The 120205-nt window shown below is 49.1% G+C and overlaps 1 protein-coding gene across 2 annotated transcripts; it reads left to right on the top strand.

Moving 5' to 3' along the window:
- The first annotated feature begins 58797 nt into the window (after positions 1-58797).
- Fubp3 (far upstream element binding protein 3) lies at positions 58798-108819 on the top strand. 2 transcript variants are annotated; one of them, XM_076845244.2, is made up of 19 exons: positions 58798-58948; positions 71945-72050; positions 84021-84051; positions 86456-86505; positions 86901-86972; positions 88170-88227; positions 90413-90575; positions 91635-91733; positions 93056-93160; positions 94393-94495; positions 95801-95901; positions 97894-98035; positions 101557-101717; positions 102470-102543; positions 102846-102926; positions 103116-103192; positions 105378-105449; positions 106754-106881; positions 107494-108819. In XM_076845244.2, exons 1-19 carry the CDS (start codon positions 58865-58867, stop codon positions 107500-107502), a joined length of 1716 nt encoding a protein of 571 aa, XP_076701359.1. In that variant the 5' UTR covers positions 58798-58864; the 3' UTR covers positions 107503-108819. The 2 variants fall into 2 exon arrangements, with proteins under 2 accessions (XP_076701359.1, XP_076701358.1); XM_076845243.2 differs by having other exon boundaries at positions 84018-84051.
- Positions 108820-120205: the final 11386 nt, after the last annotated feature.

Below are 120205 nucleotides of genomic sequence, written 5' to 3'. Positions count from 1 at the left end.
CCGTATCCCACTTTCACCCCTCAGCAGAGTGGCTTATGATTGGCCTAGAGCAGCCTAAAATATGCAGTGAGAGGCTGGGCAGAGAGAAGGAAGGAGCTGGCACAGAATGTAGTGGGCGCGCTGCGGGCGGTCTGCCAGGTTCCCTGTGCAGCCAGTCCTGGGGCCTGTGCCATGACCCCGCCCCCTTGGCCACATCTGATGGGGCTGCGGCTGGACACCTGAACTGAGCTGGGCCAATCAGAACCTCACTTCAGGATCCGGCCTCAATGGTAATGGGTCCGTGTCGGGTGAGCTGGACAGCTGCAGACCCCGGGGAGCTCTGTCTGCAAGATAAGCACCTGGAAGAAGGGGGCTTGGTGTGTCAACCTCCCAGCCATGGTCTCCTCCCCTTAAGTAAGACTCCTGTTTTAAGATCAGGTCATGCCCTACCAGGTGGCCCGGACCCTCCCGAAACTATGCAAGATTCCATCCCAACCCCTGTCTCCTGACATCCAAATCATCACAAAAAGCTCGGTGGGGCCTGTCCAAAGGGTAATGAACCAATTAAGGGGAAATTGTGACAAAAACGGGGGTGACCATAGCAAACCCACACAGGGGCTAGGAGAGTGACACCAACACAGGGGACTCGGTCTCCTTGAAGTCAGCTCTGAGCACCAGGCCGCCCTCTCCTGGAGCTCCGTGCAGCTCCTGTGGTGCCGTCAAGAGACAGGCTGGAGAGGGACTCTGGAAATTTCTCTGGGACTCCCAATAAAACCGGAGGGCAGGAGGGGCCTGCCATCCCCTCCTCTCTGGGAGGACCACTGTCTCCCTTGAGAGTGTCCCCTCTTCCCCTTTCCTGTCCCTTCTGATGAACTCACGCCTGTTACTCTGGTCTGACCCCAGAATCAAAGTTTGAATGGGGCTTTGTCACTGCTTTGGTCTCACAGAAGGCCTCTGCTGTGTCACAGCCCACGGCCAGCTACCTGGTCACCTGGATCCAGGTTCCTGGAAAAGCAGAGGGAGAAGGAGGGGAGAGGGGAGGCAAGGGAGAGGGGTTCGGGTGTCAAAGGAAAGCGAGGGACCAGGAGAGGGAGCTGACAAATAAAGGCCATCTCTCCATAGATGGCCACCTCTCCACAGATGTGGGTTCAGGACTTTTATGGGGCAGGCTCAGGAGTCAGAGCCAGGCGGGTCCTGATGCAGGGTTGGGTTGGTGTGAGGGAGTGGTGAGGCCTTCTTAGAAATGCGGCTGTCACTTAGGATGGCCATCCAGATGCTAAGCAAGGAGCTGACAAGGTCCATCCTGGAACGTCATGGAACCTGGTGACTGATGGACCCAGCCTGATTCCCTCTGAAGAGTGGGAGCCGTCTCGTCACAGAGTCATGAAAAGTTGATTTCTGTTTTACTATAAATAACCGCGATTTCTAAACTTGCTTGGAATGCCTGGCTTTCCCTGACCAGAGAGCTACCCTCTCTGAAACCTCAGTGGCGCCTCATAAATTCTGGTGTGGGGTCTAAATTTACTCCCTCCCTTGAAGTGTTGAACCATTTAGATCGTTACCTACTCTCTGCCTTTGTATTATGCTTGTCAAATCCTGTTATCTGTAAGGTTTGAAGACACCCCCACACACACACTTTTCAGCTCTTTGTGCTATTAAACTGTGCTCCTAGAGAGCTGGGGACTGTCCCCTAACCCAGGGATTTCAGAAGAGGCAGTCCTGGCCAGAATTACAGACTTGCTTTAATTTGATTTAAAATTGGAGTTGGGGATCTTTTCTTTGCGTCGTGGTTTAATGGTGACATTTCTTGACCTAGGTTCTCTGAGGCTTAGTGGAAGAGTTTTTGCCTCTTGCAACCAAACACTAAGGGGACACTCTCAAGGGAGAAAGTGGGTCCTGTCGGAAAGTAGAGGGATGGCATGCCCTTTCTGCCCTCCAGTTCTGTTGGGGTCCCAGGGAAGTTTCTGCCCAAATCCACCTTTTGATCTTTGCCTGACATTCTTACTGGGGAGACTTGAGCACTGCCTGCTCTGGGCCTCCCCTGGTCCTGGACTTGGAACCTGACCCCTGGGACCTGCACGTCATTCATTCCGAAGAAGTTTTGCTGGGTTTTTGTTGTTGTTGCTGTTTGTTTTGCCCCCTTCTTTTCTTTGTGGTACTGAGGCATGGACCCCAGGGGTGCTCTACCACTGAGCTGTATCCACAGCTCTCTTCACTTGATTTTGAGACAGGGTCTCGCTGAGCTTCCACCATGGTGGGAGCAGATTTCGGCCTCAGCTTCTTGTCTGGGATGAGGAGGAGTGCAGCAGAGTAGGGTGTATTCAGGTGAGAAGAGACAGAGCTCCCACAGGTGATCAAGGACCAGATAGCGTTACCACTCAAGCCTACATGGCTGGGGGCTTATATAGCCACTGGGAAGGGGCAGTGGTCAACATCTGTGCTAATCAAGGTCTTGAAAAGTACCAACACCGTTGTTCAAAATCTACACTAATGGGTATTGGGAAAGTGTTGAAGCTGCTGGTCAGTCCTTGAGTTTGTGGCCTTCAGCAAGGTCTGTCACCCCTCCTCATTCCCATCACCTGGGACACAGGACTTGACTGGAATGTTTGGAATGTCCCCCCAGAAACCTCTTGGAGTGGCCTTTATATTTAAAAAGCCTTGATTGGGGTCCATTACTTATCCTATCTTATTTACTGGCCCTAAATTTGGTAATCCTCCTGCCTCAGCCTTCTGAGTCCCTGAGATTACAGGTATGCACCATTTAGTCCAGCCAAGGTTTGCTTTTTAAAACTTATTTTCTATGATTGTAAATGCCCATGGTAATAATGAATAACTCCATGAATATTTAAAAAAAATTCATGCTGATACTTTGCTAGACACTTTATTCCCGTATTGTCAATGAATTTCAAAACAACATACGGGGTTGACCCCTTTGTCTTGGTTTTGCAGAGAAAGCACTGCTATGCAGAGAAATTGATTTGCCCAAGGCCACTCAGCTAACAGGTGACAGAACCAAGTACCAAACTCAGACCTTCAACCATGATGAAAAGCTGAATCTGAAAAAGAAAAAAGAAAGAAAGAAAAAGGAAAGAAAACTCATAGAAAAACTTACCCATTGACTCAGTACCTAGTTAGAGACACCAAACTCTGGGATGGGGTTGTGGCTCAGTGGTGGAGCGCTTGCCTAGCATGTGAGAAGCAATGGGTTTGATTCTCAGCACCATATACAAATAGATAAAATAAAGGTCCATCAACATCAACAACTACAAACAAAATTTTAAAACTCTCCATAAACGTTTTCAACAACTATATAATATTCCATCACATGGACATTCTCTGACTACTTAACCTTTCTGCAATTATAGATTTAGTTTTCTCCATATTCTAAATTACTTTTTCTGTGTTTTGTTGGATTTAATTGAAAATTTTTAGAACTTGGCTTTTTAGGTATACTTCTTATTGCTTTCTTAGTGGCTTCTCTTGAATTTACCATATAAAACCTTAATATACTTAAGGCTACCTTCAATTAATATTATGCCACTGAAACTGTAATCTAAGACTCTGCAACAGTGCAACCTCAGAACATTTCACTTTGTGCTTTTGGCTGTCATACATATTACTTCTGCAAAACTCTGTGGGCTGGGTGTAGCTCACTGCATGTTTAGTATGTACCCGGCATCAAAACAAACAAACCTACAATACATTGCTATTATTTTTTGTTTTAGACAGCCAAATCATTTTAAAAAGTTGAAACAAGAACAGAATGCTTTATATCTATTCATGTCTTTCCATTTCTGGTGTTCTGCATTCCATTGTGTAAATCAGTTTCCGACTATATCATTTTCCTTCCACTGAAGAACTTTTAAAAATACTTCTAATGCATGTCTTTTTGTAGAATTAAATCCTTGATACATTTAGAGTTCATTTTGTGTTGGTTGTGTTTAAGGGTCAAGCTTTATTTTTAATATATTGATGTTTAGCTCTTCCAGTACAATTTGCTTAAAGGTCTATCTTTTCCCTATCAAATTACCTTTGCATCTTTTTCAGTGGGTCAGTCATGGTAGCACACACCTGAAATTCAGGAGGCTGAGGCAGGAGGATCATAAGTTTTAGGCCAGCCTCAGCAACAAAGGTCTTGAGCAACTTAGTGAGATCCTGCCTCAAATAAAAAGAATGAAGGATGTAGCTCAATGACAAAGCATCCCTAGATTAAATCCCCAGTCCCCCCTGAAAAAAAAATCAATTGATCATTTGAGTTACAGATGTTTCATTGATCTATTTATTAATGCCTATCTTTACACCCCAAACAGTAACTTGATTACTGTAGCTTTATTGTAAGTTTTGAAATTAGGTAGCATAAGTCTTCCAAACTTATTCCTCTTTTTCAAGATTTTTAAAAATTATTATTCTGGGTCCTTTGCCTTTCTATATAATTATATTAAGAATGGATTACTGATTACTTTAAAACCTTGCTAGAATTTTTATTTGAATTGCATTAAAACTACAGATCAATTCCAGGAGAGTTGCTATTTTAATATCAAAATTTCCAATCCATGAACATGGTATAGCTCATCATTTGTTTAGGTTTTATTTAATTTCCCTTTGCAATATTTTATAATTTTCAAAGTGCAAGTCACATGTTTTTTGTTAAATTTGTTGGCTAATTATTTTACTTTTATGCTAGCTAGCTAAATGGAGTTTAAAATGTTTTTCTAGTTGTTTATTGAGGGTGCATAGAAATTCAGTTGATTTTTGTATAAATGACCTCCTTGTATGCTGCAATAATGCTGAATTTGCTCAACATTTCTAGTATCTACTTTGTAGATTCCTTTGGGTTTTCTAAATATTTGACCATGTAATCTGCAAATAAGAGCAATTTTGCTTCTTTTTGGATCTTTAATTCTTCTATTTCTTTTTCTTGCCTTATGTACTATCTTGGACTACCAGTAATATGTTCTAAAGAGGTAATGAGAATGAGTATTTTAGTTTATTTCTGATCTTAGGTAGAAAATATTGAGTCTTTCACCATTGTGTTTTATGCTAGCTACTTCAGGCTGGTCAAAGAAATTACCTTCTATTTCTGGTTTGTTGAGAGTTTGTTGTTAATGATATTGTTGCAGCCATTCTTACCATAATACAGAAACCAAATAAATCACAAGAGAATGGAAGATTCATATCCCACAGGGACATAGACACAAAATTCTTGAACAAAATTTTAGTTTGTGGTACTGAGAGCCAAATCCAAGGTCTCACACATGTTAGGCATGTACTCTACCACTGAGCTACACCCCTAGGTCTTTATTATTGTTGTTGTTACTATAACTATTACCATTATGATTTTGAGATAGTGCCTCACTACTTTGCCAATGTTATCCTCAAGTTTGTAATCCTCCTGACTCAGCCTCCCAGGTACCTGGGATAATAGACATACACCATCACACCTGCCTTGATGCTATTGGGGTTTTTTATTTGTTTGGTTTTTGGGTTTGTTTTTTTTTAATATTTACTCTTAAGTTTAGGTGGACACAATATCTTTATTTTACATTTGTGTGGTGCTGAGGATCGAACCCAGTGCTTCATGCATGCTAGGTGAGTGCTCTACCACTGAGCCACAACCCCAGCCCAATGCTATTGTTTTAATATCACAATTCAGTGTTGAATTTTGTCAGATGCTGTTTCAACATTCTTTGAAACAATCACATGGGTTTTCTCATGAATTCTGTTAATGTGATAAATTACATTTATTGCATCTTGAATATGAAACCAAATTTGCATTCCCAGGATAAACACCATTCAGTTATGATATATTATCTTTTTGCAGGTATTGTTGGACTTAATTTGCTAAAATTTTGTTAAATAATTTTCCATCTATGTTCATGTGGGTTATAGATCTTCAATCCTCTTGTGATTTGTCTAGTTTTTGTGTTATGGTAAAAGTGGCTTCAAATAAATGCATCTAGAAGCATCTTCCCACTCCTCTGTTTTCTGAAAGAGCTTGGGTAGGGTTGGAATTATCTTACATAAATACTTGATATAGTTCATTAGTGAAGTCTTCAGAGCCTGAAGTTTTCTTTATGGGATGCTTTTAAAACATAAAATTAGGCTGGGGTTGTGGCTCAGTGGCAGAGCACTTGCCTACCATGTGTGAGGCACTAGGTTCGATCCTCAGCACCACATATAAATAAATAAATTAAATAAAGGTCCATCGATGACTTAAAAAATATTTTTTAAAGAATATAAAGTCAGTCTCTTTCATTTACATAACGTATTTCAAGTTGTCTACTTCTCTTGTCAACTTTGAGTAATTTATTTCTTTTGAGGAATTTATCCATTTCATCTAAGTTGTAAATTTTATTGAAGTTCTTCATAATTTCCCTTATTATCCTTTTTATGTCTGCAGAATTGATTGTGATATCTCTCTTCATTACTCACTGTGGTAATTTGTGTCCTCTCTTTCGTACTTGATCAGTGTAGTTAAAACTCACCTTTCACCAGGCACAATGGTGCATGCTTGTAATCCCAGTTGCTTGGGAGGCTGAGGCAGGAGGATCACAAGTCCAAAGCCAGCCTCAGCAAAAGTGAGGTGCTAAGCAACTCAGTGAAACCCTGTCTCTGAATAAAATACAGAATAGAGCTGGGGATGGGGCTCAGTGGTCAAGACCCCCTGAGTTCAATCCCCAGAATTAAAAAAAAAAAAAAAAAGAAAAGAAAAACTTACCTTTCCATTTTTTCTTTATATGTAATGGCTTCTCTCTCTCTCTCTCTCTCTCTCTCGCTAGGAATTGAAGCTAGGGCATCCTACTACTGAACCCTTTTTAAATTTTATTTGAGACAGGGTCTCAATAAATAGCCCAGGTTGGCCTTGAACTTGCAATCCTCCTCCTCAGCCTTCCAAGTGTCTGGGATTACAGTCATGTGCCACTGGCCACCTGGCATAGTTGACCTATGTTTATTCTACTTGTGGTTCATTGACCTTTGACCCATGGAATTTTCAAAAAATCCAATTGAAACACTTTTTTGCAGTGTTTTTCTTCAGACTCCTTTGCCTCCCCCTTTCTGGAGACCTAATTATAAGCACCCTAGACCACTTGAATTGCTTTGTAGGTCCCTGAATCGAAATTCTTCAGGCTTCCCAGTCCTCCTCTTCCTCCATCTGCGTTAAGTCTACTTCTCTCTGAGCTTCCTTCTGTACGATATCTGCTGATATGTCTTCAATTTTCATGATTTTTTCTTTAACTGTTTTTTCTCCTGGCAATGCTTCACATTGTCTACTATATATATATATATATATATATATATATATATATATATATATATATATTTTTTTTTTTTTGGTACTGGGGATTGAACCCAGGGGCACTCAACCACTGAGCCACATCCCCAGACCTTTTTTTGAATTTTATTTAGAGACAGGGTCTCACTGAGTTGCTTAGGACCTTGCTAACTTGCTGAGGCTGGCTTTGAACTTGCAGTCCTCCTGCCTCAGCCTCTGAAGCCACTGGGATTATGGGCATGCACCACCACACCCAGTTATTTTGTGATTTTTTAAAACTGGATGCTTGGCATTGTAAATTTTATATTACTGAGTACTAAATTTTCTCACATCCCTTTAACAGATATTAGACTTCTTTTGGAAACCTGTTCAACTATTTGGAGATTAGTTTGATCTTTTCAAGATTTCCTCTGAACCTGTTCAGAGCAGGTCTGGTCTTTATTCTAAATCAACTTCTCAGGTGTGTTCTTTCTGGGGTTCCCACCAATGACTCTTGCATTCAGTGAGGTCTCTCCACTCAAACGTTCTTAGTCCTGTATGAGATTTCCAGTAATTTTTTCTCCCTTTGTGTCTTGGTGTGTTTTCTGTTGCTATAACAGAATACCCGAGACTGGGTGATTTATAAAGGAAAGGCATTTATTTGGGCTCCAGATTCTGGAGGTTGAGAAGTCCAAGAACATGGCGCTACGTCTGGTGAAGGTTGCATGCTGCTTTAACTCATGATAAAACAACTGTGAGAGAGGGACAGCTGTACTTTGTAACAACCTCCTCTTGCAGAAACGAATCCAGCCTGAAGAGAGCACGCTCTCACTGCCTCAGGAAAGGTGTATTAAGGACCTAATCACCTCTTGAAGCCCCACCATGACAACGCCACGACGGCAATCAAATTTCCACATGGGTTTTAGAAAGGACAAATATATTCAAACCCTAGCTCCTTGACGGTTGTCCTTGCCGGACTCAGGGCCAGCAGCCTTCTCACCAAAGACCAACTGCAGACACCTGGGCTCCCGGTCCCCGGAGCCCCGCCCCTCGAGCCCCGCCCCCCGATCCCCGCCCCCTCGAGCCCCGCCCCCTCGAGCCCCGCCCCCTCGAGCCCCGCCCCCTCGAGCCCCGCCCCTCGAGCCCCGCCCCTCGAGCCCCGCCCCCTCGAGCCCCGCCCCCTCGAGCCCCGCCCCCTCGAGCCCCGCCCCCTCGAGCCCCGCCCCTCGAGCCCCGCCCCCTCGAGCCCCGCCTCCAAGCTGCCCCTCTGCAGGATCACTGTGCTCTACTGCACTTCCCCTTCTTAGTTTGGAAATGTCCTCTGGGCAGAACGCAGGTGATGGCAGGGCCCCCTTTGTCCTTTCCCTTCTCTCAGGACTCACAATCCTGTAGTTGCCATTGTTGAGTGTCTAAAAATAGCCATTCCCTGGGTTTTGGCCAATTTTCTCTTGTTTTCAGTGGGAGTGTATTTCTGGGCCATCTCACTCCCTCGTGGGCAGAAGTAGAAGGTGATATTTTTCACTATAACAATAATCGAATCCGATACCTTTGGCCATCCTGCCTGAGGTCATGAGAGACCATTAACATGAGTCGCATACTTGCTGGCCCTTGCTGAGCAGACCCCGACCACAATTAGCTCCCGTCTCAGCATAAAGCCCAAAGTTCTTACTCCAGCCAGACCCAACACCAGACTGCAAGTGTGACCACCTGGGACCCCCAGACCCAGTCCAGCCGTGGTGGCAGCAGCTGTACAAACGTCCCTATACGAGGCCAGCAGAAGGACCTCTCAGACTGCTCTCCTACAAACTCAAGAGAAAGAATGATGTTTTGTTGAATGCACCAAGTTCTGGGCCGCTCCCTGTGCCACAACAGATAGCTGAACTCTTACTCGGCCTACAAGCCCCACATGATCTGGCTCCCGGCTTCCCCCTCCTCCCTTCCCTTCACTTCCCTCTCGCTCAGCTGCAGCCTTGTCCCACTTGCTGTTTCTCGAATCAGCCAAGTCCTGCCTGGAATATCTTCCCCAGATGCCACAAGACTCATTCTAACTAATGACCCTGCTCTTCTCTCCTCCACAGCACCTATCACCATTGATTTGCTCTGTGTACCTAGTAATTTTTAGTGGGTGCTAGGCACTGTGAGTGTCTCTTCCATCAGACAGGACGCTCCATGTGAGCAGAGACTACATCTGTCTTGTTCACGCTGTGTCCCAGGAGCTGAGATCCTAACAGGTGCTCAGGAAATATCTGTTGAAGGAGTGAATCTCTCTGCAGCCTCCACTGGCTCAGAGGGTATTTCCCAATCCTAATCGTAACTCCGGTCAGGTTCTCGCCTTGGGGAGATCCAAGACAAGACCATCCTTTACCCAAGAGCCAGGCTGATCAAGAGGCTGTTAAAGGAGGATTCCAAAGATAAGACTGCTTCCTGCCGTGCTCTGTGAGAATAGCAATGCGGGTGTCATCCAAGCCAGAAGAGCAGGCAGCGCTGGGAGTTCTGAAGTTCACGGAGGCCAGGAAGAGACTGTGTACCCTGAGAGCAGACCCGAGAGAGTGTCCAGGACGGAAGGGCAACGAGCGAGCCACAGCCCTGGGGAAGGAAGGCAGCGGCTTCTCTGAGGAATGGAGACAAAGACCAACAGGGCTGTGTCCAGAGGGACAGAGGGCGCTGAGCGTCTGGGCCTCTGGCCAGGCTGGGGGCTTTATTCTAGGAGTTTTAGGAAAGTTGCAAGAAAGGAAGAGACAACATTGGGTTTGTGTTTTGAAAAGACCCTGTGGCACTGTGCGGTGGGGCTGGGCGGACAGCGAGAGGACATGGAAGGTCAGGGGCTATGGGAGGACAGTGGCCAGAACCCAAGTGGCAGCAGAAGGTCACCTTAGGGCACATGGGGGAACCAGGACACCCAGGCCACTGTTGGACCAGGACAGGGTGACGGTCGGCATACGCTGAGTCTCAAGGGGAGAAACTTGAGCAGGGCAGCTGCTCCCTGGGGAGCCAGGGCCACCTCAGCCACCCGAGACACTTGCATCAGCCCCATCTGTGTCCTCCTGGCCCTGCTCTGGAAGCAGGGCACTTGACCATCCGTCTTCAGCAGCTACCCAAAGTGTGGAAACCCAGCCTCTTCCCCGAGGGGGAGAGAGTGAGAAGGTACCGACCCTTCAGACTGAAAAGGCTGGCGCTGTCCCCATTGGGTCCCAAAGAGACACATTTACGATATACTTTTACTTTGTGTTTCAGGATCCTTCATCCAGGTTTGTAACACATGTTGAAATCATTACGCACTGATCGTCATTATTAGGAAGAATTTTGTTTCACTGAAAATGAATTCAGTGGAATTAGGAGCACATGGGTTTGCAAGGACATGACCTGGTGGTTAGTGACGTTCAACCAGATATGGTAGGTTCAGGTGACAATATGAGTGAAGGGACATCAAAGCTTCAATTGTCAACTGTATAGAAAGTGACTTGGGGGCTGGGAGTGTAGCTCATTGTAGCGCTTGCCTGGAATTCTCAGGGCCCTGGGCTCCATCCCCAGCACTGCCAAAAATAAAAATAGTAATGATTGCTTGGGCTGACTCCTGAGGGTTGAGGGTTGATCTGGTCTTGGCTGGAAGGATGCTGAACTGCTTCAGGGGATGGGCATCCTTGCAGAAGAACAGCCCCCATGCGCTCACCAGGGCTCCCAGAACACAGGAATGCAGAAGTCATGAGGCTCCCCCACCCCTGTGAAGGGAGCTGGAGCCGCGGAGCTCTTGGGACAGGCAGGACTTTACCTCCTGTCTCAGTCCATTCCGTGTGGCTATAACAGAAAACCTGAGACTGACTTATAAAGCCAAGAGGTATCGTCAGCACACTCTTATGGTGACTGAAAACCAACAGGATGGCACCAGCTCCAATGAGGGCCCTCCTGGCTGTGTCACAACATGGGGGATAGCACTATCTGGTGGCAGAGAGAGGGGTCACCTGGTGAGCGAAAAAGCAAGAGAATGTGTTTTTTGTTTGTTTGTTTGTTTGTTTGGGTGGTGAGGATTGAATCCAGGGCCTTATGCACAAGGCAAGCACTCTACCAACTGAGCTATGTCCCCAGCCCAAGAAAGCAAGAGAATGGGGAGGAGCCAGGCTGGCTTTCTTGTGCCCAGCCTGTCTCCACCACCACCCGCCTCTCATGAGGCCCCACCTCTTCAAGGACCTACCCCTGTCAATGCAGTCACACTGGGACCAAGCTCTCACACTGCACCGTAAGCAAACCATAGCACCTCCTCTGATGTCTCATTTGAGCCTCCAGGACAGGGCAGGGTGGGCAGGGCTGTCATGCTGGGCTTGGGAGCCTGACCTGGGCCTGCAGGCTGACTGGCTGGGCAGGGGAGCCTGGGCTCAGCCACTGACCACCTGTTTCCTCAGAAATCAGGCCGTCCATACAGGCTGAGCTGGATTGGAAGGCAGTGCCATAAACACCAGGCCCCCGGGGCACGGTCAGCAGGCAGCCTGGTCAGCAGGCAGCCCAGGCTGCTGCTTAAAGCAAGAGGCAGAGATCCCTGAACTCCATGAGGACGCAGCCAGCCAAGTCTAGATTGTGGGAACTCTCCAGAACAAACACCTGGTGCCTTAACAAATGAAGAGGGGCTGGGGTTGTGGCTCAGGGGCAGAGCGCTCGCCTGGCATGTGTGAGGCACTGGGTTCGATCCTCAGCACCACCTAAAAATAAAATAAAGATAATGTGTCCACCTAAAGCTAAAAAATAAATATATAAAAAAAGATGAAGAGCAGGGAAGAGGAGCAGGTGGGAGCCTGTCCACTAAAGGGAACCACAGAGACAGGTCAGCCAAGCAGCGTGCGGGCTTCCTGGGACCCTGACCCAGATAAACGGCAAAAACAAAGAACCAGAGTGGCTTTTGCAAGATTCTAGAAACGTGAGCACAGCCTGTGAAGGGATTCAAGGGGTGTCCCCACTTGTGTCTCTAAGGAAAGTCCTACCCTTCCGAGCTTCGTACTGAGAGATGCCATCATAGGCCATGCCTGGGGACCACCTTGGAGGGGAAGCGGGTGGCGCTGGTGGAGTGAGAGTGTTCGCTGGGATCGCCTGTTTGGGATATTTTCAAAATTCTCTTTTCAATGAAAGGGCTTGGTGTCGTTTGTTCTGGTTTTTGGATGGACGTCCCGTTATGCGGTCCACCTCCCAGGCTCAAGTGACCTTCCTACCTAAGCCGCCCAAGTACCAGGGACCACAGGGGGCCCCCCTGCACCCAGCTCAAGAGAAGAGTTTTTTGGTTTTGTTTTTTAAGAACAGTGAGGTGCAGAGAAGTAAAGCAACAGCTGGAGTCACATGGGAAGGCGGGCTGCGCCCTCCCCCGGGAACCAGGGCATGAAGATGTATCCCGGTCACCGGCCAGACCCCTCCTTCCAGCCCTCTTGCCTCCTTGAAAAGCCAAGACCTTCCTGGGCACAGATGGGACAGGGCAATTGGTGACACGGCACGACCTATGTAGATGCCCACACACGCACTCGTACAGTAGAGAGCATAACTCTGGGCGGACTGCCCGACGGGTCTGTACCTGTCACTTACCGGGTAACCTCCACCCTGTGCCCCTGGTGCCCTGGGATACTGTGCTTGAGACCCCTGAGCAAGAGAGGCCCGGGGCTTATCTGATGAGCATTCTGGGCGCAGGCTCCTCCCTGCCCTGTGAAGCTCTGTGTGGTGAGAGGGCGGGTGGACTGGCAGGGGCCAGATGCCACCCTCCCTGTGAACCAGCCAGCCGCCAGGGCCCAGGACAGCCCCTTTCCAGGTTCAGAGCTCCACTGAAGTTAGGAGCTGCCAGCCGCCCAGGGTGCCTGGGGAAGAGGCCCAAGACCCCAGGGGACGTGGGCGCTGTTGAGATGGTGTCACCTCTGGGCCACGCAGCTTCCACTGACTGCCCAGTGCTGGTGTAACGCTGCTTTAATCTGTGGAGGCCAGCCCACAGTGGCCCACCTGGTGGGACCGCTGGGCACTCCGCCTGGCTCCTGAAGCTCTCCTGAGTGGCTGTGATAAGGCCAGAGGGCCTTGACCGCTGGAACCGTGAGCCGCAGGCCGCCAGCTGGGCCCAGAGCTGATCTGCACGCCTCTCAGGCTGGGGAAAGGGCTCTCCTGGGGTCAGCGCAATCAATATCTCATCTGCAGCTCTCCTAGCGGAAGTGATGGCTATTGGAACATGGTAATGGGTGTTGTCTAGTGGAAGAGACTAATCTTCCCAGCTGTGGAGGGCTCCGCAGGTGGCCACAGTCAGCAGGCTGCTCAGTGGCTCACTGCTGTCACTGCTGCCACCAGGGCGGTCCAGGCACTTTTAAAGCCACAGCGGCCTCTCCGCATGCTGGGGTCCAGCACCACTCTCCTGGTACCAAGCCTCAGGTGATCCTGACCCAGTCCCTCCAAGCACGGATGGGGAGACAGAGGCCAGTGATTTGCCCAAGGCCTCAGGGTCAGTTAGGTGAGGCCCAGGAAGCTCTGCACACTCCTCGGCCAGGGACACAGACTGTGACCTGCAAACCCACAGCCTTGGGCCAAGCTCACCCCTCAGGTATGCCGGGGTTGGTACGAGCTGGGTCCATGCTGTTGAGAAGAGTGCAGTTGGGGGCCATCAGGGTTGGCCACAGGCACCACACTTTCCGACGTTGCGCACCGGCCAGCTTCACTCCGTCCACCCCCGTCAACCCCGCTGACACCAGCCCCCCATTTCAAGGGCTTTGTGAGCTCCTCTTCCTCAGAGCCCTGCGGAAACCCAGCGGTGAGGACCGACCCCCGGGTGGTGGGGTCCCAAGACACCTGATACCCAAGCAGCCTGGCCCCTGGGAAGTTGCTGAACTGGCTCCCACAAACTGGCCGTGGGACCTTGGCAGGTCCCTTGCCCTTTCTAGGCCTTGGTTTGCCCAAATGTAAAGCAAAGGACTTGAGTGCAAAGACCCCTTAAGTAGAACGGCGTCCTCTCTGTCATAGGTCCTTGGCGCCCTTGAAGGCAAAGCCCCCTCCTGATTTCTCCTCCAGGGGGTCCCAGGGGCTCCTGCTGATGAGACCCAGAGGGCTCTGCGGGGACAGGCCCCAGGATTCCAGACACGGTTTCAGGACACTAGCTGGGGTTCTGGGCCAGCTCAGAACGGCCAAGAGGCAAGGACTCGGGCTGATGTCCTCTGTGGCTTGTGAAACGGCAGGCGGCCTTGGCATGGGAGATGTGCTGCTGCCTGTTAAACGGGCAGATTCCTGAGTCTGGGGCCCGGAAACCCACCTGTCTAACCAGCTGCCCGGGTGATTCTGATGTCTGTGGTGATTCAGAACCGCAGGCCCAGAGAAGGGGAGGCTGACGTCATTGGCAGGAGCCTGAGAGCGGGGCTTGGAGGTGCTCCTAGGATGGCGGAGTGCCTGTAACGGGAACCCACCATGCAGACGGGGCCACACCACCCTCTCTCACCTGGAAGCCCCCTGGGGTGGACGGCCAGAGCTGCCGCACCCTTGAGGGCTCTTGCAGTGTGGGGACAATCAGCAATGAGCCCCTCCTTAGAACTCAGGCAGAGCTGGGAGGAGCGGCCAACTGCTTCCTCTCCCCGTCTTTAAAACAGGCCCAAATATAGTGCTTACCTGAGAGGGTTGTCATGAGGAATGGATGCTGTCCACGAAGAGCTTGAATCAGGATGGACACCTGGCCACTGTCCCATCAGCCTCTCCCCACCCTGACCCTGGGGTGGGGAAGGCACCAACTGTGACTGATCATGACATTAGTGCCCCCACCCAGGGACCTAGCCGGCCACTCAGTCAAGATACCATGAAGCTGCTGTGAATCGGGGCTTCTCCATCTGGACCAGGCTGACCAGACTGCTGAGGCTGGAGAAGCTGCCACGTGGACTCTCCCAGTGTGGCTGTGTGTCCCTGGTGCCTCTTTTACTTATGTCCATGTCACCTACTGGCAGGCCCTACTCGGCCAGCGCTAGTGTTCACGCTCCTCCCTGGGCCTCGCCACCCTGCCCAGCCCTTCATGAAGCAGGCCCGTCCTCAGCGGCCCAGGGCAGCCACGGGGGGGACTGTGGTGTGTGTGCGCCGAGGCAGAAGGAAGGGCTGGGGTGTCCTTACTCGGGGTTCAAGTGGCCCAAGGGCGACACACTCCGCGGCCGGAGGCTGGGGTTGATGAGTCCCTGGGGAGGTTGGGACTAAAGCTTAGCGCCCAGGGCTCCTTTCACTGGCATGTGATTCAGGAAGGGACTCGTGCCACCAGCTGGGGCAGAGAGTCATGGCCATTCAAGACTCACCTGTGCCCGCATCCTATGTACTCGGCCCTGTCCGTGGAGCTGGGGGGACGGGGGTGGAGGAGCAAGCTTAGGTGGTGGGACAATGGGGGCTCCTGGCATTTGGAGAGATTTGGGAGGCTCCGGGGGGGGGGGGTGCAGGACAGCCTGTGGAAAGTTGACGGACAGGTGTTCCAGGCAGCGGGAACGGCACCATCAGAGGCTGGAGGCAGAGGAGACAGTGAGGCCCAGGAGACAAGCCAGATATGCCAGTGGGTTACTCTAAGGGTGTCAGGAGGCTGAGGTGCCACTCAGGGTTCAGAAAAGCCAGGTCAGGCAGTGGCCAGTCTCTCCCACCCTCAAAACCCAGGAGTCCTGCTCCGTGCGATCCCAGGCCCCCAGCCCCACCCTCCTGCCCTCGTGTGCCTGAGGCTGGTGGCCTCACTCCTGGAGCAGCTGGCCCCATGCACCCTGGTGAGCCCCTGAGGGGAAGGTTCTCCCCAAGGAGTGGTGTCCCTGCTCCCACGGAGCCCTCCCAACAAGACGGCTTTGTCTGGTATCCCCGAGGACCCCAGCGCTCCCCCCAGGCTCCTGGCAGCCTGTGTGCAGCTCTGAAAGGAGGCTTTATCTGCGTCCCAGGCCAGATTGCTGGGAAGCCGATGGCCAATGGTCGGCTCCTGGGGCCAGGCAGAGCCCAGCCCTGGCTTCTGGGCTGCAGACACAGACAGGCCAGGACAAAGGGGCGCCCTCGGGGAGCAGCCAGACCAGGACCCACCGAGGAAGACAAGAGGACCACACAGCCCCCCACACCCCCTCCCCACCCCCACAGTCTTGTCACTCAATCGCAGGGGTCAGTGACAGAGCTCTTTGTGCAGCCCTGCCCCGTGGGAGAGAGGAGGCAGGTAAGGCCCGCCTGCCTGTAAGAGGATCTCCTGCGCCGCTCCTGGTCTCTGGCCCTGGGAAGCACTGGGCAGGGACGATTTGTCGGGAGGGAGCCTTCCCAATGAAAGGGAGCTTTGGGGAAGAGTTCTGCCCTGGCCTGTGTTGGGGACACTAAAGAGAAAGAGAAGCAGAGGAGGAAATGGCCCAGGGGCTGATATTGGGCACCTCCCGGCCAGCCCTGTTTGGCCCTGGCTAAGGTGGATAATGGCAAGAGTGACATCCTCAAAGCACCCTGTGGTCATCTCTAAAGTCCAGGCCAACCTTCTGCAGCAGAGTGGCAGCCCCCTTTCACAGGCCCAGAGGTAAAACCACCTGCCCAAAGCCACCAGCTGGTGAAAGTCAGAGCCTGGGGTCAAGCCCAGGACACCTGAGGCCACAGCTCAGGCCCTGAGTGCCGGGCCTCCTGCTCAGAACCACTGTCCAAAAGCCCCTTACCAGCTTTATCCTGGCTTTGGAATCCAGGATGTAAGAATTTAGAGGGAACAGTTGTTATTATCTGTCACCTGCAAGGGACCTGCTCACTACCGGTACCAACTTACTATTTTTCCTTTAAGGGACTCTGCTTTCTTTGTTGAAAAATGAGTCGGTCACCATTGCTGAACTGTGCAGTTTAAAATAGCTGAAAGGGGGCTGGGGATGTGGCTCAAGCGGTATCGCGCTCGCCTGGCATGTGTGTGGCCTGGGTTCGATCCTCAGCACCACATACAAACAAAGATGTTGTGTCCGCCGAAAACTAAAAAATAAATATAAAAAAAAAAAATAAAATAGCTGAAAGGGTAGATTTCATGTTTATTTCACCACAATTTAAGAATGGTCTTCCGTTCACACTTTAAAGAAGAAAGTGAATCTATTAGCATTAAAGACACGCTGAACAAATTGACCCGGGCCCAAGTCCCTGACTCAATGAGAAGAGGCAGGAGAGAGTGCAAAAGCTAGCTTTATCATAACAGGGTCCAAGGTAAATCCCACCACACTGGGCTCCGAGGTTAATCCTGTCATCTTTCAGGGGCCCTCTGCCTAAACCCCAGCCCTGTTTATTTTTAATTTCGAGATCGCCTCCCTCTTGCTAAGTTGCTTAGGGCCTCACTGAATTGCTGAGAGTGACCTCAAGCTAGCGATCCTCTTGCCTCAGCGTCCAGAATTGCTGGAATTACAGGTGTGCACCACCACGCTGGGCTCCAGGGTAATCCTGTCATCTTTCAGGCTCCCAACTGTGCTGCGTTTAGGAAACACCAATCACTGTGCAAATGGAGAGACTGAGGCCCGGAGAGAGGAGAGGGCACAACCCTTGCCCAGGGAGTCATGGCAAAGCCCCGGTGGAACCTGGGCCACCAGCTTCAGGATGTCTCTCCCCTGAGGGCCTATGCCGGTTCCAGCAGGAGAGTGAACAGAGGGGCTCCCTCTCCACCTGCCATAACCCAGGAAGGGGGCAAAAGCCAAGGAGAACGCAACCAGAGCCTCCCACACGCCCACTGGCTGGGTGGGCACCTGTGCCTGGCAGGAGAAGCCTGGGACCAGGACAGCCCAGGCATCAGGAAGGAGGAGGGTTCTGCAGCCTGGTCAGGAGGACTCGGGGTGAGGGATGCCTGGGCTCACGCCTCACCAAGGTGCCTCTCCTCTAGACTCAAGTGCTCGAGGGGAGCCCAGGGAGGCAGGAGTGAGGGAAGATGCGGGGCCACGTCCACACAGCAAGTTGGAGGCAGTCGGCCTGGAACCCAGATCTGTCAACTCCAGGGCCTGTGGATAATGGCCTGGGAGCCATGTTGGGATGCAAGCTCAAGTCCTGTGCAAGTCCTGTCACTGCTGACCACCCCCCCACCCCCCCGGCCCCAGTCCAAAGGCGACAAGAGCTTTCCAGAACCCAAACATTCAAACTCCCGCTGACCGGAGCTGACCTCCAGTGGCTCCTTAAAGTGTGACACTGGTCTCTGGCCACTTCTGGGGCCTCGTCCCCACCTGTCTGGACCCCCATTGGATTTTGCCACCCATCTAGACTAACCCATTTAAAGTCTCTCCAAGCTCCGGCACCTGCAAGCTGGGACACCTAGGCCAAGTCTGCGCCCAGGCTCCTGGTCCGCCTCAGCAAGGAAGGCACGTGGGGAGGGGCTGGTGCAAACTGTAAAGTGCAGTGCTGCGTCACAGACCCACCCACTGGAGGATGCCGGGCACCCAGCCGCCTGGCCCCGGTCTCTCGCTTCCCTGCCTTGTTGCCTCTCCAGCCCCTATCCTTATTGTCCCCACCATCCCCAGGGAAGAAAGACCCACCCCCAGATTTACTAGGGCATGTTAAGGACGGTTGAAGCCATCTCCGAGTTCAGAAGGTCATGGCAGTTTCCCATCGATCTATTTGTCCCTCCCTGGGCTGGAGCCCTTTGCCCCCGCCAGCCCCCAGAGCCGTATCAAACTTCAGCCGCTCCTCCCCAGCCCCGAGGAGCCAAAACACAGGGCAGGGCTTTAAAGCCCAGCCACCGGCGGTTGCCAGCTGGGCTGCGGACCCCTGACCTCCAGAGGGGAGGTAATGCATCTCCCTGGTTTAGCTGGGCCCATGGTGCTGTGGAAAACAGTCCCCTGTGGGCCAGTCAGGGCAGCAGAACACACCCCTCCACCAAAGTCCCACCCAACAGCCACTGAGCTGGGGTCTGAGCCCACGTGACCTCGGGACGTCTCCAGGCTCATCCACTATTTCACCAAAATGTCTTGAAAGGGGGAAAACTGAGGCTGGTGGGTTCCTCCGGGTCACAGAGCCAGTTCTCAGAGACTGGTTTCACCACAGGGTGCCCCCTGCCTCCCACCCCCGGCTCAGTACTTCTGCCCTCTGTGGGCCAAGTTGGCAGCATTGTGGTGGCAGGGTATGGCTGGCACCTCGGGAAGTCAGCCCGTCCCTCCAAGGCCTGTCACCATGGGCCAACGTGCCACCAGCAGAGTTTTTGAGTCCGAATGCAGCAGAAAACAGTTCTTCAAGGCTGCCTCCTGGCTCAGTCACGTCACCTGGCTGGGTAGGGACAGGGGCACCACGCTGCCCTCCCTCCCCAGAAGGAGCAGCGTCCACCTGGGATGACGGTTGGCTGGAGCAAACGGCCATGAGTCTACATCTTCTTTGGCCCTCTTGTGACTGCCTCCCCCAGCCTGGGCTGGCAGGAGCAGCAGGTGGCTGGACAGCCTCCTGGCCCCAAGCAGGTCCACAGACCATCAGCCACCAGGAAACTTCCTAGAGAGAAGTATCTGGGTTCCTTTGCCAGACCCACTGATCACAGACTGCTCTTTTTTTTTTTTTTTTTTTTTGGTTTAGGTTTTTTTTTTTTTTTTCTCCCAATACTAGGGGTTTGAACCCAGGGGTGTTCTTTCTGTTTTGAGACAAGTTCTGCCTAAATTGCCCAGACTGGCCTTGAACTTGTAACGCTCCTGCCTGAGCCTCAGGTGCAGCTGGGATGACATGCACACACCACTGCACCCAGCACAGTCTGGTTTTTAAAAGAACAAAGCACATTAAGGTTTGAGAAGTGCTGGTGTACCCGAACTCCCAGACTTAGAAGAGGAGGGCCAGGCATGTGTGCGTGTCTCCCCCCAAAGAAAGAGTCAAAAATGAACCAAGAAGGAAGGGAGGGTGACGATACCCTGCCTGTGTCCAAATAACCTCAGAATAGGGCACGGCAGCCCACTTAAAGAAAACAAATAGCTGGGCACAGCAGCCACACCTGTCATCCCAGCAACTCAGGAGGCAGAGGCAGGACGGTCACAAGTTCAAAGCCAGCCTCAGCAAATTAGCAAGACCCTAAGTAAGTTAGTGAGTCCCTGTCTCAAAATAAAAAATAAAAAGGGCTGGGGATGTGGCTCAGTGCTTAAGTGCCCCTGGGTTCAATCCCCAGTGCCAAAAAAGAAAAGAAAAGAAAATCGATCCACATGAAAGAAGCAGAATAAGAAGGTCCAGGCTCCGGAGGGAGGCTGTCCCCTGCAGAGGCCAGGTAGCTGCTCACAGGGTACCTGCTGGGGCTGGATACCCACAGCTCACCTGGACCACCTGGAAGGGCCTGGGGCTCTGAGCTCTGCCTCTGTGGGTGGTCGGGGAGGAGGTGGCTGCCATCCCCCAGCTCACCGAGCAGCTCCAGCCTGGGCTCAAACTCTGGTCTGTGTCTGTCTTGGAACTAACTCCAGGCAAATCCCTTAATTCTGCAGAACCTCAGTTCCCTCAACTGTGGATCAGGAGCATATCCGTCCCCCTCATGGAGTGGCCGAGGCCTGGAAAGGCCTTGAGAAGGGCCTTCTGTTTCTGTGACTCAGGGAGAGCCCGGCTCCCCAGCCTCAGGGGCCCTGCTCTGGACTCTGTGACCCTGCAGGGTACACATCCCTTCTGTGACTTCCACCCGAAACCACCTGGTGGCTTTAGGCTCTGATGTGGGCACGAGAACCCACAAGGCTTGGGAAGCAGCCGTGCCACCCAGGGAACTTAGGCTGGGTGACATCCTCTGGGGCCTGCAGGTTTGCTGGCACCGCGCCAGGCAGCCTGGAGGACCGAACCCCTCCCTTCCTCTCCCCCCGGCTGGCTCCACCCCTGCTGCCTGCGTCGGCAGCCTGGACAACTTCTTGGTAGTCTGGCTCCTGCCACCCCGAGCCTCCGAGTTGCACCCCTCTCCCAGGGGCTCTGGGATGGCTGCTCTCGGGTCACCTCCCCCACCCTCGTTCTTGCCCACCAGAGCCCGGCCCACGATACCCCCGCTCCCCACTGCCCACGCTGCACTGAGCAGAGACGTGCCAGGCCGCGAGCCCAGGGCGAGGGGTGAGCAGAACAGACAGCTCTTGGGCCCTGGGATGCATGGCCTGCAGACCTGCTGTCCCCCAGCCCCATGGGGACCTTGAGCACCTGACTCACGGCCAATCCCAGTGGAGACGGGCTGTCAGTGCTTAACAGTCACTGGCTTCAAAGACTTGGTGTAAACAGAAGGACACGAGAAAGCTGGGCCTCTAGATGCAGATCACGTGTTGCACAACCATGGGACAGATGTGTTGCACCAAACAAGACGTGGAAATGCCATCCGTTCACCTATTTTATTTTTTTTTAATGTGAGTACTAGAAATTTTGTGATTACAAACTGGGCCCACCTTATGTTTCTATTGCACAACCTGCTCTAGAGGATGAGACGGAAAACAAACTAAGGCACAAAATCAACAGCCAAGAGCAAATAAAATGACCAGGAGATGATACCTCATGAGAAGCCCTGAGAGCAGCAGGGGGGGGGCCAGTACTGGCAGGGAGGGGAGTGGGCTCCTCACACCGTATAGACATAGGGATTGAGCTTCAACCTAGGAGACACCAGCTAGAAAGTGGTGAGGAATGAGCTTCCAGACAGGGGAATGGCCAGTGCAAAGGCCCTGCGGTGGAACCTGTCTTGGCCAGTTGGGGGAGCTACAAGGCTGGTCAGGACAGGAGAAATAACAAGGCAAGGCTAAGAGCAGACAAGGGGAAGGAGCAAGAATAAGAGACTAATCTTGGGTGGCAGACAGTAATCTGTTTATTTTGCAACTTTTCTGTGGATCAAGTTATTCCAACATTTAAAAATCTATGAAAAACAAAAATAAAGCTGCTAGCAAGTATCTGCTGCTGTCTGTGGCACACAACCAGTCCTCCTGCTCAGCCTCCATGAAACTGAACAAAATCAGTCAGGCAGGGGTTTGGCGGCAGCAGACGGTGAATGCACCGAGAGAGGAAACGGGCCCTGGAGCCCCAAGATCACTAGGTCGCTGCTTGGAGCCCCTTCCCAGCTACAGATCAGGGCCGGTGGTCCAGGCCGCTCGCAACCCTCCCAGGGAGTTGGGAGGCAGCAGAGGCCGAGTAGGACTGGAGGAGGGGAGGCTGCACAGGGCTGGGATCCCAAGCCAGCGGGTCTCTGAGCGCGACTGGGCTGCGTGCCCAGGACAGGACTCCGGGCCCCCGCGCCCAGAGCAGGGGCAGGGAGAGGAGGGACCGCAGGAGGGGGAGCGGGGCGGACCCCCAGGGCCTGCGAGGAGGGGCACTGGAGGGGGCAGGTGTGTCCTGTCCCCAGGTGATAAAGGACCCCGCTTCTGCCGCCGGACAGAGGAGCCCAGCAGCCCAGGAAGGGCTTCCGAGACACCAGGAGGGCGCGACGGGCCTGGCCTGGCGGAGGGCGCAGGACCCAGGCCGCGGGGTCGCCGGGTCGCCGTGGGCGCGCTGGGTGGCAGGAGGCGGGCAGGACGGAGCGCGCCCCGGGGCTCAGGGCCTGCGGCTCTGCCAACGCGACTCTTCCTTCCAGCGAACACACGGTGACCGCCCCGGGGGAGAGGGACAGGCTCTTGCGCTCAGCGGGCGGGCGGGCGCGGTCCACCGAACCCTGCGCGGGAAGCGGGAAGCGCGGCTCCCTGGCCCCGCCCGGCCAGCCCCGCCCCGCGGCCCTTGCTGGACTGGTCCGCAGGTTCCGGCCAGGAGCCAGCCCAGCCTCACGTGGCCTCCTGGGTGTCTTGCCCTAGCTTCTGCCCGTCGGGGCTCCTGGTCTCTCTTGTGACCCAGACTCCCCCACCAGAGCCTGGAGCCCCACGGGGCTCGCTGTCCCTAGGGCTTCTTGCCACCCGCCTCCCCTGCAGCCTGGCCCAGGGACGGCGTCCTGGCGCCTGGCTCAGGCTCTAGTCCTGCCAGGGCATGCCCACCATCCTCATTATTGATCATTTCTGGAACCTTTTTATTCATTGTCTGCTCCTCGCTGGCCTGTGAGCCTCCGGTTCATCTCGATGTCCCCAGCAGAACTCCTGGCCCACAAAATCCGTGCTCAAAAGATCCTTATTAAATCAAGTGATATATAAATCATATAGAGATGAGTGAGATTTTAAAAGTGTCACATGGGAGTGAACATACAAAATAGGCTTTAAAAAGTGGGTAAAACTTAAGGATCCTCCTGAGGCAGGAAGATTGCAAGTTCAAGGCAGCCTGAGCAAGGTAACCTGGCCCTAAGCAACTTAGTGAGACCCAGTCCCTAAATAAAATATTTTTTTTAAAAAAAGATTGGGGATGTGGCTTATTGGTACAGCACCCCTGGGTTTAATCCTCAGCAAAGCAAAGACGGAATAATGGAGGTATCCAGGGAGACAGTGCACCAAGAACCGAGGACAATACATGTCAGCTTCAGGACCTTAGAACAGGAGCACAACAAAATAATATATTTTTTACTATATAAAAATAGCTTTAAAAATAAAATAAAAGTTTATTTGGATGGGTGGATGGGTGATGGGTGGATGGATGGACAGATAGATGGATGGGTGGATGGGTGAATCGGTGGATGGATGGACAGATGGATGGGTGATGGGTGGATAAATGGAGGATAGGTGGGTGGTTGGAGAGGTGGCGGGATAAATGGATGGACAGGTGGGTGAGGGGGGTGGAGGGACAGACAGATGGGCAGATGAGCAACAGTTTAAATAAAACCCCCTCCCCTTAAAGAAGCAGAAACAGCCCTGGAGAGAAAGCGGACAAAAAAAGATTTGAGGATTTGAGGTGAGAGGAGAGCTGCTCACCCCCCTCGCCCCCATGGCCCCTCTGTCTCCGCCTGTCTGCCACACTGCTCCCAGGACAACTGCCCGGGGGTCCCTCCCAGGCAGTTTCTCTCCTGCCCACTATCTGTGCCAAACCTACAGCAGGAGCCCTGCGTGTGGACGGTGAGAGACCGCCCTTTGTCCAAGCCTCTGCCCAGGTGTGGCCCCCCTCCCCTCTCCTCGGCCAGTCTCTCTGTGACTTTTGTCCTTGGATCATCTGCGTGAGCAGAAGGGGTCTCATTCTCTGGTTACCGGGCAGCCATTAGCAGGAGGCGGTGCTGCCCTCTCAGCGCACAATCGCTGGCTATCCCGTCATTCTGCTTCACCTGAGGACTGGCTGCCGCAGGCCTCTCCTGGGGAGCAGGGCAGGCCCCATCTGTCGGACCGTTTGCTCCAGCGTCTCTGGCCATTGTGCCTCCACTCATAGGACAGGCCACTCATAGGACAGGATGACGGTACAGCCAGGGCGCGGAGGGAGAGCGCGTGTCTGCCTGCCTGCGCTCTGCCTCTTGTCTCTTTATCCTCCTCCAGGGCTGAGCGGAAGTTGCCTGAAAGAGCGATGGCAGATGTGAGCAGAGTAGGCCGGTAAAACCTAATGCACTCGGCCCCCTTTGTCTGCCGCCTCTCCACCCCACACTTCCCACTCAGAAAGCCACTTAAGACACATCAGCAGCAACTCCACAAAACAGCCACTTGTTGGCTAATTGTGCTAAGCAGCTGCTGCAGGGTGGGGGCGGGGTGGGGGGGTACCTCCAGCTCAGCCCTGTCACAGTTCTGGAAGAAGCTGCTCTGCTCACCCCACCAGAGCCAGCTCCCGGGAAGGGTGCCCAACCCCAGCCGGGCATCACCTCTCTCCGCCCTCACACGGAGAAAGAGGTAGCTGCACTGGGTGAGGGACAGAGACAAACCAGGCCTGGAGCCAGGAGGACAGGAACTCCCCCCCCACATGGGCCCCCTGCAAGGCTCACTGGCCAATCTCCAGGTGCCTCAGTTTCCCTGTGTGTCCCATGAACAATTGAACTGCGGCTTCTAAGGTCTCTTCCAGTTCCCAAAGCTGCCTGGTATTGAGCATTCGGAGCTTATGACCAACCTGGGTTCAAATCCTGGCCCTGCTGCAGACGGCCATGTGACTTGAAGCCTCAACCTCTGAGCATTAGTCTCCTCTTCAGGGAAAACGGGGGATAGCAGCCCCTGCCCTGTGGTAACTGAGGGAATTCAGGGAGAGGGTGTCCCTGGGAAGCTTGGAGCAGCTGGGCACAGACCTCCCCGGCTCTGGAGAGCTCTCAGGCTGCTGAGGCCCACGAGCAGGACTCCTTGGCCCAGTCTTGGGACAAGTGTGGGGTTAGCTGAGGCCTCAAAGATAAGAACCTAGGCGGCCTAGGGCCTGGGCAGAAGCTGAAGCCTGATCACCGGGTGGGGGTGCAAGAGTGGAATAGGCCACGCCCCACGGAAGGGCTGCCGTGGAGGACCTGAAAGCAGAGCCCAGAGGGATAGGAGCAGGGCCAGGTGGGAAAGCCCTGCAGGCCTGGTGAGAAGCTCAGGTTTGTCCTGCGGGCAGTAGGGAGCCAGGGAGGGCAGCAGAGTACCTTGCTAGGTTTCTAGGTGTCAGAGACCCCTCCTGGCTTCCCGGTGGGGAAGGAGTTGCGGGCAGAGTTCAAGAGCAGAAGCGGGCGTTCTCCTCCCCCGCTCACAGTGAGGCCGAGAGGGTACAGCCCGCGTTCCCCCGCTGCTCCTCGCTGGCCTCCCTGGCCCCACAGCCCACTGGTATAACTGCTGCCCAGCCTGGAGAGGTAGGGGTTAAACTCCACAGCCTCAAAGAAATCAGAGGATTACAGGTTTGCCTTGGCTTGTTCCTTCTGTCACACAGGCGCGACGCACCCTGCTATCTCTGGGCTCAACTGTCACCGCCACACACTGTATCAGGACTCCATTAGACAGACCCTGGTGGCAGCTCACAGCTGTCAGGCTGTCGGTCCTGAGGGCGGCAAGTCCTCGCCCCCCTGCAACTGCACCTGAGGGTGGCTCTGTCCTCTGGCCAGTGTCGCAGAGGGCAGAGCTGCCCTTCCATCAGAGCCACCAGCAGAGTGGCCCGTGTGGGCTCAGGGGTCTGCAGCCCCCCATACGGCTTCCTGCTCTTGGACTTCAGATGCGAGGCAGAACCCGAGATCCTCGCTGCCTCCTCTACACTGAGGACATGGGGAGGCTTCAACAGGGTGCCAGGCTCATGAGTGCTCAGCTGCTGGAGTTTCCAGCCGGCTCCCCTCGCCCCTCCTTTCCACCCAGCGTGTGGGGTTTTTACGGCCCCATGTTCCAGGTTTCCTCCCGGCCTTGTCTTTGGAAGTTCAAAGTCAAGGTGAATTGCTCATTGAGAAAAGCGCTCTTCCTGGGTTCCTGGTATAATCACGGCCCACTTTATTTTTGCTTCCGATGCCTCTTCTGTTTTTTCTCTGTAAACTTTAACTGTCCTTTGTGTGTGTGATTGTTTTTTAAAAAAGATCTTGCAAATGAAAATAACTTAATTGCCTTTTCTGATTTTCAGAGTAACACATGATTATCATGAAAAACATTCCGACAAGAAAATAAAGGCAGGAAAAAGAGAGTTTTTAGTAGTCTGGAGCGGTTTTCAGCAGAGTTGGAAGAAGGGGGTCCCTTCTTTATAAAACAGGGGTGCTCTCTGGCTGCCACCAGCCCAGGGATTCCCTTCCTTCCCCCACCCTACATTCCAGCTCAGGTCCCTGGTCCCCGCAGAGTTCCCTACACACCTGCAGCCCTGAGCAATCTTCCTTTCTGCCGATTTCAATTCTTTTCATTTCAACAAACATTTATTGAGCATCTACTTTGGGCCAAGACAGAGAGCTCAGTCATGTGGACACATTCCCCCTGCTGGTATTTCATTATTTTCTTGTTTTACTGTGTCTTGCCTAGACTTCTCCCCAGCCTGAAATGTGGGGTCCTTCAGGGCAGGCGCCCAGCTTCGATCTCTGGGAGCCCCATCCCCTGAACCTGTGTTCCCCAGAGACACCTCCTGAGCCCCTGCAGGAAGAGTAGCTGTTCCAGGTGTGTGTGATGGACACCATGCCAAGCCCTTTGCACGCATGACCTCCTTTGATCCTCCGTCACCCACAGGAGGCGGGTGCTGCTCTTGGCCCCAACTTGCAGTTGAGGACACTGAGCGCAGACCAGCTTTCCTGAGACACCTCGGCAAGCGAGCCGCCCAAGAGCCAGGTTTAAACCAAAACCTGGACTTCTCCATGGTCTCGCCCCTTTACACAAATTAGGGAAGGGACAGGGCAGAGATAGATACTCTCGGGAAGGTGTGCCCAGAATAGAAAGGACAGTGCCACCATCTGGAGACCTGGGAAGTTTCCCTGAGAAGATGAAGCTTGATCAAAGTTTGAAAGATGTGTAGGAGCTATTCCAGTGGAAGGAGGGACAGATTGCGGTGCAGGCACCGGAGGCCATTCAGAGTGGCCGGCACAGAGGGGCGGGGCTGGGAGGAGGGAGGAGCAGATGGTCAGCTGACCGCACCACTGGGCATCTCATACACTCTGCCCAGGTATTTGGACGTGAGCTTCAGGTTCCTGGGAGGCACCTGGCCACCTGGAGGAGGGTGGACTGGGGGAGGAGGCGGCTCAGGCCGTGAGTCAGCCCCACCTGGGCTCGGCCAGGGCTGCACTTCCATTGGCTCTTCCTACAGTTTTGGAGGTTTCACCTCAGCTTCTGCAGCAAACATGTTTGGAGCTGCCCCAGCAGGCGGGGAAATTGGGAGGCTGGAGAGGCAGGATGGAGTTTTATGAATCATTTGTTCTTCAAAAGCTTCAGCTCAGCCCCACCCTCCAGCCTCCCCACTCTGGGTCCCAGGGAGGGTGTGTTCAGCTGTGCCTGCTGGGGATCTGGGTCAGGGTCCTCAGGTCCTAGTCCCAGCTGCCCAAGACTTGCAGGGTGGCATTGCACGAGCCTCCCTGTCTCTGGGTCTTGGGATTCTGGCTCTCGGCTTTAGACTTGGTCCGCACCTGTGGCCACAGGCCAGACATAATCTTGCCCCCAGCCAGTTTTCTCAGGGTGGCCATAGCAGCCCACACCACACCAGCCACCTCCCTCCATTGAATCTCCATGCACCTGAGGCCCCTGTAGGTGGTCAGCTGTGGGCGCTCACATCTCCAGGGTGGCCAGGAAGCACTTCTAAGGAGAAGATTCTGGGTTATGCTGGAAGGAAGGGGCAGAGCAGGTGTTGGCCTGCATGTGCACGGCACCAGGTCCGGTCTGTTTCTGCCTGGATCCCACTTTGGACTCTCTCCTGACTCCTTGGGAAGGGCTATTGGACCCCCGAAGTGAGAACCCCCAATGGATGGAGCTTCTGCTCCCAATCCAGCCCGTTGTGGCCTCCAGAGGGGTCTCTCTCAGGACCTGGGTCTCCATGTGGAGACACCTTTGCTGTCCCTCTATCCACTGTTGGGCCCCATCTGTGAGGTGACCTGATGGTGGCTTCAGGAGCCCCCAGGCCTCCCTGCCCTGGGGTGTGAGCAGTCCTTCCCCGTCCTGGATGTGGCACAGCACACCTGTGCTGGGGACTCGGGGACTTCCCCTTCCAGCCTCCTGCCCTGCCTCCACCTGCTTCTCACCAGCAGTCCCCTGGGAGCCCCTTTCCTGGCCTCTGCGTCTGTCACCCGCCAGGACTGTGGGTCTTGTGGCATTTCCTAGAGATGGTTGGGTGGGGGTCCCAGAGAGGCCACCTCCCTCATCTGTTCCTCTCTAGCCCAAGGGCCTCCGCCCCCTCCCTCTGTTCCACAGGGCACCTCCTGCTGCCCCGACCGACTTCACTGCCATCCCAGCACTGCATGCTGGGTTCTGCCTCCTGCCCCTCAGAGTGTCACTGCTGTGACCTCAGCCAGCCTCAGCACGGAGAGAAAGAGCAGTGTGGCAGGCGTGAGCCTTCGCCGGGCCACACGGAGGCTGCCGTGTTACTTCCCAACCCTGGCGCTGGGCTGAGCTGAGCAGTAACCATACGGGGTAGCAGGTTGGGGAGCATCCCCTCGCCCAAGGGGCGGCTCTGCTCCTCGGCTTGCATTCTTTCTGGAATATTCTCTCTGCACAGGGAGGTCACTGATCTTGCCTGGGTTATTTCATTATGTTAAGAGAAAAGAATTGTTCAAACACTTTTTCATTTGGGTAGAGGATCCCAGGTGTGGCCAGTTCATGTAACATCAAGACTTCCAGTTAGGCAAGGCCCGTGTGCACCTGCCGCAAGAAGGCCCCTCCTCAAGGGCTCCCTTGGCTCTGGTTGAGAAGAGGGGGCCAGGAGAGAAGCTGCGGTGATTGTTCTTTAATTTGCTCATTTAGCAAATTGAGCACCAGCTTGGAGCATAATTTTGGAAAGGAGAGAAGAGAAGCCAGACACTGTGTGAAATGCCCGTCGTCCTAGAGTCTCTGGAGGCCGAGGCAGGAAGATGACAAGTTCAGGGCCAACCTCAGCAACTTAGAGAGACCCTTTCTCAAAATAAAAACAAAGGGCTGGGGAGGTGCCCCAGTGGTATAGTGCCCCTGGGCTCAATCCCAGGTACCAAAAAAAAAGGAGGAGGAGGAGGAGGAGGAGGAGGAGCGGTCCCCAGCAGCCCAAGAGAAAGGGCGTTCCTCGAGGGGGGAGCAGCATGGCGTGGACTGGGAGGCAAGAGCTGGACCTGGGCCTGAAAGAGTCAGTGTGGCTGAAGGGAGGCGCCCAGTGGGGAGGAAGGGACTTGAGGAAGACAGGAGAGAAACGAGGCAGACGAAGAAGGTGAGGGTCAGGTTTTGCAAGACCCTTGGGGCAAGTTCCGGAGGTTGGAGGCCTCTGAGGAGGTTGGGAAAGGAAGTGGCCAGGCCCACACTCACTTAGAGAAACTCTGGGAGAAGCATCACTACTCATTTTATTTGTTTGTACTGGAGATTGAGCCTGGGGGCACTCTAGCCCTGACCCACATCCCAGCCCTTATGTATTTTTTATTTAGAAGCAGGATCTCACTTAGTCACTTAGGGCCTTGCTAAGTTGCTAAGGCTGGCCTTGAACTTGGGATCCTTCGGCCTCCCCCTTCTGAGCTGCTGAGATTACAGGGGTGCATCCCTGCACCTGGCCTGGAGAAGCACTATTGATTCTCAGTTGGAGTTTGGGAACTGGCACCTGAAGGGCCTGAGTCCGAGTCCCCGTTCTGCTGGTAACTGAGTGACCTTCAGCAAGTTGCCCAAACTCTCTGAGCCTCAGACTCTCCAGCTGTAAGATGGGACAATCCCAGTCTCTACTGCTGAGAGATGCAGAAGGAATTAAGAACTTCTGGGCATTCATCCTGCCCACCTCTCCTGCTCTCAGGTGAAGGCACTGAGACTCCGGGGTCCATCAATTGCTCAAGGTCACCCAGCAGGAGAGCCCTGAACCTGGGATCCACACCCAGGCCCTTTGACTCTGAAACCTTGGAACCACCATAGCTCATACTGTGTGCCCCGCCCATGTCACACTCCCTTGATGTCCTTACACTGCCTGTGGCAAAGGCGGTGGCAGGGGCAGATGCAGCCGGGATGGCGGGGTCATAGCAGGTGACGATTTCTGGAAAGGACTGGTCCCACAGCCTTTGGGGCCATCTAGAGCCACCTACCGGGCACCTCAGGCCTGCCCTGCAGATCCCATGGAGAGGTGGGTGGGGACCCAGGAGAGGCAGAGTCACACCAGTGACTGGATCCAGAAGGGCAGGCTGACGTCCTGGGCAGTCACGGTGGATTAAGTACAAGGACACTTCTGCCTCTGCCTCATGGCACATGCCTCTCCACGGCCTCCAGTCCCCTGCAGCAGGTGCAGCCAGTGCCACCAGGGTCACCCTTCCCTGCTGCGGTTGGGGAGTTTGGATCACACCCCGACTCTGTGCGGGGCTGGGAGCCTGGCCTGGTGGAGCCGGAGGAGCTGGGCAGGGAGAGGAAATCCAGTGAAGCCCACAGGAGAGACCAGACCTGCAGGGAGGCCCGGGGGATGTTGTCCAAGGTCAACGAGTCCCGAGGGTTCTAAGCAAGGAGGTCAAGGCAGAGGAGGGCAGGGAGGGCGCTGCGGCACCTCCAGGGGCAGAGGGGTGAGGACAGCCTGCTGAGGCCGTGGTGTGGCCTGAGGAGGCCGAGCCCCGGAGGTGAGGGAAAGGAGCCCCTTCCCCACGGCCCCTGGGCCCAACCCAGACAACATTCCTTGGGGTCCCAGAGCCCTTCTGGAGCCTGCCGCAGGCTGCGGCTGGGCCTGTCCCCTGGCAGAGCCGGCCAGCGAGAGAGCAGCCGCCGCAGCGCAGGCTCCCTGGAGTGCCAATTCTGAAAATGACAAACAGCCCCGATCGGAAGGTTGGAAAATGGGCACCTCCGCGCCTCCCCGAGTCTATTGCAGGGTTTGGAAATAGCCGAGATGAGCGGAGAGCACGGGAGGGGTGCCCGCTGGGCAGAGGGAGGCCGGGGGAGCCCCGAGGCTGCTGGTGTGGAAGCCAGAGGACAGGGCCAGGTGCGAGGAGGGCAGGGGAGAGGCCCCAGGGGAAGAGAGGAGAGAGCCAGGGCAGGGCCATGCGTGGAGGACAGGAAGGACAAATGCCAAAGTGGACACACACACAAAGGGCGATCGTGGTGAGTGACCTGAGAGTGCAGGGGGGGAGAGAGGGACGTGGGCTGAAGGGGCCATTCCCAGCACACACCTGGCCTTCACCCCATCCGAACACCCCCTTCTCAGTTCACCCCATCGCCACCGAGAGACAGGGGGGGGGGAGAGAGAGAGAGAGAGAGAAAGAGAGAGAGAGAGGAAAACAAAATATCTACGGTTGTCGAGACAAGAGGAGAAAAATAGAGGCAAACATCCGTAATTTTCTCTGTGGGGCTTTGCGGTAATTGAGCCATTTGGATAAAAATAAAGGCGGCGGGCCCCTTAGGTAAGAAGAGCTTTTGCAATCTAAGAAGCTTGAATTATGCGTCTTGTGTCACTTGAAATCCCCCGGCCTCCCCCTTCCGCTGGAGACCCAAACCACTTTCCCTTTTCTTATTATTTTTTTAAGTACCCTGTCAAATGTCCTCTGTAGAGCAGGGAATTTCAGCTGTCACAACTAATTTCAATTTTTCCGTGTGCTTTTCCCCCCTTGGCGTTCCAGGGGAGGGACCTGGCTGAGCCCCTTCCCCTCCCGCTCAGCCCGCCGCTCTTTTTATTTCTCATTATTGTTATTATTTCAAAACCAGATTTACATCATAAATTTGTTTGGGGGAGTGTTTAAGGACTGCAGTTCGCTCCTGGGGAAGGCGGGGTCTGGCCTGGTGGCTTCCTGTTCCCTCCCCGCTGCACCCCACCTGCATGTCCTGACCCCCCAAGGCCCTCGGACCCCACCTCTCTCTTCCTGGCCCTGAGCTGCCAGCTCTGCAGACCCTCCACCAGGGAAGATCCAGACAGAACCCCAGGTTCTATCAGAGCCCTGGGCACCCAGCCGTCCCCCTGGTGAGACGAGTCTCCTGGCGGTGGGGGCCAGAGGGACAAGTGTCCAGGTGTGCCCCGCTCCTTCCTACCCCCATCTTTCCCTCCTGCTGTTGTCTCCCAGAGTTCTGAGTTGAGAACGTAACCCCAACTTAACCAGGGTGTTTGAAGGCAGGGTCTCTGGGAGGTTGTGAGGGTGGGCCCACGTGGCCTCGGTGGCCGCCTGCTTGCTCTCCCACTGTGGGACGCCCCGCCATGTTGGGAGTCAGCAAGAGGCCCAGGCCCAGGGCTGCACATGCTCATGCACTTCCGGCCTGCAGACCTCACAGATTGCCGGTCCGGGGTGCTTCACCAGAGCAGCAGAGGGAGACTGAGAGGCCCCTGTTGCTCCTCTTTCTTCCCTCCTCACCCAGGGTGCGCTGGGGTGGCCTCTCAGGTGCTGGCCTGCCCCAGTGCTGACACGCAGGTGAGCGGGTGCAGGCCTGGCCCTCCAGGGAGGAGGACCTGTGCACCCGGGAACAAAGCCCAGGTGAGTAGGTGCAAAGGGCGTGGTGCACAGGTGCGCAGGGACTGCGGAGCGCGGGGCGTGGGGCGCGGAGGAGGGAGCACACCAACAGCCCAGCTGCTGGAGGCCTGAGTGTGTCCCCTTCAAAACCCAGGAGACCCAGAGTGACAGTAGGAGCAAATGGGGCTTGTAAGAGATGGCCGGGCCAGGAGGGCTGCCCGCTCAGGATGAGACCAGGGGCCTCTATAAAGCGGCTCAAGGCAGGGAGTGGGACTCATTTTTGTCCTCTGCCCTCTGCCACATAGAATCCGTGAAGAAGATGCTCAACAGACGACAGTGGCTTGAACTTGGATTTCTCAGTCTCCAGAACTGTGAGAAGGAAGTTTCTACTGCTTATCAGTCCCCTGTTCTGGGATATTTTGTTATAGCAGCACATATGTACCAAGGCAAGCCCTTCCCCAAGAAGTGGTGCCTGACCTGATCTTTGACTGCCTATTAGACAACTCAGGGAAGGGATTCCAAGCAGAGCTTGGTGATGTGGGCTGAGTTGTACCCCCCACATTCATATGTCAAAGTTCTAAGCCCCAGTGTCTTGGATTGTGACTGCCATAGTCCAATTTCTGTTGCAATAACTGAATACTATAGACTGGGTAATTTATAAAGACAAGAGGTTTATTTGGGCTCAAAGTTGTGGAGGCCCAAGAGCCTGGCACCAGCATCCCCTGGGCTTCTGGGTAGGACCTTGTTGGGCCTCACATCATGGCAGGAAGCGGAAGAGCAAGTGGGCAAGTGCAGAAGAGAGGACCAGTGCTTAGGAGTGAGGGAGGTGTCATGCTGGTTTCATGCTGACCCACTCTCCTGACCATTGACCCGCTTTCCGGATCTACAGGGACCTCTTTGTGGGGGGAGCTGTGACTTTTTTGCGGGGGAGTCCCGGGGATGCCTAATCATGTCTCAAATGCCCCACTGACTCCCAACACCACTGTCTCAGGACCAAAGTCCAACGTGAGCTTCGGTGGGGACGGACCATATCCAAACCAGAGTGGTGGCCGTCTTTGGAAATGGGGTCATTACAGACACAATGATGAGGTCCTTTTGGAGTAGGAAGGGACCCTCATCAGCTATGTCCTCACAAAAAGAGGAAAGTTGGACTCGGATATAGCGGCAGAAGGCCACCAGCAGGGGATGGAGGGGTGTTTCCAAGAGTCCAGGGAGGCCAAGGATGGCCCGAGGCACCAGAAGGTCGGGGCGGCGAGGAAGCCAGCCCCGGGACACCTCATCTCAGGGTGGACGGGAGTCTCTGGTGTGTGCGCCCAGCCCACCCTGTCAAGGGGCCTCGCAGACCAGGGCGAGGAGGCCTGGAGCCACCGGTCCCGGGATGTGTGTGGCTCAGGGAGCGGGCGCCTGGGTTCCCCGCTGAACTGGGGCGTCCTCTGCCGGAGCGGGGCGCGGGCAGGAGGACCTGGAGCCGGAGGGCGGCGGCTGGGAGGGCTTCCGGGTTCACACCTTGTTCCCGGGACGCTGGAGGGGCAGCGCTCTCCTCCACCCTGCGGCCTCCACGTGGGTCCTGCCTCCCTCCCTCGTCTGAGGCCGCCCGCCCCGCCCCAACCGGTTTGTTGATTGAAGAACTGACCACCAGCTCCTGCTCTCCCTCTCCGACGGCCCCATGGGTCAGCGCCCTCGCTGGACTGGAGAGAGGAGGAGCCGGGGCCACTGGGAGGAGTGAAGCAGGTGCCTGGACCTGGAGGGTGCTGTTTAGAGGGAGGTGAGTGACGAGACCACCTGGGACAGAGCTGCAGGAGAAGCCGCTGCTTGGGGGCTGGCGTCAACTAACAGGAGCCCGGTGGACACCGGGAGGGCTGGGCCCCTCTGCCCAGTGCCGGGTCCATCCGGGTTCCCAGGTGGGCAGCCTGGTCGTCTCCTGGGCTGTCTGCCCTCCTCCGCTCCCGGGTCCTCCTGGGAGAGCAGGGAGGGGCCTAGGGTGGCACACCAGACGGCCTCCCCTGTCCCCCCAGCACACAGCTGGACCGAGTTACCCAGGATCCCCGCAAGTGGGTGGAGCCACGTGACTGGTTCTGCCCAATGGGATGTAAGGGGGAAGTGAGGCGCCCTTTCCAGGCCTGGCCCCTGGACTGCAGCAAAGGAGCCCGTGTGCGGTCACCGGCCTCCACGCTGAGCGCGCCGCCGCCAGGGCTCATGTTGACTAAGGAACGAAAGTCTCCAGAGTGCCCCGTGGGGCCTTTGGTGCTAGGGTGGGGTGTGCTGTGTGACTTTGGGCACGTGCCTTAACCTCTCCGAGCCTTCTGGTTATACTACACACAGTAGGTGCTCAACCAACACGTGGGGTCAGGCCCTGCCCACCTGGGGCGTGCGTCCTGAGGGCTAAGATCCTGCTTCTGTATCCCCGCGCTCTGGCTGGAGCCGGAATTCATGGGGGGGGATGGCAGTCCACAGCCTGGGCCACTCAGAGCCGAGCCACCGTGAGGGAAATCGCCCTAAATGTGAAGCCACGTCCGAGCCCGGAGAAAGTGATTTGGATGCTCGAGAGCAGATTGCGGCAGCCCTCCGTGCACAATGTTTTCAGCTTGTCTGCCTTCCAATCACTCCTAAATAACACGTTTTATTTGGTGTGACTGCTCGCGGGCCTGCCCCACCCAGCCTGGCCGCCGGAGCCCGGCCTTCAGAGTCACATCTGCTTTTCATTCATAATGAACAAATGGGCTTCAGACCCCACGGCCAGCCACGCTGCACAGAGCACCAGCCCATCCTGGATGCCCGGGTCACCCACAGGCCTGCTGCCCAGCAAGCCCCTGGTTGGACGGGAGACCTGGTGCCACTGCCTGACCAAGGCAGCTAGAGAGGTCTCAGCAAACCCCATCGGGCGCCCCGCCGCCTCCCAGCCCAGACTCCAGGCCCTAGAGCTGGACTCCTGGTCCACACAGGCCAAGGGAATGGAGGAGCTGGGGAGAGCCCCAGGCAGCAGCCCTGGGTTCAGATCCCACTGCCCCACCTTCAGGCTGTGTGACCCAGGCGTGTTGCTAGTCCTCTCTGAGCCTATTTCCTCACCTGTGGAAGAGATGATGGGTCTCTGCCAGCCAGATTTCCCCAGTCTTGTCTCCCCAGCCAGAAATCAGTGGGGACATTATTGGTCTGTCACCCTCTATACAGTGGCTTCAAAAGTCAGCCTGTCTGGGTGCCCACCCAGGCCCACAGTGTCACAAGTCACAACTGCCGGGAGGCAGAAGCAGCCTGCAGGGGTCATTGGAGATTCATAAGCTTTATAAAGGAGGGAGCCCCAACCCGGTCCTGGAAGAGAGTGCCCAGGAGGGCGAGCAGCCGGGTTCCACTCCCTCCTGGGAGGTCCCTAGAATAGTCACAGAGAAGAAAGTGGAATGGGAACACCGGGGCTGGAGGAGGGGCAGGGGACATCGCTGTCCAGTGGGGTCAGTTTGCTCTTCACAAGGTGAGGATCCTGGAGACGGGCAGGCAATGATTCAGCCTGTTTGAGTGCAGCTCCGCTGTGCATTTAGAAAGGTTTAAAAGGACAGACCAGATGTTTTGTGTGTCTTATCACAGTTTAAATCTTTTTTTTTTTTGTCGTTTTTGGTTTTGTTTTTCAGTGCTGGGACTGAACCCAGGGCTTCATGAATGCTAGACAAGTGCTCACATTCCAGACAGGGTGTGGTTAAGTTGTGGAGGCTGGCCTCAAAAGGATGATCCTCCTCCCCCAGCCTCCTGATCACAGGAGTTACAGGTGTGGCCACTGCATCCAGCTAAAAAGTTTCTATATTAAAAGAAGAGGGTCAGCTTCTAAAAAATCAACAATGAAAAAACTAAAAGGACAACAACTAGGCCCCATGTTGATTGGGAAGGGGACAACCACCAAGGAGATTTCAGAAATGAGTGGAAGTTTCTAGGAATCAATCTAACCTAACACAGTTTCAAAAATCTGGGTGAAATTAGTGACTTACAGTTTCTGAGAAATCACAAAATTATGAAAATCAACTTTTTTTAAAAAAATGGAAAACAAAGTAATATATTAACTATGGAAGAAATAGACAATCATGTGAAAGAACTCTCCCCCCAAGGAAACCCTCTGGCCCGTTGGTCTCATCCTGGCTGATTGTAGACATCCCTGGGACAGGCTCCAGGCTCAGGCTGTCACCCAGTGGAGAAAAGACGGGCAACTCCCCAATTTATTTCACAAAATTTGCATAATCTCATGGCTGAATCATAGCAAAGATGACACAGAAAAGGAAAACTACAGGCTACTCTCTCTTAGGAAAAGAGGTACGAAATTTACTAATTAAGTTTGGCCAATTTTAATCCTTCTATATATTTTCTTTGCAAAATCAGGGTTTGACACAAGTTATTGCTGACTTTTCTTAGTAACTTGCCCTGTGTGTAATTCAGGAATCCATCTTTAGAAACCCCAAGCAATTTTGCAACACTTTCATGTACAAAGTATTCAAAAGAAACACAAGCTTGGAGAAGTGGTACACCCCTGTCATCCCAGTGACTCAGGAGGCTGAGGCAGGAGGATCACAAGTTTGAGGCCAGCCTCAACAACTTAGCCAGGCTGGAGGTAATTTATTGAGACCCTGTCTCAAAATAAAAATAAAAAGGGCTGGGGATGTGGCTCAGTGGTTAAGTGCCTCTGGGTTCAATCCTCAGTACAAGAAAATAAAGAATAGAGGGGTAGCTCAGTTGGTAGAGTGCCCCTTGCTTCCCCAGTACTCTAAACAACAATAACTATGTACACACACACACACACACACACACACACACACACACAGCTTCTCAGAGGCTGAGACAGGAGGATTGCTTGAGCCCAGTAGTTTGAGGCCAGCCTGGGCAACCCAGCGAGACCAGCCTCAGGAAGAACACAAACAAAGCCAAATTGCAGGCTGTGAAGTTCCCATGAGAATCCATCTCACGAGGAGGCAGCTGCTCTTGTCAAAGCCCCTTCCAGTTCAAGGCCACCCAGGACCCACCAGGGGACAGACAGTTCTAGACTTGCCTTTTGGGGACATCACATGCTGAGACCCGCAGAGAGAAGGGACAGGTGGACTAGACTCTCGGGCGAGCCTGCACTCACTTATCCTGGATTTCTTTATTCACATGGGAAGTAAAATCGAGCCCCTCCTCTTCTTCCCTTGCTCAAGGGAACTCTGAGCCGCGTGTGCCAGGGGCAGGCTGCTGGCCCCGGAGACAGGGGAGCCCTGCCCAGGCCTCATGGGGCGCCAAGGAGAGGCGGGTCCCTGGGGGTGAAAGCGCCTACTCCTGCCCACCGGGAAGCCCCGGTTTGATTGGGAAGGCAGGCCTGGGGACCGTCTGCCTGGCTCTTCTGGAGGGTGACCTTGGTCAGCTCCCTGGCTTGATGACGCTGAGCCAGTTCAGGGCAGAGGAGGGCCAGGAGGCGGTGATGGGGGACCGACAAGCTTGTGCAGAGATGTGGGGGCACAGGACGACCACAGCCTCCGAGCATGGCGGCCTCAGGGGAGTCAGACTTCCAAACTGGCACCTCCGGACCCCAGGGGACGAGGCAGGAAGCTGCCCTGCCTTTTCTGCCCTCGCCTCGGACAGAAGTCACACACTGTCACTTGGCTTCGCTGTGTGGCTGAAGCAATCACAGCCACCAGATTCAGGGGAAGGGGCCATCGACCCCCCTCTTCGTGGGATTTGGGGTCATTGAAAAAAAGAAGAGACCCCAACCGAGCTGTAATAAGAGGTCCCCTCTGCGCCCCTCTCGCCCAGGTCCCACGGCCCCTCCGTCACACGACCTGCACCCAGGTGCCGAGAAACCTCAGGTCTGTGTCTAGGGCGGCTCGGCCACGCGCCTCTCCAAGGCTTGGTCTTACAGGTGGGAGACCCTGACGCTGACGTTGAGGGTTAAAGGAGCAGAGCGCCCCGGACTGCAGGAGGTCCCCGGACCCTGGTGCCGGTTCGCTTCTCCTTCCCTTTTTGGAGGGCTTCACACCTGCCAGGCCCCGCGGCACATCCCCAGCCCTAGGTGAACTCTTCTGTGAGCTCAGCCAGCCCTTTTGGCTGTCACCCTCAAAGGAGATCAGCGGTGCTCTGCTAGCAGTCCTGGGTCCCAAACCCGTCTGGCTCGGGCTGCCTGCCTCCTGGAGGGGGGTTACGGCAGGTGACCAGCCCAGGACTCGGCAGGGTTTGAGCAATTGCCTATTTCAAGTAGCTGCAGAGTGGTGTGCCCTCCCACAAGATGACTTCGACACGTTCCCGGGGGAAAAGTGATATCATACCTGTGTTCCCCGCCTTGAGTGGGCTTTTGTGACTGTAGCCATCAACAGGAAGGCAGAGGTGGCTCCGGGGCAAGGTCAAAAAGGCGAGCAGGTCTACCTTGCTTCCTGGTGTAGGGCCCTTGAAGCCCTCAGCTGGGTGGGCAGGCCAGATGCCCTGGGGCAGCTGTCTGTCAAAAAAGCTCAGTCTGACCCCCGTGAGGCCACTTGGAGAGGACCTGGGTCCTGATCAGGAGACAGGGATGTTCAGTTATCCCCTGGCAATTCCAGGCACGCCCACCCCTGCTGTTTTAGCTCCAGTCACTGGACGGTGGCCCACGCACAAGCCCAAAATGCCCAGCTGAGCGGTTCCAGGTCCGACAGCTCTTGAGACCTACAAAGTAAGCAAAATAAATGGTGGTTTTAAGGTGCTAAAGTCTGGGGCAATTTGTTAGTGGGAGCACTGGCTCAGGACTGGTCTTCTGCAGGGGGCCAGTTGACAAAATCTCTTCCTCTTTGCTTGATGACCTCTGTCACCGGAGCCAGTCATGCCTTCAGTGACCTCTGGGGAGGCGACCCTGGCACCCCAGTGCTGCGTGGCGCTGTAAGGGCAGCTTTGTGGTCTCTGCGGGATTGCAGCTGGGTCTTTGGCAGTCCCTTGATGTCAGGGGACAGCAAGTTGGACCACGGGCACCCCAGCTTTCCAGAGGGCATCTCCTTGGCCCCTCAATGCTTCTGGATGATTGATGGGGAAGCTGCAGCAGAACCAGGCTTGAGCAAGGCCTGTCCCCTCTCTTGAAGGACGGCGTCACCTGCCTGGGCCTCCCTCGGTATTGATCTGCCCAGGTTGAAAACCCTCAGCCGTCGGAGGCCACCTGGCTGACACAGGCGTGTTCCTGCTGCCCACCGAGCCAGGAAGAGGCCACCTGGCCTCACTGTGTCTCAGACACCAAGCGAAAATACTCGGTTTGGTGGCTGGGTCTCAAGGACTGAGCCTTGGCCCTGTTGGTGACGCTGGTGCTAATAACAGGCTCCCTGCGCACCCCCTTGCCCTCCGCAGTCCGTGTGCTGCCCTCTGGGGATCTTGCACGGCATCCCTGCGATCCCTTTCACAGGAGGACGCGGGGGTCAGTCCGAGACTTGGGGACCTTCCCAGTGGGGGTCGGTTGCTAAATGGCAGAGCAGGGTAGAGGTGAGGTCCCACTCCGGTCCTGTGCGCCCGCCGGGAACAACACTGCCACGTCCCGGCAGCACGTCCAGCAGGTCCCCAGCCTGCTCAGGACCTCCGCCCCACAGAGCTCCAGCCCCCGACTTCTCTGTTGGTCTCCTCTCTCCTCCTCTGCATCGCCCCCTCCCTCCCTCCCACCCCTCCTGACACTCTTGGAGGAGAAGGGGTCTTGTCTGCAAGGCTCCCTGCTGGGGAAACGTTCTAGCAGAGAGTGTGACATGGTACACGCTGAGGCTCTGAAGTCCAGCTCTGCAACTTACTAACCTTGAGCAGGTCCCCTTGGCTCTTTGAGCCTCAGGGTCCTCATCTGTGAAATGGGCATAATTAATAGTGCCCACTCATAAGGTAAAGACTTAAATGAGATATATTGATGAGTGGTTAACCCAAGGCTGCCCTAGCTCAGGACTATTAACTCACATCCACCATCTCCACCACCTTTACTGGTTCTAGTGAGGGGCAGACGATAGGCACCCAGCGAATGTCCATGTCTGCCTCTCCTTATCTGACCTACAGTGTCTTTTGGGGGGAGGTGTACTGGGGATTGAGCCCAGGGATGCTTAACCACTGAGCCACATTCTCAGCCCTTTCTTTTATATTTTGAGACAGGATCTTGCTAAGTTGCCGAGGCTGGCTTTGGATTCCTCCTGCCTCAGCCTCCCTAGCCACTGGGATCACAGGTGTGTGCCACCATGCCTGGCTCTTTAATACATTTTTCACCCAGCTTTGGGACCTTCACTATGAACTAAATAAAGTCCTCCCCCCGCCCCCGCCCCGCTTAGGGCCTCAGTAAGTGACTGAGGCTGGCCTCACACTTGTGATCCTCCTACCTCTTGGAGGAGAAGGGGTCTTGTCTGCAAGGCTCCCTGCTGGGGAAACGTTCTAGCAGAGAGCATGACTTCGTGCACGCTGAGGCTCTGAAGTCCAGCTCTGCAACTTACTAACCTTGAGCAGGTCCCCCATAGCTCTTTGAGCCTCAGGGTCCTGTAGCCACCAGCAGGAAGGCAGAGGTGGTTCCTGGGTAAGGTGAAAAAGGTGAGCAGGTCTATCTTGTAGTCCTGAGTTCCTGGAACTACAAGCATGTGCCAACCAGGCCAGGGCCAAAGTCTTTTTAAAAATTGATTTTTAATGACATACTAGTACACAAATATTAAATACTTGCTTTAAAACATCGTAATCATAGACAAGGCTAATGTCCTTGCCCACCCGTCCTCCACCCCCATCTTTGCATGCCTGCCTGCACTCTGGAGATCTCTGCTGCGACTCTGCTGCAGCTGCCTCTGGGGCTCCCACTCGCCCACTTACCCCTTGAAGTAGACCTCGTGGGCTGGGCACACATTTGATTTGTTCTTATATGAAGACGTCAGGCTGATCATGTCATCCTAGGATTTTTTTTCCTCAATAATCAGTCTCTTCTGTTTATTCACGTCAGTGCAAAGGGAGGAGGAACGGGAGGGTGGTCTGAGGGGGGCTGGGCAGACAAGCTTCAGGACTGAAGTCCTCCCCATGTGTGACTTCAGGACTGTCACCCTAACTATCCCCAGGGCTTTTCTATTTTATCTTTGCAAACAAACCACAGTCGGTTTTCTGTCTGAATCACCCACGGCCCCGGGGTGTGCAATATGGGCCTGCCCCCCCACCACCACCACCACCTGGACCAGAGGAGTCACCCACCAGGCGGTGGTGCAGGCTCCCTGGGAGCCTCTGGGAGGTTTCAGAACAGCTGGGGCCCTGTCCCTGTGGGGCCTGCTGTCACAGACTCTTCTTTGGCCCTGAGTCCTTTGGAGGCTGCCATGATCAGAGAGACCTGGGTCACCCCGAGGCGTGGAACCCCCTGGGCCACGGTCAGCCTGGAGCGGCTGCGGCTGCGCTAGGTGCTGCTGCCACCGGACGAGCAGACAGGCCTCCGGGGCCTTGGCCCCTGGAGCGGCCCCAGCACTGACTCTTCCTGGAGGTAAGTGGCATTTTGGTGAAGATGCAGCCGGTCGCTTCCTGCTGCCATGTGCAGTGGAATTTTCTTTGGCAGCTTCTGGTTTCCCTGCTTCTCGACAGCCCTGTTCTAGTGAGGCCAAGCTGGTGTGTGCCTGGCCTCGGGGCCAGGGCTGAGCCAAGCAGGGCCGCAGCCACACAGCAGGACCCCGGACCTGGAGGGGAAGCCGGCTCGGCCCTGCCGGTCCCACCTCCGCCTGACTTGCTGCCCTCTGGCGTGTGTGCGACCACACTCACACATACACACACACTTTTAACTGTATTTAAGTTTGGGGAGATGAAAAGGCATCTGATTCCAAGATCTCTAGGAACGCCATGACCTCTGAACACCAGCACGCGCTCGTCCAGCCGCTGCCCGGGAACCCGGCCACGCATCCTTGCCTCCATACCCCGGCTCACGCTGTCCCTGCCCAGCAGTGGCCTTCTGCTTCTCGCAAGTGTCACATGCCCACCTCAGACGTACTTCTCCATCAGGTGTCCTCTGTGTTCCTTCTGAGTGGCACAAACATTGCTCGTGTCTCCTCCCTCGGGGAGGACCAGTTGTAACCACGCATTTTTATGCATTGCTTTTTTTTTTTTTTTTTTTTTTAAACCCAGGCGCAAGCTCCCTGCCACCCGGATCCCCCCAATCTCAATATTACTCATGATTTTATCACCAAGACCTCCATCCTGATCCCCTATGCAGATCAATAACAAAGACATGGTTTTGAAAAAAAGGAAGAACTTTTATTGCTTTTTCTAGCAAAGGAGAAACACAAGGAGGCTGTCCCAGAGGCCGGGGAAACGGGGTTTTTCCAAGAGGTGATTCAGAGGAATCCTGTTTCCTGAGATTAGGGAGGAGAGATTAGGAAGAAGACCAGGAAGAAGACCAGGAAGGAGAAGACCAGGGAGGGGAAGGTGGGGGGCTGAGAAGCTCAGGAGGGAGAGAGGAACCTTCAGTTTGGGCTGCTCGAAGCCCCAGTGGGCCTCTGTCACCACGCGGCTTCAGAGGGCGCTGCTGGCCTTGGTCTCTGGAGGGAGGAGCCAGGGAACGCTGGTTTGTTCCTGGAACTCTTTAGGACAGCTCAGGAAAAAAAAGTTAGAACTCCCTGAAGAATGGACCAACGCTTGTGTTCATGGCTTTAATTCCACCCCTGGACATCCGCACCGGCCTCCGGGGACTGCCATGGCCATCCCTCCCACCTGTTCCCTTCCCCACGCCCAATTCTCTTCCTTTCTCAGAATCCAAAGTCACAACCAGGGGTGGCGAAGGCAGCCCAGCGGGTGCATAAGAATGCCGCCTCTCATCGGGCAGGTTTTTCAACTTCTTGCCTAACCAACTCATCGGGTTTATGCGTTTTCCCAGGACTTTCTTGATTTTACAACTGAAGTTCCACATTCCGGGGAAACCCTCATTCCCAGGCAACCCCAAAATTATGGGTTACCCTATCTACTCCCCCAGGCCCTATCAATCTTATTCCATCACATGGAAGAAACTCTTTCGTTAGTTCCTATGATAGGAAGAATTTTAAGATGACCGAGTTCCTGTCCCTTGGAATACATGACTTGTACAACACCATCACCGAAGGTGTAGATGATACCTGAGCTAAGACGGGATGCTGCTGCTATGATGAGGTTACTGATCAGTTGACTTTGAGTCATTCCAAAGGATTATAATGGGTGGGCCTGACCTGATCAGGTGAGCCTTTAAGAGAAGGCCGTGAGCTTGAACTCCAAGCCTTAAATGAAATCTCAGTCCCAGAGAACACCTTCATCACAGGCTGGTGAGACCGGAAGGAGAAGGTTCAGCCATATCCTCATGTGACTTCTGACAGACAGAACCGGGAGATAAGAATCCTGTGTCGTCTTAAGCTATGGTTATTTCAACCACAAAGCTACTGTGACCCCCATGAAGGGCATTCTTCAACCTGAGAGCGCTAAGGGGCCATGACAGGTCTTTATGTGCCTGAGCCTTGGAGTCTCCATCTAAAGAATGAGGAGGCCAGTGTCCATCCCCCAGGAGTGCGGAGAACATGAGAAGGGCCAGGTAAATAGCAGGTACAGAATAGAAAACACCCCATAGACAGAGACCTCCGCATATACTCCCCAGAAGTCCAGCGCCTCTGGCAGGCAGACCCTGTCTTCCTGGCCCTTAGCAAGGCGGGAAGCCAGCCAGGTCAGTGTTGGCTGTGCTGTGCGATGACCGACCCCATGCTGGGGGGAACCCAAGGTGGGCAGTGACACCCAGCCCCTTTCTTGTGTTTTTTTGTGAGACAGGGTCTTGTTAAGTTGCCAAGGCTGGCCTTGAACCTGCAGTCCTCCTGCAGCAGCCTCCACAGCTGGATTGAGGTGTGTACCGCCTGCCTGGCTGACTTCTGGATATGGCTCTTCCCACCTGTAACAGCAGCTCCAATTGCAAAAGAACCAGCCCTGCCTTGTCAGTCTGGGCTTGGGCAGTGTGGTCCACAGGACAACCTGCTGCTCGAAGGAAGCCGGATGTTGGTGGGTGGATTCTCATTTGCAACCTCTATGTGAACACTGTGACATCAGATCCTGTCACCTTGACTGGCCCAGGGGACTCTGACCTCTTTCTATCAAGAGCCCACCACAATCATCTGAAGACTCACGATGCGCTGCAATAAGAGAAGGGCTTATTTCCTGGAGACTATCTATAAGACTATGAATAAAAATTCAGTTTTGTTGAAAGAAGGAGCTCAAATAGAGATCTGCGCACCCATGATCATAACAGTATTGTTCACAAGAGCCAAGGTGGAAGCAACCCCAGTGTCCATTAACAGATGAGTGTGTAAACACAACGTATTATGCCCAAACAGTAGAATATTATTTCAGCCTTTAAAAAGAAGAAAACTCTGACATGTGCTACAATATGGATGAACCTCGAAGGCATTATGCTAAGTGAAGTAAGCCAGATGCTAAAAGAACAAATGTATGATCTTCTGTGACTACCTGTTATGGTTTAGATGGGAGGCGCCCCCCTCAAATGCTCGCGTGTAAAAAAACACAAGAAAGGTTAGAGGCGAAATGATTGGGATATGAGAGTCTTAACCTAATCAGTGTGATCACCCACTTGAGTGAATTAACTAGTAGTGACTAAAGGCAGGTGGGCTATGACTGGAGGAAGCAGGTCACTAGGCGTGTGCCTTTGGAGTATGTATGTTCTGGTGGGCAGGGCACTTGCCCTCCCTCTGTCTCTCCCTCTCCCTCCCGCCCTCCCTCCCTGCTTCCTGGTTGCCACGTCCTGAGCTGTGTTCCACCCCCATGCCCATCCACCATGATCTTCTACCTCATCTCCGACCCAGAGCAATGGAGTCGGCTGACCATGGACTGAGCCACTGGAACCGTAAGCTCTAAATAAGTTTTTCCTCCTCTAATTGTTCTTGTTAGGTCTTTTGGTCATAGGGATAAAAAGGCGACTAAAATACTTCCCACCATGGGCATAATGCTTCTGCCTCATAAATCTGGGCTTATGGATGTCAGATGATTGCATGAATGCACGAATAACTTAAATAAAATGGGTGCTGTGGTTTCCGGGCACGAGACTGGAAGAGTTTTCTGTGGGGGAATGTGGCCCAAGAAAAACTACTTAGAAATGCTGCCATTCACACAGACAAGCTGTCAAAGCCAGAGATACACAAGGTAGAATGGTGGTCTCCAGGGCCTGGGAGAGGAGAAGACGGCAGCTCGTGTTCTACGTGGGTGTAGTTTCAGTTTCCAAGATGAAGAAAGCTCTGGAGAGGGCCGGTGGTGATGGTCACCGACACCCAGCATGTGCTTAAAGCCACTGGACACTTAGAAATTATTGAAATGGTCAATTTTGTTACACATATTTTGTCACGATATGAAAATTCTAATTTAGGTATGTGTTTAAAAAGTGAAAACCGTAAGATTCGAAAAGATGGGAATTTTACGAACACTAAGTATCCCAGGAGGAGGAGGAGGAGCCCTCCTCCCAGCTGCGGGATGCACGTCACACCCAGGAGGCGCTGCCCAACTAGGGAGCAATCTGACCTTATTGAGGTGGCACACGCCCAACCTGCAGCCACTTGCCAGCAATGTGGCCCTGGCACTAGCCTAGAGCGTCTCACAAACTCAAGGGGCTTGTTGCTACATCCCTGGAAACAGAGAAAAACGTGGAAACAGTCTCTGTGGTTGTCTAAGGGAGGAAGAACACAGGGCTTCTGGTGGTTCACACAGTGGGAAATGGACCTGAGGGCACTGAATAGCCCAGAGGGGACTAGGATAAGCCTTCAGAATACGTGAGGGGGAAAGAAAGGCAACTCCGAGAGGACCTGGAGGCTTGATACCCTGTCCACAGGCCGCCCAGGGCTGGCAGACAGCGCCCACGGGAAGGGGGAGCCACAAGCTCAGGAGGGCCCCGCCCGCCAGAGAAGGGAGGAAGGAGACAAGGAGGAGGCACTTCTCACACTGGGCACTAGTGGACTGCAGATGTCACGTTCTCTACACTTCTTGGGATGTCTGAACTATCTTATAATAAAATAGATATTCAAATAATAGGACGGGACATAGCTAAGAGTTCATTCATGAGTTTATAGGAACAATTGTGCACTGAGCACATTCCAGCTGAGACACAGAGGCAGACATCATGGACACATGATGGTGCCCGTAAGTCTGTGGTCTTGTTGGGGAGACAAATGTCAATCAAATAATCAATTAAATAAATAAATAAAATGGTTTGATCAATAAAATTGATTAAATAAATAAAATGGCTGCTCTGGATTCCAGGCAGGAGACTGGAAGAGGTTTTTTTTGCGGGGGAGGGTAACTGGGGATTGAACTCAGGGGCACTCAGCCTCTGAGCCACATCCCCAGCCCTATTTTGTATTTTATTTAGAGACAGGGTCTCACTGAGCTGCTTAGTGCCTTTCTTTTGCTGAGTCTGGCTTTGAACCTGAGATCCTCCTGCCTCAGCCTCCTGAGCCACTGAGATGACAGGAGGGCACCATCACGCCCGGCTGGAAGAGCTTTCCATGGATCTAACTGGCCCAAGAGGAATGACTTGAAAACACTGCCATTGGCAGGTGCCTAACAGACAGCCCAGCAGGACCACTGCACAGTGACGCTTACAGCTTTCTGTCACCTTACCCTCTTGGAACCATCAGGGATTCCCAACTTCTAAGAGAAATCTGCAATAATTGGGTGAATGCATGCATGATTTAAATAAAAGTGTTGCTCTGATTTCCAAGCAGAGGACTGGAAGAGTTTTCTATGAAGAATCTAACTGGTCCAAGAGGGGCTATTGATGCCTACCTGCATAGACATATACTAAAACAAAAACGGGGAGAAGTAACCTGGAGGAAACAAACTAAGCAGGGAGAATAAACTTTAAAAACCTGTCTCATGTCCTCAGAGATAAGGGAGCTATTTCATTCATGAAACAAGAACAGGGGATACGTTGAAAACACAGAACAAATAAGAGCTACCAGACTTTAAAGGTGTGCAGTATAAATGAAGAAAACTTCCCAGAAGGAATGGTTTGCCAAATTGATGGAATAGCCCAGAAAGAACAAAAAGACAAAGAGATGGAAATTCAAAAGATAGGACAACTTGAGAACTAGTGGAGAAGGTCCAGTATCCAAATCACGAAGTTCTAGAAAGATGAATAAGGAAAATGGTGAGGAAAAGAGAAATTATCAATTAAATAATTCAAGAAAACTTCCAGAATTGATTTCCATATCATAAATACCACCGAGTGGCCAGCAGAATGAGTGGCCAAAACCCACTTTGAGATATAGCAAGAAAGTAGATTCTGTAAGTTCCAGAGAAAGGAACACAGGACCATGTGTTAGAATATAATTCCCTTCTCAACAGCAGCAATGCTTACTACAATGTGATAAAGACAAAAATGCCTCGGAAACTATTATTCCAAACCAAAACTCTCCAGCTTAACTATTGACCAATGAGTAATGAGTCGCAGAGAATCTCCTTCTATTGGCAAGGAGTGGAAGAGCTCCAACAGTGATGTCACCACTTCAGTTCAGCTGAACATCTGGGGAAAGTACTACCCACTGGATAATACTCTGGGATTTGAAAGATTAGAATTCATCCACTCAAGGGTCTTCTGTGCCTTATGGACCTGGTGTCAGGGACACAGACAGATGATGTTGTCCAATTTCCATTTGGATTCTGGATATATCACTTTACTTTCTTCACTCATAAAATCCACCTGATGTTCATCTACTTCGCCTCATGACAGCGGTGAAAGGACCAGGGGATAAGAGGGAGAGTACTTTCAGCACCTCTAAAGGGAGACAACAGACAGACATGAGCCCAGTTCTTTCTCTTCATGTAACTGAGAAACAGACACTGTTTGGTCTCCCCACCCACACAGGGTTTGGAGAGACTAGCTCCTCTCACCACTCCAACTTCCTGGTTGGTGGGGCTCCAATCTCAACCACAGTTGATTGGTTTTTTGAGCCAATCAGAATCTTGCTTGGGATTGATTGCTTGCTGCTTGATTGATTGATTGATTGTGCCAGGGGATTGAAAGCAGGGTCTTGCACATTAGACAAGCACTCTGCCACTGAGCTTAATCCCCAGCACTTTTTGTTTTGAGACAGGGTCCCATTAAGTTGCTCAGGCTTGCCTTGAACTTATCTCCTCCTGTCTCAGTCTTCTGAGTTGTTGGGATTCTGAGCAGCACCACCACGCCTGGGTACCCCAAGATTCTTGACCTGAGGTAGCAAAGACTGTTTCTCATCAGATGGTCAATGATGTAACTCACTGAGGCCCACGGGTTGTTCCATACTCCATCTCACAGCTAGGCCATGGGGAGCAAGGTTGGAGCCAAGCGAGACCCAGAAGAGTTGCGGAGCTGAGAGAGGAGGAGTGAGCGCTCCTACTCTCCACTCTCTCCATCCTCAACCCCACCCTCTGGGGCACATATCACAAAATTTTACTTCCTAAGGTGATTACATTTTCCACTGTAGTAAAATAAAAATAGCATGAATTTTACCATCTTTAAGTTGCAGTTCTTTAGCCCCAAGTCCTTTCCCATGGCAGGGCAACCGTCACTGCCATTCATCTCCAGAACCTCGCCATCACCTGCAATGGAAACTCTGGACCATTAAAAATGCCTCTGCGTCTCACCCCCAGCACCTGCTTCTGTTCTCCTTCCATCTCTGAATCTGCCTCTTCCAGCTGCTTCACACAAATTAAGTCAGACACAGGTGTCTTCTTGTGCCCGACTTAATTCAAGTCTCGCCCATATTATATGTAGGTTTCAGAACTTCATTCCTCAAGACTGAAATGGGGTCTTACTACGCGGCCTAGGCTCATCTCAACTGCCGCAGTCTGGCTGGGCACAAAATAACCGAGCCGCCACAAAGCCTTGTAGGTTTAAACAGCAACTCTTTATTCCCGGACTCTCACCGGCACTCTACACACACTTCCTGGGAACACACTCCCTCCACGGGGCTCCACCCTAATCCCAGCAGGATCCGCCCTAATCCCAGCAGGATCTGCCCTAATCCCGGAGCAGGGTCACCTTTCAACCATTCCCTCTAGCAAAATGCCAGGCATCATTCCGACTAAACTGTGGCTCTCAACACTCAAGCATTACTTTTTAGGCAACCAGAAGATTCCTAACTGGTAAAGGGAATGAGGAACTGTAACCCCTGCAGTCAGAAGACCTCTTGCCTCCAAAGAACAAATGATCCAATCTAACATGACTCCGGATTCACTGAATGCTGACGGGGAAAATCTAGTTGGGAATGAAATTGGGAGCTAGAAAATGAACCATGCTTTCCATACTATTCCAAACGATTAGGAGTCAGGTAAGACAGGATAATTAAGGAAGTAATTTAAGATAGTAAGGTTTAGGCTACAGAAGCCATTAAGTAGACAGGGGTTATGCAATAAATATGTTAGCAGAAGCCCAAGGAGAAGAAGTTTTGGAACATGACATTGGCTTTCAAAAATATATTTTTAGGGGGCTGGAGTTGTGGCTCAGTGGTAGAGCGCTTGCCTACATGCATGAGGCGCTGGGTTCGATCCTCAGCACCACATAAATGTAAAATAATGATATTGGGTCCACCTAAAACTTTATATATATATATATATATATATATATATATATATATATATATATATATATATATTTATTTAGGGGGCTGGGGTTATGGCTTAGTGGTGGAGTGCTTGCCTAGCATGTGTGAGGCGCTGGGTTCAATAGTCAGCACCATATAAAAATAAATAAAATAAAGGCATTGTGTCCATCTACAACTAAAAAAAATATATGTGTGTGTGGGGGGGTGGGGGGGTGGGTGTGTATGTGGGTGTGTATATAACTCTCAGAACTTGGTAAATTCACTTTTTTTTTTTAAAGAAAGAGTGAGAGAGAGAGGGAGAGAAAGAGAGAATTTTTTAATTTTTATTTTTTAGTACTTGGTGGACACAGCATCTTTGTTTGTACGTGGTGCTAGGATCAAACCCAGGCTGCACGCATGCCAGGCGAGCCCGCTATCACTTGAGCCACATCCCCAGCCCCAGTAAATTTACTTTGATGTACATTTTTTCTACATTTACCAGGCAGCACTATTTGCACATGTAGAACTGAGAATGTAACGGTGACTATACCATTAATAGCACCTAGAAACATCTAGTCTAGCAGGTCTGGAGTTCATAGTAGATACTCAATATGTATGTTTAGAATGAATAACGTAATCATCATTTTTGCATGCTTCCTGGCAGTTTATGTGAGGACACTTTTGGACAACTGCCATGTTTAAACAAATTTCTGACAATCAGAAGTGAAAAGCCTAGAAAATTATATAAAAAATAAAACATCATTATAAAGCTGGCTTGGTCAATCTAATTATGTCCCCAATCTGGCAAGGTTTCAGTGGGCTTTCCCAAACCAGTGAGACTGACTGATTGATTGCATACTGGGGACCACACCCAGGGCCTTGTGCATGCCAGGCAGGGGCTCTGCCTTCCAGGCCAGGGAGCATGACCTTCCCCAAGGCATCCATCAGGTACCACCATCCTTTGCTGCAGCAAAGACACAAGTAAACATTCTCAGACTTTTTGAGGGCAGATTTGAAGAGCACCTGGTGGAAGGTCAGGCCACATGTGTGGTTGGTCTTGGCTTCCGTGTTTACAATGGCCACTTCAACATATGTGAGTAATTCTTCTGTCTGGAGATATACAAAGTCACAAAACCATAGCATCAAAGCACATAGGAAGGAGCCCAACAGCTGATGAGAGGTGCCATGAACTTTGAGGAGGCACAAATTGGGTGGCAGAGCGACAACTCATGAAACAGAGAGGAAGCCAAGAATCTCTGTGAATGCCACTGCACCAGCGAGGGCGCGGGTGTGCCTAACATGACACCTGAGAGTTTCCCAGCTGAGAAAAAGAAGGGAAAGGAGAGACCAAAGTGCAAACCCAGCTCTGGTCTACTAAGAAAATAAATAGCTAGACAATCTTGAGAGGGTTTGAACAGAACCCAGATTCTACATTAATAATTGTCATGATGTCCAGAGATCTTGGATTGATGCACAGTCCAAGATCTCTGGGCACAGGAAAATGTGACCAATTCTCAAAGAGCCGAAAAACAGCTATTATAACTATTCTCCATCAGTAAAAGTAAATTCATTTTAATGAATGGAAATGAGAAAACAAGCCAGGGGCAGTGGCGCCTACCTGAAATCCCAGCAACTCCAGAGGCTGAGACAGGAGGATCACGAGTTCAAAGCCAGCCTCAGGATCATCAAGGCACTAAGCAACTCAGTGAGACCCTGTCTCTAAATAAAATATAAAATAGGGCTGGGGATGTGGCTCAGTGGTTGAGTGCCCCTGAGTTCAATCCCTGGTACCCACCCCCCAAAAAAAAACAGTCTTGGGTCTTCAGCAACAGTATCATAATGTCAAAGGTGTACAATTGAAGTCACAGAAGGACAAAAATGATTAGAGCAGAAAAAAAATCTGAGTAAATAGTGGTCAAAATCTTGCCAAATTTGATGGAGAAAAAAAGTACCTATTCAAGAAGCTCAGTGAACCCTAAGCAGAATAAACTCAAAGAAAACCATGTCCAAAACATCAAAAACTGCTCAAAGTGAAAGACAAAGAAGGAAAGACGTGAGATTAAAAAAAAATACACCATATATGAGGAAATACTGACTTGAGATATCAAAGATTCCTCATCAGAAGCCATCAGAAAACAGTAGAGTGACACTGTTCAAGTGCCAAAGGAAAACCTATGAGAAGTCCACACCGAGCAAGCACATCTCTCCTTCAGGAAAGAAGATGAAATGAAGACACTCAAATCAAAGAAGAGAATTTACCAGCAGCAGACCTGCTCTAAAGGAAATCCAAAGGCAGTTCTGAGACTGAAAAAAAATTACACAAGACGGAAAACTTGAAACTTAAATAAAGAAAGTAACTACCTGGGTAAATATAAAGATTATTATTCTGTCCTGAAATTAGTTAAGACACATGAGTGTTGAACTCAAACAGCATGACACTATCTGGTGGTACTTCTGGTTACGTGGTGCATATGGCAAGTCTAGCATAAGGAGGAGGAGGGAGAGGGCATCTAGAGTTAGCTACAGTGGGAGAGCGGAGACGCTGGGCTCAGGAAAGTCACGTGTGTCTATTTCAATCCTGTGCAAAAGACTGTAGCCAGAAATCCAAGAGAACTTAAAACTATTAAAAAATATTCAAAGAATCTAAAGGAAAATAGGACAGGTCAACAAAAGCAGAGGAGACAAACATACCACAAATTAGTTGGTAGACCCAAATCAAACAAATCAATAATTATAATAAATGCAAATTTAGACATACCAATTAAAGAACAATTTGTTGAATGGTGTGTGAGTGGGTGTGTGTGTGTGTGTGAGAGAGAGAGAGAGAGAGAGAGAGAGAGAGAAAGAGAGACAGAGAGAGAATAGAACCCAGGGCCTCCCAAATGTAGGCAGGTTTCCTGCCATTGTTACAGTTTGGATGTGAGGGGTCCCCCAAAAGCTCACGTGTGAAACAATGAAGAGAATTCAGAGGAGAAATGATTGGGTTGTAAGAGTCTTAATCCCCTGATAGGGATTGACTGGTAACTGAAGTGGTGGGGTGTGGTCAGAGGAGGAGGTAGAGTTACAGCAGTGCGTTGGTGTATATATTTGTATCTGGAAAGTGGAGTCTCTTTCTCTGCCTCTTTTTTTTTTTTTTTTTTAAAGAAATGGGGCTGAGGTTGTGGCTCAGTGGTAGTGCACTTGCCTAGCATGCATGAGGCACTGGTCCGATTCTCAGCACCACATACAAATAAATAAAATAAAGGTCCATCAACAACTAAAAACTATTTCTTAAAAAAGTCTTTTTTTTTTTTTTAGCCTTTACTTATTTATTTATATGTGGTGCTGAGGATCCAACCCAGTGCCTCACATGAGCAAACGCTCTACCACTGAGCCCCAGGCCCAGCCCCTCTCTGCTTCTCTCTGCCTTACACTCTGTCATGATGTTCAGCCTCATCTCTAAACCCAAGAAATGGAGCAGCCTTCTGTGGACTAAGACCCCTGAAACAGTGAGCCCTCAAACAAACCTTTTCCCCTCTACAATTGTGCTGGTGGTGTCCTTTAGTCACAGCAGCAAAAAAGCTGACTAAAACAACCATTGATCCCTACCCCTGACTAGACGTCTCTGAAGATTCAGTTACAGGCTGCAGATCAGAGACCCAATCTCAATATAAATATACAAGAAAAACATACCCCACCCCGAGGATAAGTTGATTGCATGGAAGAATTCTACAAAACATCTAAGAAAGAAATCAGACCAATTCTCCACAAACTCTTCTGGACAGTAGAAGAGGAGGCGCTGCTTCCCAGTTCAACTCGCCAAGCAGCGTCACCCTGACACCAAACCCTAGACATTACAGGAAAACGGCCAGTCAGTATCCTTAGTGAATGAAGAACTTTCAGCAAAATATCAGTCAAATATGGAAAAAGGATGATTGCAATGGCTAAGTAGGGTTTATCATGGAGCAGAAATGTAACTCGCATATGAATAAAGGAACTAAAACCGTGTCATCAGGGCTGGGATTGTGGCTCAGTGGTACAGCGCTCGCCCAGCACACGTGAGGCACTGAGTTCAAGTCTCAGCACCACATAAAATAAATAAATAAACTAAAGGTATTGTGTCCATCTATAACTAAAAACATTTAAAAAAATCATATCATCATCTTAGCTATACAAAAAGCATTTGACAAAATTCGATTTTCATTCATGATAAAAACTTTCAGAAATGAAAAACAGAAGGGAGCTTCCTTAACCTGACAGATGGTATCTATGAAAACCTGCAGCTAACATCATACATAATACTAAAGAACTGAATGCCTCTCCAAGATAAGGAATACTTCTAGGATGTTTGCTTACACCATTTCTATTTGAAATCATATTGGAGGTCCTAGCCAGTGCAATAGGCGAGGAAAAGAAATAAAAGAAACATGTTTCAGAAAGGAAGAAATAAAATGTCTCTATTTGCAGATGACAGGATTATCCACATAGAAAACTTTAGGAACTCAGCTGGGCACTGTAGCACATGCCTGAATCCCAGTGACTCAGGAGGCTGAGGACCAAATCCGAGGTCAGCCTCAGAATCTTAGTGATACCTTCATCAACTTAGCAAGACCCTGTTTAAAAATAAAAAATAAAAAATGGCTGTAGCTGTAGCTTGGGGGTAAATGCCTCTGGGTTCAATCCCCGTTTTGTTTTTTTTTTTTTTTTTTTAAAGCCATTATACCTAATAAATGAGTTTATCAAGGTTTTAGGACAAAAGTTTAATATTCAAAAATCAATTAATTTCTATATACCAGTAATGAAAGATTGAAAATCAAAATAATTTAGACTATCCCTTATAAGAACACCAAAACCCATGAAATATTTAGTTATAAATCTAAAATATGTACAGGATCTATATATAAAACATTGGTTTTATATATAGCCATGTGACATTTATATATAGCCATGTTTTATATATGGCCATGTGACATTCTTTGGGCAAGAAATCAAGACCAAAATAAATACAGAGTTACATACTATTAATGGATCAAAGATTCAATATTGTTAAGATGCCAGTTTTCCAAAAATTGATCTATAGACTCAACATGATCTCCGGCAGACTCCTAAAGGACTTTTTAGAATTAGCAACAAGCTAATTCTAAAATTTATACATTCAGGCCAGGGCACTTCAATAGTTTAGAAATTGTGGGCGGGGGTTGTAAACAAAGGTGAAAGATTTAAACTACCTGATTTTAAGATTTGCTATAAAACTACAGTAATCAAGATGGTAATGATTTGTTAATAGAACAGTAGAGTTCAGAGACAGACTTCTGCCTGTGTGGTTAATTGGTCTTTTGTGTTTTTTTTTTTTTTTTTTTTTTTTTTTTTAAGAAAGGAACTTTTTTTGAGAGAGAGAGAGAGAGAGAGAGAATTTTAATATTTATTTTTTAGTTTTCAGCGGACACAACATCTTTGTTTGTATGCGGTGCTGAGGATTGAACCCGGGCCGCACGCATGCCAGGCGAGCGTGCTACTGCTTGAGCCACATCCCCAGCCCTGTGGTTTTGGTTTGATTTTATAAAGATGTAAAGGCAATTTGATGGAGAAAAGATACTCCCTTTTACTTGAGGATTCAAACAACTGGCTATGTTCATGAAAACCAAATGAATACTGACCGATACCTCAACATTATGCAAGGGACTCAAAATGGACCTTAGACATAAATGTAAAACCTAAAATTATAAAACTTCCGGTAGAGAACACAAGAAGAAATCTTGGTGACCTTGGACTGAGCCATTCTTTTTATTAGGTAAAACACTGGAAGTAAACACATAGAAACATATTGATAAATTGGGCTTTTCATCCTAACACTACTAGTATTAGCCAATTAAATGTGAGCAAAAGTGGCATATGTCATTTTTAGGTAAAAGCTTTAAGAGTCATCCTGGGCTTCATTCCTCTCTCTGCATTCTATTGGCGTCAGGCTTGGCCATGTGACATTCTTTGACGAATGAACTGTGTACAAAAGTTCACTGCAGGCAGAGGCTAGAAAGGTGCTTTCGGCCTCGCCATTCTTTCCTCCCTCTGCCGTGCCAAAGCATCACATTCTAGGCAGAGACTGCTCTACCAGACTTGGTTGAAGGGTGAAGATGACATGTGGCAATGGCACATGCTACCAGCTATGCTCACAGAGCATGAGTGAAAAATAACTTGCATGGTGAGCCACTGTGATTTTAAGATTGGTAACTGTAACCTAACCTAGACTCTCATTTTCCATGCAATTTGGTTTAGTGTGGTTTTTAGTTGGTAATATTTAAGGATGAAGCATTTCAAAGTCACCAGTAACATATCTCCAAAGCTCAGAGAGGGTCAGTCTCATATGCAAAGTTAGTCACAACCAAGGCATATGAAGATTTTGTTTTGTTTTGTTCTGAGACTCTTTCCCTAATCATCTTCATGCATTCACTTCACAAATATTGAGAGTGGACCAAATGCCAGGCCTTGTACTAGGTGTTGGGGACAGCAATAGACAGGCAAACATGGTCCTTGTCTCAGAAAAAGTTTTATTCTAGTGGAAAGACAATCAATAATCAAATAATTATACAATGACATTGACAATTAACTGTGATAAATGCTACAGTGATGAAGTCCAGGATGTTAGAACAGACAGCAGTGGTCTGGCCAGGGCTGGGTCATCTTCCTCTTTTGGGCCCCAGAGATAAGTGACCTGTCCAAAGTTACCCAACCAGGAAAAAGAGGGGGAACCAGAACCCTATATTTCTACTTAGGCATTCCGTGATCTTTGAACCAAACCTTGGAGTGTATTTTATATTTAAGGCAAGAACCCTGTTTACCCTATCTTTACTGTTTACCCTATATTCCAACTGGAAGAGCCAGTTGGAATATGAATGAATTGCTATTCTCAACTCAGAGACATAAAAAGCAATTCAAAGCAGAAATATCACTGATATTGGGGCAGTAGAACCATCTTTGATTTTATATAAATCTAGCAAAGTTAAAACACTCAACATATACAGGCTGGGCAACCAATTGATGTGTTGGCACATTCCTGCCCCATAATGGCCCCTCAGCAAGGAAAAACAGCAACAGCACTGCCAGTTACGCACTTTCCAACATCAGGGGCAGTTCTGTCTAAAAGTGATCATCTTCAATCTTGTAATTTGGTCACATTCTTTTACTTTGCCACAAGCTAAGGAATTAATCCAATTTGGCATTATTCAATTCAAAAGAATTTCCTATGCATCTACTAGGTGCCAAACTCTAAGGATACAGGTAAAAATGAGTGTCTCCTCTACAGTCTAAGTAACAAAGTCAGCTACAAATAAAAAACAAACTGTGTGCTCAACTATTGGCCAGTTATTCCTCATACTTCTATCAAAGAGCTCCCAGCATGCTAACACTGTGGTGGGGGAAGGGAGTCATCAAATGAAGTCATACTGAACCTTCTTTATTTCCTTTTCTTGGTGTTCACCTTTGGTTCTCCAGGAAATTCAACTTCTTGACATGATTGGGTGCAGGAAATATTAGATCCGACAGCAATCAAATGTGGGCAGCCCAGGTTGGATCTACCACTAATAAGATGTGTCTAGAAGCCATTAAACCTTGTTACTTTTCCGGAGACTTTGCTCATTTGAAATGCTTCATATATGTAGGAAGATCTGTCCCAAAGGCTTAAGAGTATTCCTGCACTAAGATTACGTTCCTTGCCTCGACAAATCTGAAACTAATCACAACCATCACAAAATTTTAAAAATTCTATGAGCATTCCAAAAGTCCTTTTGCACTATGTGCCAAACTCTAAGAATACCGGTAAAAACTACGTTTTGAGATCAGCTGCCATGGAAGCAATGAGGGTCCTTGGTATTTCCTGTTCTCCTACAGTCCCAAAGTTTGTGAAAAACAGGTGATGTTCCGCATGCGCAAACTGATTGGGAAAACTGGGGCCCGGGACTCCCTGTAAACGTGGAATTCTGACATTTTGCGGTGCTGTCCCTGGCGCTCCATGCCTCACTCTGGGCCTCACAATACCATATTCCGGCCAATGGCCATTTCAGGGAGGGGCTCCCAAGGTCAGGCTGTTAGTGGAGCCTGGCTGCTTGAAATGCTGTCTTGGGAATGCCACTTCTCTCCTCGCTGAGGTTCCACACAGGCCAACAGCCAGGTACCTGGGGCCATGTCCGCGCCTCGAGGGCGGATCACCACATATTCGACGGCCCTGAACAGAACCCCGCACCAGGAGGGTACAGCCACCTCCAGGTCCTCCCGACCGACACCAGGGCCCGCCCCTCGCACCGCGGCCCCGCCCCCGCTTCCGGTCGGGAGGTCACGTGCTCTGACCACGCCCCGCAGACGCGGCTCCTGTTGCGGCGAGCGTCCCATCCTCCCTTCCGCCGGAAGTGGGGCGACTTTCCCTTTCCGGCTACGGGTCCCGGAGCAGAGCGGGAGGCCGGACCCGGGAGCCGAGCGGCGGCGGCGGTAATGGCGGAGCTGGTGCAGGGACAGAGCGCTCCGGTGGGCATGAAGGCCGAGGGCTTCGTGGACGCCCTGCACCGGGTCCGGCAGGTACGGGAGCAGCCGGCCGGCGGGAGCACGAGAGACCGAGGCGGGGCCGGGGCGGGCGAAGAGGGTCGGGCCTGGGGGCTGGAGACAGCCTGAGTCGACGCTTCAGCCGGGCCCGGCCGTTCAGCCGGGCGCCTACAGCCGGGAGTAGCCGGGGCACGAGGCGCCACCGCGAAGCCCAGGCTCAGCCTGTCGGGCGGGTCTCCCAGGTGTCTGAAGCCGCTGGAAAAGCGTTTGCCCAGAGCGCCCATGGCGTCCCAGCGCCCGGGTTGTACCCCCGGAGCAGCCGGTGATGGGTTCTGGGGTTCGGGAGCGGGTGGACAGGAGGCTCCTAGTGAGGATCCAGCTGCAAGTATAAGGGTGTCTTCTCAACACCCAGTAAAGATCTTGTTAAAACTTGGAATCCTTCGTCTTTGGCTTTCTGTGTTTCGAAGGTGGAGTGGAGGGAACTCGAGGATATTTTATTTTTAAAGGTGTTCTTAGAAGAGAGGAGGTGTTAAGTGGGTGGTCCCCAAGAGGCAGAAGTGGCAGTAGTTTTCCTCTCCTGAAGAGAATGACAGGGACCCATTCTGGAAGAGAAACTTTACCTTCTGACAGTGTGCATTTGTCCGAGATAAAATAGGTTATTAAGAGGTTGCAAGCTTCCCTGGAGAAGAATATGGAACCTGCCAAAAATATGGTTTGGCTTTTGGCAGTGCTTAGAATGAATGTGCCATTCTTTTGTGGCTAAAACGTATTAAGTTGGTCCTAACAAACTTTCCTTGCTGTATGTCTCATGTTCGTCATCTCTTCCTATATAAATTGTAAGAACACTGATGCTTTAAAAGTTGGGCTGAAATTAATGACTGCTTGATTCCTAACAGAAAGCCACAGGACTCACTTGTGTTAGAAGAAGGCCTCCACTCCAGAGCTTGAAGATGTGGTCTTTCGGTCTCTTTCCAGTATTCCAGGGGAGGCATCCTTTCTGTCTCCCACATACTGACTTTTCATGTTAATATTGATTCTCCTGTAGACATTATATTGGATCCCAGAACTTTCCAACCCTGTGGTTTCACCTAAAAATTTGACTGAGGAATTGTTACTTACTGCCCAGGTACCAACTATTACTGTAGTATCTCCATCTTAGACTTCAGTCACCTTCTGTCTACAGTGGATGAACATACCATCCAGCCCCCCTACAACACTGCTTGCTACTTTCCTCTGCAGTACAGGGTCCTCGGCCTTGTTTCTCACTGGCTACTAATATGTAATGCCTATCACTCTGTGCTGATATATGACAGTCACCTTGTTGGCCTTCTGTGTCCTGGAAGAATTGTAGCCACTACCTTAAAGAGCTCAGATCCTCAGTTTGCAGAAGGCCTGTAATTGAACATAAAATGATTTTGAAACAATGCGAAGACTTTCTACTTCTCTTGAGGCAGTGGTTGAACTCATACTCTCGGACAACCTGCTCAAGAGGGAGACTCTCAGGTGTTAAATGCTGACTTAATGTGGATTGTTGAAGCAGTGCTGTTTACTACTAGCAGTGACACTTCATTGGAATTGTTCTCAGCTTTGAGATGCACCATTGACTGGAGCCATAATAGCCCAATGGAGCCAGGGCTGTTAAGTGTGTTCCTTCTGAATGTTATCAGCTGGAGGTCCATACTATCTTCAAGGATTTGATGGCCTTTAAAAAAACTAAAGAAAAAAAAAAACAGGTTTGTGGGTAATTTTAGGTTTATTTTACAGTTTGTATTGGGCAAGAATGGAATGTTAGAAATCTGTAATATTGTGTGATAACAGTAAAGCTTACCTCAAAGGACCTCATACTATTTGGGCATCTGGGTGGTCATGGTTTTCCTTCTCCATAGTATATATAAGCATGTTGCAGAAACTTGATCCCCTTGCCCCCCAGCAAGTGGAAATAGAGACAGTATATTTCTTTTTTTTTTTTCTTCTTTTTTTTTCTTCTTTTTTTTTTTCTTAAGAAAGAGGGAGAAAGAGGGAGAGAGAGAGAGAATTTTTAATATTTATTTTTTAGTATTTGGCGGACACAACATCTTTGTTTGTATGTGGTGCTGAGGATCGAACCCGGGCCGCATGCATGCCAGGCGAGCGCGCTACCGCTTGAGCCACATCCCCAGCCCCCAGTATATTTCTTTATGTGAGTGACTATAGACCTCCCGCCTCTCATGTCCTTGTAAATACCAGTGACTGTAGGACCTTCATACTTTTGTTAAGAAAGTTGTAAGCTGTCTTGTGCTCGGTTTTTCTAGCCAATTGTAGTAGAGTCTGAGTTCACCCTGCTGGGATTTGAATCTTTGCTTTCTTTTCAATCTGATATATGGAGTCTAGCACCTAATCCACTGAGCTTCTCTTCTGGCATCTTGAAGCCTTGTATATCCTTTGGACTCTTTCCAACAAAGTGAACCAATGGTTACTGTTAGTTTACTCAAGCAAGGTATTCTGAGATCAAAAGGGAGTCTCTGAAGATGTTCCATGAAATTGTTTTCTCAGCGGGAGGTCCAGTGAGTTACTAATGTTTGGCACAAATGGGTAATTAACTTATATCTGTTCTGAAGGGTAGTAGACATGTGATCTGACTCAGTCCTATTGATGAAGATCTAAAAGTGTTGGATATTTAAAAAAATAGCTAGTATCTAAACTAGCTCATAATTCATTGGATGGTTAGCAGAATTAAAGTGTGTCTTTAACTAGTTTGGAGAGGCCAGGATCTTAATAAAGGTTGGATGTGAGTTCAAAGCCAGAGTGAGTCATCTTCCACAGCCAAACTCTGCACCTCTGTCCTGACTGGCTGAGTTACAAGGGGACCTCACTAAGATTTGGGATCAGTAGTTGCAAATCTGTTTTATCCTATTCAGTTTTTCTGAAGATATTTTTTAAATGTCTGCAGAAGATCCACTGGTAGTTTAGAAGCACCCATCATAAAGTAGGAGCAATCACATATTGACATGGTCTGTGTGCTATACTGTTAGGAGTTCCAAGTAGCCTTCCAGCTGCTGGACTAGTTATCTGCCAGGTGTCACTTGAAGAGCTGCTTTTGCTAGTGCTCTTTAGTAGTCAGACTCCTTTTTTGAGTTTGACCAAGTCAATGCTTCTGCATTGCATAACTTGAGGATTCTATTCATATACAATGTAGCATAAATGGTACATAAATGGAGTCCGGCATCCTGATGGTCCTGCACCCTAGTAAGTATGACCAAGCATTATAAAATCAGTAGAAAGTAACCTTTCAGAGGATTTTTAGGCCTGGAACCTAATCTTTACTGGCTTATTTTTAGGGAAATGTTGATTGGTGTGCAGCATCAAGTTTCATAATTCTCTGGAAGATGCCTCCTTATACATCCATTTTCCACTTTGAAACTGAGCAGTAAATAATTTGAGATGTGTGTTGTATATCTACACCTGGGCTGATTTGGGACGTCATGCTTTTAAGATGCTGGCTGGGGGGGGGGGGGGGGCTACTGGTGATTGAATTCAGGGGTAGACTATACTGAGCTACATCCCTAGCCCTTTTTATTTTTAATTTTGAGACATGGTCTCACTGAGTTGCTGAGATTGACTTCAAACTTGGGATCCTCCTGAGCCTCCCAAGTCACTGGGAATACTCTGAGGGAGACTGTACATCAGCTATTAAAGGAAAAAGTTACATTCATTGGCTATTACATAAGCCTTAAGAGATTATGCCTTTGCTCAGTTAATATGTTTTTGACTTGGAAAAGTCTAGTGTGTTGAATGCTCACAAGATTCAAGTTGCACTCCATGGAGACTGTCTCATACATGTCCAGTGGTTGAATTTTGTAGGAGACTGATGCCTCTATGCTCATTTTATGTTTCTCAAACATTCGAAGGAAATCAGTTTCTGTAGGAAATCTATGGGCTGCTCCTGTAGATTTGCTCTGATGGCACTCAGTATATTTGTCGGCAAAGAATGAGTCCTTGTTAAAGGGTTTTGGTGATGTCACTGACCCTATTAGGTCACCACATGTTAATGGAAGTATTGCTATTTGGTATTGAAAAGTGGATAGTAAATGAACTGCTTTCCATTGTAAGCCTCTAAGGCTTCATTCGTCTTCAACTAAGATTTCTTTATCTTTAATTTAAAATCTGGTATCGTGCATATTGTCAAACTTTGCTTTCTTCTGAAGTCCCAGTAATCTTGTAGATACCTAGACCGCAGTTCTCAAAATAGTCCCATGGACTACAGTGGACTTATAAGCATGCTTACTTTGACCCACACAGTACCCACACTTAGAAACTAGAGTGATTTTGCATTAAAATTGAAATTTCTAATTTATTTAGAAAACATCGGACTACTTTGCTCTCCTGTCCTGCATGGCATTCATCAGCAAGAGCTGAGTAGCTGCTGCCCCTTCACATGAGTGTCCACTCTGGGTTACCTTTATTCCTAGCACCATGCTGCTGTTTTAAACTACCCATTGGGATTCTGGATTGACAGCTTTTTCCCTGATCCTTTTCTAAATTGTAAGCCCCAAATCCCTGGGGTGAGAGTGGGGGACACCAGTGGGTGCTGGGAATTGAACCCAGCCAGGCCTTGCTTATGCTAGGCAGGCACTCTACCATGAAGCCACATCCTCAGCCCTTTTTTATTTTATTTGAGACAGAGTTGTTGGCCTTGAAGTTGCAGTCCTCCTGTTTCACCTGAGTTGCTGGGATTACAAATATGCCCCACGACACCCAACTCATCTTAGATTTAAAAAAAAAAAATTTTTTTTTAAGAAATTTTTTAAAAATTTCTAATGGAAAGAACTCTATATGGAGAGTTAGGAGGTCTGAGTCTCCTTCAAGTATATCCAGGACCATGGACGAGGTAAATGGCCATATAGCCTTTTGAACATTAGGCTTTTAATATACCTTCCATGGAAAAGAGCACTTAGGCAAATAATTTTAGAGCATGCAGGGTCAAATAAAGGTGAGTTGGCTTTACTGCAGGACTTCTTTGTGCATTTAATAACTTATGTGCATTATCTCCTACAAGGGTATAAGGTGTATGCTATTAAAAAAAAATCCTGAGACCGGGGTTGTGGCTCAGCAGTAGAGTGCTTGCTTAGCACATGTGAAGTACTGGGATCAATCCTCAGCATCACATTAAAAAAGCAAAATGAAATTTTAAAAAATTCCTGAAGTTATGTCCCTTCATGTCTTCTTTTCATGGAACCAATCACATTTGTGGATCAAACTTTAGGAAATGTTGAGCTAGACAATCTTGGCAGTCCCTTTAAACCCATGATCATTCAAAGCTTCTGCTTACCTGGAGCTGAAGTTTTGACTATATTGTGGTTCTCTTTTTTATGTTATATTGAATGTCTGTGCAAACTCCTTTCTACCCTACTTTTGTGTGCAGTCCTTTTATTCTGTTGATTTACCTTAGAATCATCCCATCTGAAAATGTTTTGCAGTTGGAGTCTTATTATAAACATTGGGAAAGAATAGCCATTACTACTTTTGGAGTATGAACTGTACTTTTATTCTAATGCCAGATGGTAACAAATCATTTGCAAGACTGAGTAACATTAGGGCAAGTTGTGGTGTGGTTCAGATCACTTACCATTATGTGAGGAACTGCTGAGTTCATGGCTTCTGCTGGGTGCTGGGCCAGTGTGAAGATAAATCAGACAGATTTTTAGCTGGTTTCACTGTATTGTGGAGTTAGATCCATTCTCACAACACCAGGTGAAATAATCTAGGCAAGGCTATAATTCTCATTTCATATTTGAGAATAATGAACCAAAATGATGCAACATTGCTGTATGGGAAGTAGTTCTTGAACCCATTTCTTCTGTATTTTAAGAAGGCATGGTTTCTTTGCTGAATTAATTGAGTAGTTTTTTATCCCAGAGAGGTGACTACAGCAGAATTTTGTGCGTTGGGGTGAGGGAGTACTGGACATTGAACCCAGGACCTTGTGCATGCTAAGCAAGTGCTCTACTGAGCTACATCCTCTCCCACTGCCCATCTTTTTTAGATTTTTAGATGGGGGATCTCTCTAAGTTGCATATGCTGGCCTTGAATTTGCAATTTTGCCCCAGCCTTTTAAGTAGCTGGGATTACAGGTGTGTGTGACCATGCCTGGCTATAGTAATATCTGTGAACAAAACCTTGAAGGGATGATGGTGGAACTCTGTCAGGAGGGAGAATACTAATGGGGCATGTCCTTTTAGACCACGTAGATCAGTGTTTCTGCTGAGAGCCTCAGCTGGTCATGTTAGCATGTTACCTGCAGATGGGCTTCTCCATACCTACTTTAAATTCAGCAGAGTTTAATGAGCACGTGTTCTGTGCTAAGCATTGGGAAAGTGTTCTTTAATTTTTTCAGAACTTGGATTTTTTTGAGATTTCTGAAAACTTTGATCCTCCCCCCAAAAATACTTAAATTTCATGAAGTTCATGATTTCTCTAAAGCTAAAACCTGGAAGTCCCAGTTAAGAACTTTTGTCCTCGGGTATAATATGATTGTGACAAGAGCCCCTCCTCAAAGAGCTCAGTAGTGGGGAGACAGTAGGTAGTTTACAGAGTGCTTAGCAAACTAATAGAGGAGTTTTTAATTCTGCCCAAATGTGGGTGGGATGAGGTTGTCAGGAAAAGCTCCTGAGAAGAGCTAACACCGTATCTCATTGTCATAGAATTGCTTGTTTTGCTTAATGCCAGTAAATGGGGCAGGATCAGCCAGGCCCCATCTCTAATGACAATAGCTACCATTCATGGAGCCCATGCTGTGCTGGGCGCCAGGCAAGAGTTCTTAGATATATTCCCTCATTTGAGGGTCACAAAGTTCCCAAGGAGTAGTAGTATCATGAAGTGGTTATTTAGAAGACAGAACTTTGAATTCAGATTGTGTGCGTGTAAGTTCTGGTTCTGCTACTTCTGGCATGGTGACCTTGAACGAATTATTTAACTTCTTTAAGCCTCAGTTTCTCATCTGAAAAATGGAAATCCTTGATGATAGTAATTTGGAAAATAGCTAATGTTACGAGGTGGGTAGTGTCTACTGAAGGGGCCATGAGTCAACTTTCTTTTGTTTTCTTTCTCTGTTCTGGGGATGGAACCCAGTGCCTTGGAGATTCCTGTGCATGCTACCATATGAGCTACACCACAGCCCGTGCTCTGTCTTGATCTGGACCCTTAATCATAGGTGCTAAGGATGTGAAAATGCAGTGAACTGTAAATGCGGGCTCCATGCACTCTTTTGTATTACTATTATATTTAGACAAAAGGTTAAAATAGCAGACATTTCTGGATCCTTAATATTTGCTGGCATTTTTGGGGTGATTTTCACTTGTTACCTTGCTATCTGTAGAGGTACACTTCCAGGTAGACTGTCTCTGAATTCATAGTAATGAAAATAGTTAACTACTTCACACTATCATTGAAAATTAAAGAAAGGCACTGGGCAACAGCCTGGTAAGGGAGCAATGAATTTGGTGTACTTTCTTCTTTGTAACACATCAGGAAGTTGGATGCCGGTCTAGGGCTTTCCCCTATACACCAAGGTTCAGGACCCTGTCTCTGAGACTCGAGCATAGTGCCTGGGTTCTGCTTCTGCTATGGGAAGCAGAGATTTGCAGTCCAACCTTAGTGTTCTTCCAGGCAGGGCCACACTTGTGGATGAAGAGCACAGGTTGCCCCGAAGCAGGTTCCCACTCCCTGGATAGCGATGTGAGCTTTACCTGTCTGCTGGATCTCCGAGAACAGGAGTAGTTATAGTTAGTGGCATGGAGAAGGGTGTGTAGGTGACTTTCTGGCATTTGGGGCCTTTACCTGTTTCTATTTAGTATAAAGTTCTCAGGTATGTGTAGGTAGTCCTAGTTTCCCTTTGGATTTGTAAGGTGGACTACTTTGTGAATCAGAAAAGGGAATAATTAATTGCTGTATTTCCTAGCTTCAGTGATTTGTTTACCACCTTTATGATTTTTGCCATAAAAATGAGCCCTCATTATACTATTTACTTAATATTAAAGTATTTTCAAAAGAAAAATCACTATCGTAAGTGGAAAACAGCCATGCATCAAAGGTACTATTTACTTAATATTAAAGTATTTTCAAAAGAAAAATCACTATCGTAAGTGGAAAACAGCCATGCATCAAAGGTGACTAAGGACAGTGTGTGTATATGTTAATAAAAATACTGATCCATAAGCTGGGTGTGGTGGTGCACACCTGTAATCGCAGTAGCTCAGGAGGCTGAGGCAGGAGGATTGAGAGTTCACAGCCAAGCCTCAGCAACAGTGAGGCACTAAAGCAACTCAGCGAGACCCTGTCTCTAAATAAAATACAAAATAGGACTGGGGATGTGGCTCTGTGCTCAAGAGCCTCTGAGTTCAATCCCTGGAACCCCCCACACCGCCCCCCGCCCCCCAAAAAAGTACTGATCCATGTGCCTTCTAGAATTGTCTGTATCCTCCTCTTTAGAAAACATGGGTATGATCAGCCCTGTATTTTACAAGTGAAAATACCAAGGAACAGGGCCCTTGAAGGTCACACACTGGAAGAGTGGTAGGAAAATCAGGACTCTCAGCTGACTCCTGGTGTGGTAGTCCCCTCCCCTCTATTCTGCTCCTTACATTAGGGGCTGAATGTCCAAGATGGTGATTTGTTTTTCATCTGTCACTGTGCTTAAAGTAGTGCAAGTAGTGAGATAACCCATTTGTCTCCCCCCAAAAGGAGGGGGTGACTTGTGTGATAGAAAATCACTAGCAGAGTCTCCAAGGTCATGCCTGCAGATAAGAAACAGAGTGGCCTTGGTTTTGTTGGAGTATCCCAGCTTGTGTGCTTCTGTTATCTTCTGGCCTGCACCATTCTGAACCTCACATTCCCGAAGCAGCTACTGTTTAGGAGGAGATGAGTGAGGATGTGAGCAGTCCCTTGAACTGTAGGCACTGGGAGTCATTAGGTTTTGAAGTCCTCAGGAATTTAGATGGGTTTTAAGAGAGTGTGAAGTGGAGGAGAGAGAGAGGTGGTTGCCTAATAGTTAGGAGCCTAGACTCTGAGTCGGGGGCCCCAGGCTTAAATGCTATTCTTCACTTTTAGACTGGGTGGCTTGGGTGGGTCACTCAGCTTCTGTGGGCCTTTTTGTGTGTGTGTGTGTGTGTGTGTGTGTGTGTGTGTGTCTTAAAATGGAAATACCAGTTTCTTAGAGAATCATCATGAGAAAAACAATATATCTGAAGATTTCTTAGCAGAGTGCCTGCCACATAGTAAGCACTCAATAAATTATTTTAATTTTCATTATTAGATATTTAAAACCATTTCTTGGAACAAGAAATGTGCTTTATGAATAAAAGAATACATTGTTTCTTTACAGTATATTGTAATGTACAGTATAATATAAATGCAAAGTATAATTACTCATCTAACATTTGTATTGCCAGGATTCAAAAGCAACCTGCTGGCTTCAGCACTATACCTCTTAACTATTACTCTGGACTGCCTCTCTCTTTGCAGGCTTCCCAAGTTATAGAAAACTGAAGCAGGCATGAATTAAGAACAAATCCGAGAGACTTGTCATATTTTGGAAAGACACTTGACGATTTAATCAAAACTAGGAACAGAAAGCTTGTAACATTTCTATGTGACATTCCAGCACCATATGAAACTGGAATTTCCTTATAAATTATAAGGAAGGCCAAGGACTCAGGAATACATTTTAGCTATGTAAGAAGGAAGGGAAAAGAGCTAGAAGCCAGTAGGCATCATCAGAAGGGAATAGAGATGATGTGCCTAATGTGTGGAGCTTTTTGGGGTGGTCTGTTGAGAGAGTGGTTTGATGCACATACTGTTGGGGATTCCACAGAGAATCATAGTACCTTTAGCCATAGAACCCCCACCCACACACCCACTTTTTCTTTTTTTTTTTTTTTTTCCCCGCACCAAGGGATTGAACCCAGGGGCATTTCATCAATGAGCCATATCCCTTATTTTTTATTTTGAGACAGGGTCTTGCTAAGTTGCTGAGGCTGACTTTGAACTTGCATTTCTCCTGCCTCAGCCTTCTGAGATGCTGGGATTACAGGCATGCACCAATGTGCCAGGCTACCCCTTTCTCATTTTGGGGTCATCTTCCTTGTCTGCTGGGAAGTTTTAGGGCCGTATTTTGCTTAAGTTTTTTACATGGTGCTAAGGATGGAACCCAGGACCTCGCACATGCTCAGCAAGCATTCTGCCACTGAGTATACATCTAATCCTTTTATTTTACTTTATTATGAGTCAGTGTCTTTCTGAGTTGTCTAGGCTGGCCTTGAACTTATGATCCTCCTGCCTCAGCCTCCTAAGTAGTTGGGAGTACAGGAATGCGCCATCCGTTAGGCCTTGCTGGGGCCATTTTTAAAAAACAACTGGGACAATAATCTTGACACTCCCTACACCAGCCATTTGCTGCTCAGTTTATTGTGGTCTCCTGTGAAGTGTAAGCCACTGAAGTGTTCTTACCTTTTAAATCCATCTGCTTTACCAACTAATTCCTTAAAGATAGCTTTTACATCTTGAGTAAGTAGCCAACTACCACAAGCTTATCCAAAACATATGGAGAGAGGCTGGGGATGTGGCTCAAGCGGTAGCGCGCTGGCCTGGCATGCGTGAGGTGCTGGGTTCGATCCATAGCACCACATACAAATAAAATAAAGATGTTGTGTCCACCGAAAACTAAAAAATTTAAATATTAAAAATTAAAAAAAATATGGAGAATGAGATTGCAAGTCTGGGGCAGTGTGCTGTTTGGAGCAAATGATCCCTTACCTGAATCTTGGGTATATGAGCTGGGGTTTCTTAGTATTTTTCTTACTGGTGGGGAAAAAAGTTTTAAGCATGCATTCAGGCTGCTATCATCTCTAGGTTAGACAGGGGTCAGCAAACTTCCTTTAAAGGTCTGTGTAGTAAGTGTTAACATTTAGGCTTTGCACACTGCACAGTCTCTGTGCCACTGTAGTGCAAAGCCAGCCATAGGTGATATATGAACAAATGTGTGGTTGTGTTCTCATAAAACCTTCATTACAAAAGCAGGTGGTTCACCAACCATAATTTGCTGACCTCTGGCCTCTACTATACACTAGTATGATCTTCCTCTCCTTATCTCCTTACAATCTGTTTTCCTTGAAGTAGTCAAAGGGATCATTTAACAATAAAAACGAGCATGTTTCTCTCTGGATTAAAACTTGGGAATAGTCTTCCATCAGCCTTTCTATAAAATCCAAGTTCCTTACCAAGACCAGTAAGGCTCTAAGAACCTCTTAGAATACATCTAGGTCCTTGTGCTCAGTGAAATTGACTTATCTCTTCTAGGCTTATACCTGCAAGCCTGTTCTGCCCCAGGGCTTTTGTACAAGCTGTTCCCTCTGCCTAGGACATCCTCTGGTTTTTCTGTGGCCAGCCTCCTCCTCATGTAGTTCTCAGATCAGATAATACCTCCTTGCAGTGGCCCTTCCCTGATTGCTTTACTTGAAGCACCTCTTCTGGGCCCTGTGTATGTCATCTTAATGCTTAGTACCAGCTGGAGTGATCAGTTACTGATTACCTTGTGTACCCTGTAAGTCCCCACCAGCTGTGCTGGTTCAAGAGAGTCAGGGCTGTCCTAGGTCATATTCTGCACAGCAGCCCCAGTGCCTCAAACAGCTCATCACACTGCAGATAACTAGTATTTGTTGGATGGATTGCCTTCTTTTCAAAACCCTGGTATTTGTAAAATATTTCTACTACTTGAAGCTCCTTTGTTCAAGGTATCTTAACTATATTTCAAAAACTAATATGGTATTGTACCCTAGGGTTTTTATGCAGAGAGGAAGGAGACTTGCCCAACATCGCAGAACCAGTAAATGGAAGGGAGGAGAGCAGACATCAGTGGACTTGGGATGCCTGGGAGCCTGGCTGGCATTCCAAGGCCTGCATTTGGTTTTCAGTCTCGTGTTTATCTTTGTCATTTATTTGTTTAAGGTTATTTATCTTCATGTTGGTTCCAGAAGGCGTCAGACTTCTGGGCACTTTTGGACTAGCACAGAACTACCAGGAAAACCTCAGCTATATGGGACAGCTCTGCTGGCTGCCCTCTGTCCTCCCTGCTTGTTGAACTTTACTAAGGGACTGACATGAAGAACAGTTGCTGTAAATACTTCTTTGCTTAAGTGAGAGTTGATTTATTATGCCATGTTTAATTTCCTAATGAGAACAAAGTAGATAAGTAGGAAGTTCGGCATTTGTTTCTGGGGGGAAAACTTACTAGCTATGTTCTGTTCTTTGGCTGATAAACAACTTCAGCTGCTGACATTGTTCTCAGAAGTTGCCTCCCTTTTCTGTGGGGCAGGAATCCTTCTGAAATTGTTTGGACATTTCCAACGTGGAGGAGCAGTTTATCATTTTTTGTCTGTGAAGCTCACATCATCAGTTTATGGATGTTAAAGTTAATAGGATGGATTTAGTCCTGAAGAGTTGTTGTTTCTGAGCAAACCAGGCCTATGAAATATTCTTGGGGAATTTGTTGCCGAAGGGAAAAGAATCCTGTAATAAAATGAGGTTTTTGAATAAAGTTCTCCATATTGTCTGCCTGCTTTAAGATGAGGCATACCTATATCCAAAGTACATGTTTGAAGACATGAATTGGTGTGAACATACTTTACATAAAAACAGAGATATGAAAAATTGTGCTCTATATGTGTAATAAGAATTGCAGTGCGTTCCGCTGTCATGTATTTAAAAAATAAAATCAATTAAAAAAAAGATGAGGCATACCTATATATTTAGTAACTACTTAAAAATATGGATTTGCCTGTAAAGGCACAGTTGGGGAAGTATTTTTATTTCTAAAGACATTATTATTATTATTAAGGCCAAAAGAAAACTCAGTTCACAGGGAAAACTGGCCTGTTGTGATGATGCCTTACAGTAAGGTCGTTGGGGGAGAAGCGGGTAACAGTCCCTTCATGGGACTCTTGTGTGTTCTAATACGGCTTTGATTTGTTACTGAGTATTTAAATCTGATTCTCTTTGTAGATTGCTGCTAAGATTGATTCGATTCCTCACTTGAACAACTCCACGCCTCTCGTGGATCCCTGCGTGTATGGATATGGCGTGCAGAAACGGCCCCTGGACGATGGAGGTGAGTCCCCTGCGTGCCCTCCCGCAGGGTCGGAGTGAGCCTACCAGCCATGCTTGACTCTTTCAGCCCTTTCCTTAACGGCTCTTTCCAGCATCGCTCTCCTGAGAGGAATGGTAGAGGGGATGTATTTAGGATAATTGTTCTCAACAATTCTCTAGCATTTGAATTCCTATTTGCCTTGATAATACAGAAATTTTTTCAGCTGGGCTCCAAGGTAAAGACTTGGCCTTGAACATCCATCTGGAAGTCATTTGACCCCTTTGAGAATTTTGATTTAGCTTCTAAATTTAGCACTAGCTTCTTCTAGTGCATGTGTGGAAATTGAAGTTCCCACTTTCCTCCAAAGAAAAGCTCAGATTTGGTGTGCAGCTCTGAGGAAGCTGTGGCTGCGTCTTGTACTCCAAGAAAGGGAGTACAGGGATGGTGACCTTTCACAATATCTGCTGGGTTTTCACCTCCCCATTTATGACAAGCTCTTTTGAGAAGCTTCTGTTTTTATTTTATTCATTCATACATTTAATGTTTTCTTCATTTTTGTTTTCTTCTCCATCCCAAAAGGAATTTGAGAATCCCGTACAGGGTGTGAGGGTCACTTGATGACACTTACATCCGCACATAGTTAAGGGTCTTCTCTGGTCTTCTGCTGTTCTTCCTGTCTCTGTATGCACTCAATTGTTTATGGTTTTGCTTATTTCTGTGATGCAAGTGAAAGAAAGGAAAGTGCAGAACAGAAGTATTGTATCTTCCAAAGAAAGTAACGGTTTTTATGTACTCAGAAAAAATATAATTTGGCTGGGTGTGGTGGCACATGCCTAAACTCAGGAGACTGAGACAGGAGGATTGCAGGTTCAAGGCCAGCCTCAGGGCTGGGTCGGTGGCTCCGTGGTAGAACATTTGCCAGCATGTCTGAGGCACTGGGTTAATCTCCAGCACAACATAAAAGTAAATAAATAAAATAAAGGTATTGTGTCCATCTATAATTAACAATAATTTTAAAAATAATTTATTATTTATTTTAATACCTTTTTAAAATTTATTCTTATGTGGTGCTGAGGATTGAACCCAGGGCCTCACAAGTGCTAGGCAAGTGCTCTACCGCTGAGCCACAGTCCTAGCCCTAAAAATATTTTTTAAAACTAGCCAGACTCAGCACCTTAGTGAGCCCCTGTCCAAAATAGAACATAAAAGGTGCTGGGAATGTGGCTCAGTGGGTTCAGTCCCTGGTATAAAAAAATAATATGTGTGTGTGTGTGTATGTACATACACACGTGTATATACATACGTATACATACATGTATGTAAATTTGGTGCTACTGCAATTTCTTTGGTTTCTTCAGGTATTCTAAAAGTAGAGATGGCCATTGTTTTAGATGTGGGAAATTTTTGAGTAACTGTTTAGACTGACAAGGTGAAGACTTTGAGGATACAGCATGATCATTTTGAGTATAAAATTCTTGTCTGTTTTGTTTTTTTTGTTTTGTTTTTTAACTATTTAAGGTCACACATGTGGATAATCTACCCCAAGGCCATTGGAACTAAGATAACCATTTGAACTGCTGCTTCAAAATGGTGCTCTATGATCTTTTTATACATTACTGATGTTGGTATTTTCTTAGACCAAATGTGACTGATGACATTTTCTGCATTTTTGCCTTAGCTAAGAGCTGTGATGCAAAGTAACCTTGCCTTTGTAGGGTGTTCATGCTTTGAACATCCAGTGATGTCCTATGGGACATCAATATCAAAATCAAACTGAGCTCTCTGGCTCTGAGCGCAGGTCTCATTAATGGACACAGTCTCCATGGCCCAGTGTTTCCAGAAGTCAGGATCGATACATCTCACAACTCATCAGTCTTTCATGACAATTCAGCCTTGTTTTCCGCAGAGTTGAAGTGTCAAACCTTAGGCACACAGTGAACAGGTAAGACTACCTGTGTCCTTTGCATAAGGACCACCTAAATATTTGCAAATGAAACCCCCCCTCCAGCATTGTGCAGACATCTTTCTCCCATTGGTCCTTTGTGTATATATTTGAAAGAAATCAGTAAAAGGTTCCGGATCTATCAATAAGGGAGAACTGGGTAGCAGGCAGATGTAGTTGACCAACAGCCAGAATCATATTTAAAAACCAAGTTCATTATTATATCATATGTCTTCACCTGATATTTCGAAATGCATATTTTTAACCTGTTTGCCTTTTGGAGAATAAATACTCATAAACAAAATGAATGCAATTTTCGTTTTCCTCTCTACATGTTAAGCCTTCTTACAGTGGGAATGGGCCACTCTCCCACTGGATACTGTGGTGTGTGTCCTGTCGGATTTGTCATCATCTCTGGACATCTTGTCTTCTATAACAATGGAAACTGTATTGAAGAACAAGACATTTTTTCCTCAGGCTTCTTACATTCTTCATCCCAGTTGATAAAACTAATCTTTCTGTTGATCATTGTTAAATAACAGACTTACACATTTCTCCAAGTTTTTTCCTTGTAGAGTTCGGGCTTGCTATTGAGCTCAGCAAGAACCTTAGGAACCCTGAGCTTTTGGGGCCTCTTGGCCTGGTCTTTGTCAGATATGTTCTAATGGGAATAAAGGTACTGGGTCAGTTCTCTGTGTCTTGAGTTAGGTATATGAACACACAGACCCTGTTGGGGGAAGTGATGTCCTCTGTTAACCTGATAGCTTTCTGAGTCTTGCAAGTCTTGCTGTCATTGCAAAAAGAATTTAGAAAAGCCCAGAGCCTGGATACAGAACCAGAAGCAGGAATGTCATCACTTTTTTCCTAGCATTAAAGATTTCCAAAGGTTTTCTAGGTTCTTGTTTGGTTTGGCTTGGGGTTTCGTGATAGACGCTCACCAGATCACTTCTTTAGCAATGTGAACTTTCTGATTTAACTGTGAAGCAGGGTTCTTTAACCTTTAGGAGGTTGAAGTTCAGTCACTTAAAACTTTTTGGAGATGTTATTCACTTAAAAGCACTTTACTTTAACTAGAACCTTACTGTAGACTTGACTCAGGACAGTTGAGATTTTCAAACATAAACTGGAAGATGAATTGTGTGAGGCAGTGTGATAGGGGACAGGTTGGTTCTTGGTGTACAAGGGGGCTTGGTTTAGTTGCATTCCAGAGAGTGACAATTTTGAGCTGTCTGTGAGATTGCTAGTTCCTGATCCTGCTTGGGACCAAGCAAGGAATTTGGAGCTTGGCTTTCAGGGCCTGCCTAGGTTCCCTTCCTCAGCAAGAACAGTCATTCCACTGCCCTCCAGCTTCACATCAAATCATTTGTACTGTAGCATCTTCAGTTGACACCTGAACTTTCTTACAGTCTTTGAGATGTGTGTTTGGTACCCCAGCAATTCACAAATCCTGCTCTGATCTCTATGGCACCTCTCCCATACAGTACTTTCTTCATGCTGCAGCTGGAGCCTCTTCCTGCAGCCATGCTGACGTATCCTGTGTCTCCTTTAGGACTACTGCAGCTTCCAGCAGTCAGAGGTCCAGATCTTCCTAAGCTGGCCATGGCCTCCCTGCCTTTCTAGTTTCTTTTCCTAGTCCTGTGCTCACCACTACAGCCTAGGCATCTCTTTTCTTTGCTCTTCCTGAAAGTTATACCCTCTCCAGTTCTTTACCTGGCCATCTCTCACTCACCTTCAGGTCTCAGAATTGATGTGACTTACCAAGTGCCGTGGTGCACACCAGTAATCCCCATGGCTTGGGAGGCTATGGCAAGAGGATCACAAGTCCAAAGCCAGCCACAGCAATTGGAGGCCCTAAGCAACTCAATGAGACTTTGTCTCTAAGTATAATACAGAACAGGGCTGGGGGTGTGGTTCAGTGGTTAGGTACCTCTGGGTTCCATTCCCAGTAGCAAAAAAAAAAAAAGAGTTAATGTGACTTCCTTCTAGAAACTTCTTTCGACATTTTTGGTATCTGGCTTCCAAGTTCCCTGGCTGCTTCATCTTCTCTCCTTCTTTTTCATTCTTCCCTCCTTTTCCTTTGCTGTTTTCTCCTTTTCTCACACACCCACTTCACCAGTGTGTAGTAAACCACATTCGGGGCTGGTCCTCCAAACTAGTTTTTGTCCCCTTTTGGTGGCACACAGCATCCCCTCTTTTGTTATGCAGGCACCAGAGCCCATGATGCTCCTCTCCTGCCACATTCAACGTGATCAAAGACTCTTCATTTCCCTTGTGCCTTGGAGAGTGAAACAAGTAACTCTTCTGCTTTACCCTTGTCATATGCTGTGTTTAGCATCTTTAATGTTTTGTAAAAAGTAAGCTTCAAGTTTAAGAGGACAATATGAGCTGAGCGATTTAGAAATACAGATTTGGACTTAATTGCACATTGACAAGTTTTCTGTTGCAGCAGTGGGTATGGAACTCAGGGTTTTGTCCATTGGCAAGTACCCTTTTTTCTTTTATTTTGAGGCAGGGTCTGGGTGCTTTCCCCAAGTTGACCTTGAACTTGCAATCCTCCTGCCCCAGCCTCTCAAGTCACTGGGCTTATGGGCGTGCCCTGCTGTGCCTGTCCGGAAAGCTTTTTCTTAAAAGAGACCAGGTAGTAAATATTTTTGGCTTGCACCTCAGCTGTGCCATTGGAACTTAGAAGCAGCCACGGATGATAGGTAAACACGTGGCAGATGAACATGGCTGTATTTCAGTAGTATGTTATTTACAAAAGCAGGCAGCTGCCCTCAGGCAGTCTGCCAGCCCTGGTCTAGCATCAGCTCATGAATGAGCTCAAGCCTTTCTTTTTCTTCCTTTAGGAAAGCATACAGAGGCTGCCCTCCTTCCACTCTTCTCAGCCTCTCAGGGTCCACTGTGTACCTGCCTATCTGCTTGAGAAACCAGGTATTGCTCCTGTTTAACCCAGAGTTTTGATAGAGGGAGAAGTCGCTTTACCCTCCCCATGGTCAAGGAGTGCAGCACCCCCCCCACCATGTCCTTCCCAGAGGGCTTCAGAAGCCCTGGGGCTTCTTGGGTTGAATTAAACAACCCCCCTCACCTTCCCGCCTGTGTGAAGGAGACACCAGAACCAGAACTTTGGGTTCCTGCCACTGGGGGAGGAAGCAGAGGCTTACAAGTGACTTTGAAATAGGCCCACCTCTACCAGAGACTGTCTGCGATGAGTGTGTGGTGTAGACCCACACTGTCTCGTTCTTTTGCTGTTTTGGGAAGTGAAGGAATGGTTCCTGCGTGTGCTGTCAGATGGGAACAGAATACTTGTGCTCCTTTACAAGTTTTTTGTTTCATCACTTGTGTCACAGGGCACGGAGAAAGAGAAAAAGAGGAGTGAAGAGGAAACTTGCTGTTACACTGCTTGCTGCCTTGAGGCTGAGGGGGCCGGAGTGGGTGGTCGGGAGGCTGCTGTGCGGGGCCCACTCTACCTGGAGCCTGCGTGTGCCAGTCTTGGGAGACAGAAAAATGAAGTGCTTCGCTGTGATATTGGTCCTTTCCCTGAATGGAGGGTGGTAGAGGGTGCTGGAGGGGTGGAAGCCAATACTGAGACACCTCTGCTGAGAGTCATGGGGCTGGGAGAGATTTGCCTTTGCCGGAGGTGAAGCAAGTTAGGCAGCTCTCTGGCCCTCCTTTTCACGCTGCTGCGTGAAGACTTCTGGGGTTGGGTGGGCATGCATGGGCCAATAGAGGCATTCTCTATTAGCTTTGCCTAATTCTCTATTAGCTTCTGGCTTTTCAGCTTCCTCCTTCCTTGAAATAGATTTCTGGGAATTGTATCTGCCCTGCATGGCCTTCTCCTTGCCACACACTTCTTGAATTCCCCTTCCTTGGTTTGGTTGATAAGTCAAGGACTCAGGGTGGAGAGTCCCCAGGAGACACAATGAGGGGCACTGTGAACACTGTTCACAGTCTTGGTGGGGAACACTGAAGCAGAGTCTGATTTTTATCCAGATGATAACTCCTGGCAGAGGCTCTGTGCCCTGCCCTACTGGACCCCGTTCCTCCCTCCATCTGTACCGAGTCAGGATTACAATTCAGAGTTGAGATGGTGGTCAAATGGACACATATGTATGTGTGAGGTGGAAAAAGGAAGTGAGATTCTTTTTCCTGGCAGAGTGTGAACTGACTGGTTGGTTGACAGTTGGCTTAGCCAGCGAGATGGAATAGTGGGCATTTCCCACAAAAACAAATGGGCTAAATCTGCTGCAGGAGTGCTGTGACAGAGCTGTAACTGGAGCTCACAGGCAGTATCTGTTGCGTGCCTTACAACCATCAGTCTGGAGAAGAAATCATAACTGTCAAATTCAAAGAGGTTTCCTATTTTTTTCCAATTCTCTTAGGAAATATGTTAACCAAAATGTCTTTCTACCCTGGCTGAACATCAAAATCACTGCAGGAGGCCCCCCGCTATTTGTTTATTTTTGGTACCAGGGATAGAAGAACCAGGGGTACTCTACCATTGAGCTACATCCCCAGCCCTTTTTATTTTTTTTATTATGAGACAGGCCTTGCTAAGTTGGTAGGATTACAGGTGTGTGCCACTGTGCCTTGCACTCTACAGGAGCATCAAGATTTATCTTGATGGTACAGCCTGTCCAGGAGACAGTTTTACAGTCCTACAGAACTTAGCATGTACTTGTCATACAACCCCAAGCTGTACTCCTGGGCCTTTATTCCCAAGAAATGCAAACTTAACATTCACTAAAAAAAAAAACCTGTCCGCAAATCCTTGTCACAGCTTTATTCATAACAGCCCCAGACTGCAAACACCAAGACGTCCTTGAGCAAGTGAAGGGTTAGACAGACAGTGCTGGTGTGAGACTGAGCAGCCCAGGAACAGGCTGGTGGTACAGGGGACCTTCAGCAACTTGGCTGAGTCTCCAGGGAGCTGTGCTGTGTGCCACGGGCAGAAAGGCAGTCCCCAAAGACTACACATTGTGTTATTCTCTTGGCATAACATTTATGGAATAGACAGTACATCAGTGATTGCCGGGGGCGGGGCGGGGGGCGGGGCTAGGGATTGAATGTTGGAGGAGGCCCTGGACAGAATGAGAAAAGGTCACAGCTACAAGGAAACATGAAGCTTACACTCCAGTTGTATAGATAAGAACACAGAGGTCTGGAAAAGTAATTTTGACCCTAGACAAATATTAATATGACATAAGGGAGACTTGAACCTTGACCTCTGTCTCATGTGGTGTAAGACACTAGTGCTTGGAAATGGGAATCCAAAATCTGATAGGCTGGGGTTTAAATCCTAGCCCTGCCAGTTGTTTGCTGTGTGATTTGGGGTAGGTTGCTTAATGTGTCTGAGCCTCTATATCCTCACTTGTAGGATAGAGCTGATAGTACTATTGTCACAAATATGTTTTTAGTTGTCAACGGACTTTGTTTATATGTGGTGCTGAGAATTGAACCTAGTGCCTCATTCATACTAGGCAAGCACTCTACCACTGAGCCACAGTCTCAGCCCACAAAATTTTTTAGGAGGGTTATATCAAGGTATTTTCAAACTTTTTAAAGTACCATTTACTGAGACAGGAGCATCATAAGTTCAAGGCCAGCATAGGCAATTTAGCAAGATTCTCTCTCAAAATACAATTTTTTTCAAGAAGAAAAATTCAAATACAACATGAGTTAATCATTTTTCTATCAGAACTAGTTGGTATGCACATTAAAACATTTAACTAAGAGGTTTATTAAATGCATATTCTTATTATATGTGGTATTTCATTTTCTCTTTCATTTTTAGTATAGCTCCTTGTGATTGCTCTGTTGATTTCATGACCACTGACTGAAGTGAAAATACGGCCTAGTGCTGTGAAGGTAATGTCACAGAAGCACTCTGCTCTCAGTGGCGCTCCATTGCTTGTGCTAGGGAGGGTGCAGGCCTCAAGGCATCCTCACTCCTGGAGGCTTGGGTTAGTTCTGAGCGTGCACTTTCTCCTTTCCCCACCGGATGCTCAGCTTCTGAGGGCAAAGATTTACCTTGTTGATGATTTCATTCCAAGAACCCTAGCACAGTGTTCAGCACCTGAAAGGCAGTGTGGAAACCTGTAAGATGAAGGGTGGGGATGGATGCAGAGTTGACATGGGCCTAGGTGCTGAGGGTTGGCTGGAGCTCAGGATCCCTTGCTCTCCCTGCAAGTGCTGAAATGGGAATGGCAAGAAGGTCTCTGGGAACACTCTTAGAGGACAGAGTGGACCAGGCAGATGAGGCACCAGGGGTCTTTCCCACTTGCAAAGACTCATAGACTACAAGGAGGAGTGGTGTTATTGAGGTCAACTTTTTTCTCACTTAAAAAATAATTCACAAAATTACTAACAGAGAACTTCCATAGGCCTTTCAGCTGAACTCAACAAGGTAGTGTTGGGTGGTCCGGGGCAGAGCTGCTGCCCAGGACACAGGAATTCCGCCTTTGTGTCTCCCTAGCTAATACTGTGTCCCTGCCTTAGCCGGGGCCTGGGAGAGGACTGGTCAGAGTCAGAAGGGATGGAGATCCAAGGAAGGGGCTGAGCGGAGGATGTTTTCCAGATCTGAAGAGGGAGGGTCGGTGTGTTTTTGTCAGTCACACAAGAACTGTTGACATTCCTCCCCTGGCTGCGCTGCTCACCTGCCCTTCTGCGCGTGATGCCAGCCGTGTTGTCTGAGCTGTCGTGAGGAGTAATTGGTACTTCTGTTCCTTGGGGTTTGGGGGAGAGGAGAGCGTCTATTAAAATTGATGCCTGTTATAAAGTCAGGACTGTGGCCCAGCAATACTTTGTTAGCATTTCTTCTAGGGGAGAAGAATGAAGCCTGGTCTTATTTTTCTTCTTCTTTTTCTTTTTTCTTTCTTTTTTTTTTTTTCTTTTCTCCTCACTAATAGGAAAGAATATGTCTGGCCACCTTACTGCTTTTTTTTAAAGATCATTATTGAAATTGGCAGAGTATTACTCTTCAGAAAGAATTTCTTATATTGTAGGAAACCTCTTTTCCACAAGAAGTTCATTTTCCCATATGTAGCCCAGGCAGCTTCCTATTATGTCGTGTGCAGGGTAAATGAGAGCCACCCCGTGTGCGCGTGTGCTGAAATTGAGCTGAGGGGAACTTTGAAGCAAGACGAGGCGTTGTCAACCAGCATGCACCATTAACAGGAAATAGGACTGATTTTATTCAGCATTTTTCCTTCTTTACAGTAAAATGACTGTAGTTACCATTAAATTGAACTTGATAGACATCCCATCTGCCTCCCTGCAGACTGAGAAGTCACCTGTCCCTGGAGCTGGACATATCAGTTTGCTGTATGAGTGCCCAGTGACCCTTCATCTCACTGCTGGTTTTCATTTTTGGGCACCAACTTGGGAATGCTGCCTAAGGGAACCAAGCTTTAGGTCACATGCTTTAGCATTGGGCCACAGCCTTTTCCTGGACAAGGGAGAGTGTTTGTCCTTCTCAAGCTCTGCCAACTCCGAGAGCGGGTACTCTGCATATCGTTTGGTTTTGTTTTCGGTGGTGTGGCCTCAGTAGTCCTTGCGTCTTTGGGATGGTGGCGAGTGCAATTTTATGTTCAGTCTCTGAGCATCTCCACCTGTCAGCAGAGCAGCTGGCTGTCAGAGGTGCCGCTGTTGCGCAGAGCCTCTGTGACACATACATTGCCAACAGAAAGGCATTTCCATTTCTGTGGCGAGCACAGAATTTGGAGTGGCCTTTAACAGAAGACTTTGAGTGTTCTCTTGAGTCTCCTGAAGTCCCCACGGCAGCGGTGCCCTGTGCTGTTGCCATGGCTTTTCGTTTAGACAGACATACCTGAAGAGCATGGTCCTCTTTTATTTTTTTTTTTTTTTTGAGAGAGAGAGAGAGAATTTTTTTTTTTTTTTTTTTTTTTTTTTAGAGAGAGAGAGAGAATTTTAATATTTATTTTTTAGTTTTCGGCGGACACAACATCTTTTGTTTTGTATGTGGTGCTGAGGATCGAACCCGGGCCGCACGCATGCCAGGCGAGCACGCTACCGCTTGAGCCACATCCCCAGCCCGAGAAAGAGAATTTTTTAATATTTATTTTTTTTAGTTTTGGGCGGACACAACATCTCTGTTTGTATGTAGTGCTGAGGATCGAACCCAGGCCACATGCACACCAGGCGAGTGCGTTACCTCTTGAGCCACATCCCCAGCCCAGAGCATTGTCCTCTTGATGTCAGTAACCCAGTAGCCCGCTGGACCAGGAGCTGCCCTCTGACCTCATTACATGTTGGGCCAATAGGTACCTCTCTTCCATGTCCCTGTTTCAAGATATTTAGTTCTTCTTCCATGGATTATTTACCTTCTAGAAGAGAAATTCTGGTGGTAATTGGGAAAGCTGAACTTGACTCAGAAAGGAGCAGCTAAGCAGACCCGCAGGCACTCTGCCTGGACCTCCTTCAGTGCATTCTTTTTTATTCCCACTGCCTTTGGTGGTGGACAGTCCGCTCTCCCCTCCAAAAGCAGTCAGGGCTGAGTCTTTCCAAGCTGGGGATTGTTTATGTGAAATGGGACTCGTGAGCACTGCCAATCCAAACTGAGAGCATTTGTGATATTAAAACTGGGTGTGTGGGCTGGGCTTATGGCTCAGCGGTAGAGTGCTCACCTCACAGGTGAGAGGCCCTGGGTAAGATCCTCATCACATAAACATAAATACATAAAATAAAGACATTGTGTTCAACTACAACGAAAAAAAAAAACCTGGGTGTACGAAAAGAAAATTTAAGTCAATTAAAAAACATTTCTCTTATCCCTGAGGTAAGCAGATTAACAGTGTATAGTGTCGATGTTTTGGCTGTAGACCATTATCTTGCTATTGATCAGAAGAAATATGGTATTTCTGGATCAATAGCTTCAGCAAACTCATCAGCTGTCTTTACCTTTTGGAACATAGTTTCTCTCTGCTTTTTCTTCTTCCAGAATGTCATTATCTGGTTTCTTTTTCTTTTGTCTCTATGACCAGCTACTATCTAGAGAATGACAGGGTCACATTTGAACAGGAAGAAGAGCAGTTGGAGTTCTGTATATTTATTAGACCTTTTTGCTCTTTGTCCTGAAGTTGATGTCATTGATCCTTTCTATCCTTGTAATGACTTTCTACAAAGACAATTTTTGAATGCTCTTTTTAGCATCTTGTAAGATACATTGAGTTCTTTGTAATATGTTTGGTTCTTAGACTTTTTCATTGTCTGCTGGATATGTTTTCTAAGCTGCATTTTCCAGGAGAGAAATGCCACAGAATCATTTTTTGCTGATGGTTGGTGAAGGAGACACTCATCAATAGCTGAAAGAGGAGAAATTGGAACACAAAGCGTAGCTAAAGTGGTTTTGTGGGAATGTGATTACAGAGTCGGTTTTAATAAGAGGCTGTTTGGCACTGTTGTCTCTGTGAAATGGGCTTCAGAGGCGGCTGTACCTCTTGGTGTCCACCGCATGTGTTTGGAGGGCCATGGTGGGCCAGGGAAGAGGCCTGGGAGGGAGGAGGCCTCACCCTTGGAGCTGCTTGTGCCCTTCTGAGATGGGTGGGAGCCTGGGGGCTGTCCCCTCCCTGTGGCTGCCAGGAACATATGTGCCTGTTCTTAGTGACTGCAGCTGCCTGGAGCAGTCCTTAACAATGCTTCCAGGAGGGTAAATCTTCTCATTTGTTTTTAAAAGAGAGAGAAGGAGCGGCTCAGTCTTTACATTGAGTTTGGATCCAGAGCAGGAGGGAGGTAGGAAGTTAGAGGGATTTAAGCGAGCAGGATTTTCTCCCAGGCCTCTCAGCATGTGGACACACAGATCAATTTCTTATCCTGCGTTCAGCTGGACACTGGGTTAGAGACTGTTGATCAAGACGTCCCCTCCTGTTTCATATCATATAACGCATTCATTTCAGCCACTGAGCCTAAATTACTGTTTGCTTTCTTTCTGCCTTCCTTCCCCCCCGAAATGGTAAGAACTCGTACAAGGATGAAGTTAGTTTATCCGTGCTAATGCTTTGATTTTTCTTTTCTCTTTCTCTTTGCCACAGTAGGTAACCAGTTAGGGGCCTTGGTACATCAAAGGTAAGCAGTGGGTTATGTTTTATTATTTATTGATCATTTCTAATTGTTTATTGATCCACCATCTGTACTAGAGTGTTAGAAAGTCAGAGGTTGGGAGTGTGAGAGAAACCGTGGGCTAGATTTTTTTAAAACTCCAGGTTTTTGCCAGCCCTTTCCAAGACAGTATAAGCCCAAGGGATGGCCTGATACAAGATATTAAAAAGCAGGTGTTTTGTACAAAAACTTAAATGACTTCCAGTGTGTTGGAGCTGCTCTTTTCTTCCAACATGTTTAATTTAAAAGGAAAGAATATGACATTGTCCCACCTGGTTTTATGGCTTTCCCAGTGTTTTATTAATTCTTAGCTTCTTCACTGGAGGAGAGTTTGGGGTCTTGGCCCACTGGAAGTACTGATGGTGCTCAGGGAGTGCGTGGCTGGGGAGGCCAGAAACCAGGGTTCTAGCCCCAGCATGGGGACAGGGTCTTACTTACCAGAGAACCTCAGCCAGCTGGCTGGTGAGTCCTCTGCCTGTTTCCCTCAGCCTTCCTTCTGTTAGTGTTGAGGATTTAGAAAGCTGTAAAGATCTGTAGGCCAGCAGTAAGATAGGATATTGTGGCTTCACTATTATTCTTAAAAAAGGAAGTAGGACACAGGAAACAGCCATTCTTTCTCTTTAGTGAGGAATCTTACTGACACCTAGATCCCTTGACCTTGACTTGTGTGGATATGTTTTACCCTCTATGTTCTGCATTAATGTTGGGGAGTTTCTAGAAATCATCAGGTATTAATTAACCCAGACATTTATCCTGGGTTTTCTTGCTGATTCCTTGTTTGCTTTGTTTTGTTAATGAATTAAGATAATTTAAATGAGGAATGAAACACTGGCTGTCCTACGCCATACCTAGAATGTTTCTTTCCAAAATGTCTGTGCCAAACATGGTAGTCAGAGTTCAGCCTCACATTTAGAAAAGAACCTTTTCTTCCAAGAAGCCCAAAGCAGCTTGTCTCGGTACATCTCTTCCCCAGAAAGAGTCTGCTGATGTTGTTCCTGAGGGCCAAGGAGCTGCCCGAGCTCCATGACATTTCGTGTTGTGTGTTGAAGGCCCTCTAGTCAATTCCCGCGTAATGTTTTCTGAGAGTAGACAGCTTGTGCTCCATGCGATGGGAGCAGCAGCCTCTCAGTCACGCGCACAGGAGTGCTGTCATCCTGGAACAATCAGGATTTGCCTCCTGACAGGGACCCAGCGTCTGCCGCAGGATGTTAGGCCAACAGGGGTTGGTGTCGGCTTCCACGGCACTACTGATTAGTAAGCTGGGAACTGCCTGATTTGGGGTGAAAACACATATCTTGAGGGAGGAGACGAGCTGGTCCTTGCAGCCAGGCCTGAGGACAGGAGCTCCTGGAGGAGGTATTGCTGCCTCTCAGGGACGCAGCAGCAAGAGCTGTGGATGCTCTTGCATTTCTTTTAAGCACTGCGCTTGCCTCAAACCCACACTTCATTCAGTTCTTTCCATGGTGGGGACAAATACAGCTGTGTGAAAGATGTTTAGAAATGCTTGCTTTTTGGAAAAAAAAAAAAAAAAAAAAAAAACCACTTGGATTTAACTTCTTCCCAAGGTACATGTTTAGATTTAATTGCTTTCTGGGGTGTTGGGCAAATTGGATATTGTCCATGATCCCTGTTTTGTTTGAAAGAGGCAGTGCAGGTGTGTGTGTGTGTGTGTGTGTGTGTGTGTGTGTGTGTATAGGATTTTTGTTTTTTATTGTTTGTTTTGCAGTGGAGGGGGATTGGACAAAATAGGTGAGATAGCATTTAACGGAAGTACTTTGCAGAGTAAGTGAGGTGATGAGGTGATCATTCTGTTCTGGTCAATACTGATTAGGCCTCTGCTGGATGGATACTGGTTTCATTTGGGGCATTTCATCTTAAAAAAACAGATAAATTGGAGAGAGGCCAGAAAACCATAAAAAGGCTGGGAGATAAGGAATGTCAAAGTAAAGTTGAATATCGCTGATCTATCGAGAACACTGTAATAGAAGTCTACACATCTCCCCAGGCCCCAGAGGATCTGTAAGGAAAGACCCTGGGATTGATGCCTCAGGCTGAGGGAGGACCTGGTGAGGTATAAGTTAAGCAGCTGGAAAAAAAAAGTTAAGCAGCTGTATACAGAATGGAGGGCAGGGGCTCGTGGCCCAGAAGTTTCTTTCTCTGACACAAGGAGACGAAGATGCTGGTTTTGAAATAGCCATTGACCAAAGGTTCATTGATGGCTCTCTGTAGAAGCTTGTGATTCGTTGGCTAAATTGGCACAATTTATTTTAACCCTTGAAAATTGCCAGTTTGGGAAGCTGGGGAGTCTAGAGTGGCTGCAGAATTCTATACTCTATATTTTTTCTAAAATATTCTAAAATATTGTTTTTAGGGCAGTAATAACAGAAGAATTCAAAGTGCCTGATAAAATGGTTGGATTTAGTAAGTATCCACATTATCCACTTATCCTCTAATTCCTATCTTCTTTTTTTTCTTTTCACCTGTAGTAGAATACTTCGCATGTATGTTCCCCACATCCCTAAAGTGCTGCAGATTTCTCTCCAGGCCAAGGGAGAGACCAGAGCTTAGGGTCATAGACACCCTTGCCGCCCCCACCCCCCCACCCCCCTCCAGCTACAATACCCTGTATCTGTCTGCTGTGTTTCACATGCAGTTTCCTTTGGTGTAGTGCCCAGAGAGTTGAGATGGGCTCACGGGGGCCAACTTAATTTGTAGTGAGCAGTGGGTGAAGTGTAACTGTTGAATTAATTCTGTCATTCGTGCATGGTTAAATACAGAATGAGAGGTACATTCTGACTCTGTTCAATTTGTTTCAGTTATCGGCAGGGGAGGTGAGCAGATTTCGAGGATTCAAGCAGAATCTGGTTGCAAAATTCAGATTGCTTCAGGTAAGGGCTTCTTTTTCACAGATCTCCGTTTGATAGAAATAAGTATTTTGCAGTTTTCCAGAGTTGGTACCTTTGCTTGTTGCTTAGAAGTTTGGGGGTTTTGGTAAGTATATGTGATTGCTGTCTCCTTGCACCTCTGGAGTTGGACTCCCACATAAGCACCAAAGCAAAAGCCAGTCCAGAGATAGGACTTCGGTCTGGCTTCTGGGGTGGACCCTCCATAGCTCTGTGGCCAGGCATGGCTCCTTCCTAGCACCTGCCAGCTATGTTTTCTGCACCAGAATATTACACCAGACACAGTGGGGACTGCATCCTGGCCCCCCGGTGAGCTCTCCTTCCCATTGTGGAAAGAGGACACTGTGGTTTTGGTTGAATTAGCCTGTTTCATACACATTTCAGGACCTTTCCTAGCAGGGTCGGTTTTGACCACGCAATATGGAGAGAGATGGATTGAAGAACAGTTTTTATTTTTTTTTATCATCTCATATGAGTTTGAACTCTTTCCATTGGGGAGGAAGGGGTCTAGAGGACATTCAACTAGAAGAACGTCCTAATGTTAAAGAGGTGTCTTTACCGTATCTTGAAAGCATTAACTGCTGGTGGCTATTTCTCTTTCAAGTTTTTGAGGAAGGATTTTAAGAAGTACTTTTTTAGGAACAAACTGAAGCATCACATGAGCAGCTGGAAAGAAACATTTTCCTCTCTTGTCAAATGACCCAGGACCAGCTCCACATAGCTGTTACTGATCTCTTTGGATATTCATGCAATAACTGGTAGTAGTCATGGGTGCTTATCGTTAAGTTCCTTAGCAGCGTGTCTCAGAACTGTTTGCGATTGTGTGACCATTAAACTGCTCTACAGGTGGAGAAACTGAGGAATGGCATGCCACAGTGACTTGAGGGATGACTAGCTTGTGGGAGGATCAGAGCGAAGCTGAGGCTGGTGGCTAATTCTCATCTGCATACCTCTGTGTCCTGCCACCTCCCTGTGGGACTTGTTTCCACTTTGAGAACCTAGGGTGGAGCTGCCAGCTTCGTGTTCCATCCCCATGCAGAGGAGACTGTCCTTTTGGGGAGACTGGGCCTCTGTGGAGCTGGTGTAGGACCCAGCACCAGAGAGACAGTCTGCACACAGAGGCAAAGGCACACAGTCGCTGATGCCCACCAACACACCTCATCTTCTTGGTTCTTCTTATAGAGAGTTCTGGGATTCCAGAGAGGCCCTGTGTACTTACCGGAACCCCAGAAAGTATTGAGTAAGTTTATTTTATTTACTTTTCCTTTCACTCTTCTTCCTCCTTCCCCAAATGGGGAGAAATGGAAGGGCAAAATGGTCCCCGAACACTGTCAGTCTGGGCTGCAGTCTACACAGCATATGCTCCCACAGGACAAAGATCTGGGAGGTCGCCACACCTGGGGAGCTTTTCTGTTACCAAATACACAAGGTACTGCCTCTTCCTTAACCCTGCAGGGTGCCTTTCGGCTATCTCCTTCATAAGCCAGGCTTTAGGAGCAGACATGCACCCCACCTGAACAAGCTAATCAACTTCTTCTCAAGAGTTAACGTCTCCTTTACCTGGGCAGGGCTGGAAGAGAGGGCCTATCAGGCTGTGAGCTACATAGAGCCTTAGCACCAGGTCTTTTGCCTGGTCTGACCCCTCACCCTCTAATATTTGTGAACCAGTTCTTCATTCTTTGTGACTTTTGCTCTACAGAGTGTTGTATAAACCAGCCAGAGGGTGTCTGACTGTTGGGGCCCTCGCAGCTGCCCTAAGACTGGCATTGCTTTCCTCTCCTGGTTCGCACATGCTCAGAGCCTCGTACCAGATAGATGTAGGCCTCCTAAACCAGGAACCTCCTAGGGAAAGGGGATATGCTGACTCTAAGTCATCTCACTTTCCTTTTTCAATCTATTGAGTAGCATTGCAAATGGGCACAAGCCGCTAAGATTATGTCTGGCTCAATAGGTAGAATTGTTTTATTGTTTCCATTTCTTAGGAGTCTAGATGAGTTTAAATTCTCTTTTTCTCTGTAACATTGCAAGTAGTGAACCAGAATAAATGTCCCTGGCAGGTGTGCATTATAGGGCGAGCTGGATGGTTTAGCTGGAGTCAAGGCATTTTCCTTCCAGCATAGGTTAATCTAGTGCACTAGCAAAATATTAAAAAGCTGCTGTAACTGAGAAGATACGCAAAGCTGATTCTGTACACAAAATCTCAAGACTATAAAAAGCAACACCCATTTCCTACCTCTCTCTCTCCTTCCTTCCACCTCTCTAACCATTCCTGCTTTGTGTCTACCCAAGGAGTTGAGGCAGTGGGATTTTAGCTTGGGGAGGAAGTAGTCTTGCCTTTTCCAGCCTGTTTGGTGGCTAACTCCTCCTCTGTCTCAGGAACCAAAAAATAGATGGTGTTTGGCAGTTTAAAGAATGGATTCTGGCAGGCGCAGGGACTCATGCCTGTAATCCCAGCGGCTCAGAAGACTAAGGCAAGAGAATTGCAAGTTCAAAGCCAGCTTCAGTAACTGTGAGGCGCTGAGCAACTCAGTGAGACCCTGTCTCTAAATGAAATATAAAATAGGGCTGGGGATGTGGTTGAATGCCCCTGAGTTTAGTCTCTGGTACTAAAAAAAAAAAAAAAAAAAAGGGATTCTGTAAATACAGCTAGGGAAGATTCTGGTGCAGAAAAGGAAAGAAATTGGCCTGACAGGTGACATTGGTAGACTGGGTTGCACTGTGGCCACATTGCAGTTTCCCTCCCCCAGGATGAATCAACTAACAGAAGGAGCATGGCTTGGGGAGCACAGGGTCCCAACTGGGATGCCCCTGAGTGCAGAGCTGTAGTGGGACGCTGTCTCCCCTCCCACCTCTTAAAACCAGACTGGTGATCCTCAGTTGTAGGTTGAAGGTCATAGAGCAGTTTTTTTAGCCATGGAGAAGAAATCTGGAGTCTGGAAGTATGAACTATGAATACTAACCCTTGCTTTCTTTCTTCCCATCCTCCTCGTTATTCTCTCTCCTGACCTAACAAATGTGTACTGAGCGCCTACTCTGTGAAAGGGTTTGATAGATTGGGGAACAGAGAGATGTACAGAGGATTAAGAGGTGGTCCTTGCCACCAAAGCAGCTGACAGTCAGTGGAAGGAGAAGCTGTCTGTGGCGACTCTAGCAGGTGCAGAGGCAAACATGCAGGGGGCTGTGTCTGGCAGTAGCCCGCTCATCATGGCTCCGTGTCAGAACAGTGGTTTTGTGGTGTGTGTTGCTTTTGAATTCCAGCCTGGTGGCACGGCGATGGCAGAGCCCTCCAGGGTGTGGGGCAAGAGCTGGAGCTGGATGGAGGGCTGCCTTGGCTCCTGGCACTTTGCCCAGTGCTGTTTCCCTTCCTGCACACTTAGAGTATTCCTTTAATGTCGGTTCTTTTGTGGTTCTTCTCCCTTCCAAAGACAAGCCAAACGACTGCTGGGGCAGATCGTGGACCGCTGTCGCAATGGACCTGGCTTTCATAACGACATAGATGGCAACAGCACAATCCAGGAGATCCTTATTCCTGCATCTAAAGTGGGTCTGGTCATCGGCAAAGGAGGGGAAACAATCAAGCAATTGCAGGTACGTGAGCCCCGAGGGACACCAGGCCCAGCCACTGCTCTGCTCTCCCCTGCCCTCCTGAGGGCTTGTGTCTTCCAGCCCTGGGCTGCTGGTCATGACCCACTTCCCTGATAGGGCTGGCTGGGTACTCCACAGTGCCAAGGGCTCCCTGCTAGATGTGTGCTGCAGTCAGGCCTGATGCCCGGTGTTGGGCCAGCGAGCTGGAAAAGATCCCGGAACTGTGAGCAACCAGGGCTATAGTCAAGCTGTGTCAGCATCACTTTTGCCATGAAATGACAGTCCCTCGGATAAAAGTGCTGTGTCTGGAGCCAGGCCCACCCTAGTACACCCCTTAGTTCTGTGCTCTTCAACATATTTGTCCCTGGAAGGCTCTGGGCCCTTGTCTATAAGGAGGGCAAGTGCTGACCTTGCTGTGGTCATGCAGCTGAAGAGTGCCCATTCTGCTGTTGTTACTCAGGAGTCTGTTATCAAGTGGGTGCCCTGAACCAGGGCTCTCTTGCTCCGGAGCCCCTCATCTGCGGATACCTGGGGCCAAACGCATTCCAGAACCCAGCATCCCCGGCAGGATGGGGGCTGCAGCTTCAATCACATGCGTATTTTCAAAGCTAAACTTATTGGTAGCCACACTAAGAGAAGGACTGGAAATATACTTGCTTAAGTTCAGTTGCCAGCACTACCGTGTCAGTTATGAATGAATTTTCATTTAAGAGCCTCTGGGCATTTGCTGTGGCCGGTTAGGGTTAGGGATAGATGTGGCTTGCCCCGTGTGCTCTCATGACCCAGGCCTTGGGTTGCAGAAGGCCATGTGGAATCTAGTGTAGGATGTGAGCACGGAGAGAGGACAGAAGACAGTGTTGGCAAGCAGTTTGCTGTGTTACACTTGGTGTTGTCCAGCATGGCCCATTGGTGCACATTCTACGGTCCCATTCAGAAGTCATCGCCTCATGGAAGTGGGACATGGGCTTCTTGTGGGTGTAACCTGGCCCAGTTCTGCTGCTTGTGGCAACCTGCATCCTTTCCAAGACAGTGAGGGCTGTGCTGGTTTGTGTTCCACTACAGGAGCGGACAGGTGTAAAAATGGTCATGATCCAGGATGGCCCACTGCCCACAGGAGCAGACAAGCCCCTTCGTATCACTGGAGACCCATTCAAAGTACAGGTAGGAAAGGGACCAAGATTGGGGGTGGGAAGGCTTGGGGGGGGGGCTGTCACTTGGTGGTGGCCTAGAGCTTTTATTCTGCTCAAGTAATTGTAAAGTAGCAGTGCTTCCCTTTATTTAGGGTGAATGATTTTCCCCAGCACGCTCGCCAGTGAGCCCAGGGTTGTCAGTGCTACCCAGAGCTGGAGCCACTGGCTTCATGGAAAACCATTTCCACTGGCCATTTTTCAGTGCTGAGTGGCAATGTAAGTCTGAGACAGCACACACGGCCCATTTCCCTTGGTGTCCCTCAGTGTGGACTGGCACTAGACCGGCACTTTCAGCCTTGCTGGCTTTGGTTCAGCTCATTTGCGGGCTTTCTTTGGCCTTTGTTTGCTTGTCCCCTGTCTCAGTCTGTGTGGCCCCTCAGCTGGGGATGAAGATGAACACAGGTCCTCGAGCTACACGAGCACACGTGTGTTCTCATGGGGACACTCTGTCCCTGAGCTTCTGGGAAGACAGCTCTGCTTGCCAAAATCTTCAGTCCCCTGAGGGGCTCCACCCTCCTAGAAATATGAGTGGGCTGTGGTTGTAGGCTGTGGGTGTAGGCTGCGTCTGTCGTCAGTGAAATAACAGCGTTCTTCCTGCCATTGCTGTAGGTGAGCAGCTCCAGCAGTTCCTTGGAACCAGGCCATCCGCTGTGGTGGAACGCTTGCTTAGCATATGTGAGACACTGGATTCGATTCTCAGCACTGCATATAATCAAATAAAAATAAACGTCTATTAACTAAAAAAAAGAATATTTTTAAATGGGGGAGCTGGGGATGTGGCTCAGTGGTTAAGCAACCTGGGTTTAATCCCCAGTATCAAAAAGGGGGGTGGGACTGGACCTTGTCTTTGTGGACCTCTTGCAGTCATTTTAAGATTTGATACCTGTTTCCTTATCATGTCCTGTAAGTAGTGAGTGAGTGTTCCCACAACCAAGCACCTTCTGAATCTTTTTTTTTTTTTCTTTTTTCTTTCTTTTTTTTTTGGCACCTGGGATTGAACTCAGGGGGCACTTGACTACTGAGCCACATCCCCAGCCCTATTTTGTATTTTATTTAGAGTCTCACTGAGTTGCTTAGTGCCTTGCCGTTGCGGGGGGCTGACTTTAAACTTATGATCCTCTAGTCTCTGCCTCCCTATCCACAGGGATTACAGGCTTGTGCCACTGCACCCAGCCTTCTGAATCTTGAAGCCCACGTTGGTGTGTCCATCTTGAAATTTCACCTGCTTCCATTTTTTTTTTTTTTTTTTAGGATTTTTTTACCCCATGATGCCTTTTGTTTGTGTTTTTGCAGCAAGCCAGAGAAATGGTATTGGAGATCATCCGAGAAAAAGACCAAGCTGACTTCCGAGGTGTGCGAGGTGACTTTGGCGCCCGTGTGGGAGGAGGCAGTCTAGAGGTATGCTTGAGTTACAGGTTAGTAGGCAGGTGGGAGTAGGTGCAGTATGTGCTCACGCCCCTTAGTTCCCTCACCTTTAAGTGGGTTAGCTTCCATGACATCTTCCAAACTTTGAAAGTGCACCCCCTGCCCCAGGATTTGAGCACAGGCGGGCATGATGGGGCGTCCAGCTGTAGTATAGGTAGTGGCGGTCATTCTCTTAACTTTGAGGTTTGGCTTTAAAGGTTAACTTGCTGCACAGATAAAGATCAAAGTTCACGGTTTTCTGTTGTCTGTGTTGTGATTGGATCTAACCTGGAAGCCCGTTTTATTAATGATGTGAAGTGGGACCAAAACAGTCCTTAAAAATGGAATTTTGAGGGGCTGGGGTTGTGGCTTATTGGTAGAGCACTCATCTAGCAAGTGCAGGGCCCTAGGTTCAATCCTCAGCACCACATAAAAATAGATAAATAAATGTATTGTGTCCAACTACAACTAAAAAATAGATATTTTTAAAAATGAAATTTTGAAATATGGTGAACCTTGTGGGGCACCGTGGCACACCCTATAAATACCCAGTGACTCAGGAAGCTAAGGCAGGAAGACCGCAAGTTGAAGACCAACCTGGGCAACTTAGTGAGACCTTCCCCAAAAATAAAATGGTATAGTGGTGGAGCTAAGTGGTAAAGTAACCCTGGGTTCAATCTCCAGTTCAAAAAGCGGGGGGTGGGGAGGTTGACCTTGCAAACAGGACAGTTAGTGCAGAGAGCCAGAACCAGAATATGCCTCTACAAATCACTGAATGGTAAATATTATGTATATTTTGCCTCAAAAAAATAAAGGACTACTGATATATTCTGTGTGTATAATGTGTTTATACTGCATAGAATTTGGAAGATAAATTGATTAATCTTTAAGAACTTTTTTCTTGATTTACTTCATTTATTACTATTTTGATTAAATCTTAGACTTGTCTATTTGTTAAGAACATAGAAGTCTGTTTTTTTAAAAAACGCCAGATTTGGCCAGACATGGTGGTGTACGCTTACAATCCTAGCAACTGGGGAGGCTGGGACCAGAGGATTACAAGTTTGAGGCCAGCCTGGGCAGTTTAGCAAGACTGTGCCTCGATATAAAAAATAAAAAGGGCTGGGACTGTAGCTGAGTGGTAGAGCACCCCTGGTTCAATCCCCAATACCAAGGAAAGCCAGATTTTAAAAAGCTCTGATGATGTTTTGTTTCTCTGTGACTAGGTATCTGTCCCTAGGTTTGCTGTTGGAATTGTAATAGGAAGAAATGGGGAAATGATCAAAAAGATCCAGAATGATGCTGGTGTAAGGATTCAGTTTAAACCAGGTTGGTATTGACGAGTCTCAAAAATCCTTCATGTTAAAACAACTCAGCACAAACACAGAAGTGAAAAATTCTGCTCCAGTTGTGTACAAGGTTGAAGAGCTTTCTACTGTCATGTATAACTGATTAGAGATAATACATAAAGAAAAAAATATTTTTGAAAATAAACATCTCAAGAAACAGGACCGTGTTACTAACTCATGAGTATGTTCTCTTTCTTTTCCTTCCTCACAACATTCTGTTACCAAAATTGGCAATCCAAGTTTCTTCTTCTGGGCCTCATCTCCTCCCGAGCCACAGTGATTAGACCAAAGGTCTCCAGGCCCCCACTTTTTTTTTTTTTTTTTTTTTGGACTGTTAAGATGTGAGCAGATCCGAAATGTATTTCCAGCTGGTCATTTTGCTGAGTGAAGACCTTTTTTAAAAATAGATCATCTGGCCGAGTGTAGTGGCGTGCCTGTAATCCCAGCGGCTGAGAGAGACCGAGGCAGGAGGATCTTGGGTTCAAAGCCAGTCTCAGCAATGGGGAGTCACTAAGCAACTCAATGAGACCCTGTTCCTAAGTAAAATATAAAATAGGGCTAGGGATGTGGCTCAGTGGTCAAGTACCCCTGAGTTCAATCCCCAGTACCCCCCCCCAAAAAAAAAAAATCCAAAAAAAGTTATTAATGGGATAATTCTTTACATTTTTTAAATTTACCTTTGTGAGCAAAAAAAAAAAAAAAAAAAAAAAACAAAACTATACATTGTCTGTATTTTCCTCATTTCTCTGAAGAGAAATGAGGTTACCTGGCTTGAGGGAATCACTGCCTTAACTTCATTGTTTTCCTTGCCTTCCCCATCTGGCCAGGTTTGTTTTGTTTCTCTAATGACATCTTTTTAAAAAATAGCTGTAAGAATTGAATATTGACCTGAAACACGTAAAAAGATCTAATCATACGTATTTTCCTATCAACCAAATCAGTCCAAAGGAATCCCTGAAGCTGGTGACAGTCTGGTTGCCTTTTTAGCTCATTGTCCTTTGATTGTGGCAGGATATGGTGGCACATGCCTATAATCCAAATATTTGGAGGCTGAGGCAGGAGGATCACAAGTTGTAGGCCACTTAGCAAGGTCCTAAGCAACTTAGTGGGACCTGGTCTCAAAATAAAAAACAAAAAGGACTGGAGAGGTAGCTTGGTAATGTAGCACCTCTGGGTTTGATCCTAGTCCAAAAAGAAAAAAAAAGAATATTGTTGTGACTTATATTGGCCTTCGTTTCCTTGTGACTTTGTGCTTTTACTGATCCCACTTCACCTGGTCCTACAGATGATGGGATTAGTCCTGAGAGAGCTGCCCAGGTCATGGGCCCTCCAGATCGGTGTCAGCATGCTGCTCACATCATCAACGAGCTGATCCTCACGGCACAGGTAGGTCCCCTTCCCTGGAGTTCAGAGACCTCACACACAGAAGGAGAAGGTGTGCCATGGGCAGCCACCCTCAGTCTCCTGATTGGAGACCAGTGATGTTTCTGCATCTACCTCTTTCCTGCCAGTGTATTGTTTTTTTTTCTTGCTAGTTTATTACCTGCTTCAACTTTTATTACTCAGAACCTAGATTTTCTTTATATAGTAAATTCCTGGCTCTTTAAACTACGTGGGGAAATACTAAGCAGTTTGCCAAGTTTCCAGCAAGCATGTACATTTAGTGTGAAACTGTATTAAGGGAAGTCTCTTGAGTTTAAAAGCACTTCAGGGTCCTCCTGAGTCCTGACAGTGTCTTCATGTGCTCAATTTCACACCTGTGTCTTGTACTGTGAGTGAACTCACGTGATAACCCTTGGCATCTCTTGAGCTTCAGAGATTCCCCTACCCCATGTGGTGACCTGAATTTGCGAACTGCTGTAATGGTGATAGATTGGCACATTCTCTGAGTATGAGGACTGAGGGAAAGTTTGAGAATGAGTAGAGCCAAAGAAAAAATCAACAGGTTGGAAATCATATTGCCAGCTCTGCCCCCAGCCAAGTCCTTGAAGCCCTCTGTGCCTCCTTTTCTCAGCAGTAGACTGAGGGCGTTTCACCAGGAGGTGATCCCTGGAGCTACCCAGGGGTATTCTAAGTTACAGGTGTAGAGGCCCCACTGTCTTCTGCATCAGAATATCCAGGGGAGGGGCTTGGGTTTTAACCAGAGCCCTGGCAGTTCTTACGATTCATTGAGTTTCAAAAGCAGCCACTGAATGTTCTCTGACATCCCTTTCTATAAATTTAAGTTTGTGGATTTAGGTTGCAGAAACTGAGATGTTTACAAGAGAGCCTTGTCTTCTGGATCTGGTCCACCCACAAAGTTGGGTGTATATGTGTGCGTGTGTGAGAGACAAGAGAGTTTTAACATAAATTCCTCAGATTACCTTGTTTACCTGTCAGTTGTCTTTTCTAAAAGCAGAGTGCAGGGAAGTGCGCTCCAGTTAGCTCGACTCTGCTGGTGTGTATTCTGGATAAATGTGTGCAGTTTAGTTGTGATTGACATGGGCAGGTTTTGCCCAACAGTCTCCACTCTTGTTGAATGACTCTTGGGCTTCTTTGCCTGGGGGAACTTATAGCTTGACCAGGTTCACCTTCCACATGAAGATTGCAGGCCCTTCAGTCCCAGGTGGGGCAGGACCTCAGCTAGACGAGACTGAGGCTTTGTGTTCTGTTGGGCAGGCCGTGTGAGTGTGGCAGAGACCTCTCCAGCCCAGATGTGGGCAGCCAGGTGGGCCTGACTGACTCCCTCCACCTCTCCCTCCTGAAGCAGCCCTGAGCACTCACTTTTGAGCATATTTTTGCTCTTTCCTGGGAGCAGGAAAACGAATGTTTCTTAAATCCTTTTATCCCTTTGGCTGAGTGGAGCAAGGGTTTCCACTCAGACAGCGGTCATGGAATTGTACCTTGTAGCAGCCTGGTGGGGTGGGGGGCGTCAGGAGTCATTCTTGGCCATTGTGTCACTTTCAAATGCCCAGAGCTCTTTAGCATGTGCTATCTGGCTTGTATAGGCATAGCATGTGTCAGCCAGGAAAGAGCAGCCTCGGCTTCGAGGAGAAATTCAAGTGTGAGACCTGTGGGTCAGGGCCTGCTCCATAATTAAAACTCCACGGAGAAGGCCCCTGGGCTTCGGATGAGGAGTTTATGCCTGGCAGCCTGTTTCAGTTGGGTGTCTCTCTGCCGTTTATGTAACTACACGTTTATCTGCACGTCTTCCTCGAGTATACCTGTGATTGGTGATTCTGGTTGAAAGTGGGCTTCACATCTGAAGTCTGGAAAGGTGCTAGGTTCTAATTTGTGGCGTTGATTACATCCTGTCACTTAACCTCCTTCCCAGAGAAGGCGGAGAGTGGTGTTGTGGTAGTGGCAGAAATCATCACTATGTCCTTGTTTTCTTCCCAGGAGAGGGATGGCTTCGGAGGCCTGGCAGTAGCAAGAGGAAGGGGCAGGGGCCGTGGCGACTGGAGCATGGGAACTCCTGGTGGCATCCAGGAGATAACATATACCGTGCCAGCAGATAAGTGTGGCCTCGTCATAGGCAAAGGTAAGAAGCAGCCTCTGTGGTTTCCATCCCATTTCCACCACTGCTGTCCTGGAGGGGTGGGAAGTCACACAGGCCTGTAGGGCCACAGCGGAAGCCACTTGCTACATCCAGCCCAGTGGCCAGGTCTGTGGCCTCAGCTGCTTTCGGTCAGAACTCTGCTTTTCAGGGGTCTTCTCCAGGGCCCCCAATTTGGTCTGTCATGGTGGGGCAGAGCAGACTGAGCAACGGGAGACCACAGGAGCCACTACTGTTGGAGCAGCGCGGGCTATGGGTAGGGAGGGCCTTGAGGTGGGCTTCCCACCAAGGAAGGCCGGAGTAGGTCAGCTTCCACCCTTGGCCAATGCCACTTCCAGACTTGCACGCCGCCATTTTCCCAGTCCGTCCAGTTTGGGTATTTGGTCTTCATTAACACAGTAAGATGATGGTTCCTGTTCTTTCAACGGCACATTTACTAGGAGAAACAGTCACCCTTTGGAGGGAAATGAAATCTGCTTTGTTAGTAGTTTCAGGCAGCTCAGGGAGTGTTGGGAGGAGCCTGGTCGGTGGCTATCACAGCTCCTTCCTGTTGTTGAGTGAGAGGCAGCAGGCGGCTTCTAGGCCAGCCTCGTTGGTTCCTCTCAGCTCATCCCTGAGCCCTTCTCCCGCGGCAGTGCTGGGGTGACCTCCTAGGAGCAGTAAGCCAAGCCTCCATGCTGGCAGGGACTTGTTTGGTGTTGGGCTTTGTGTTTACCTTCGCTGTTCATCCAGCAAGCATGGCAGGGTGGGGGGTAGGCAGCCTTCTCCCCAGAGTTCCTCAGTTCTTTGATCACTAGAATTGCTCATGTTGAAGGAAATGAGACTTGGGATTGTCTCTACCAGTAGACCTGAGGCGCCGCCAGTGTGTCCTCAGGGCTGGGGAGAGTTGCTTCTTGGCCCCTGGGACCTGGCGCTTGTCCCTGCTTCTGGACAGTGTGATGGTTTTATGCTCTTTCAGAATGTTTGTGTTCTGTTTCCACATCGTCTTTGAGATTACTGGCCACTCAGGGGCAGTAGGAACAATGAGGGTTTGTTTTGATTTCCTGGCACATGCTGCTAGCTGCCGAGTGCTGCTCAGACTGCTGCAGTGAGCCACACTGCTTGGTGCCTCTAGGTGGAGGATCAGAGTTAGGTGTCTCGGCCTTTTGAAAATCATTTTGTCAGTGAGATTTTCACTTGACTATGTCTCTGGTGGAGCCTTGGAGCCTCACTGCCTTCTCTCCTCCCAGTGAGCCCTTGGTGCCTCCAGAACAGCCTTTTGTGCATGTTCTCCAGCTGAGTGCTTCCTGGAAGACAAGGACGGCACCTCCAGGTCCCTGTGCTCAGACAGCATGCTCGGCAAGTCCAGCGAGTTGTTGGGCCCAGGGAAGGCCATCTTGTTCACATCCCTGTGGCAGGGAAAGAGGTGTGGGTGAGGAAAAGGGAGAAGTCGCCGCAGGCAGCCAGGCCTGCTCTCCTGGTTCTGGCCCTTGGACAGACACGGAGCCTCCCGGGGCCCCTGCTGGATTTCCATGATAAACACAGCAACATTGACAGATAGCGTGGCCAGCCCTGCTCTTGTCAGCCAGGCCTTTTAGCAGGTTTGATTAATTGCTTTACAATTTCACGTCCAGCCGGGGGCCACTGGTGGGTCCTTCTGCCCCCCATCAGGTGGAAGAATGGAGCAGGCTGCTGAATGAGTCGATAGACAGCCACCATGTGCCAAGCTGGTGACCTCATTTTGAAGGAAGATGAACTTAAATGAACTCCTTCCTGCCTGCTCAGCCTGCGGGCGCCTCCTCGCCTTATTAGCATGCTCCCAGAGCTCCAGGCAGGGGGTCTGGAGCTGCTGGTCCGCACTGTGAGGCAGAGGGCTGGGGTTTGCCTCTGGGGCCTGCAGATCCTCATTCTCAGAGGATCGTCCTGTAGTCCGGTTGCCCGCAGACCAGGTGACGCCCCTCCAAATTCTGGGGGTGCCTGTTGAAATGGCCGGTTTTTTCCTCTGCTCTTCATTGCTCCCCAGAACACTGTTGCCTAGAGTGAAGCTGCTCTTTTTTCCTGAGGCAAAGACAGCAGACTCATGACAGCTGAGTAAAGGGCTCAAGAGCATACCTGTCTGGAGGGAGAGCAGAGCTTTCAGTGCTGGCCTGGGGTGTTCCCAAGTCACATAGGGAACACCCAGGCCAGGCGGGAAACAGTCACTTCTCTGAGCCTCTCACAGTACTTTATAGTTAAGAAGGCCACGAACACAAGGCTGTTTGGTTGATTTTTTTTTTTAATTTGCTTTCAATTTTAAAAAGGCCCTAAACTAAGCCAGCGTGCTACCCATGTGGGCGCTGGCTGAGGCTTTGCCCCGTGTCTCTGCCCGTGTGCTGCAGAAGCCTGCCATACTGCCTCTAGGAGGGACGTGTCTTAGCGTGCTGTCATCCTCTCAGAGTGAACCAAGGCCAGCCTGTCACTGCTCTGTCCCCTCTGCCAGCCCTGTCTGCTTGCTGGGCATCTGCTGGTTGTGGGGTCTGTCAGTGAAGTGACACACTCACTTACAGTTGGTTTTGACTGTGGAGGGCACACTGGCCCTCTGCCTTTGCTTTTTTTTTTTTTTTTTTTAATTATCATTATTTATTTATTTATGTAGTTGTAGATGGACAGTATGCCTTTATTTTATTTGTTTATTGTTAGGTGGTGCTGAGGATCAAACCCAGTGCCTCACATATGCTGGGCAAGCACTCTGCCTTTGCTTTCGAGCATTTGGGGCATCCTGTTCCCTGTACCAGATTTTCAGCATTTATCTTTTTCTAATTTCACCAAACTGAGTGTGCTAACTTTTCCTTGGTCTGGCTCTGCCTGCCCACCCCCCATCCCAGCTGAGATCTGTAAGTGCTGAGATTTCAGTAGAAGAATTGGCCATTGTTCTGCTGGCGGAGCTTTTGTCACGCAAATTTCATTAAGAGACTGGGACTCCAGGTTTTTCAGAGTCCAACTAGATTTTTATTAGCCCGACTCCACCCAGATCCCTGTGGCTCCCCCTTCTTTGGACTGCATCTCCGTCTAGACAACAACACCCCCCCCACACACACACACACACACACCCGCAGCAGGGACCAGGGAAGGGAGTAGATGGGATATTGAAGGCCCAAGTGGACTCCAGGCGTTGTTGGGCATGTAGCCGGCCTGTGGAGGGAGGGGAAGCGATGCAGCAGCCCACACCCAGGCTGAAGGCCACCATTGTGTAGAGCAGGGCCATCAGGTCACTATTCTTGCCCCAAGAAGCATCCTGTGCTTTCCCTGGGCAGATGGCCATGGCTGGGTTGAAGAGCCACAGCTGCCTCCGTTGAACTCTGGGCATGCACATCCGTGGGCCTCAGGCTCCAGCCTGGCTCTGAGGGAAATCCCTATGCAAAGGGGACAGTCCTGGATTTTGGTTAGAACCACTTTTCAGTGAGTGGAGAACTTCTCCCTTTGTGGACAAGTGCCCTTTCAGCCTCTCCTGAGCAGAGGCCCTCACCTTCTCTGTCTCCTGCCTGCAGGGGGCGAGAACATCAAAAGCATCAACCAGCAGTCAGGAGCCCACGTGGAGCTTCAGCGCAATCCCCCTCCCAACACCGACCCCAGCCTGCGGATATTTACCATCAGGGGTGTTCCTCAGCAGATCGAGGTGGCCAGACATCTCATAGATGAGAAAGTTGGTGTACGTACACGGTCCCTTCCCCACCTGGCTTAATACTAGCTGGATTTTTCTCTTGGATGTCCAAGGTACCTGCATCCCCCAGAACCTCGTTCTTGGGTGCCTTCCCATCCTCACATCCAGGGGGGCGCCCCTCCTATTTGGCTGAAGGGAAGGTCGGAGGCCCAGGGAATGACAGGGCCAGACCCGCAAGCAATGAAGGAAGCCTCTGGCAGGACACGCCAAGGCTGCAGCAGCTCAGTCCCCAGAGCATGTCCCCTGCAGGCTTAGATGAGTAGCCGGGCAGCAGCCTTCCCCCAGCACTGTCCCTGGGCTCCCGTGGACATGCCCTGGCCGCCAGCCCTGCAGGCAGCTTTCATTGACTCTGGCTTTAGTTTCAGGCACCTCAAAGCAGATAAAGAAAGGGAGTGTTGATGGAGGACAGATGGGCCACTGCTCACCTCAATGGGGACGTAGAATGGCAGAAAGAGCCCTGGGCCAGCCTAAATTGACGGGAGAGTCAAGCAGGTTGGTCCTTCCCCAGGGTGACATGCCAGGGCAATCATGGTGGTGCCAGGATGGGCTGTGTGGTGGTGCTGTCACTCAAGGGCAGTGCCATTTCTGCAGCTCAGTCTGCTGTGGGAAGGAAGGCTAGTGCGAGTGCAGACTGTCTCCCTCACTTGACTTGTCTCCCCAGAAGGGGCTTTGCCTCGGGTGACCTGGGTGGAGGGCTAGGTGCCCCCAGCAGGAGTGAGAGCTCCTCTGTGCCCACACAGGGTACCAGCCTTGGAGCCCCCGGAGCCTTTGGACAGAGCCCCTTCAACCAGCCGCCTGCTGCCCCGCATCAAAAGTGAGTGTTCTGCCTCTGTTGTGCCCAGAGGACCTCATCACTCCTGAGATCGTCCCAGCTGCTTCTCCTGAGTGCTGCTAAAGCTCTGGGTGTGGGCAGGACCATCTGTCTTCATCCCACCAGTGGTCCTTCAGACCTGTCTGTAGCTCCCTGACCTGTGGTAGACAGGCTGGAGCACCTCAAAGACAGGCACCTCCCAGTCCCCCGCAATGTCCGGGAAGCACAGCTCGGGGCAGGGGGGAATTGCAGAGCCTCCATCACAGGGGTTCAACTGGTTCTGCTTGCTCTTCCTCTTTTCACAGCACCTTTCCTCCAAGGGGCTCAGGGTGCTTCCCCAACATCGCTGCTAAAGTAAACGGAAACCCCCACAGTACCCCTGTGAGGTAGGTGACCCACTTGCTCCACCTGGGGGTGGACGGGGTTGGAGTCGTCACTGGGCCACTGCCAGCAGGCTTGGGGGCAGGGAGGGGCTGTGCTTGGTTAGGGGTGAGCGAAGCATAAAAGAGGTAGATGTTGGGGGATGGGGTATGTGTGACCCGTACTGTCATGAGTGACTCTTCTGTTGTCCACAGTGGCCCTCCAGCCTTTCTGACCCAGGGCTGGGGCAGCACCTACCAGGCATGGCAGCAGCCCACACAGCAGGTCCCAAGTAAGTGACTTGGGAGGTGGTGGTGTGCGCTCCCACTTGCTGGCCAGGTTGGCCAAGGACTGATGTTATACTTTTGGCCAACAAGCCCAGGACGCAACTCTCCACAAATGTTGGGGAACATAGCAGGCCCTGCACCAAGAAGCACATATGCTCGGTGGGGGCTTCCACAAAAACAGCACCAGCCTGTAGCTGAGGCAGGGACATAGGGCTGGCTCCCCATGGCTACCTGTCCATGGAGTGGGTCAGGGCAGAATTGTCACTTATTCTCCACAGACAGGTGGGCTGTGGGTACAGTTTAACCTGAGCCTCCTCTGCTGCTCCTCTCTGTACTCCCTAGGGATCCTCCTTCTGGCCCAAAGCTCCATCTTGCCACACCCTGCTCTCCCAAGCAGTCCCCTGCTTCTTGGTGACCCTTCCTACTCTTTGGCCTCATGGGGACATTCTCCCTCTCTTCTTAGGAAGGCGTTCTTTCTGTTTCCTGAGCTTTTCAGAAAGCAAACAAATATGGAATTAGGTCTGCTGAGTGACACCTCCCTGGGAAAACTGGGTGTCATGAGAAAGTGCCCATGAGGGGCTGGGGTTGTGGCTCAGTGGTTGAGCGCTTGCCTTGCATGTGTAAGGCACTGAGTTTGATCCTTAGCACCACATATAAATAAATAAATAAATAAATAAATAAATAAATAAATAAATAAATAAATAAATAAATAAATAAATAAATAAACAAACAAACAAACAAGCAAATAAATAAAAATAATATTGTGTCTATCTACAACTGAAAAAAAATTAAAAAGAGAGAGAGAGAAAGTGCCCGTGTGGACAGAGCCCCTCCCAACTCTGGACCCCTCATCAATTCCAGGAGTCAGGCTAGGGTTTACTGCTGGGCTGGTCCCTCTTGCTCAGCCTGCACAAAACAGAGTCCCTTACCTTGGCCAGTGCAATTCAGGCTTCTACCTACCTGATGTTCCCGTCTTTCTGGAAAGCCTTGCTCAGGCTGCAGTTTCTCCTCATAACAGATCAGGCTGCAGGATGGCCTGTCAACCTTGCTCAAGGGACATGGCCCCTTTTCCCTGGAGCAGAGCCTAGAGGCCCATACTCTGTCATCAGAAATACCCTCCCCTGGGTGGGGGAAGGCTCTACTTCAGGCATCCATAAAGTGATGAGTCGAGGTAGATTTCTTAAGTATTTGCAAGCTCTGGGCCTGTATGGCTGGATTGTTTCCCCCTCCTCCCACTTGTATTTTATCACTTAGTGTTTCAGACTTCAACAGGAACTTCACTGTGAATTTTGCTGGCCACCTGGCAGAGAAGGTGTCCTCACAGTGCAGGGTCATTGCATGATGCTCTGGTCTGCAGAGTGATGGGTTGCATTCACATGGGCACACTGAGCCCTGAGAGGGCAGCTCTCCTCCCCTGGGAAGCTGCCCTGGGTTTGTGGCTCTGCAGAGGCTGTGAGGCAGGCCAGGAGAGAGATGAGCAGAAGGGATACCAGGAGAGCAAGCCTCTGTGCTGTGTTAGCAGCAGAGACACTCAGTGTGGGTTCAGTGTGTCCTCTTCCCCATGTTCAGTCTCAGAAACTAAAGGGGAGCCAGCCTTCTGCACGGGGGGCGTCCTTCTGCCGCCTGCATACCAGCTCTGACATAAGAAAAGGTGTTGAAGGGGGTCTGTGTGCCCGCGCAGGCGGACGCTCGAGCAGCCTGGCCTCATCAGAAAGCAGCTCCTGCTTCACGCTGTGGTCAGGGATTTTAGCCACTTCATAGACCCCTGGGCTGGGTGCTGCTGCTTTGTCCTCTGTCACTGAGTCTCTCTGTTGCTGGCATAGCGTAGAGGAAGCACCAAGGACAGCATAGAACCGCCTCCACATGTCCTCTGTCCCTCTCTTCCCACCCAAGAAAGGCTGAGGCAGATCACAGTCCTGTGGCCCTGCATGCTCACCCAGAGGTCGTCTGTCATTGGACAGAAGGGCCAGGTAAACCCCTTGTCCCTGGAAGGCAGGTCCGGGGGCCTTGGATGGCCATCGCTCTGGCTCCCAGAGCTCTCCACTCCCCCAGCTCAGCTCCATCTGCAGAGAGCAGGGCCTTGTCATGCTTGTCGCCAGCCCCTGCCTCACACCGGCCGTTTTCAGCCCTCCTGCCTGTGGCGCCTTCCTCCCAGGCTGGGGCCCTGACTGCCCTTTGTTCCTTGCGTAGACCAGCAGAGCCAGCCGCAGAGCAGCCAGCCTGACTACAGCAAGGCCTGGGAAGACTACTACAAGAAGCAGAGTAAGTGCCGCGGCTTCGGACACAGGTCCACCCCTGCGGCCTCAGCCCAGCTGCTCCTGTCGTCTGTGCTTTGTCACCTTCTCCACAGCTGGACCTCAGTACCCATACCTTGTCACCCACTGCCTGTTGGACCTGGCTTGGTCCCTGTGGAGCTGAAAGGCTCCTATTAGTGCTGCCACCCACCCAGGCATCCTGTTCTCTGTGTGTCTCACTGATGCCCATTTTTGGCATTTCAGGATAGCTAAAGAGAAGAGAAATGGTGGAATTCAGGGAAGGGACCCTAAGCTGGACTAGGTGCCCGGTTGTTTTCTTGCTGTATAAGTCTGTTTTCTTACCTGTACCAGAAACTAAACTAGTCTTCAGAAGAGGGGGAGGGTGGCTGGGGCTGGAGCTCAGTGGGTACTGCGCTTGCCTAGCACAGTGAGGCACTGGGCTCAATCCCTAGCACCATATAAAAAATAAATAAGTAAAGGTATTGTGTCCATCTACAACTAAATTTTTTTTAATATTTATTTTTTAGTTGTAGTCGGACACAATATTTTATTTATGTGGTGCTGAGGATCAAACCCAGAGCCTAGCACGTGCTAGGTGAGCGCTTTATCACTGAACCATAACCCAGCCCCAAAAAATATTTTTTTAAAAAAATTAAAGGGGGAGGGAGTACATAGCAGCAAAAGCCCCGGTTCAGGACTTCACATCAGTACCAAGCCCGAGCGCATTTCCCGACTCCCTGACCAGAGCATGGGGTATGGCCCGCAGTGCGTTTCCGTGACTGACATCTTCAGGGTGGAACTTGCTGGCTGACCCAACTTGGGTCAGAGGCTGTCAAACACCTGTTTTGGGAACCCTAGAGGCCATATTGTCACCGGGTCCATACCCCTTCTGGGGCCAGGGTGGGGGTGCCAAGGTGACCCTCATCAGCAGGGGACCTGCTATCAGTTCTGGTGCCCTTTCTTCCCTGACCTGAACCCACCCTAGATGCGTGGGGTCTGTACGTCAAGCTGTGAGGGATTCGGATGTTCCCTGCAGACACCACGCCAGGCTTTCCATCCACCCCCAGTCCCCACAGCCACTCTTTCTGCCTTTGACATTAGGAGCTACTGAGAGTCAGGTGTACGCAGGGCTTTGCTTCTGTAGAGCAGTTGGCTGTCTTCGCCTGGGGTGTGGGACCCAGCAATAGAAGACCACTTCGCCCAGCCTCCCCGGGCCCTCCAGAAGGGAGAGCAGGTGCCTGGGCCCCAGGGAAGGGACCTGCCCCCAACACTCCCTTTCCCCTAACCCGTTTTTCCTCCCTTGTCACCCAGGTCACGCTGCCAGCGCTGCTCCTCAGGCCAGCTCCCCACCAGACTACACAATGGCCTGGGCGGAGTATTACAGACAGCAGGTTGCTTTCTACGGGCAGACGTTAGGGCAGGCTCAGGCCCACAGCCAGGTCTGTAGACGGTCCCCAACACTGTGACACTTCCCACACCTCCCTGACCCCTGTCTCCCACGCCTCAGTGTTTGTCTGATGTCAGGGCGAGTGCAGTAGACTGTAGGGGAGCAGTCCCCTCGGCCCAGGGACTTCCTGAGAACACAGCAACCGCCACGCCAGCCTGCCTCTGGCCCTGTGTGGGCTCCTCAGGCAGGCACAGTGCCAGCTCCCGCCTTCATGCCCAGGAGCCTAGAGGGCTCTGCCTAGTCAGGGCCAAGACGGATTTCTCCTTAAAGTGGGGAAGAGGGCCAGGTGCTCCCATGGGGCATATTTCAGGTCACCTGATGTCAGTCAGGTCCCATGGACAGTGTGCCGGCTCCTCCAACCCTGGCATCCCACTGCCCAGTTGGCTGTGTCTTGGGGAAAGCAGGTGTCAGGGCTGGTAGTGGCCCAGGAAGAGTAGCACTCTTCTGCATCCTGCCCAATGTCCCCAGCAGAAGAGAAGCTCCAGACCTCCCCCCAAAGAGGTTTCTCTGGTTTGCATTGGTGCATGGGCACCTGTCGCCTACTGCCGACTGGGGACTGGAGAAGCTGCCGTGTACCTGACACTTCCTCTCCTTCCTCCCACAGGAGCAGTAGAGCCGAGTCGCACAGCTGGCCCTTCCCCTTGAAATCAGTGTGAAAGAAAACCTGTTTGTAACAGAGGTTTTTAGATTTGCAGACTTTTGATGAAGAACCTTTGTTTTGTTCTGTGAAACACTATATTTAGATTAACAGAATTTTTCTAAAAATCGGGAAAATTAGTTACTAAAAATTGCTGATAATTTTTGTTTCATTATTCTTGTTTGTTATTTCAAATGTGTAAGCTCTGGGATTCTTTTTGGAGCAATACCTGCAAATTCAGGTGCCAGAATGTGCCTCGGAGCAGTGACATTTCAACATGATATTGTTTTGTTTGTTGTTTTGTTTTCGTGTCTTTTTATTTACAGTTTTTTCTGTTGCAACAGAAAGTGGCTTGGAAGTCTTAGGTGGTATGTAACAAATTCTTTTAAAAAAATTTTTAAACAGTATTTAAATATTCTTAAATGTGTAAATTCATTAAATGTTTTACTTCTAATTTCTTGTATTTTGGCTGTCTGGTTTTATTGCATTTTTTAAAAAACTGAACTATTATGTATTGTAATTAATTATGTGAATTCTGAAATGAGACAGATAATTGTATTGCTGTCCAACAGGGTTTGGGAGGGGCATTTTGTAGGGTTTGTATAATTCCTAGAGTTCTAAAGGGTAATATAAAAGTGTGTTTGTGTGTTAGCATACATTTTTTTGTGTGTGTCTCCATTACTGGTTGCAATTGTTTATCTAAGACCTCCAAGCTGGTTTTAAAAAACAAAACAAAAAACCTTTCTCTATTCTTTCAGAAATATAAATACTGTTATTTTTAATATTAAAAAGAAATTCAATATAACTTTTAACAAACACTGTGGAACATTAAACCGTATAAAAATGTAGTAACTATTTTTTAATTCCAAGGTGTTTTTTTGCTTTTTTCTTTTAAATATTTTCTTAATATTTGTCAAATTAACTAGATGAATAAGTAAATCTAGTATTAACCACAGTATGAATTAAATAATTTTGATTTAATAAAAGGGATAATATGATTTCCAATGTTTACTGTAGTGTATCTTGTACAGATAACATGTATTTTTAAAGGAAAAAAATACGGAATTAAAGCTATTTTTTCTTGCATTTTTAATTGACCTGAGGGACATTCCGTTTGAAATGTACTGAAGTTACAGTTTCTGGGGTTTTCTCCTTGTTTTCCTTAAATGCTTGAAATGTCTAACTATTAAAAAAGGCAATTGGAAAATGTTATGCATGTTGTTTAAAAAGGTGTTCTTTGTATTTGACTGACAATTCATTTTACACTCTATATAATAAAATTTCCACAAGACATCTTGTGGGTGGAGTATTTTTAGTCTGCTTGCTCCCTGCTCATTCCTCCCTCTGCCCCTGCCTGCCGCTACTGAGATGGAAAGAAAGTTCTTGCAGGTCTTGCCGGTCGTCATCTAGCTCCGCAGCAGCCCGACTGTGTTGGTGCACAGCCTAGACGTCTAGCTACTTCGTTAAGCTTATTTTCTTTTAATGGCTTTGTGTGATACAATGGTCCAACTTGAGAGCCTTGGTTTAGGCCAGCCCACTTTCCTGTGACATCTAAGCATCTTAATGGCATGACGCCCAGAAGTCATAAGTGGAGTTCCCTCGAGCAGAGGCACCTTGTCCTGAGTAGAACTGGAAAGTTCATTGAGGGAAGGAGCCAGATCAGCATGTCCCTCCTTTTTCACCCCTCCAGCCCCCACCCCCACCCTGACACTCCCTGGAAGCCCAGGGCCATGTCTCTGGCTGTTGCTGCCACCTCTCTCCTGTCCCCAGCGCTCACCTGCAGCTCTGTGGGACTGGGGAGAGCTGGGAAGGGCCAGCAGATGTGCTGGTTTGTTCTGTTGTTCTCATTAAGAAAACAAAAAGGCCCATGTCCTCACCCAGGGGGTTAAACCACAAGGGTCCTGCGGGCTGGACCTTGGGTGTAGTGGAGTTGAGGTGGGCTTGGGGTTCTCGCTTTCCGCCGTCCTTCCTGCTGACAGGCTGAGCTCAGTTGTCTGGAGTGTGAGCCACTCTGCCTCAGCCTTCAGCTTTTACGCCAAGCCCCATCTGGGTTTAGATCCCAGGCCTGTTCAGAAGCCCCCTATGTCTCATGTGCATACGTGTGTGTGTGTGTGTGTGTGTGTGTGTGTGTGTGTCCAGTTCCTGTCCCTTGTCTCCACCCGACACTAAGAGGAAGATGAAGACACATCTGTGGCTCCTTTAGCCCAAAAGGGGGTGGAGAGCGGCCCATCTGGGCCATGTTGAGGCCTGTTGAGAGCCGGAAGACAAAAAGGAGATGTGGCATCTTTAACTACACCTCTAGAGAATCGAGTTTGACGTTGAGAAATTGAATAGTAAAAGCCACTTGGAGAGGGGGAGGGCCGAGGGAGAGGGTATAAACGCTGATGGCGGTAATGGGAATGGGAGAGGGCATTACAGACAGGACTTCCTTCTAATTCATCTTCCAAGCTCTGTGCCAAAACAGCATTTGGCATGGTTCACAGGGAGCGATTGTGTGATAATGAACCCTAAGGTGTCCCTTAATTGAAGACTGAGCATTGCGGTTTGTGCCAAGAGTCGTAAATGGTGCAGGCTTGCGGGAGGATGCATTTTCTTAAATGTATCGGTAAGTACAGATTAGCGCTTGTCCCCAGTGAAATGCCCATACTATAAATTATGGAAATCTCTCTCCCTTTCTCTCTGATGCAATCTTTTATTGGGGGGAGGGGGAGGTACAGCAGGAGGCAAGGGGGAAAGTTTGCAAGCGTATGAAATTTGGTCTCTCATTAACATGGCGCCCGCCCCAGAAGATGGTTTTCATCAGCAGTCTGCCATCCTGGAAGGCTAAAGTGCTTGAAATGTACCAAGTTCAGCGATTGTGTTCCATTAAGAAAGCTGCATGGTCATCACTGAAAGGGCAGCCTGCGTTTGGGGCAGCAGGGGCGGGGCGGGCGGGTGCCCAGTCTGTCTTCAGAAGGCTGGCCCCACCCCCGCCCTCCACCGCACATGCACTTGGTCTCTACCAGGCGCCAAGTTCAGCATGCACTGAGGGCCCTGCTGAGCTGACCCCAGCCCACCCAGAAGCTGGGGGTGGGGAGCTCTGGCTAACCAACATGCCTCCATCAACACCCGTGGCCTCTCATCTGGTAGGAGGCGCTGTCTTGACAGTGTCCTTCACAACTGGTGACCATCTGAGATGTTCTGTAGCCCCCACAGCAGGATTGACCAGGGACACAGATGATTGCCATGCCAGACCCAAGAAGGCGTTGGATACCCTGGAGCCCCAGCTTCCAGCGGCTAGGGCCCCACTCTTTTCCAAGCCCCACTCGTGGTCCACTGGGGCCCAGCTGGGGTCTTTGAAGATGGGCTAATGCAAATGGTCCTGATAGACTCTTAGAGATTAATGGCCCGAAAGTGGCTTGGCAATTCCGCAGGGGTCTGCTGGCCCTGGGTCCACATCTTGTGTGCGGAGGAAGAGGAAGCAAAGACACCCCTCAACATGCTTGAAACAACAGTCACCTTTGCTGTGCTTTGTCTCCAGGGCCTCGCTCTAACAGCTCCAAGGGAGTCCTGGCCCTTTCCAGGCATCTGCTTTGATGGTGGATCTGCACCTGGAGAGCTAGACAGGACTGTTCTCCCCATTTCACAGATGAGGGCTTAAGAGTCCAGAGGCTCAGGGACCCGCCCTATTCACTCGAGCTTGGGGGTGGTGGCAGTTCTGTGCTGAAGCCCATCCACACTTCTTCTGGGGCCTCGGTGGAGAGCATGGCTGCACCAACAGCAGCTCACAGCCTCTTGCAGTTGCCACCAAGTGAGGCAGTTGCTGTGAGGGGGAGCCATCCTAGAGGGGATGAACAGCAGCCCTGGGCTGGGCCCTGGAAATGTGTAACAGTTATTTTCAGTTGCACATTTGCAAACTCACCTACTCACTAAAACTTTTCTCCACATGTTTTAATTGGTGCAGTGCAGTTGTGCACAATGGTAGTAGGATTTGTTGTTCAATGTCTGTGCGTGCACACAGTATAAAATATAACCTGGCCAGTATCACTCCTCATACTTTACCTTTCCTCCTCCCTTCCCCTGGTTTTCATGAAAGCCCCCACCTTCCTTTTCCTTTTTCCTCTCTAGCTTCCACACATGAGAGATACCCTAACCCTCTGCCAGTACTCAGTCACTTCTGTAGTCCGTTCCCAGCCAGGCTGAACAAGACGATGCTCTGCTGCCAATCTGGCTCACAGGGTTGACCCCACATCTCCCTGCTGTGATTTCAATACAGTGTGTCCCCTCTGAAACTCATGGAAGTGTGGCTGCCTGGTGGTGGTGTTGGGAAGTGGGGCCTTTCTGAGGTCATTAAGGGACAAGCCGCTCTTGCGGGAACAAGAGAACAACAACTTGTTGCGGGAACAACAAGTTCTTGCTGAACTTGGTACATTTCAAGCACTTTAGCCTTCCAGGACAGCAGACTGCTGATGAAAACCGTCTTTTGAGGGCACCATGTTAATGAGAGACCACAGTAGGTGAGGCAGCCCCTGTTTTGTTCCTCCCACACTTGCCCACTTGCCCTTTGGCCATGAGGCCCTCAGCAGTGGCCAGGGCCATGCCCCTGGACTTCCCAGGCTCCAGAATAAACCTCTTTGTAACTGACCCAACCTAGGGATTCTGTTACAATACAGAAAGTGGACAAAGACTTCCCCAAGAGCGAAGGTGCCCTGCTGCTGATTCCACCCAGACTTTTAGACTTTTAGAGGTGAGAAGCTGGCTGACGAAGGTCCTTTTTTTTTTTTTTTTTCCTTCACAGTATTGGGATTTGAACCCAGGGCACTTCACCAGTAAGTTATATCCCGAAACTCTTTTATTTTGAGACAGGGTCTTGCTAAGTTGCCCAGGCTGGCCTCAAGCCTCCTGAGCTGCTAGGATTACAGGTGTGCACCACTGCACCCACGCTGAGGTGGCTTTTCTGCTCCATTTGAGCATCAGGGGCAAACTGTAACTCTGAAAATAAATGTCAGCCTCAGTACTCACCCACTGGGCTCTCCTGCACCACCCCAGGAAACCAGGTCCAAGGCCTGGCTCCTGATCCCCCAGTTACATCGGCAAAACCCTTGGGAAAGAGCAGCCCTCCAGGGAGCAAGCTATGAGAAGCCAGCGTGCCCACATACCTGGTGTGTGACAGATGTGTGGACAATTGCAGCCAGCGGTGGATGGATCCAGGAGGCTGAGTCCCGGCTCACAGATGATATCAAGGAACTCCTTCTTCAAGCACACGGAAAAGAGGCTGAGACCCCTCAGGTCACCTTCCATCAGCCTCCAATCTTGACTTCCCCGAGAAGCAGGGGCCTAGGCCCCCTTCTCACCAGGGGCCTGGGACCTCCGACACCCAGCTGTCACTCACCACCAGCCCTTCCGGCAAGTTCCCAGCAAGCCTCAGAAATCCTGGCACCTTCTATCCACTGGGCACCGTCAGGCGCTGGAGGAGGAAGAGGACGATAAGACCGCTCTCAGCATAGCTGTCACCTCACAGGTCACCTGCCTCTCTCTCTCTCTCTCTCTCTCTCTCTCTCTCTCTCTCTCTCTCTCTATATATATATATATATATATATATATATATATATATATATATACCTATATATATTTTAATATTTTAGTTGTAGGTGGAATCAGTATTTTTATTTTATTTACTTATTTTTATGTGGTGCTGATGATCGAACCCAGTGCTTCATATGTGCGAGGCGAGCGCTCCATCACTGAGCTATAGCCCTAGTCCCTAAATATATATATATGTGTGTGTGTGTGTGTGTGTGTGTGTGTGTATATATATATATTTTAACATTTTATTTTTTAGTTGTAGGTGGACACAATACCTTAATTTTATTTTCATGTGGTGCTGAGGATCCAACCCAGTGCCCCACGCATGCTAGGCGAGCGCTCTTCCTCTGAGCGCTGGCTTTTGTTCTCAACCAGGACAGCCAATTTCCAATTTTCTATGTGACTTGAATGGACCACTTCCCCCACCTTTTTTCTTCTTCTTTCAGTAGTGGGGATTGAACCCAGGGGAGCTCTATATTGAGCTACATGTTCAGTCCTTTCATATTTTTTATTTTTGAGACATGGTCTTGCTAAGTTGCTTAGGGCCTCACTATACTGCTAAGGCTGGCCTCAGACTTGCAATCTGCCTGCCTCAGCCCCTCGAGTCACTGGGATACAGGTGTACACCACTGCCCCCAACAAAGAGGTCACATCTCTTGTCGTCAGTTTCGCTTCCTTGAAATCAGACAACACCAATGGTTCCAAATTGTGTTAGGCTGGGTCTGGTGTCCGATATTTGACTCAATGTCTAATAAAAGATAAGTTATTAAATATGTTTAAACATTCTAAATTTTTTTTAACAACTCGTGTTTAGCTCAGTGGTGGAGTATGTGCTCCACGTGTGAAAGGCCATGATCCCCAGCAGCAGGGGAAAAACCCTCAACTACATTGTATGCTACACTTGCATTTGATCCATTTGGCCTGTCCTTGTGCCAATTTAATGGCATTTTATTTTATTGATTTCTTTTTATTTTTCTTTTTTTTAGGTACCGGGGATTGAACCAGGGGCACTTAACCACTGAGCAACATCCCCATCCCTTTTTATATTTTATTTAGGACAGGGTCTTGCTGAGTTATGAGGCTGGCTTTGAACCCCAGATCCTCCTCAGCCTCCCAAACCATGGGGATTACAGGCCTGTGCCACTGTACCTGGCTGGCATTTTAATTACTCTATCTTTATAGTAGATACAAATTGACTTTACCAATTTTTACAAGATTGCCTGGACTACCCTCTGCCCTTTGCATTTGTATAAGATTTTAGGGTTAGTTTGTCTATCTCCGATCCCCACTAAAATTTTTAAAAACTTGCAGGGCAGGGCAGGGCTGGGGTTGTGGCTCAATGGGAGAGTGTTCGCCTCGCACATGCGAGGCCCTGGGTTTGATCCCCAGCACCACATAAAACTAATTAAATAAATAAAGGTATTGTGTCCATCTATAACTTAAAAAATATCTTTAAAAAACTTGTAGGGATTTTAATTGGGAATGCATTGAATCTATGGATCTATTTGGAAAGAATCAACACTTTTAACCAATACTGAGCTTTCCAATCCATGCACATATGAGATCTCTTCTTTTACTTATTTCTTTGATTTATCTCTTACTTTTCAGTAAAGAGGTCTTATACATCTTTATTTTCATTTATTCCTAGATTTTTCATGTTCCATTATTATTGGAAATGGTATTTATTTGTTTTTTATATGATGATGGACCTTTATTTTATTCATTTATTTATATGTGGTGCTGAGAATCGAACCCAGTGCCTCACACATGCTAGGCAAGTGTTCTACCACTGAGCCACAACCCCAGGCCAGAAATGGCATTTTTATTTCTGTTTTTAATCCCTAGGTTGGGCAGCTAGTTCCAGAAATGCAATTTTTCTTTTTCCTATTCTTTTGTACCTGGGATTGAACTCAGAAGCACTTGACCACTGAGCCACATCCCCAGCCCTTTAGAGACAGGGTCTCACTGAGTAGCTTAGCACCTTGCTGTTGCTGAGGCTGGCTTTGAACCCGCGGATCCTCCTCTCTCAGCCTCCCCAGCCACTGGGATTACAAGTGTGTGCCACCACACCCAGCTAGAAACACAATTTATCTTTTACACATTGCCTTTGATTCCAATGACCTTGCTAATATCCACTTACTAATTCTTTTTTTTTTTTTTTTTTTTTTTTTTTGAGCTGGGGATCAAACCCAGGGCCTTGTACATACAAGGGGAAGCACTCTACCAACTGAGCTATATCCCCAGCCCAACTTATTAATTCTAATAACTTATAAATCTGACTTTTCTACATTTACAGTCATGTCACTGATGAACAATGATGGCGTCAGTTTTTCCTCCCCATCCTTATGCCCTTTGTTTCTTCTGGTTGACCGACTGCTCCAGTGGAGACCTTCAGGACATCATTGGTTGGAGGCAGAGAGGTCAGAACACTGGTCCTGTTCCTAATCTCGGAGGGCATGTTCACCCTAGCTTACCATTCATCATGCCTGATGAGTTGTTGCTTGTATATACTTTGATCAGACAAGGAAGTTCCCTTCTGTTTTTAGTTTGCCAAGAGTTTCATCATAAATCGATGTTTTCAAATGTTTTTTCTCATTTAAATATTCCTCAGTTATCAATAGACTTTTATGTATTTATATACAGTGCTGAGAATTGAACCCAGTGCCTCACACAAGTTAGGCAAGCACTCTACCACTGAGCCACAACTCCAGCCCCTCAAATGCCTTTTCTACATCTGTGGAGAACACCAACTGGCAGTGTGGCCCTGTTCTAGAGCCCTTGCCTGGCATGCATGAGACCTGGGTTTCAACCTCAGCACTGGAAAAAAAAAACAAAAAAAAACTAGAGAACATCATGTGATACATCTCCTTTTTTGCCTTTAATATAGTGAATTACATTAATTGATTTTCAAGTGTCAAGCCAGCCTTGCATTCCTAGAATAAACCTCATAGTGGTCATAATATATTACCTATCCCTTTTTCTTTATATACATGGCTTGTTATTATTTTTTTGTTTAGAGTTGCTGCGTGTATGTTCATGAGAATCACTGGTCTTTGATGTTGCTTATACATACTTTGACCCAATCAGCCTGGGCTGTGAGCTAACTGGTCCCTTGCAGGGCATTACCTATAGGAAATGTCCAGACACTCTACCAGTCTTTAAATTCAGGCCCATGGACATCTGCCCAGGCAAAATTGCACCAAAAAGAAGTCAATGACCGAGTTCCATTCTCAGTTAGACACCAGGCAAACCTCCAGCAAGTAGAGCACCTGCCATGGCTGTGGGCCCTGCAGCTCAACCCCCAACACTGGAGCACCAGTTGTCTTCCAGGCTCCGTGCTCAGCCCTGGGGCACAGACCGGGCTCTCCCCACCACAGAGCTGGTGGAGGAGAGGGGCCCTGTGTACATCTGGCAGTGGTTAGTTAGGAATTCAACTTAGATACAAAAGGTTCTCCCTACGCAGTTGAATCTTTAGAATCCCTTTTATTAAAGAGTATCCAAACCAGGTGCAGTGGCACATCCTTGAAATCCCAAGAACTCGGGAGGCTGAGGCAGGAGGATCACAAGTTCCAGGCCAGCCCCAGTAACTTAGTGAGGCCGTGTCTCAAGATCAAACATAAAAAGGGATGGGGATGTGGCTCAGTGGTAAAGCACGCCTGGGTTCAATCCCCAGTACCAGAAAACTAAAATAAGAAGAGGTAGAAATGCAATTCAGTGGGAACACACCCCTAGGTTCAGCCACCAGTACCAAAAAGAAAAGTACCCAAGATGACAAGTTGAACAGTTTAAAACCTGCTGTTGGCAACTGCTTATTTGTCTGATTCAGAATCACACCCACACTGGGCAACCCACTCAGGAATCACTTGGATAACAAGGCTCATGGGATGCGGTCATCCAAAACCCCTTTGTTTTAAATCACCAAAAAAACAACTTCATTGTCTCCAATGGTGGTGGACTTCAGCCAGTGATAGCTCTAAGTGTGAACTTAAATATCTACTGCTATCTAAACGCCTCTTGAATCTTTCTTTGGTTTGGGGCCATTAGAAGGTGTTGCACTGGGTGAGTGTGTGTGCACGTGTGCGTGTGCATGGGTGTGTGTGTGTGTGTGTGTGGTATGTGTTTCCTTGCTTTCATTTTCCTGTTTTTGCAATTGCTCTGTGTGGTGTTCCCTCAACTCCCTGGATCTGGGCTTTGCTGTCTGCCATTAGTTTCTGAAAGTTCTTGCCATCTTCACCTGGGCTCCGTCTCCTTCTGATACCCCAGCTCTGCACGTGCTACCCACTCTGAAGGCATCCTATCGTTCTTGAATGTCCTGCTCTGTTTCTTTCATTCATTTTCTCTTTTCCTTTCCATTCAGGGAGTTTCTCCTGGACTACCTTCAAGCCACTGATTCTTCCCTCGACAAGGTCCTGTCTCCTGATGGGCCGCCCAGAATCTTTCACCTCTGATCCGATGTTTCTGATGTCCAGCGTTTGCTTTGATTCCCTCTGAGAGTGCCCACGTCCCTACTCACTTGGCCCGTCTGCTCCTGCCTGCGCTTGCTCTTCCTATCCCAGCCCTTAGTGTAGCCACCATCATTATTTCCAGTTCCCCATCATTATTTCCTTATTGAAATACCTCGAATAACTCCAGCCTGTCATGTCTGAGTCTGCTTCCCATCCTGGGTTGTCTCTCCAGGTTGTTTTTCTTGCTTTGTGGCATCCCTTGCAGTTTTTGGCTAAAAACTAGACCTGAGACCTGTGGTGTCAGGTGATGGGGACGAGGTCAAGCGGCGCAGTGGGACCTCACAGCCCTGGGAGTGGGGCGCGTTTCCTGTTTGCTGTGGCTCTGGGTGCCAGAGGCTTCCAGTTCTCTCCTGTCCTTGGTTTCACTGCCTCATGACATGCCCACGTCCTCCTCCTCAGAGAGCCCATTTGGAGGTCTTCTGGCTGTCCCCCACCCTGGGATGACACTGCAGCCGGATGGTGTGTAGAGGTGGGGAGTGTCAGTCTTTTCCTGGGCCCGGGCCTGGGCCATGAGCTTCCCAGCATCCCTGCAGGGGCAGGGCCCTTCCCCAGTCTCCTCTGGTGTGCGGTGAGGTTCTTCCCTCCCCTGACCCTGCAGAGCCTGGGGGCCTTTCTCTGAGAGGACCTGGTGGGGCTCCCGCAGGGAAAGGGGTGGAAGTGGAGCCTCTTCTGGAGGCCCAGGACTTTGTCACTCAGATGCCAGTCCACACTCAGCCTCTGGAAGCGGTGGAAAGACGCGCCTTTGAGGCATCCCATAGCCTGCGGCTCTGACAACCCCAGCTCCGGGCTGGACTCTGGGATCTCCTGCCTGCCTTCCAGGCCCTGGTTTCCTGCAATCTTGTTTCTTTAATGGCCTCAAGAAAAGTCTGCTTTTTTCTCTTTGGCAAGGACTTGAGTGATGACCTCCGACCCTTCCGTGTCAGAGCTGAAACCCAATGCCAGTGCTGTTCTGACGAGGTTCCTGCAGGAGCAGTTCACTTTCAACAGGCTTGGCACCCTCTTCCTCCCCCCGCCCGCCGGGACGTGATAGGGCCTCTGTGGTGGGACACAGCTGAGCACAGTGGGCAGGTGGCTCTAGGTACCCCTGGAGAGCGTTGAGGAACACCAAAGGACATTTGGTTCAAGGATGAAAGACTCTTCTCGAAACTTAGAATCCACGGAGGATTCTAGGCCCCAGGCAAGCATTCCTCCTCATGGCCTGGATGTGACATGTGCCCACTTGCTTTGGCAACATCAACATGTCACACACCTAACCATTCAGTGTTCTTTGGCCTCTTGTCATGCAAGAGGACCAGCACCAGCACTGTGCAAGTCCCCAGTAGGTGCTGGCTGAACTGGGTCACCTTTCCCGAGCATCTCCAGGAACTGGAAGCTGCCGGGGCTGAACTAATGCCTCGCCCTGGCCTGGGGCCCCAAATGCCAGATCCAGCCCGACATGACACTGGGTATGCATCCACTATTTCCATGACAAAAATTTAAAAATGAGCTGGGCATGGTGGCACACACTGTAATCCCAGCTCCTCAGGGGTCAGGTCTGGAGGATCCAAGTTCAAGGCCAGCCCCAGCAGGGTGTTAATGAGACCCTGTCTCAAAACAAAAAAATGAAAAAAGAGCTGGGTTTGTATAGCTCAGTGGCAGAGCAGTGAGAGAAAGAAGGAAAGGAGGAAGGACGGACAAGACAAGATTCTGGAGTACTCAGAAGTTTCTGAAATAAATACAACTGTAATTTGCTGGATATTTGGAGCAGTAAATATCCCTTTCATTGCAACTACAAGTAATTTAACTGGTCTTTGCAGAAATTTGTCATCCTGATTGTCAGGGTATGGATCCAGACAGAGAGGAGGGGAGAGGTGGGAGGGAGTAAAGGCAGAAAATTCATTCTACAATTTAAAATCTCAGGTGGCATAGTGTGTGCGCAAAGCTCTCGGTTCAAGCCAGCCTTGCAACCAGTTAGTAAACACAAGTCTTCATCCAGGCAGGATTGCACCTTTTCTTTTTGAGATGCTGGAGATGGAACTCAGGGCCTTGCACACTCTAGGCAAGTGCTCTACCATGGAGCCACCCCCAGCCCTTGACACATCAATAGTTGAGAGCGCGGGACTCGCGTGGGGCACTGTGATGTGAAGAGGCCACCTGAGGAGGTTTGTTCTCTGGGCTGTAGAGAGCTGGTGAGGCCCGAGGAGGGCACAGGCTTCGAGGACATTCATTACCCTGGCTGAACCTGTTTCCTCCTCTTTAAACCGGTGACCGTGGAATCTACCTCAGAGTTGCTTGGAGCTGTCTGCAGCCTCTCGAGCATGTGCTTCACCCAGAAACAGAGGTCTCAGAGAGCAGAACCAGAGACCCTCCATGCTTGGGCCAGTCCTAGCGCTGGGGTGGTAAGGATGGTAACGGTGCTCTGGGGAGAGGTTCCATGTTGTAGGTGGGGGTGAGGCATGAGGTAGAGGTTTAGGAAAGTCTGAGGCCCTGGTTGTAGAGGGGGAGAAGCCAAGGTCCTTGGGAGGACACTGCAGTGGGCTCCTCTCGCTCTGGCTCCTGCACCTATCCCCTGGGGCGTTTTTGCCAGGGCCGCAGATCTCCCCCCTTACCCTGGCTGTGACCAGGGCTCT

The sequence above is a fragment of the Callospermophilus lateralis genome, chromosome 2, assembly GCF_048772815.1.
Source record: "Callospermophilus lateralis isolate mCalLat2 chromosome 2, mCalLat2.hap1, whole genome shotgun sequence".
Lineage (NCBI taxonomy): Eukaryota > Metazoa > Chordata > Mammalia > Rodentia > Sciuridae > Callospermophilus > Callospermophilus lateralis.
Note: the sequence above shows the minus strand (reverse complement) of the source record. Positions and strands in the feature narration are given on the sequence as shown.

Coding starts and splice junctions, on each gene's coding strand:
- Fubp3 (XM_076845243.2), top strand. CDS start 58,865: ATGGCGGAGCTGGTGCAGGGACAGAGCGCTCCGGTGGGCATGAAGGCC. Junction 58,949..71,944: donor CCCTGCACCGGGTCCGGCAG/GTACGGGAGCAG, acceptor TTCTCTTTGTAG/ATTGCTGCTAAGATTGATTC. Junction 91,734..93,055: donor GAGACCCATTCAAAGTACAG/GTAGGAAAGGGA, acceptor GTGTTTTTGCAG/CAAGCCAGAGAAATGGTATT.